The sequence below is a fragment of the Dendrobates tinctorius genome, unplaced genomic scaffold (assembly GCF_039654945.1).
Source record: "Dendrobates tinctorius isolate UK_male_01 unplaced genomic scaffold, ASM3965494v1 ptg000003l, whole genome shotgun sequence".
Classification (NCBI taxonomy): Eukaryota; Metazoa; Chordata; class Amphibia; order Anura; family Dendrobatidae; genus Dendrobates; species Dendrobates tinctorius.
Window position 1 is genome coordinate 15,566,983 of NW_027361671.1, and position 132,052 is coordinate 15,699,034.

At 42.4% G+C, this 132,052-nt stretch overlaps 3 long non-coding RNA genes across 3 annotated transcripts; 1 reads left to right on the forward strand and 2 right to left on the reverse strand.

Annotated features, from left to right (window-relative positions):
• The first annotated feature begins 25,147 nt into the window (after positions 1-25,147).
• Positions 25,148-119,313, forward strand: LOC141097850 (uncharacterized). Its single transcript, XR_012234065.1, has 2 exons — positions 25,148-25,690; positions 118,805-119,313. It is a non-coding gene; the product is annotated as an uncharacterized lncRNA (long non-coding RNA).
• Positions 42,031-70,773, reverse strand: LOC141097762 (uncharacterized). Its single transcript, XR_012234047.1, has 6 exons — positions 69,154-70,773; positions 56,635-56,761; positions 56,362-56,421; positions 55,741-56,134; positions 53,536-53,683; positions 42,031-42,125 (listed from the first exon to the last, which is right to left on the reverse strand). It is a non-coding gene; the product is annotated as an uncharacterized lncRNA (long non-coding RNA).
• On the reverse strand, positions 68,005-68,605 carry LOC141097802 (uncharacterized). The gene is made up of 2 exons (XR_012234050.1): positions 68,343-68,605; positions 68,005-68,126 (listed from the first exon to the last, which is right to left on the reverse strand). It is a non-coding gene; the product is annotated as an uncharacterized lncRNA (long non-coding RNA).
• Positions 119,314-132,052: the final 12,739 nt, after the last annotated feature.

The window sequence follows — 132,052 nt, forward strand, 5'->3', positions numbered from 1 at the left end:
GGAGAAAATGGTCAGACTCAAACTGACACCAATACTAAAGAATTCTCCAGTGGACCTGTAATTGAACACAGCAGTTTGACCCTAATGGTCGAGTAGTAGCCAACCCAACAGTACTTACAGCTGATTTTGGAGAAAATCACTTACCATCAGGGTCAATTTAAACCTCATTTCACCGATGGTCAAGCAGAACCTAAGTCTGATTTTGGATGTGGAATCCCGTGACCTGTGTATGCTTCTATGCTAAAGCCTGTTTGTCTTTAGTGTACTTTTTATTGCTTATTTTTTGTTACTTAGCTTGGTTGTCTTTTTGGGTGTATTTGACTGCTATGGGTTTTAAAGGGGTACTAGATTGGCCAGGTTCAAATCTGACTGATTCAAAACAACTTTTAAGAATTCAATTGTCTTCCATGATGAACTTTATTTGCAAAGTTTATTCAAAGGAGAAATTGCCATGTACAAGCCTTAGAAGCACATGGATATTAACTTAGAAGGTGTGTCTTTGGCAATAGTGTTAAATTGAAATGTAATGTTGCTCTATAGAAAAATACACAGTATATGTTCCCATAGATAATAGCTTCTAATAAAACTGTTCCGAAAACTCACTAAATACAGGAAATTAAATCTTTCTGCTTGCACTTTGGCTGTAATTATTTAGAGCACTCTAGTTAATTTTCATATTCCTATGTAATGAATATAGCATACTATTTGGGTCAGAGCTAGCAAGCTAAATGAAGCCTACATGAAGTATAAAAGAATTTCAAGTACACATTTCCTATATTTAGTACATGCCAGAGTTTTAAAGTGCATGCTGTGAGAAAAATATATTCTGCCACAATAACAGCTGCACACCATGTTCTATTGAATATTCCCCTTTAAGAATTGCTTTAAGCCTGAATGATTGTGGGGGCCACTAATAGGCCCCATTTTCCTATAACTTCAGATGTCAATGCTGCTTTAGAACAGATCGCAAAGGTAGGGCAAATGGATGCACAGTGTCATGGCAAACTCAGCACCAGCTCTTTTTGCTACCATGGAAATGGAGTTGTACCTCCTATAACAGCCCCAGGCAACAATTATTAAACTGTAAATTCTCCAGAAAGTAATTCACAATTTAAACTCTTACCAGCAGTGGACAAAGTACTAGAGAAAAGGACCAAAAAATGTTCATCTGTAGAACGGTAGAATTATTTAGTGTTATAAATAAGGAAAAATAAAAAAAAGTACTTAAATGAAAAAAGGGAAATAAACATCTGATAAAATATTGTGTTTGCATTTAATAAAACAATACTTCCTAATTGGAAAGCAGCATGTTATAGGAAAACAGATGAAATCATAGTAAAAAGAATAATTAAATTAAAAAATAATATAAAAAAAAAGGAAATTAGCCATGGTATCCCTTTGTTCCTATTATAGTCGATTGACCCATTGAAGGATTCATGACTTTTGATGGAGATGATGAATCATGTTATCTAGAGGGGGAAAAGCGTTGAGACCTTGGACATGGTAAACCGGGGCTTTCCGGATATTAATTTCTGATCACTACTAAGGAAACATCTGTTGTACATAATCTAAGAATACCCTCTTTGATCATGAATTGTTTTACTTGTTTTGTTTCAGGGTAATATTAGGGATACTTTAGGGACAACCATCGTTGAGTCGGGGTGTCATATCGCATATTAGGGAGCCATCCTCTGCGATGAGGCAGGAAGCAGTCATCTCTAATGGTCTGTATACATTATCTCTATCTGTGTTCCCTGAATCCCTTTATTCCCTCTTTTTATGTCTTGTTTGGGGAAAAGAGTACACAATATTGAAGTATGGGATTAGTACTCGCCTATATTATTTGATACTACCGGTGTGTCCCTATCTGGAATATTATGACTCCTTATTTAGATTGTAAGCTAGAAAAACATATATGTATATACATACGGGGTGTTTTAATAATTACAAATGAAGATTTACTATGTTAATATATGTTTTTTTTTCTGGCAATAAAGAAAATTCAAATTCAATTTTTTCCATGACCAGTTCTTTAAACGCTCATTGTCATTTCCAATATCGAGTCAACGTAAACATTTATTAAATTCATTATTTTATTGCTGTGTCTGATTCACTGGGATATGTGGCAGAAAGTGATGTGGGGGCGACGTGAAATCTACATAAATGTAAATATAGAAATGTATTTCCCGTATGAAAGCTGAAGCGGCGCCACCCACTAAAATTAACATACGATCAGCACAAAAGAAAATCTGAATTGCAGATTTCATCTGTAACCAATCTCGCCCGCTGCGGCATCATCGTGTCAATAAATAAAGCGGGAGAAACAATTAAAATCTACGATCGCAATTATTTTATATTTTTTCTTCACGTGTGCAGTGTAAGGAGCTTTTTTTTACATTATTTTTAATTTTTTTTCTGGCTATAATTCATTTATGCTGAGGTCTGAAAAAAAAAATAAAAAAAGGAGCATTCTTTGAAAATATTGGAAAGGAATGAAATGGTGTGAGGCCCGGCTGCATCAAAATGAACTCGCTATTTGCATAACCTGCATATGCCATTTGCATAAAGCATGTCTTATTTGTGTCATTAGGAGTCAGCAATGTGGCAGTGCGGGATAATGAATGCAAGGAAATGCTATTTCCCGGAGCCAGGAAGGTATGTATTTTAGAGGTATGCATTCATTTTGCTGGTTAGTTCTGTCTACTATGGTAAGAGGTTTTTTACTTACTGAATGAATTTGAAGTGTCTCTTTACAGAAATAATACCAGCCTAGACTAAGCCATTACAACCATCCACAAGAAGGCATATAATGGTAAAACAAAAAGCCTGCATTATACAGCATAGTGCTAATCTATACTGTACTATGTATTTGTCTTCATTATTTAGGGGAAAAAAAAAATCTTAACGGCGCCTTCACACAGCGATTTGTCATGTAAAATGCAATAGATTTATATGCAGAGTAGAATATTTTAGCTCTGGTGCACCACTGGAATGATAGTGTTTCGACATAATAAGTGGTATTTGCATATTGCTGCGTGACGCACCACATAAATGGGCCGTGCTGTGCGCCCGCTCAGTACCTTCCATTGTTCTGTGCAGCCATTGACAACTGATTACAAATAAGATTAATGTGTAAAACGGGAGACATGACGCAACCTGAGGTAAAATTCCTTCAAATTCCGAATATGACCAAGATTTTCATACTAGCGATCGTCTGGGCTGTAATTGGTGTCATTTGTCCCAGTTTACCTCACGGTAGCCCGATCTGTTTTTGGATGCATGTATAAGTAATATCTGTTTGCTTGGGGGGTCCTACATTCTTCCTTTCCAGCCATTTTGACTAAGTAAAAAAAAAAATATATCGATAAAAGTCAGACAAGGGACTAAATAGCGCAGGCTTTCTATTGGAAAATGAATGCAAGTGTTAACAAGGCCTAAACGTCCCCTTTTGTATTTGTTTCTTCATTAAGCCCTAACTATGCCTCATGTCTGCGGACATAGAGGGATTTGACGTGAAGATGGTATGACAGGCTTGGCTTCTCCTGATGCAGCTGGCATTACTGATGCCCAAAGCCAGAGCCCGTTGTAGTGGGATCATGAGAGACTCGTTCAGAACACAGTTTGCCTGTCAGTTTCCCATGCGCCTCTGAGTGCTCAGCTCTGTCCCTGAATCCCCTTAATGAGAAGTGGAGAACAATGCCAGTATTGTTGTTTCTTTTGGAAATCTTGTGGAAAGAACAATCGCTGTTTACCCAAGCATTTGTGCTACCCAAACTCTGCTGATAATTACTTCTAGAGCCCTGATTAACTCTGCTCTCCGCTTCAGCACAAAAGCCCATTGAAGTAGACACAGGACAGACCCTTCCCTACCTCATGGTCTTTTCACAGTTTACAGGGCTATATCTGAGGACTTATGGCAGAAACAACAACCTACCACCCTTATTTCTACATGGCACATTGAAAGATCCCAAGTAAACGCTAAATCCATTCATTTTCCAAGCCGAGCCCTTCTCCAGGTACACAGCGCCTCTTATATAATGTAATAACATATACCTCCATACCTGACGGATCACGCAGTTGGAGATATTTGTGCAAAAAAAAAAAAAAATATGGTCAAATGATCCTTTGTATGCCTTGGTAGGCCATGCAGAGCATTTTTTTTTTTCTAAGCACAAATCATTTAGTTTTTTTTTCCCTTTTCTTTTTTTTCTCCTATGATTTGGGTAATAATTTCAGTCTGTCAAATCTCTGGCAATAGTCCCCTCCCCCCATGCAGTTTGCTTGCAGCTCTATGCAAAACAGCATCATGAATATGCGTAATTATGGAGATTCATGGTAATTTTTCAGGGTTATCCAATGTGACGTTTATAGGACAGCAGCATATATCAATTTAAATGGGAGTGACAAATACTGTAGATTTTTTTTTTTGTTATAGTGTTTTCAATATCCTTCTGGTTTCTCATGGGAGCACCAGGAACTGGCAGAATTTTAATATATACCATTAAAAATCAAATGCACAATTGCACTCCAGAAAAAGGATAATCCACATGTAAGGTATACATATGGATGTATTACATCTATATATGTGTGTGTGTGCACATGCATCCTACTGTTATAAACATATGCATATATATGTATGTTTATATGTATATATATATATATATATATATATATAAAAACACATATACGCATTTATGGAGGTATACATATAGCATATAAGTGTGTGTGTGTATATATATATATATATATATATATATATGTGTGTGTATACTGTATGTTTGTGTATATGTATGTACATATCTAATGTAGACAGATAGATTGATAGAGAGATAGACAGAGGCATTGCCTATGTAATAAATCTATATTCATATATCTAGACATTACATAGGCAGATACACGTATTTATACATATATGTGTATGTCTATATATACAAATATGTGTATGTATATATACAGATATGCATAGTGTACATAAACATATATGTATATATAGATATAAATGTGTATATATATATGTATATATAGATATAAACACATTCATGTGTATATATATATAGAAATATATATATACTGTTTATATACATATATCTATATTCATTACATAGGCATTGTCTCTATCTATTTGTCTATATTAGATATGCACACAAATATACACAAACATACAGTATATATGCATGTATACTTTGAGTGTATATATTTATATACATATTTGCTGTTTCTATGTTTACATGTACATACTGCACACACACATATATATGTGTGTATATATATGTGAGTGTGTATATATATATATATGTGTATGTGCATGTATGTGTGTATATATATGTGTGTGTATGTATAAGTGTGTATATGTATGTGTGTGTATATATATATACAGTATATATATAGAGGTGTGTTTATGTATGTGTATATATTCACATGTGTGTGTGTATGCACACATATATACATACCCATGGTCTATCAGTGAGATATATATTTATTTATATATAATATAATGTTGCACATATATAGCAGCTCAGAATATTCTGTATTTATCTATGTACAGTGGTAAACTGCATTGCACATGTCTCATATGTGTCCTTATTTATCAGAACAGTTCCATTTACTATTGCTCCTTATTTAAGAGCCCGTCACCCAGGCTTGAACACTCTCCAAATAATTAGTAGTGCCTGCTGTGGAAGATAGTAGCAAGGGAAATAATGAATAATGACACCGTGCATATCTATGCGATATTTAAAAAGCCTGGCTGCATAGAAAATGAGCACTATGAGCGGGTATACTGAAAAGAGACTGGCATATGACTTTTAGAATAATCAAAAAATAAACATTGCGCTTCATTTACATGATCTCGCTGCGGCTGATTCAAACACATGCTAAGCCTGTACAATGGGCTGCCGAGTCTTACGTATGCATTTAAATAAAGAAGACACATTAAAAATGGAAATTATTTTAACCCCTTCATCCTTCCGCACATGATATTGGAACTGCCGGTGTCTTGGTACTGGCTGTGCTCTCAAATGTAATTTATTTGTCTCATTTGTAGGCCTAGAGCACTTATGTGCATGCTGATGAACTTTTAGGCTCGCTCATGTCAGTGCAAAATACTTGAAATGAGTATAAATATTTTAAATTAATGCCTGACAGTAAAGGCTCAAAATTATTTTACAAATATATATTTTTTTTCAAGTGGCTTTTTTGGGCGAAATTTGATAAAAAAATTGAAACAAAATTCACCAAAATAGGGCACAATTTAAAGGTATTTAATGTCCAAATTTGCTCTCAATACCGGATCTTTTTTCCCTGATTGTAGTCAACCTTACATTATCATAATTAATTATATTGTGCCAGTTTTTTTTATAGAAAAAAAACCCTCATAGATTTCCAAGACCTGCCGTGTGACTGGGTGTTTTCTGGTTTCATCCTAAGTGATGGACTGCAATTAGGCCCCTTCCCCAAAAATAACAAATATATATTTTTTTCTACATAAAAGAAGCGATGTTGCGCTTCAGTCATTTTTATTCATCTGATTTATTCCTTTTCCAAACCCCAAACTTCGCCTAATATTACGTGTATTATTCCCATCAAGCTTTTCTGCTAATTGTCTTTTCCCAAGCAGACTGTCATTGGGAGTCGTCTGTCTCTACGGCGCCCAAGTATAATTGCGTGTAAACTTTTGTAGATAAATGAATGCAAAAATAAATGAATGAGAGAACACAAGACAATCGAAAGCTTTTCTGTTTCATATTCATATCATTCAAATGTGAGAAGCAGCAAGCAAAATTTCCCTGTAAGAGATCCGTAAAACGCATCTTAAATGGACGCTCTAAATCCTGTAAGAAAATCAGTTTAATTTAATCCTGGATATTCTTCAGCATGCAAATGAAGGCTCGAGGTTTCCCTCAACCCCCTGTCACATAGGCAGCCAATTTACACACACTGGCATACTGTATGCGCTATGGGTTCTCTGATCACCCCTCCCCCTCTATCTCAAGACTTGGTCTCAGCTGCCTGCCCTTCACAGAAAACCACAAACCAAGGAAACATATCAGTGGTAGCGCCCTGTAAATTAACTTGACATTTGATGCAGAAAAAAAAAAAACCTAAAAGCTTACAAAAGACATTGAAAACAAAAGCCACTCAGCACCAACAGTACATATATTGCGGATTTAAGAGCTATCCGCTCTGGTGATATTCTTTTAGCCATAGCCGGTAGATACAGGCATCAGCTTCTTTGTTAGGATAATTCATTCATTCATTCGCCGTTAAAGCCATCAGTTAATAAACGTTGACCATATTCTGTGCCGGTCCATGTAACGAGCCGTAGGGCCGCTCCATAGTGCACATGCTTCCACATAACGAAAGGCTACATTGCTGATTGTTACAGACAATATGGAAGAATGCATGGCGTCCATCCCCATTACTGTATTTCCACTACACGCCACAAAATCTGTAGTCTTCCATGTGCTATATACGGTATGTTTTCTCTATAGAAAACGCAAATGCATTAGGCCACCATAAGGCTTTGAAGGCAAGCTATGGAAGATGTAATTACTCCATACCAGAAGCTATAGTCATCCAAGGTGAGACACCACGTGTATTTGGGCTATTAGACATGCAGGAATGTTAACATTGCATTATTAAGCGTTATTGTGACTGCCGTGTCCCTCTGCCTCCTCCCTTCTTCTCCCCCTTTCTCTGGCAGTCTGTGCAGAACTAGCACTGCAGCATCAAACCAATGCCCGGTCCTTTGGTTTACAAGCATACAGAGGCATAAATTCACTATGCAAATACAAAGAAGCCTTTTTTTAAAAAATTTTTTATTATGCATTATAAAGGTATGAAAAATTTATGGTCCGGAAAGTATAAAACGAGTCGGCTCTGAGCTAATTATGCCTCTCGCCATTGTTCTGTCGCATATGCGATTGACCTATGAGCGTTATTATATGTGGGACACATTCATGTGGAAATATGGAAAATAATGGAAAAATTATTTTTCATTAAAAAGTCCAAAATTAGAAAGTGTATTTTACATTTTACAGATAATATACTACATTTTGCTTTCTTTTCTGCATTTTTATGTCTATGTAAAGTCCAACAAACCCCAGGTACAATGTTTTCTAGTGCTTAGGTAATGGTATGATGTGTTTAGGGGGTTCATTGACTTTCTTTGATTTGTTGACAGTGATTTGCTACTTATCATTATCACTAAATTGTACTGTTCATTGCTGCTGTTACGTACGTAGGTCGAACTTTGATGATGTCAAAATTAATATTTTGCTATAGCAGCGCATGTAACAGCAATAGTACACAAACAAAATGGCAGAGAATGGAAGAAAGGGCATCATCAATATTAAAGCAATTTATAGGCACAGCTATTTTTAGGAGATGTTTGTTTTATCGAGAGTCAATAAAAGCTTCTTCTTTTTTTTTCTGTACAATCTATTTGCAATTCATATTGTAGCAGCTTTCATTGTATTGTGAATCCTTTTCATTGTGGAGAGAGATGGGGAGGATGGCACATAGTGCAGTCGGGCAAAAGGAGATGATCAGCAAAAACACTGCCTCTTATTAGAAGCGTTGTATTTGGCAGTGAAATAGAACAAAACATACTCAGCCCATGGAAGAAGAAGAGGCAGCGGGCACATACAGGCAAAACTACCTCTGCTAATGATAATACAAGCTCATTGGCGAGAATATTAAAAAAAAGGAAATAAAAAAGAAAAGGAAATGAAAAATGAAAAAAAAGGAAATGTTTTCATTTTGGCCTTCATTGAACCTCCGTATGAAGCCATCTAAGAGATGAAAAATACACGGCCATGAAATATTTAAATTCAGAATTCCCTCATCTTTCTGGTTCTGCTAGGTTTCAGAACGCCCTCACGTACAATGCCATGGCTGATTTCACTTGATTTGCATACGTTCAGTATGCATACGCTCTTTGTTCTCCTGAAATGGAACACAGTATGGTGACAAAGCAAAAGCTAAATGCAGCAAGCGTTCTCCTGTGCTTTTTACATAAAGCTATCCTATTGCGATTGAAATACTTTCTTCGTGGCCTTGCTTGCATTTCTTAGATAGGAAAGCAGGATCTTTAGCAATCACTAATGATTAGGACCCTTGTAGAAATGTAGATGGTTAATACATCCAGGCTACAGTAGAAAATGCAATCTAGAATCCTCGCCTTACAAAACAAGAAAAAAATCTCAATCTCAGTGTATTTCATTTTTCTTTACCATTTGAACGTATTGTAGAATTTCATATGACATTCTGAATGCAGTTTTTGCTTTATAGAAATATAAAAAATATAGCAGATTAAATTTTTACATGTTTTTTTTTTCCAAGGTACAAATTTAACCTTTTTATTCTTTTCATAGGGCTATTTCAGAATATATAACGGACGGTGAAAAATAGCAAAAGCTTCACGTGATGTTATCATTTATTAACTCTAAACGACACAGCATAGGCCATGTTTCTAGGCATTCTGTACGTGGTTAATAGATCTGGCTCAACTCCAGCCCAATTATTTGCCCAAGGGCAAGGTAATTTGAATATAAGATTTTTTTTTTTCAAATAGATATTAAATGGAAATGAGATAGATGGATGGTCAGATAGATAAATAGATAGGCATTAACAGCAAAAACAATAAAAGCAGAATATGCAATATCTCAAATATTGCTCAGTTGTCCTCATAATTGTATTATATAAACCCCTCTCTTTATCTCAATTGAAGAACCAATTTAATGCTATGTCTTTGACAACTGACCTGTCTCTGCTTTAGAGGCCTGTGTTATGCTAAAGGTTCCCTGTGTATGCCATTTTACTCTTTTAGGATATTCTTTTTTCCGGGCATAGGATTTTCTCACATCACATTTAATGCCTAAGCATTAGCACATGTGTCACTAAATTTTCCCAACCTATATGCCAAACATAGGGCCCCACAGCCAACGCAGTGCCATAGAATTGCACAAAACTGGAAGTGTTTGTCTGCTATTCTACAAGCGATAGGTTATAAGTAAGTGATCATAAATACTAATAACTTTTAGAAAATATGGAATATTGGAAGCAGGGAAGGTTTCTTGGTTTGGTGATTGTGATGCCTCCTCATAAGCAGAACTAATATCACATAGATGTGGAAACGTTAGAGTAGGTAAGTAAACTGATTTAGTCATTTTGGAAATGCTTTGGGATGCAAACATTGAATAATTTGTAGCCTCTGTCCATATGCTCTATTAGGTCATATGTACTTGATAAAGGGGAAATTTCCATTCCAGACTCTTTTCTGTTACTGCTCGAGCACATGACCATATTTTTGGTCTGAGTGTAACTCAACAAAACATCAGATCGCAATCCAACCAGTGTTATTCTATGGGGGCCATGGACATGTCCAATTTCTTCCTTGGACCGAGTAAATCAGATGAAAAAATCAAAGCATGCCCGAGATGCATCTGATTATTGGATCACAACTCAGCCATACAAGTCAATGGATCACTCAAAAAGATGTTGACATCCAAGTGAGGTCCAATTTTCACGGACTGACCCATTGTTGAAGATGGAGAACTTTTTCCATCTTCTCCACATCTGATTAAATGGGATCACATTCTAAACAAATTCTGATGAGACTGTGATCAGAGTGTGATTAGAATAATCGGCCTGATTCTCTCGGATAAGAGAAAATACAGTTGTGTGACCCTAGCTTTAGGCAGAATAAAGAGCTGCTTAACAAACAAATAGCATAGGTATGACATGATCACTGTAATTTTCAATCTATTATTCAATCAATTTAGCTGTATGAGTGATCATTTTGCAATGTGATCAACAGTTTTATTAGTAACAGTTTGAGGTACAAATGACTTTCTGATTACTTTCTATTACATTTTTTGGGGAGCTGAGGTTAGGTTTCCAAACAATACCAATTTTGGCATTTTGTTACCTTGTTCACCATGCAGGATATGTAATATAATACATAATAAAAGTTCAGACTTTTTTTTCCAATTATGATTGGGTTTTTTTATCATCTAACTTGTTAAACTACTACAATCAGGGTTATTGCTAATCTTGGAATTTGCAATGGCACTCACAGTATATGGACCAAGTTTCCTTCTTGAGCTTACTGCCGCCCAACATGTGTCATTACATGTTGTGAAGGTGTTAAAATGTTGCATTCCAGCTTTGTCAATGACATGTTCTCACTTGTGCCTACAGAATATAATAAATCAACATTCATGCATTATGCTTTAAAGTTACCTGGTGGCAGAAGTAAGGAGTGTTGCACTAGAAGTGTACTCTCAAGAGGTCCCCTTAATAATGTCTACGGATATGCAACTCAGTGTGTAAATCAACATTTCTAAAATAAATTTTGAAAAATAAGTTCTCTATGCCAGGTATGTTTCCACGGTTTATCCTCAAGACTGTTGTTGCCCTTTACCCCTCTAAAAAAAGCAAAAATAGCATTTGAAACATACTTTATAATAAAAATCAAAATTCATCTGGAACATACCACCATGAAGAAATCAAAATTCATCTGGCCCAGACCACCTTGAAGACTGTTTCCAGCTACCAGTCATCTCTTTTTCAGCACATTTACCAAGCATTAGTAATTTTTTGACCAATACACCCAAGCTCAAAGGTTTCCATGTTTTCTTAAATGTTTCTATAAAGTGCCTGACACACTAGCGTCCCATGTCGGGTCTACAGCCCTTACTATAAGCCAATGGAACAATTGATATTTTGGTCAAAATACATAAGCTTTCAACTTGCATTAATGAACTTCATCGTGTTGTGAGTTCTTAACTAACATTCAAGAGACCAAACTAACTGACTGGAACAAAGAGCAAAGCGAGATGGAGAAAACATTAGGCATTCCAAAGGCAGCAAAAAACTGAAGGTATTATTTCCCTGCATTAACAGAGGTGGATTAATCACAAGGATGTACAGTACTTCCTTCCAGGGTCATTAAGCAACTAGGAACTGTGCTGTGCCCAACATCACCTTACGGGTGATGTCCAGCCATTATTGTGAGGCATTAAAGATCTCTTCTGGTACATATATCATCTCAGCTTTTCCTGATGATTCCTGTGATGGTTGACATCCCCCCACAAAGGATTCAAAATATATGCAAATATATGCAAATGGATTGCCAGTAGCCAGGAATCTGAAAAACTATATGTATTGTTTTTTAAATTCACAAATAGTAATATACACTGATCAAAAAATTAAGGGAATATTTGAATGAAATGTGTCACCAGATTTTTCTGCCCCCTCTATATGCAGTGTAATGTGTGGGCACTGAACCTGACACCAGTTATATGTCACTTACTAATGTTAGGGTTGGCGGAACTCACTAAATAAAATATTATAATGAAGTGCATTTGCAAACCAGGGTCCACTGTGCAGAGGTGTAAAACTACAGCTAATGTGGACAATGGCGGTGCTGCACTGCAAGTGCTCACAAAAAGCACACTGGGTTAAACGCATACAGTATGAACGGAATGCTAAGGTACTGCCCTCTGTTGCTCCACAGAGCGGTACAATGCTGCAGAGCACCTAAGGTTAAGCACACTGCGTTAAACGTCACACGGTCTGAACTGAGCATAGAGAACCTGCCCTGTTACTCCACAGAGCAGTAAAGAAGCAATGTGTCAGAACACGTGGATAAACTGTGCTCTATGTACAGCACGTGCTAACAGGTGTGTGCCACAGCGTGTGGCTAGACTGTGCCCTTTACTGCTAATGCTAACTAACAGGTGCGTGCCACAGCGGGTGGCCTGGCTGTGCCCTGTAAACTAACTGGAGAGTGCAGCAGAACATGGCCTGACTGTGTCCTGTGTAAAAACTGATGCATGCCACGACATGTGGCCAAATTGTGCACTGTGTAGAGGATAACCTGCCTCACCAGGAACCACTAACGCATATACTCTCAGCACATACTCACAGACACAGGCCATTAGAGGCAGAGCCAAAGCACCAAACACACACGACATAAATATGAATGTGATCATAGCATGCTGACGGGCGCCTCAGAGATTCTTTTATAGACTAGGCCAGTCAGAAAGGACCTTACTCGCTGGCCAATCCAGACTCGCCACAGGACCTGAGCAGCTGACGACCTACTACCAATGGGAGGTCACCACCTCACGAGCATGCTCAGTAAGGCGAATCCTGGACTTAACCTCAGGAGTGACTGTTCGCCACTGAGTATTGCCAGTTACTATAGCTGAACCTGGAGTGGCAGCAGTAACCAAGTGCACAGCCCGAGTCTGAGCAAGACGCTGAGACCAATGTCTCTGCTGAGCAAAATTCACTGCGGTCGAGACTGGATGGGAGACCGCAGGAAAAGAGAAGGCTTGGGATCCATCCTGTGCAGAGGAAGAATACAGGCACCTAACCCTTCCGCCTCTCCCTCTGCGAGCCTTGCCACATTCAAAGGACGCAATGAGCTGGGGGGCACGAATGTGCTCAACTTGCTCCCAGGTCCTATCCTCTGGTCCATGACCCTTCCAGTCCACTAAATAAAATTTTTTGCTGCATACCACCTTGCAACTGACAATTGCGTTCACCTCAGTCATCCGAGGACGTACCTGACATCTCGGCAGATGACTCAGAAAATCAGGACATATGAATGGGTTTCAAGAGGGACACGTGAAAGGTGTCAGTGATATTCAGGCGCGGCAGAAGGGACAGGCGATACACCACAGGATTAACCTGCTCCAGGACTTTAAAAGGACCTAGATAATGGGCAGCAAACTTAGTGGACTCTACGAGCAGCTTGGTATTATGAGCTGAGAGCCACACCAAGTCGCCGGGAGCGAAGACTGGAGCGGGACGGCGATGTGCATCTGTAGAAACCCTCATTCTCTCCTTAGAGGCCTTGATGGCATCCTTTTGTGTGGTCCCAGATGTCACGAGCCTCCACAGCCCAGTCTACCACCCTAGAGTTGGAAGATGAGACAGGCATGGGGACGGGAACACGACCGTAATTAAGGAGGATCAGAGTCTGCTCTGTAGAATCAGCGACCGCATTGTTAAGAGTAAACTCTGCCGAAGGCAACAAAGATGCCCAATCATCATGCATGGCATAGACGAAGTGCCGTAGGTATGTGACCAGAGTCTGCTTGGCCCTCTCCACCAATCCATTCGTCTCGGGATGGTACACTGAAGAGAGATTAAGCTCAATACTGAGCAGACGACAGAGCTCTCTCCAGAACAGAGATGTGAACTTGGGACCCCATCAGTCACTGACTATCTTGTCAGGCATGCTGTGAAGATGGAAGGCATGCTTCACAAAAAGCGTGCCCCTTCTAGGAGGTGTCTCCACTCTGAGAAAGCCAGTTTCATGGCCTGTAACTCCCTGTCCCCGATGCAATAGTTTCTCTCTACCGGTGTCAATGTCTTGGAAAAGAAAAAACATGGATGTTTATGACCTTGAGCATCCTTCTGGTACAGGGCTCCTCCAGGATCAACAGAAGAGGCATCCACCATCCAATTCAGGATGGTGTAACACGGGAATCCTAGCAAAATGAGACTTTACAGAGATAAAGGCCTTGGAGACGTCCTCTGACAACAACTTGGGGTTAGCTCAATTTTTGGTGAGGGCTACCAGAGGAGCTACTAGAGTAGAGAAGTGCGGGATGAACTGGCGATAGTAATTAATGAATCCCATGAAGCGCTGGACCGCTTTCAGAAAATGGGGCTCCTGCTGGTCCTCCTGCTGCTCCACGGGAGCTTCTGACACATCCATTCTGGCAATGGATCAGAAGCACCCCTGCAGCATCCCAGGACTCTTTTATGCCTCCTCCCCTGGATATCCTGGTCAGCAGGTCTGTGGCCAGGGGTCCACCCCCCTGTCCATGACCCACCACGCCTCCTCCACCCCATGCCCCCCCGGCCCCAGCCACCACATCAGGCGCCCGTGCGGTCGTGACCTGGTGGTATACATGAAGAAAAAGCCGACTAGCACTCGGCTTCTGGCACAGCGCTCCAAGCCCCGCCCTCCTGCCGCGTCACTTCCACGACTCCCTGTGAGGCAACAGGGACACACGAGAGGACTCCACAATGATGCCACCACCAGGCCCGGTCTGCCCCAGCCGCTACGTCACGCCACCAGCCACTTGACCCCAGGACCGGAATGCCGCAGGACGCCAGAGCACCGAGGAAAACTAACTGGAGCGTGTACCAGCACATGGCCTGACTGTGTCCTGTGTAAAAACTGATGCATGCCACGATGTGTGACCAGACTGTGCCATGTGTAGAGGATAACCTGCCTCACCAGGAACAACTAACGCATACACTCACAGCACACACTCACAGACACATGCTATTAAGGCAGAGCCGAAGATCGAAGCACACATGATGCAAATATGATTGTGATCATAGCGCGCCGACGGGCATCTCAGAGATCCTTTTATAGACTAGGACAGTCAGAAAGGACCTTACTCGCTGGCCAATCCAGACTCGCCACAGGACCTGAGCAGCTGACGACCGACCACCAATGGGAGGTCGCCACCTCACGAGCATGCTCAGTAAGGCGAATCCTGGACTTAGTCTCAGCAGTGACTGCTCAATGCTGAGTATTGCCAGTTACTATAGCTGAACATGGAGAGGCAGCAGTAACCAAGTGCACAGCCCGAGGCTGAGACCGACGTCTCTGCTGAGCAGCAATCACTGTGGTCGAGGCTGAATGGGAGACCGCAGGAAAAGAGGAGGCTTGGGATCCATCCTGTGCAGAGGAAGAATCATGGCACCTAACAACTAGTCTGCGTTACTACATTTTGGTAAACACAGTTTTATCAGCTGTAGATCTAATAGTTCTCTGAAGGACAAGCTCTGTATAATCCCGCCCACACCACTGATTGACAGCTTTATGTGTAGTCCATGTATAGACAGAAAACTGCCAATCAGTGGTGGTGGGGGATAATCAGAGATTATAAATATCGTGGATCCACTGCTGCAGGTTTACTAGCCTTCTCCTGCATATCAATTAGTTTTTTATCAAAACTACAACAAGCAGCCTATTAAGTGACCAAATGCTGGAATCTGGATCTCTGCTCCTACATAATGCTGTTTTCACATGAAGGTAACAAAGACTTGTGACAGATTCTTTTTAAATCACACATCAGATTTTGATGAACAAAAGGTTCAAGTTGAAAATCTTTACTAATATGAATTGTGTAATTAATTGGAAACAATGTATCAACACGCGTTGGAAATCAAAATCATGAATCAAATGAGGGCTGGATTCCAAATCGCTTGAAAAAGTAAAACAAAATTGAAATGTTCTGAATGGCTGGTTTCGGATTGTCCACAGATATTATCCCTCCATGTGAACTCCATGCACAAAATAACACCCAGTGGGCCCCCATAATCAAATTATGCCATTACATTATGCAAATGAAATCCGCTCTAAAAATGTAGCTCACTGTGTTAAAAAGAGCCACAGCCTTAATTTGCAGCTCAACTGGAGAGGATGGGGTACATCGATGGATATTTCTCACTTAAAAAAGCACTCCCATCAAAGTTTTTATTCTCTTAATATATTGCAGTCTTCATATTATTTGCCTGCTACTATGTACTTACAATTGCTTATTTTACTTTTCTACTCAGTTAATTCTTCTCTTTTCTCTGCTCTATATAGAAACAAGAAGTATCTTGTCCTTAATTTATCACTCCCCTTTTCAACTTCAGACCCAACTGCTCTCTCCTCCTCCTGCCAAGGACTTTTGCAGTCATTTATGAATCACACAGAGAAAATTGACTTTTTTATTCTACATAGAGCCTAGAAAGATTATGAGTCCGTTTGTAATCACTTGATGTAATAGACCTAATGGAAAAGAGAAGAATTAGCTGTGTAAAAACGTGAAATGAGCAAATATAAGTAAACAGTGCTATATAATTTGATGATTGCAATGTATTAAGAGGATAAAAACTTTGATGGGAGGAGCAGTACCTCTTTATGTAAGTGCACAGAGGCTCAAAATAGGAGCAGTTTTGTTCTCCACTGTCTCAAGATTAAAATACTGGACAAGTTAGGTGATTTATTGTGCACCCAGAGCTCACAAGAAGCCTCAATTGTGGTATGTAAAAGCTACCATGGGGTCATTTTGGAGCCCTGATACACAGCATACAGGAACATAGAGAATTGCTATTACCCCACGCATTTCCTTCATGATACACAATCAGCCAAAATAAATAAGTCTTAATTTATTCTATCCTACACTAGCGGCGGAGTGTCCATTACATATTACCAGCTGACTGCTTGCCTTAAACTTCAACTGGGAAGCTCTGCTCTAATTTTTTCTAGGACACTAATTATAACTGACTACCTGCCAATATTAAAAATCCTTTCTGTCTTTTACTTCAAACATCATGTCATGTTATACTGTGTACTATGTTGAATACCATAAAGTGCAAACTCTCTACACATATAATACTTGAGATTTAAAGGGTACCTGACTACAGATATATTCTGCCCTATCTCCCCACCCATTGCCCTGAAGCAACAGTTCGTATACAAGGAGAAATCTGTCATTCATGAGAAAACGCCGGTTACCCACCTGTCCAGCTAGTCTTCCATGTGGCTGAGTTCCTGGTGGTTATTAAACTATGTTTATCTCTGAAATGCCACATCAACATGCAGCCAGATACATGCTGCCAATGGATCAGCTGTCAGGTTTCTTCTTCTATGAAGTGGATATTTTACCAGTTGACCATGTTGAGGTACCTAAGAATGTATCTTTGGATCCATTGATGATATCCTACCCTACCTCTCTGTGACCATACCAGTATTCCAGCCCACCCATCTTTTCTTCTCTCCACATTGAAACATTGTACCTGGAGTAGTCTTGTGCTATCCTTATGTTGTTCATGTTGTATGGAAAAGAACAAAAGGGATGGCACTCACCATTCTGAAGAAGATAAAAAGCATAGGCTCAGGAGAGATGTGTGAACTGAGGACAACGGCCGTTTCACGCCAACTGCGCTGAGCCTATGCTTTTTATCTGAAAATAAATTCACTTCTTCAGAATGGTGAGTGCCATCCTTTTTGTTCTTTTCCATACAACGTAGCCATGCATGTTTTTCTTTGGATTGAGCACCCGTTCTGTGGGTAGCTGGCATGCAGCCCAGGTGTGTGAGTTTGTACTGCACTATAGTGCATATCAAGGTGGCGGCAGTGGTGCCGAATTTTCTTCTTTCTTCTTGGACATTATGTTGTTCATGATGCAAATTTAAAAAACAGCAAGTTGGAGCAAATTCCACAATATGGGTCTTTAAGACCAAGTTTCATACCTCAGATGACCCTGACCCTTTTGTATCTCTGATTCTGTTGCTGCAGCAATTATCCCTGATGGAAACTCTACCATACAGAATGGCCTCAATGCCATGACTGAATGCTATTAGCTTGGTGCTCTCTGAAAAGATTGATTCTCTGCAAGTGTATTTTAGTTTGATGCTCATAGATGTTCAGAACCTAAGAGAAAGGATGACAGGCTTGGAGAGTGGATTTCTAGGATCTAGTCATACCACACAAGGCCAAAGATCCTGTTTTTGAACCTGCTTTTAGTGTTCAAAATAATATGATGCAGGACCTTGAAAACCATCTGCACAGATTTCATCTTTACACTGAAGGCAAAGATTTATGTGTGTTCTTGAAAGCTTTCCTGAAGGTTAACTATGGAACTGACGTTTTCTTCCTCTCTTCTATGTTGAGCAGGCACATAAGATCTCCTCCTGAGCTACAACACCTGGTGATCCTCTATGTACTTTTACTAAGGGCTCATCTGGTGAAATAGATCCACAAAGCAAGTGAGGGTGAACAGATAGACATAGGGCAATAACACAGCGATGTGTACGTGGACAAGAAGCAATGCTGGCCTGCAAGCAAGCCAGGAGTGTAGACTAAGGGTCCCGTTACACAAAGCGACGCTCCAGCGATCCCGACAATGATACGATCTGGTAAGGATCGCTGGTACACTGCTACATGGTCGCTAGTAAGCTGTCAAACAGACAGATCTACTCAACGACGCAGCAACGATTCGGCGATCCGTATAACGACCTCGGCAGTCGTTGGGACCTTGTCACACAGCAGCTATTCTGATGACTCACGCCTGCATACCTGAGTTCTGCATCACCAACAAGGTCGCTCGTCAGCGTCAAACACAGCGATGCATGCTGGCCAGCAAGATGGCAGTGATCAAAAAATGGCCTAGGACATTCGAGCACAATCAGCGATATCCAGCGGGGGGCCAGTCACCGCTATGTGTCACACGTAGCGAGATCGCTGGCGAGGTCGCTGTTGTGTGGTGCCCCTGGGGGTTCAGTCGCCACAGAGGTACTGCACCTCCTCCTGAGGTGTGATGCCCCACCATTCAGGTAAGATGGAGACACCTGACCACACTCCAACACCTGCATCCCACACAGCATAGTAGTGTAGCAAAGCACCCTTTGGTGGCTCCCTGCTTGGAACTTGAAGCGTGCTTGGAGGCGAGTGGAGTTAGTTGGCACCAAAAGAGCGGGAAGAGTTTAGGATTTAGTCAGTCTGACAGAGTCAGAGGAAGAGTGAAGATCCCCTGAGTGGGATAGATGAAGGAAGTGCAGCAGCCGACTTCAGTGACCTGGGTCCGCTGGCACAAGAAAGAGAGGAGGTACCGGATGGCCAGGGAGCTGAGCAAGAAGAAGCTGGACTCCTGCCTGGACCTAGCGTGGCTGCGCAGGTCCCACCAGAGGCCCCTGCAGACTCGGAGATGCCATCAGTTCCACCACCCAACACCAAGGGGAAGCCCCAGGTATGACCGCCGCCCCTGTAGCTGGGAAGGCCTCAGGGTACACTGCTGCTACAGCGTCCGGACAGGTCGTGCTGGACCTGGTCTGGGACCGGGATTCTAAACCCTGGGGGGAAACATCTGAACCCCTGGCGCTAGTGCCCCTGTCCACAGCGGATAGGGGTCGGCCCCAAGAGGTGGAGGAAGAAGAGTCCTATTGCCAGCAGACCCTCCACCAGCTGGCAGCTGAGCAGAGGGAGCGGGAGCAGCGGAGACTGGCAGTGCTGGGCCCTGACATGGACCGGAAAGAAAGGGTCCGTGCCCATCACTACGGCCCCCGGGACTCAGCGGGATGGGGTCAGGTCCTGAACGTTAACCAAGAACGGGGGTTTGGTTTTATCTCAGACCCCCAGAGGATCTCTGACCTCTTCTTTAGCAGGAGGGATGTTGAGTCTCACCTCCGGAGGGGACACCCTGCCCGTGACTTGCACCTGGGAGAATATGTTACCTTCACCCGGCATGAGGGGCTGCGTGGCTGGTACGCCATGAATGTGCGCCACATCCCAGAAGACTTTATTGCGGCCTACAAAAAGGAGAAAGCGTACGTTCCCCCGGCAGGATTACCTCCCACCATGGTAGTTGTTCCTGCAAAAGTGCAACACCCCAAGGTACAAGTAGCTGCCCCTGCGGTACCACAGGTAGTAATCCCCAAAATTCCAGCTGACTACCGACAATTCATTAATCCACCAGGAGGTGGACATCCAGATCTTCTCCCCTGGAAGCAGCCAAAGAGACCAGCTTCCACTACCCCAGGAGGGGACCCACAATAAAGAAACATTAGCTGACTAGTTGTTACGCAGGAGGGTATTTGCACCGTTGTGCCTTCTTTTTGTTATCAATGTTTTCTTTGGTTTTACAAGTTTTTGCCTAGTTGCGTTGGCAGCATATCTTTTACTGAACTGCAGAGATCATGGACAATGAATTATCCATAAACTGTGTTTGTAAATAGTTGCACCTCTTAAGGTGCCCTCTCTTGGTTTTACATAGGTCTTTTATGAATAAGAACTACCTCATCATGGAGCATAGCTCCAATCCAAGGACACTGCAAGAAATCCTGGCTGGGAGCGGTGTCTAGCACGTGCAAGAATTAATGATGTCTTAATGTGAAGTATTGTATGATGTGTCTTATAAAAATGTTGACAGATTTTATAGAGAGCTTACTTGATAGTAGTATTTAGGCATTTGATTAGGAATGGATATTTTACTTTAATAAAGATGAAAAATTAAAGATTTGAATGCAGGTGACGAACTAGGCAACAGCGGTTGTCACTCAAGTCTAGTAGAGACAGTAAAAGAAAATGTGAAGAAAAATGTGTAGATGACAGTACTTGAACTGGTAGTGAGTTTACTTCCATAGCACTTTAAATTAGGTAATATATTAAGCATAGATAGTATGTTAAATTGTTTGCAATGTTCAAGAGTGAGTGCCTCCCACATTGGGAAGTTTAGATAAGAATTGTTTATCAGCATTTAAAAATTTTGTATGTTCCTTATTTGTTTCAACTTTGTTTCACTTGCAGCCCGCAGAAATGCTGTGTTTAATGGGGGGTATGTGGTGCCCCTGGGGGATCAGTCGCCACAGAGGTAATGCACCTCCTCCTGAGGTGTGATGCCCCACCATTCAGGTAAGATGGAGACACCTGACCACACTCCAACACCTGCATCCCACACAGCATAGTAGTGTAGCAAAGCACCCTTTGGAGGCTCCCTGCTTGGAACACGAAGCACACTGGGAGGCGGGTGGAGTTAGTTGGCACCAAAAGAGCGGGAAGAGTTTAGGATTTAGTCTGTCTGACAGAGTCAGAGGAAGAGTGAAGATCCCCTGAGTGGGATAGATTAAGGAAGTGCTGCAGCCGACCTCAGTGACCTGGGTCCGCTGGCACAAGAGACATTGAAGGAAAGCCCGACTCTCTCCATAAGAAAGAAGAATTAGTACAGAATGTAAGGAGAGGATGACTAAGGATTAGGGTTAGAGCAGAACCCTTCCCAAGTTCACAGCGCATGGCCGGGGTCCGGTCCCCGAGGTTGTATGGATACTAATGGTCCTGCAGCAGACCCCGGAGGAATAGAAGTTGTCACCACTTTATTCCCACACAAGACTTGGGGGCACAACAGCGATGAGAGTGAGCCGGGACTTAGTAGCAAGGAGTGCCCGAAGCAGGCTAGAGCTGTCTGCCGTACAAGTAGAGTTCTTAAGAATATCTGACAGGAGAAACTCCAGTGTAACTCAGTACTGAGAGTACTTCACTATAGGCGCAAAAGGGAGACGTTCAGAAAAGGCACTTATGTTGGCGGAGTGTTGGAACGGAGTACTTCATCTTGCCTGGAGGTTGGCTGAGCCCCTGACCTGGAGGACGCGGCACCGAGGCGGGCATCTGTATGCACAACAGACTGTGAGTAAAGCTTTGGAACTACATGCCCTGGTGTCCTCCGCTTATTCCTGCGCCAACCCACTCAGCACTGCTACATCTCTGTGTTTAACACCACAACGCTCTCCTCTCCTCACTATCTCTCCATCTACACTGCCCTGGGACTACAGCCCTGCCTGTGGAGGGCTACACCATCATTGCTACACCACACCATCTGTCCCAGAGGATCTGTCTGCAGCATCGGCTTAACATCTTCATTGCCGAACACCACAGGTGGCGTCATGAATCATTCACTAATAAACTTTAATCATCATCTGCACACTCAACATTATTCCCCTTTTTACAATGGACGCCCAGAGCCACGGACCAGGTCACAGCTACCCTGACAACTCCCATAGAGATCCACCGGCCTGGTACTGAGTACCCCGCCTTCCCTGGCGATTCCCTGGGGGCGCTCCAGTTGCATCACAAAATCTGTGACATTTCAGCGATCTCGCTAATGATCTCATTATGTGAGACGGGGCCTTAACTCAGAAGAGCAGATAAAGGTTTAAACAGAGAGCCTTAATCAGGATGTAAATGTAGGTTGAAGAAACCAGTTAGTTAAACCAAGAGATAACAGAGGTAATTGCTGCATAATGTTAAAAGTCTCAAAACAACAGTTTGTAATATGTACAGAAAACAATGGATTAATCAGCAGGTTTGAGACTAACAATCAAAAAACGACCCAGGACATTTGTGCACAATCAGCGATACCCGGGGGGCCGGTCGCTGATGCGTGTCACACACAGCGAGATCCCTGGAGAGATCGCTGATGCATCAAAAAATCAGTGATCTCGCTAGTGATTTCGCTGTGTGTGTTGGGGTCTTAAGTTGTAGATGCCATAGGAGTTTGCAGACATGATTTCAGCTCAAGGAACATCTTGTGGCAAACAAAAGCAATTACTTAACACAACATGTGTGTTTAAGTTAACATTAAAAGTCCTTGTATGATAATCTCAGTTAGGTACACCAAGAAACTTGTGAAACCTGACGTGGAGCATAGCAAAATGTATCAGTCATAGAGGAAGGTGGCTACACCCAACCCTGGAGTTGAGACAGGTGCGTAACACTTTTATTGCAAAATTGCTGAACTGCTGAGAGTGAGAAAAGTCTCTGAAGCTAAATAGACTAGAGATGAGTGGAACAATCTGTGGAGAATTTCATGGTATTTGCAGGTCACCATCTATTTGAACAGTTTGGAATTTTATTTGCTAGGACCATTTAAAAAAATGCTCATCACCATTTCACATACTGCTGAAGAGTCAGAGTGGGCTAAAGACATAAAGAATCACTGACTGGGTGGTTCAGGGAAATGCTGTAGACATAGTATATCTTGACTTCAGCAAAGCATTTGACGACAAAGTATCTCACACCATCATTATTAAAAAAATGACTAAGTATGGAATGGACAAGGCAACTGTTAGGTGGATTCATAACTGGCTTAGTGATCAGACCCTAAGAGTGGTCATAAATGGCTGCACATCCAGTTGGAAGAATGTCTCAAGTGGGGTACCACAGGGTTCTGTCCTGGGCCCTATATTGTTCAACATCTTTATAAATGATTTAGATGAAGGAATTGAGGATACCCTGATTACATTTGCTCATGATACAAAGCTAGGAGGGATAGCTAATACTAGAGAAGAGAGAGAGAAGATTCAAAAAGATATAGATAAACTGGAATAGTGGACAGCAACTAACAGAATGGTTTTTAACAGGGAAAAATGCACAGTGCTAGATCTGGGCAATAAAAATGAAAAAGCATATACAGAATGGGAGGAATAGGGCTAAGCAACAGCACATGTGAAAAAGACTTGAGTATACTAATAGATCATAAACTGAACATGAGTCAACAGTGTGATGCAGCAGCAAAAAAGGCAAATGCAATTTTGGGATGTATTAACAGAAGCATACAGTCTAGATCACGTGAACTCATTACTGCCCTCTACTCCTCTTTGGTCACACCTCATCTGGAATGCTGTGTCCCTTTTTGGGCACCACATTTTAAAAAAGACATAAAAAACTGGAGCAAGTTCAGAGAAGAGCGACTAGAATGGTGACCGATCTGCAAACCATGTCCTATGAGGAGCGGTTACAGGATTTGGGAAAGTTTAGCTTGCAAAACAGAAGAATGAAGGAGACTTAACAGCTGTCTACAAATATCTCAAGGGCTATCACATTGTAGAAGGATCGTCTTTATTTTCATTTGCACAAGGAAAGACTAGAAACAATGGGATGAAACTGAATGGGAGGAGACACAGATTAGATATTAGAAACATTTTTTTGACAGTTAGGGTGATTAATGAGTGGAACAGGCTGCCACGATAGGTGGTGAGTTTTCCTTCCATGGAAGTCTTCAAACAGAGGCTGGAAAGACATCTGTCTGGGATGATTTTGTGAATCCTGCTTTGAGTATGGTGGAATTCTCATACACAGTATAAATGGTGTGGGTGCGCCAAGCACTGTAATTACAGCATTTTTTTAATCTTCACATACTACAATTGCAAACCAAAAAGGACAGTTTAATACAAAATGTAAAGGACATAAACTTGTGCCCAAAATTTATGTTAAACCAAAACATGGCATTGGCAATGAACATGATGCCAGAATAGAAAAAAAATACCACAGCACTTCTGGCAGCAATCATCCTGGTGATAGTAGTGAAAATAATGGTCACCAGTGAAGCACGTGACAAAAAATGTGTTTCATAGCTCGTTTGAGTTACTGCAGGATGATGTATCCTCTGACAGTGACATCATCCGCTTGAGTCTCTGTTCAGTCCACCTCCTCATCCACCACCTTAATGCTTAATGTTGTACATAGCAGGATTTTGATTCCATCAGTGATACATGTTTATGTTCTGCAGAACCATAGCAACATCATTCAGTTGATTTTTTGGAAGAGATAGAAGAGATGAACAGTCTGTCTTTGAAGTTGGATGACATGGGGCAGAAAGATATGGAGTACACATTTTTAACATCGAGTTATGTTGCTGGCTCTACAGGCTGTGGTGGTAGGGACAATGGCAATGTTAGTTCAAGGAGCTCAGACCATTTCTCAAATGGGCAACTGTCGAATCAAGAATGACAATGATGATGATGACTCTGTGGTCAACAAGACCTGGGAACCAGACAGGGATGCTGAAGAGGTGAATTCATCAGAAGAGGAGGGTTTTTACTTCTGGAATACAATAAATAACATAGGCAGTGCCAGCGTTAGGGGCAGGCAGACCAGCCAGCCACTCTGGGACCCCTGAGTAAGAGGAGCCATCCCTTCCCCCGCATCATGCATTCAACTTATCGGCATCATAGATGCTGATACAATTTAAAGCAGTGATGGAGGAGAGAGCGTTATGTGACGATCCCTCTCCCAACTCCACCTCAGCCTCTGTCTCAGCAGCGTGTGCCGGCAATGGAGCTGATGAGTTGCTCTGCAGAATCCAGAGCAGTGGGGGAATAAGGAGGAGAGGTAAGTAGTGTGTAAGTATTATAGTGTGTGTGTGTGTATGCATTATAGTGTGTGTGTGTATGCATTATAGTGTGAGCGTGTGTGTGTCTGCTGCATGATAATGTGTGTGGGGGCTTCACTGTACTGTGTGTGGGGGCTGCATGTCTGTGTGTGAGAGGGCTTAATTATGCTGTGTGTGGGGCGGTGTTGAGCTATACTATGTGTGTGTTTGTGAGGGGGGTGGAATTATACTGTGTGTAAATACAACAGAAATGTTTCTGTGTGATGTTGCAATATCTGAGCATTTGAGGCCCCACTTTAAACTTTTGCCCAGGGCCCCACTTTGTCAAAACCAGCCCTGAACATAGACAACATATGGCTAAAAAACTCCTTGGGGAAAAATCTGCTTGCGGCCAGTTCTAGACCAGGTGATGCTGCATGTGCTGTTAACGGAGAAGACTGAACAGTGTCTGAATGCTGAGCTGGTGATGATTCTTATGTGAGGGCATCTCAGGTGAGGGAATTCTTTTCCACATTGCCAGAGGACCAATCTATTGCTGTGTGCAACCTGTGCTGTTGTAAAATAAGCCATGTATATCCTGTTGCTTCTCAACTTGTAAATTTATCACTCTGTCAGCACATGAGACAGCATCATCGGCTAATATGGGGAAACCAAACTGACCAGCAAGTTGAGGAAGACTAAAGCTATCCTTCTACTAGTGATCATCCTTATGATAACCAGTCTGCACCCACAAGCAGTACCCATGTCTTTGTCATCAGCACAATATTCATCCTTATCTTCTGCTCTCCCTACTCTTCCTCCTCTTCAGCCATTATCTCATCAGTTGTTAACCTTTTAAGTGCCCAAGAAACATGCATTCAGTTATCTGTTTGCATGGAAACTGAACTCCCACATTTCCAAGTTACCCACCTTAATTGTACTGCCTTTTGCAAAATAATCATATGTGATCAGACTCAATGGTAGATACCCAACTGCTATTATTTTGCTAAAAAAAAGCTGCACCTGCCAGGTTTCTGCACAAAATGCAACATCTTTCCCTAAACAAAATTTATTCAGGCACAAAATTTTCAATCCTTCTCACAATTCTCACTATCTTTGTAATTTTTGGCTACATTAAATTTTATTGTCCCTTCATCTGGAGTGCGTTTAGCCAGTAGCACCCTGTAGAGAGCAGGGCACAAAGGCCAAAATTGTTCAAACTAATTCCGTAAATTAAATTTTTCAAAACTATTGTCAAAATTGCTAATGATTTTTTCTGGGCAGGATAAACTGCATTTCCTGCTCGGTGACGTTATTGAAGAGCAGACAGCTGCTGACCTCAGGTCTGTCCTTTAGAACCATCTATATTCCTTGCAGAATCAACATTTTCTGGCGTGTCTGGCTCTTGCACAGGGCAGGGGCTTAAGGGTTAAAATTGTCATAAATTATCAAGCAGGAATTCTTGAAATTCTGTACTGCAATTTTCTTCGACAAAAGTTTACATTTTTTAAAAAGTTGTGAATGTTTTTTTGGGAGGCAGCACTCCCCAGCATGTGTCAGCACTACAGAACAAATCGTCATAGTTTGTATAATTCCTATGCAGAACCCTTAAGTGCCAGTTGAGCAGAATTCCCCCCTAAAATGATCCCATTTTGGAAATTACATTCCTCTGAAAATTTACCTACAGGTTAGTGATGATTTTTGACTCCATGGGTGTTTTCCAGAAACAAGCAGCAGTGGATGTTGCTGAGTGAAAATTGCAAATCTGCCATTTTAGTGCTCATTCAATGAAGTTCACATTCATTATGCCCATCTCTTGCTTCTGGTGACGAGTACATGTAAATTATGGGGGCTCTCAAAGCTACAGAAATGCCAAACATGTGGACGCTAAATGTGGTTTAGGTACACTGTGAGGCTCAGAAGAGGGGGCCACTTGGCTTTGGGGTGCAGAATTTGATGGATTTCTTTTGGGGGCTAGAAGCCATTGCGCTGTTCCAGAGTCTTTGTGATACCACTAACATGGAAGCACCCTGTATTTCCATTGATAGATGATGGAGCTGAATGGGGACTTGCTTTTTTTGTGGATTGAGCTGAAGCTTTTATTATGGACATTTTACATAAAATTTTGTATTATATTTATCCTGCACTCTATGCTGAGCACTTGAACGGGGTTTCTATCTAAATCTATGAATAGCGCGATTCAGATGAAACCCGAGGGATCCATTCAGTATGATGAGGCATCATTTCCTTGTCTTGGGGCATTTCCACTGAAGTTGGATCAGTCTGTAATTTGGTTTTCCACTTTGATTGTGAGTATCATTCCAAATCCAGGCCTCCATGGGATATTAATTTTGATTTACATTGATCTTTTTATTTTTTATTGTTCTCAGCGCATTACACTACAATATGTAATGAATAAAGATTTGCAACTGGAGTAATTAATTCAGTGATATCTAGAATGTGGTATTTTAATGTTCCCTATATTTTTTTTTGCAAATCCATATGGATACCTGTATTCATGTCCTCTTGTTGGAATGGCATTATCTCTGACTAGTAACAGTGTGTCACGTATAATGTGGACCAAGATTGTGTGCGGTGCATGTACGAATTTCTGGGTCTGCAGATCACACCACTCGCCCCATCATCTGATGGACCGGAGCAGATGACGCAAGTGAACTACCGATCACGTGTCTATACACATGATCGGAAGTCGGTCACTTGGTCTATGGTCGGATAAATATTTGACAAGCAGTAAGACCCGCAGGCTGGAAAGGCGAATGTGCTCAATACTCGGACTGCGTGGTTAGGATAAAAGGAAATCCTGTGCAGGAGGTCATGGGTCCTGGCCTCCAAATTACTTTACACACTTCTGATAAGTCTGATCACAGTTTTGATAGGATGGAATATGGTGTCTTAGGGGATCATCTCCATGAGCTCCGTGAGCTCCTGGCCAGTTTAAGGTCTGATTTCCGAGAGGTTCTCATTAGGATTCAGATCTGGGGAATTTGAGTGCCAGTCATGAACATAAATGCTTTCATTCCCCTGGAATTGCCTGCACACTGTCATGCTCGCCATATCTGTCATGTCCGCCATGTCTGTTTTGCCTCATAACCCCTGGAGCGGTGTGCACACGCATCCCATGTCTGCTATCCTGCATGTTCCCTAGAGCAGTGTGCACACTCACCTCGTGACTGTTGAGCTGCGGGATGCCGGCGTTTCTGCTCTGCCTTCTGTGATCGTCTCAACATGTCTAGAACCCCTGATCATGTGTCCTTCCTATGTTCCAGCAGAGGCTGGTTCTGCATTCATGTCTGCATGTCTGGAACTCTGATCAGGTGACCTGCCTAGGTTTCAGCACTGGTTCTGCTATCATCTCTGCATGTCTGGAATTCTGATCATGTGACCTGTCTAGGTTTCAGCACTGGTTCTGCAATCATCCCTGCATGTCTGGAATCCTGATCATGTGACTTGACTGCTCCCTGTGATCCTGGAGGATCTGAACTGGAAGTTCTTCCCTGGTCCTGAATTGGCGGTGCTATGCCCTATATCAGACCGCCCCTTCCTATGCTTAGGGCCTGAGTATTGTGTTGCTTCCCTGCATGGCTGCTGGGTCTGCTGGGTCGCTCCCTCTATTCTGTGCCCTTGCATTTGCTCTGTCGTGCGTCTCTGCACACGCTCCGTGCTCATACTCCGTCTCTTGTCTCGTGTCTTTTCTAGTGTATGTCCTTTGTGCCATGTTTGTCCATGCCTTGCTTTGCCTTGTAGTACTTTCTATGTTCCCTGCCTTGCCTGTTTTCGCTATGCCTTGTTCCATACCTTGCCTTGCTCTGCCTTGTTCCTCCCTATGATCTCAGTCTTTGCTTACTCTGCCTCACTCTCTCCTATGGTGCTCTGTAGTGCCCTCTGGCACACGCTCCATTCCTCCTCTTTCCTATTGTGCTCTCTTGCACGTTTCTAGGCTAGTTCCAAGGCTATCCCTTGGCCCGGCTCTAGACTTTGGCCTACGCTTTGCTGCTAGCTCCATTCTCGCTCTGATCTGACTCCATGTTTCTGTCTATGCTTCCATTCCTGGTTCTGTACTTTGCCTATGCTCTGCCGGGTTTCTTGTCTTGCCTTGCTCTGTTGCTTCGTGTGCCCTTTGCATGCGCCTGGCCTTCCTAGCCTCTTGTTTGTGCTTCAGTCGTGCCCGCCCTTACCTGTGCCCGCCTGCTTACGCCTCAGCCGTGCTCGTTGGTCAGTGACAGCTGTGTCGCCTGCCATGCCTCAGTCGGGTTTGCTGGAGTCTTGCCCGTCTGTCAGTGCCGCAGCCCGATCAGCTAACCAGTGCCCCAGCCATGCTCTCTGTGCTTCCTTGCACTTCACGCTGTTTCTGCACTGTGCTCTGCGTGCTCTCAATAGCACGCGCAGGTCCTCGCCTGCCCTTGGCATACCTCCCCGTGCTTCTATAAAAGTACGCACAGGTTTTGCCATGTATCCTGTCGTGCCCTCTTGCACGCACAGGTCCTAACCCTGTTCTCGTACTCTGTCCCTGGCGTGTCCTCACACACGCAGGCCACCGTCCTTGTATCTGTCCCTGGCATGCCCTCTGCACGCACAGGTCACCGTCCTTGTGCCTCTCCCTGGTGTGCCCGCTGCATGCGCCGGCCTCCGTCCTTGTACCTGTCCCTGGCATGCCCTCTGCACGTGCAGGCCTCCGTCCTTGTACCTGTTCCTGGCATGCCTCTCTGCACGCGCAGGACTCCGTCCTTGTACCTGTCCCTGGCATGCCCCTCGGCATGCGCAGGCCTCCGTCCTGTGAACCTGATCCTGGCGTGGCTCCAAGCACGCACCCTGCCTTGAACCCTGGCTTGCCTGCCTGATCCCCGAAACCTGCCGACCGCTGCCAGAGGTCCGGAACCAGATGACTGAGGCCTGATGTCCGGAGCTGATGTCCGCAGCCTGATGCCTGCACCCTGTCGGTTGTTGCCAGTAGTCCGGAGTCCGATGCCATCGCACCCCATCTTGGATCCTGGCATGTCCTTGTACGCACCTTGTCTTGGACTCTGAAGTGTCCTAGCACGCATCCCTTCTAGGAACTCTTGTGTGATCCCTAACACATACCCTGCCCTGGACCCTGGTATGCATTCGTGCACGTGTTTTCCCTGGAACATTTGGCGTGCCCTTGCACGCATCTTGCTGTGTTTCACTGTTTGTGCCCTGCACCTGATTCCCTGTTTATGCCTTGCACCTGAATAAAGTGTGAAACCACGTTTGATGAAGAAACTCTGTGACTTCGCTTTATGTTTGGCATCCTGTCCATCCTGTTGTCAGACACTCAATAGTGTCTCCTTGAGCCGGCCGTCTGGTCCAGCTGCCATGGTGGCTCACCCCATTGGTCTTGCCCCTGACACTCCCTGTACAGGGGGTGGGTTCTCACTAGGTCAGCTCGCCCTAGGTGGGTGGGTGCCACGGCCCAGAGGGTCCTCTCTAAAAAGGAAAATGACTCAGCATAAGCTGACACTCGTCACACACACTATAGCTACATGAGACTGGGCAGTAAAAAGAACCCAGAGCCTGCTACACCAGCACAAGGTATAACAAATCTGACTATTTTATCATCACACCTAACAGCAGTCAGGGTATTTTGATTATCATGTGAAGGTTTCTGTGACCCTCTAAGGATATGCCACCACTGAACCAGTGCCAAGCTGGTCATGCTGGATGATGTTGGAGGCATAATATTTACCAAGGCATTTTCAGGTTCTTTCATGTTTGCCACATGTGCTTAATGTAAAACTGCTCCAATATGTGAAAATAATTTGGTGCAAATGCAGAGCAGTCAGTTCTAATATTCTCTGGTGAATGCTAATCAAGCTACAAGGTGATGGAATTTGAGCACAGGTCTCAGGATACAATGCCTGGTCATTATGCCACCCTCGGGTCTGATTCTGACAGTTTTGTCAGAAACATGCATACAAGAAGCCTACTAGATATGATTTTCGAGCGCTTTGATAATGCTCTTCCTGTTCCTCCTCAAATAAGAGTGGATACTGGTCCTACCTACTAATGTCCTTCTGGGGTTCTGTTCAGCTCTCCTTGTGTCACAAGTCTTGTCCTGGTATTAGATTCATGGTCTTGATATTGTGCTTGGAGACACAGCAAACCTTTTTGCGATGACAGCTATGAATGTGGACAGCACGGAGAAGCTAGAACACTTGTACCACTTGAATGAGTTGCATTTACTCATGGTACCAGTAGGACACTAGCAAAATTATAGAAGAATCATACAGGAAGGGAAAGGAGGCAAACACTCAGAGATCACCTGAGCATGCTCGGGAAATCTCGAGTAATGAGAATCCTCGCTCATCACTGTATGTAACATATTTTACTTCTAAATTTTCCAGGCTGAAAATTTCATTCTCATGTTGTAGAGGAAATCTGCAACATTAATTAAGCAGCTCTGCGAATTTCATGTCCATTTATGCTGCTTATTTCACCCCTTGCAATGGAAAAAAAGTTTTTTGTAATTTCAATCACTTTTGAGATCACTTGTCTTTCCTCCCTTCCTCCTGGCTCATCTGCTAATGACTAGCAGATTCCTATTTACACTTGGAGCTGTGCATCCTAGACTTTCACAATCAATTTGATTGATGAAAAAAGAGCAAATTCTTTTTGATCATGAATTTGCTACACATATTTACACTGGTCAATGATTGCCAATAATTACTTGATAGTACAGTACATGATAATTTCTGCATGTAAATGGCCCTTAATTGCCAATGTCAAAGCCAGAGCATTGATGGAGAGCTGCTCTATTAAAGGGATACTCTAAAATGGAGCATAGTTTTTATATAAAGCAGTAGAGGCTAAAATATGGATACTTACGTCACCATTCCATAATTTCATGCTATTTACTTGAAATAAAATTCTGTAATAGAAATTTTGCCTGTCAGAAAAATGCCAGCGAAGCACATTTTTACTGATTTGCTCAGCTCTTGCTATAATAAATGAACATAATGTATATTGTAATGGTACCATCTTTTACTTTGAATGATTATGATAGTGATATAGAGGGACTAATATTTAGTAAACATTAAATGATAAAAACAAATCTAAAATTTATGAAATGGTCACAAACTAATAAATTATTATTTAGAATGGTAACCATTTTTTGGTAATGTTCTCTTTGGATATCACCAGACATTTTGTCAATACAGTGGGTACAGAAAGTATTCAGACCCCTTTACATTTTTCACTCTTTGTTTCATTGTAGCCGTTTGGTAAATTCAAAAAAGTTCATATTTTTCTCAGTAATGTACACTCTGCACCCCATCTTGACTGAAAAAAAAACAGAAATGTAGAATTTTTTGCAAATTTATTGAAAAGGAAAAACTGAAATATCACATGGTCATAAGTTTTCAGACCCTTTGCTCGGTATTGAGTAGAAGCACCCTTTTGAGCTTGAACAGCCATGAGTCTTTTTGGGAATGATGCAACTAGTTTTTCACACCTAGATTTGGAGATCCTCTACCATTCTTCCTTGCCGATACTATCCAGTTCCGTCAGGTTGGATGGTGAACTTTGGTGGACAGTCATTTTTAGGTCTCTATAGAGATATTCAATTGGGTTTAGGTCAGGGCTCTGGCTGGGCCAGTAAAGAGTGGTCATAGAGTTGTTCTGAAGCCACTCCTTTGTTATTTTAGCTGTGTGCTTAGGGTTATTGTCTTGTTGGAAGGAGAAGCTTCGGCCAAGTCTGAGGTCCAGAGCACTCTGGAAGAGGTTTTCATCCAGGATATCTCTGTACTTGGCCGCATTCATGTTTCTTTCAATTGCAACCAATCCGTCATGTCCCTGCAGCTGAAAAAACACCTCCATAGCATGATGCTGCCAGCACCATATTTCACTGTTGGGATTATATTGGGCAGGTGATGAGCAGTGCCTGGTTTTCTCCACACTTACCACTTAGAATTATCCCCAAAAAGATCAATCTTCGTCTCATTAGACTAGAGAATTTATTTCTTATAGTCTGGGTGTCCTTTATGTGTTTTTTTTAGCAAACTCTATGCGGGCTTTTATATGTCTTGCACTGAGGAGAGGCTTCCATGGGGCCACTCTGCCATAAAAGCCCGACTGGTGGAGGGCTGCAGTGATAGTTGATTTTGTGGAACTTTCTCCCATCTCCGTACTGCATCTGTGGAGCTCAACCACAGTGATCTTGGGGTTCTTAATAACCTCTCTCACCAATGCTCTTCTCCCATGATTGATTAGTTTGTCTGGACAGCCAGGTCTAGGAAGACTTCTGGTGGTCCAAAACGTCTTCCATTTAAGGATTATGGAGGCCACTGTGCTCTTAGGAACCTTGAGTACTGCAGAGATTCTTTTGTAACCTTGGCCAGATCTGTGCCTTGCCACAATTCTGTCTCTGAGCTCCTTGGCCAGTTCCTTTGACCTCATGAACCTCATTTAGTCTGACATGCACTGTGAGCTCTGAGTTCTTATATAGACAGGTGTGTGCCTTTACAAATCAAGTCCTATCAGTTTAATTAAACACAGCTGGACTCCAGTGGAGGAGTAGAACCATCTCATGGAGGATCACAAGGAAATGAACAGCATGTGGCTTAAATATGAGTGTCTGAGCAAAGGGTCTGAATACTTATGACCATGCAATATTTCAGTTTTTCTTTTTTATTGAATTTGCAAAAATGTCTACATTTCTGTTTTTTTCAGTCAAGACTGGGTGCAGAGTGCACATTAATGAGAAAAAATGACCTTTTTTAAATTTACCAAATGGCTGCAATGAAACAAAGAGTGAACAATTTAAAGTGATCTGAATACTTTCCCTACCCACTGTATGTTTGATACCAAAACTCACAGTTTAACTATTAGTTACAAAATGTTAACTGTAAAGTGACGACGGTATAAAGACAGATTTTGGTAAATCCAGATAGCACAGGCAAATACTAGTCCATCATGCAATACCATTATAGTGGTATCTGGCTCCAAATTTGTTCTGCAGCAAGACAGCAACACCAGATATGCAACCAATGTCATTAAAAATTATCTTCGAGGTGAAGTAGAACAAAGAGACCTGAAAGTGATAATATGGCCCCCACAGAACCCTGATCTCAACCTTGAGTCTGTGTGGTTTATCATGAAGAAACAGGAGGATTTGCACATGTATACCTCTATAGAACATCTGTGGTTAGTTCTCTAAAATGTATGGAACAACCTCCCTTCCAAGTTCAAGATCTGTTTGCAAGTGTACTTTCTAGAATAATTGTCACTGTTCTGAAAGCAACAGTTGTACAACAGTAATATTGCTTTGAGTTACATTTCTCCTTTGTATACCTCACTTTGCATTTGGTTTATTTCTAAAGATGAATTATGAAAACTTCTATTTTTGAAAGTATTCTTACTGTGCAGCAGTTTATTATATCTCAATTTCTGCCACAAATTTGTGCAGACATAACAAAGGCAAATAGGCAAAAAATAAATGAATCAATAAAACCAATCATTTATTAATAAATTTCATAAAATTCTTTTTTACAAGGAAATTTCTAAAAAAGGGGAGTACAAATGTAATGATAGATGCTCACAGAATTAAGCTTTATGCAACATAATCACAGAATGTTTTTTTCTTTTCTTTTTTAATTTTTTACATACAAATAATCTCCAAATAGTGTTTATTTCTTAAGCATAAATTCATAAGCTATATTTATATAAACTTCTGTCTAAATATTTTTTAGGGAAAGACCCAGTAGTTCTAAAAACAGAAGAAACACATCTTTGACTAAATAGTGTGAAATACACACTGCTGAAGGTAAATAACAATTGGGTTTAACTCCCTATACTATGTGTATACCATGATAATCAAAGACAAGGCTAACTAATCCTTAATGGAGTAATCACAATGCATAAATGCTCAGATAGTAGCGACTTTTGTTCTCAATGTTTCTCTGATTAATTACAAATACTTATAAACAAAATTGCATAAGCTTACTTGATTGTGTAAATATGTATCTAATTGTTGTAACAAAGGAACAACCTAACTGTGTGTGCGGCAAAGAAAATTTCTCCTTAATATGAATATATCCAATGCCTAGTGCAGAGAACTAAAGGTTAATCATGTGTCCTGCTTAATATGCCAGCTATACTGATTCAGTTTGAAATAAGCTATTCCTGCATGATGTAACAATGCAATCCTGTTTGCAATTATACAACAACTTACATGTATAAAACTTCTGCGGCTCTCTCATACACGTGTCTGGTTACCCCGACAGCGCCGTTTCGCCATACTGGCTTCCTCAATAGGGGGCGTATATGTGTACTGAACACATGTCCATCTATAAATAGCACTAGTTGCAGCAACAGCCCATGTCAGTCCACCTGGCTTGTAATTGCGCATGCATAATTACCAAGGACTTACCATATGAAAAAAAGGGGGTCTCCTAAGTTACTGCTCATGGGACCCAAGCGTGGTTCACTATAAGTCCCTTCATTGAGCAGACTTGGAAGCCCTGGATCGTCCTGAACTGTGCATGCGCTACCCAGGTGCTGCAACCTAACTATATAGGGCAAGGAAATTTATAAATAAAAAAGTGCGGTGCAAAAAAAAAAAAAAACTTCCTTTCAAACTTTTTTGTATTGCACAAAGTGTATTGCACCTTATCCCTCAATATATCAAACAAACACCATATATATTTATATTACAAAAATAATGTGCTATAATAAATTCATAGAGAATTATACACTTACAATTGTGATTATAAAAATCTATTACAAACATTTCTCCTTTTTCCTTTTTTTTTCTTTTTTTCTTTTTTTTTTTTCTCCCTTTCTTTTCTTTCTTTCTTTCTCTTTTCTTTTTTCTTTCCCCTTCATGATCATGAAAATTCACTGTAAAATCTTCTTTCTTATCCACATGATGAAAAACCACTTCACAGGATATATGTAAAGATGTTCCGACACCATCACTTGATAAATTCACATGTACTGTAAACTATTCCATGCTATATAAATGAACAAAAAGACAAGTGTTAAAAACAAATATAAAAACATATACCAACCAAAAAATAAAATTAAAATTAAAATTGGACCCAAAATTACAAAAACGCTTTGAAACCCAGGGTCTCATTAAGACCCTGTGGTGCCATTGTTCCCAGCAGGTAAATCCATCTACTTTCTTTTTGTGCTAAGATTTTTCCCAAATCACCCCCTCTGCAGCCTAAACTAACCTGATCAATGGCTTGAATCTTCAAACCACTGGGATTACAGTCATGAAACAATTTGAAATGCCTCTGTAATGTTTTCAGGGTACCAACATCTTCAATCTCAGCTGCTTTCTGGATATCCCTAACGTGTTCCCTCGTACGTATTCTCAATTCCCTAGTTGTGAGTCCTACGTAGATTTTATTACAGGGACACCGTGCATCACTCCCCTAGAGGCACACGTAAGTGATTTACGTATATCATATGTTCTTGAATTGTCATGATTATGAAAGATTTTACTTTTAATGTGGTTAGCACAAGCTTTACACGAATTGCAGGGGAAAAAACCATTAAGCTGAGGATTTATCACTAAGGGAGAGCTAGAGTAATGGCTATGTACTAGAAGATCTTTAAGATTTTTAGAACGTCTAGGTACCATCAGAGGGTAATTGGGCAAGATTTTTCTAAGTATTGGGTCAGTTTGCAAAATGCCCCAATGTTTACGCATAATAATGCCTAATTCTGCCCATTGCTTATTATACCCTGTGATGAATCTCACATGATTAGTGTTTTCTGACTTATCAGGCTTCTTTTTATACAGCAACTGCTCTCTAGAGAATTTTTTTGCTTTCTTATATCCTTTCTTTATTTGTCTATTGCTGTATCCCCTATCACTAAACCTTCTTACTAAATCTGACGCCTGTTGCTCATAATCCTCTTCCCTAGTACAGATTCTTTTAACTCTTAAAAATTGCGCTGTAGGAATGCCATTAATTGTCGATCTATGGTGAGAAGAGGTAGCATGCAGCAAACTATTCGTTGCTGTCTTTTTTCTAAACACATTGGTAATTATACTACCATCTAAGAGGGCTTCTATTTTTAAGTCCAGAAACTCAACAGTTCTACCATAATTATAGGTCAATTTAATATTGCAATTGTTTTGATTTAACCTTTTCATCAATAATGACAGATTATCCACAGAGTCTTCCCAAATAAATAGGATGTTGTCGATAAATCGACTCCATCCATGTATAGCCTCACATCCCAGAATGCCCTCTTCTTGAAATATTGTTCTTTCCCAGTAGCCCATGAATAGATTAGCATAACTGGGGGAACAAGTGGCCCCCATCGCTGGACCCTGTTGCTGCAGAAAAATTTCACCATTGAATGTGAAAACATTATGTTCTAATACAAATTTAAGCAGCAACAGGATCAGCTCATTCAATGTAGGTTCAAGATTACTTTCATACAGGTAATGGGAAACAGCATTCAAACCATCAATATGTCTTATGGAAGAATATAATGCTTCAACATCAGCTGTTACTAAGATAGCTCCCTCTTCTATCTGCAAAGAATCCAACCTTTGCAACATCATCGTCGTATCTTTTATGTATGAGGGTAATGTTTGAACTAATGGTTGAAGATAATAGTCAATTACCGTACATACAATCTCACACAGACTACCTAGACCAGATACTATTGGCCTACCAGGTGGATCTAACGGATCTTTATGTAATTTCGGCAACAGATAAAAAGTTGCCAACCTCGGCTGCATTTTACTTATAACATCCACCAATTTTTTTGGAATAATCCCATCTTGATACGCTGTCTCTAAAATATCAACTAATTTTTGCTGAAATTGTGTTAAAGGGTTATATTGCAATTTTTTTATAACAACCACCATTGTTCAATATTTTAGCTGCCTGCCTCTCATACATGGAATTCGGCCATATAACGGTGTTACCGCCTTTATCGGCCTGTTTTATGACCACATCATCCCACGATTGTAATTCCTTCAAAGCCCTATTCTCATCACTATTTAAATTAGACACCCAATTGGGAACCGGTGGCAACGACTCAACCTCTTTTGTAACAATTTTAGTAAAAATCTCAACTGCCGAACAAGTACTTAAATTTGGGAACTTATTACTTTTTCCAATCAAGTGGGTTGGAAACTTACCATCCTCACTAACTTCATTCTCCTCCATAAGTTCCTCCAAATTTCTCAAGGCTTCTCTTTCCATCTCAGTTGGAAACCTTACATCCATATCCTTCCTATAATGCAGCTTTTGCAATATAATTTTACGTGCAAATAAGTGAAAATCTTTCACTACTTGAAATTTGTCTAAATGTGAGGAAGGGGAAAAAGTCAAACCCTTTTCTAACAAATTTATTTGAATCTCACTCACAACATGTGTAGACAAATTAATCACCTTTGTTTTATCAGCAATTCGTCTATTCATCCTCTTATTGGAAAAAATCTCCGGATATTTCCTATTATCACGATACTATACTATGTGTATCTTGGGGTTCTTAATAACCTCTCTCACCAATGCTCTTCTCCCATGATTGATTAGTTTGTCTGGACAGCCAGGTTTAGGAAGACTTCTGGTGGTTCAAAACGTCTTCCATTTAAGGATTATGGAGGCCACTGTGCTCTTAGGAACCTTGAGTACTGCAGAGATTCTTTTGTAACCTTGGCCAGATCTGTGCCTTGCCACAATTCTGCTTCGGAGCTCCTTGGCCAGTTCCTTTGACCTCATGAACCTCATTTAGTCTGACATGCACTATGAGCTCTGAGGTCTTATATAGACAGGTGTGTGCCTTTACAAATCAAGTCCTATCAGTTTAATTAAACACAGCTGGACTCCAGTGGAGGAGTAGAACCATCTCAAGGAGGATCACAAGGAAATGAACAGCATGTGGCTTAAATATGAGTGTCTGAGCAAAGGGTCTGAATACTTATGACCATGCAATATTTCAGTTTTTCTTTTTTATTAAATTTGCAAAAATGTCTACATTTCTGTTTTTTTCAGTCAAGACCGGGCACAGAGTGTACATTAATGAGAAAAAATGACCTTTTTTAAATTTACCAAATGGCTGCAATAAAACAAAGAGTGAACAATTTAAAGTGATCTGAATACTTTCCCTACCCACTGTATGTTTGATACCAAAACTCACAGTTTAACTATTAGTTACAAAATGTTAACTGTAAAGTGACGACGGTATAAAGACAGATTTTGGTAAATCCAGATAGCACAGGCAAATACTAGTCCATCATGCAATACCATTATAGTGGTATCTGGCTCCAAATTTGTTCTGCAGCAAGACAGCAACACCAGATATGCAACCAATGTCATTAAAAATTATCTTCGAGGTGAAGTAGAACAAAGAGACCTGAAAGTGATAATATGGCCCCCACAGAACCCTGATCTCAACCTTGAGTCTGTGTGGTTTATCATGAAGAAACAGGAGGATTTGCACATGTATACCTCTACAGAAAATCTGTGGTTAGTTCTCTAAAATGTATGGAACAACCTCCCTTCCAAGTTCAAGATCTGTTTGCAAGTGTACTTTCTAGAATAATTGTCGCTGTTGTGAAAGCGACAGTTGTACAACAGTAATATTGCTTTGAGTTACATTTCTCCTTTGTATACCTCACTTTGCATTTGGTTTATTTCTAAAGATGAATTATGAAAACTTCTATTTTTGAAAGTATTCTTACTGTGCAGCAGTTTATCCACACCTGCTTAAACTTTTGCACAGTACTATATATATATATATATATATATATATATATATATATACACACACACATACACACAGTATGTGTGAAAAAAGGAAAAAGCAGCACAAAAATTGAACAGACAATGCGGGTGCAAGACTTCCAGGCATATACTAAACCTCAAAAATAGTCCTCAATATGAAAGCAGCACACCAAAAGAAATCCAATCAAAGTGCTATTTATTAGCCCATTTGGCTAGTTGCCCACACAGCGACGCTTCGGTCCTGGGAGTTGTGGGCCTTTCTCAAGCAGTGTAAGGGCCCCGTCCACACATAGCGATCTCGCTAGCGAGATCGCTGCTGAGTCACAAGTTTTGTGATGTAACAGCGATCTCACCAGCGAGATCACTGTGTGTAGCAGCGATCAGCGACCGGCCCCCATGCCGTTATCACTGATCGCTGTAGGAAAACCCTGGACTTTTTTTGGTCGCTGGTCTTCCGCTGGTCAGCACGCATCGCTGCGCTGTGCTTAGAAACCCTCTGTGTGCATTAGTTACCAGCGCGCTGATGCAGGGAGCTGGTAACTAAGGTACACATCGGGTTTCTAAGTGACGCACGCCCCTTAGAAACCCGATGTGTACGTTAGTTACAAGCTCCCTGCATCAGCGCGCTGGTAACTAATGTACACAGCGATGCTGCGCGCTCTGTGTCGCTGGTCCTGATCGCTGGTGAAGCTGTCTGTTTGACAGCTCACCAGCGATCATGTAGCGACTCACCAGCGATCCTGACACGTTGATATCGTTGTCGGGATCGCTGGTGAGTCGCTATGTGTGACGGGGCCGTAACATTGCAAAATGAGTGCTATTTAAAGCTCACCAATCATACAGGTATTTACAAACAATTAGATAATGTACATTGTGCAATACATAGTTTTACAAAACATCAATAAAAAAGTGCATTTATAGTGCAATGTGCAAAAGTGCCTCAATTGATGAAAAGATATTAATCTCTGCTTAAAAACCATTAATATCTAGTAATGTCCTATAATTTCAAATCAGTGGTAGCTGTATTAACATATGAATAAGCATGACTCACCCCATAGTGACCATTGTAATCGCGCCATGTATCGGCGTCTCACACTGCGCATTGCGCAGGACCGGAAGTCCAACATGTAAACATCACATTAATCCCACTCATGCTCACTAGCACACCATCCGTGTCGGCGCATTCTTTAATGGGGGAAAAAAATACAGTGCAAGTCTGTGTGCATCTTTTGTTTGATAAAAAATAACATCATCTGACATAATTCAGATATATAGGCGCACCAATAATAGATAGTGCAACAAATCAAAATAAATTCAATAAAGAAAATAATAAAAAGATGAATGCAATGCCATTTTTGTAGCTTATAGCAAAAGGGACTCACAGTAAGTGGATTCATCCATGTAGGTAATAGGAACGCCTCCCATTAGCTGGGATAGGTAACCTACGCCTAAATTGGGGAAGAGAAGTGGTGAACCTCGCTAAAGGTTCCACACTCCACCTCTCCCAAAGAAATGGATTTTTTGTTCCTAAAAACCATTAGTTCAAATCCCAATATAGGCACATTCACCACAAAAGAAAAAATACAAAATATCATAAAAATGACAAAAGAAAATTTTAAACAAGATTTTGCGCATATAACATGTTTTTATTTATACATAAATTTTGTTTTCATTCAAAAGGGGAGTCATGCATTCCAATATCAGTCTGCTGCCGCATCATCTGAAAAAAACAAAAATACAAATAAAATAAATACCTTAAAAATACAACCCAGAATCATAAAGAAGAGAAACAGTAGCTCATAGAGGAATCTATTACAACTGACTTATAGCGTAATCTCTAGCTTGTAATAGACATTTAAACCAAAAGGTTTTAGTGTGTTTAATTTTTTAATCCATTGTAGCTCCCTAATCTTCAATAATTTAGCTCTATCTCCCCCTCTTCTCAAAGGTGGAAGATAGTGTATCACTCTAAACGTCAGATCCTTTTCCACATGTTTAAAATCTGAAAAATGTTTGGATACCGGTAGATCTTGTCTCTCTTTTCTAATGCTATGTCTATGTTGATTTAATCTCACTTTCAGCTCACAAGTGGTTTCACCCACATAGTACAAATTACATGGTGTGATAAAACACTCCGGGATCGCCTTTGCTGGGGTCAAAGGTCATGTGCGTTCAGCATGAAACTCAGGCGCAGAGCTGGGATTCGGGTATAACTGACACTGGGTCAGGTTTATTAACGGTGAAAGCAATGCATAAAGGAAATAAAACATAAAACAAATCCTTGCCTGTCCGGCACTAACTAAACAAGGTACAACCTAACTACCAACTGGCGGGCGTCTCCCGTCCAGCCAAACCACAGTTGCAGTGGGCACTGCTTTCACTCACGTGTGTCTCTCACACAGACAGGCTCTCTGTGTTCCCAGGCTGAGACACTCACACAACCACCTGGCATCCTTTTATATCCGCCTCCCATTATTCATTAGTAACTAGGTGATATACTGACCAGACTAGGCCACATAGGAAAGGTATCTGGGCGAGTTATACCTGCCCTCATCCACTATTCCCACATGATTCTCACATATCCCCCCCTCTGCTCAGACCACTCCGGTCGAGCAATGACACCCGCCAAACAGTGCACTCGGGACAGGGCATCTGCATTCCCCATCTGTACCCCTGGGCGGTGCTCCACCGTAAAAGTGTAGGCCTGCAGGGCAAGGAAGCACCGGGTCACCCGGCTATTCCGTTCCTTGTTCAAGTGCATTCACTTGAGAGGGGCAGAGTCAGTGATCAGCCTGAACTTTCGGCCCACCAGGTAATATTTGAGGGCCTCTAGAGCCCACTTAATGGCTAGGCACTCTTTTTCTATGACTGCATACTTTTGCTCATGTTTGTTCAGCTTCCTGCTGAGATAGAGAACTGGGTGTTCCACTCCGTCCCTCACTTGTGACAGTACGGCCCCGATACCGGTATCAGAGGCATCCGTTTGTACCACAAACTCGCTGCAGAAGTCCGGAGTCACCAGTACTGGTTGAGAGCAAAGTGCCCGTTTTAGGCTATGGAAGACTTCTTCAGCCGCTAAACTCCATTTAATCATGACGGAGTCTTTCCCTTTTGTAAGATCCGTCATGGGGGTAGCGATGGCTGCAAAATTGGGTATGAACCGGCGATAATAGCCGGCGATCCCCAGAAAGGCTTGTACCTGCTTCTTGTTGACAGGTTGCGGCCAGTCCTGAACCGCCTGAATCTTATCGAGCTGGGGTTTAACAATACCCCTCCCAATTACATACCCCAAATACCGGGCTTCTTCTAGCCCAATGTGACATTTCTTAGGGTTCGCGGTTAGACCTGCCTCCCACAGGTCGTCAATCACAGCTTGTACTTTCTGGAGATGAGTCTCCCAGTCCAAGCTGTAAATGACAATGTCATCCAAATAGGCCGAAGCATACTGCCTATGTGGCCTCAGGACTCGATCCATCAGTCTCTGGAAGGTCGCCAGTGCCCCGTGCAGTCCAAACGGCATATACACATACTGAAATAAACCTTCCGGCATAGCAAATGCCGTCTTTTCTCTGGCAGCCTCCGCCAGAGGGATCTGCCAATACCCCTTTGTTAGGTCTAGGGTCGTAATATTCCGGGCTTTTCCTAACTGATCTATTAACTCGTCGACCCGGGGCATAGGGTAGGCATCAAATTTTGAGACCGCATTCAGTTTCCTGAAGTCATTGCAGAACCGGATGGTGCCGTCCGGTTTAGGAATTAGCACAATCAGGCTGGACCAAGCACTGTGCGATTCCTCGATGACTCCTAACTCTAACATTGCCTTCACTTCTCGAGAAATGGCTTCACGGCGCACTTCCGGGATTCGGTAGGGTTTTACGTGAACAGTGACACCAGGTTCCGTTACGATGTCATGTTTCATTAGCGTAGTCTGCCCGGGTTTTTCTGAGAGAAACTTTTGGTTGTGAAGTAGAAACTGCCTGACCTCAGTCTTTTGACGCTCCGAGAGAGTCTCTGCAACCCGTACCTCCGGTACGGTATGCGAGCAGACGGGACGGGCCAGCTCCGCTGACAAGGCAGACCGATCTTTCCAGGGTTTTATCAGATTTTCATGATAAATCTGTTCAGGTTTCTGTTTACCTGACTGGTATACTTTGTAGTTTACTTCACCAACTCTTTCCTTAATCTCAAAGGGGCCCTGCCACTTTGCCAGGAACTTACTGTCCACCGTGGGGACCAGGATCAACACCCTATCTCCGGGTGCAAACGTACGGATCTTGGCGCCCCTATCATAGATTCTTTTTTGGGCTCCTTGAGCCTGCATCATGTGTTCTTTGACGATAGGCATAACAGCCGCAATACGGTCCTGCATTTGTGTGATGTGATCTATCACCGTTTTAAACGGAGTGACCTGACCCTCCCAGGTTTCTTTTGCGACGTATAACAGTCCGCGAGGACATCGGGCATACAATAACTCAAAAGGCGAGAATCCCGTGGAAGACTGGGGTACTTCCCTGATGGCAAAAAGCAAATACGGAAGTAAATAGTCCCAGTTATTCCCATCCTTGTCTATCACCTTTCTCAGCATCTGCTTCAGAGTTTTATTGAACCGTTCGACCAACCCGTCTGTTTGAGGGTGATACACGGATGTGCGTAACGGTTCGATTTGTAACAATCGGCAGAGCTCCTTCATTACCCTGGACATAAAGGGGGTCCCCTGGTCGGTGAGTATCTGTTTTGGTATACCGACACGACTAAACACATGCACCAGTTCTTTGGCAATCGTCTTGGTGGCCGTGTTACGCAAAGGGATGGCCTCCGGGTAACGAGTGGCATAATCCAAGATGACCAGGATATGTTGGTGTCCACGTGCAGACCGTGGAAGGGGCCCAACTAAATCCATCCCAATCCTCTCAAATGGGACGTCAATAATAGGTAGGGGTACCAAAGGGCTACAGAACCGGGGCTTAGGCGCAGAGGCTTGGCAGTCAGGACAAGACTCACAATATACACGAATATTGTGATGCATGCCTGGCCAAACAAAACAGTGCAATATTCTTTCCGTGGTTTTCTGGACTCCCAGGTGACCTCCCATCACATGTCCGTGGGCCAGGTCCAGCACCTGCCGCCAGTAGGGTTTTGGCATGACTAATAGTTGCACCGTGTCTTCCCCCTTTTTCTCTATCTGATAGAGTAAATCATTCTCCAGAACCATGTAAGGATATGCCAGCCTAGAGACAGGTTCTACGGATACCCCATTTATCACTTTTACATTTGTCCTAGCCTGAGAAAGGGTAGGATCCTTTATTTGCTCGCTTAGTAAGTCATCTTTCTGAACTTTTAAATCCGACAAACGGGGAGGTGGATGGCTGTCGGCCTCCTCCTCTTCCCCGGTCTCCTCCGTATCACCCGCCATGACTGAAAACGGGAACTGCAGGTCATTTCCAGCAGACTCTTCCCCCGAGTCTTCCGGGGAGACCTCTTCCAGGGGTTCGGGACCCACACGCGCCCTGGGAGAAGAATCATGTACACTATTACCCTGGGGTATCAACTGATTCTCCCACAATTGCCAGAAGTGGGGAAAATCCCGGCCCAGGATAACATCATGCAATAACGCCGGGACGAGTCCCACTTTATGTTGCACAGACCCATAGGAAGTAGTAATGCATATGACCGTGGTGAGGTATGAACAAGTGTCTCCATGCACACATGTTACAGAAAATTTGTCTGATGGTCCAGTCGGGGCTGACACCAGACTGGCCTTCACCAGAGTCACCACACTTCCCAAGTCTAACAATGCCACCACATTTTTTCCATCAACAGTTAAATCACACAAGTGTTTTTCCACATCCTTTTGACCAGCATTTACACTCACTACCCGTGCAACCATAGACATGCGGATTTTAGAGTCTGTGACGTCGCACTGCATGGGTTCAGTAGTGAGCGGACAGTTCGCAACAATGTGTCCCATCTCTTGGCAGCGGAAACACCTAACGGTCCCCTTGCTTAGACCATAGTTCGTTATTCTCGGCCTCGCAGTGCGGGCAGTCCCGTTTTCCTCCCCCACTGTCTTAGGGATTTTTCCTTCTCCCCTACTCCCTGGAACAGTCTTACCGGTTCCACGTGGAGACGATGAAGAACGAGGTGGGGTAGCGTCGTCTCGGAGTCCTTCCGCCACGGAGTAACGTTCAACCAGATCCACCAGTTGATCTGCCGTCGTAGGATTTCCATGGCTTACCCACTTCCTCAGGGCTGGCGGTAGAGCTCTCAGGTACTTGTCCATGACGACTCTCTGGATTATCTCTGGCGCTGTCAACACCTTGGGTTGTAGCCACTTCTTCGTCACGTGGACCAGGTCGAACATCTGTGACCGCGGTGGTTTATCCGGCTGATAAGTCCATTGATGCACTCTCTGTGCACGGACAGCGGTCGTCACTCCCAGCCAGGCCAAGATCTCGGCTTTCAGTTTGTCAAAGTCCTGCGCAGCTTCAGGCTCTAAGTCATAATAAGCCTTTTGGGCCTCACCGGAAAGAAACGGGGCAATCAGGCCGGCCCATCGTGCCTTCAGCCATTTTTCTCGCACCGCCGTCCGTTCAAACGTGGTCAGGTATGCCTCGACGTCATCTTCGGTCATCTTCTGCCAGTACCGACTCACGTGACTCACTCTTGACTCTGCTTCCAGGTTAATCACAGGTAAGCTTGCCAGGCGCTGCGCCACCTGCTGGAGAAGCGAACGATCGGTAACTGTCATGTCCACAAACTCCTTCAGCTGGGCCATCATCACCCAATTAGCTTCTTGCTGGACGGCGGAGGACTGTACCAGCGCTTTCACCACGTCCTCCATGCTCATGCTTCCAACGTGATGCCCGCGTTCTCCACCACAATGTGATAAAATACTCCGGGATCGCCTTTGCTGGGGTCAAAGGTCACGTGCGTTCAGAGCTGGGATTCGGGTATAACTGACACTGGGTCAGGTTTATTAACGGTGAAACCAATGCATAAAGGAAATAAAACATAAAACAAATCCTTGCCTGTCCGGCGCTAACTAAACAAGGTACAACCTAACTACCAACTGGCGGGCTTCTCCCGTCCAGCCAAACCACAGTTGCAGTGGGCACTGCTTTCACTCACGTGTGTCTCTCACACAGACAGGCTCTCTGTGTTCCCAGGCTGAGACACTCACACAACCACCTGGCATCCTTTTATATCCGCCTCCCATTATTCATTAGTAACCAGGTGATATACTGACCAGACTAGGCCACATAGGAAAGGTATCTGGGCGAGATATACCTGCCCTCACCCACTAAATGACAAATTCCGAAGAACACGTCAAAAAATAATTTATTTTAATTTCCTTATTAATATGCGGATGTTGGAAGCAACTGCCTTTTTCCATATATGTGCAATTCACACAATTGAGACAAGGGAATTAACCAACCCTAACCCTACCAGTCAATGTGGTCTGGAAATTTTTCTTTTTTGAACCAATATCTGAATGTACTACTATATCCTTTATATTTCTTGCCCGTTTATAAGAAATTAGCGGTGGAGACCCAAACTCCCTCACTTCTGGATGACATTTACCCAATGTAGACCAATGTTTCCATATGATAGAGACAATATGGTCACTCTTTTCACAATACGTGGTAACAAATGGAATCCTATGTTTTACATCCCTAGTTCGCTTATTCTGAGACAGAAGATCATTACGTGCTATCTCTTTAACTCTCATTTTAACATCATCCATTATTTTCACAGGATACTTTCTCTGTCTAAATTTAATGATCATATTGTCTAAAGACTGATCCATAACATCAGACTCACTCACAATTCTGCTTACCCAGAGTAATTGACTAAATGGAAGGGATTCCACCATTTTTCTTGGGTGGTGATTGTCATAACTAGAGATGAGCGACTTTGCCTTTTTTCGGGTCGAGTCGGGTTTCATGAAACCCGACTTTCTTAAGAGTCGAGTCGATTGAAATTGGCCGACTATAGGGAAAAGTCGGCGTCTGACTGAAACACGAAACCCAATGCAAGTCAATGGGGTAGCAAAGTCGGCAGGGAGTGGAAGACAGTAAACACACCTACAGTGCCCATTTCAATGCCAACAACATCAATTCTTATTACTTAAGCTTGTCAACCTTAATTTACTTTATAATAATAGTTGCGCATTGAAAACTGGGGGTTGTTTGGCTAAAGTTATGTGGGGGTAGGGCTGGCGCCAGGTTTTCGTGTGCCCTGGGCCAAAGAGTGTCAGTGCACCTGTCAAGGTCCAGTCCGGAGTTTATCTTCTGCTGTCTTCACTCCGGACTGGTCATGCGGTGGTTAATCTCCTCAGCCTCGTTCTGGAGCTAGCTGGGCTATTTCAATCCCTCACAGCCTGCTGACCAGTGTTAGTGATAGCTCAAGCTTGCAGTTTAGAGCCGCTGACCCTTGTACCCTGGTGATCCTTCTGCCTTGGACTGATATTCACGTGTATGACCCGGACTGATTTCTGACCCCGTCTCTTGGTATTCCTTTCTGCTGTTACGTTCCCTCTCTGGCATCTGACTCCCTGGCTTGTACCCCGACCACGTATTTCATCTCACGTTTTGGACCCTGTGCTCCTGTTCTGGCTTTCTGACTCTCGGCTTTGGTATTTTGACTACGTGTATTGCTGCTCCTTCTGGTACGTCTGCTCCTGTTAGTTTCTGACTCGGTTCGTCTGACTATTCTCTCTCGTTACCTGTGGCACCTGTGCTGTTGCTCAGGGTTGCTGCTCTTAGTGTATAACCTCTTTCCCTCAAAAGCTCCCCCTGGTGGAGGTTTCACTACAGCACCCTTTTAACACAAGCCACAATTCATAATGCTCCGATACGGCACAGAAATAGCGGTATAGTACAATGAAAAATACTTCACTGCTTACATGACATGACTGATATCTATTTTAAATTCTACAATAGCTCAAAAAACAGACAGTACATTACTCCATACAGTATTATGGCCACCACCTAGTGCGCCATACAGAATAATGAGCCCCATATATTTCTCCATACAGAATAATTGGTCCCATATAATGTTCCATACAGTATATGATGAGCTCCACATAATGCTACAGTCTATGTTGGTCCCCATGGATGATGCTCCACTGTCTTATGGGCCCAAATAATGCTCCATAGAGTCCATATATAATGGGCCCCATTTCTAATGCTCCAGTGTATAATGGGCCCCATAAATGCTGCTCCAGTGTCTGATGTCCCCCATTTGGAATGCTCCAGTATATGATGGGCCAAATGGATGATGCTCCAGTGTATGATGGGCCCCATATATCATTCTCCAGTGTATATTGCTCCCCAAAAAATGCTCCCAACATTTTAAAAAATTAAATACCTCTCCACGCTGGGCACTGCTCTACTTTGGACTCCTCAGCATTGCCATCTTCAAGCTCTCTGCACTTGTACTGTTTCGGTAGAGGGCATACAGACGTGATGTCATCGCGCTCTGTAACCTGAATGTCACTGTCAGGAAAGGCGGAAGATGTCACGGCAGTGGAGCAGGGAGAGGTAAGTATTGCAAGTGCTGTGGCCCTGAGCAAGCATGGGGGGGCCCACTCGTGGGCATCGGCACTGGCACAGGGCCCCTCATAGTACGACAGCATGTCTGATGGCGAGTGGGCCCTCCCACCAGTAGAGACACTTTTGCATACTATGAGGGGCCCTGTGCCACTGCCGTCGCCCACGAGTAGGACCCCCCCACCTGCTCAGGGAACCAGCACTTTCCTGCACCTTTCTCTGTGTCACCGTGTAAGGTGGTATAGTATGCGGGAAGGGGCACCTGAGTTTCATCAGTGTCACATTCTGGCTCTGTAGAGTGCAAGGGGAATGTAGTGCTGTGGGTCAATGTACCAGCAGAATTATCTAGCAGTGGCTGTGCATCAGTGCACTCCATCTCATATTCATGTTGGACTGGGGAATTCAGGATTTGACTTGATAACCCAGGAATGGTATGTGAAAAGAGCTCCATGGAGTAATCTGAAGTGTGTGCTGCAGCATCCTTCACTTTTGGTGTGGGTGAAGGACACAAGCAAAGCTGTTGTCCCTGACCAGAGGCCTGCACTGATGACTCTGTGCTTGCAGTTTTTGTAACTTCAGAAGAGGAGGCGATAGAGCTGGAGGCTGTTTGGCAATGTAAGCCAAAACCTGTTCCTGATGCTCTGGCTTTAAAAGCGGTTTACCTACTCCCAGAAATGGGAACCTTAAAGACCTTCTTGTGGCAGACGATGACACAGGCTCAACACCTCCTGCCTTAGCTGCTATTGTGCTTTTGCCAGAACCAGCTGATGCACCACCACCATCAGTACCAGCTGTGCCCCCCTGCTCACGTCCTCGGCCTCTTCCACCAGACTTCCTCATGTTTGGGAAAATGTACCAAAAATACCTGCAGAGAAATGGTACTGTATGAGTAGCGTACAGCTGTGTAAGATGTATGTAAGAAGTGAAATCTCCATATATATTTTGTGAGTCACAGACGCTCACCCAGTATGTATTTCACCGTAATCCAGCAAGCAGATATACGGTACTGTATCAGAAGTGTACAGCTGTATACGTTGTTGGTGAAACTGTCAATCTCCATTTATGTATTTACGGAATGTCACACACATGCTGACTCTGTGTAGATGTGACCGTAATAAGAACACCAGATATCCGATACTGTAATCGGATAGCAGCTCAATACGGTGTATGGAGAAATGGAAATGTCCGTATATGTATTTACAGAGTCTCATACACACGCTGACTCTATGTAGATGTGACCGTAATAAGAACACCAGATATCTGATACTGTTTGAGAATCGGACTGCTCAATACGGTGTATGGAGAAATGGAAATGTCCGTATATGAATTTACAGAGTCTCACAGACACACGCTGACTCTGTGTAGATGTGACTGTAATTAGAACACCAGATATCCGATACTGTTTGAGAATCGGACACCTCTATACGGTGTATGTATGGAAAAATATTAATCTCCGTGTATTTTTTTACTGAGTCACACACATATAGCATATATTTGTTTGTGATACCAGCCAGTACATGGTAGTGTGTGCGGCGTGTACTCCTCTATACGGTGTGTGAAAACATTTACGCTCAGTATCTACTGTGCAGAAAAAAAGGAATAAAAGGATTTTTGCTTTTAAAAAAGCACTCTGCACAGCAGTGTGCAAACAGCAATGCAGCTATCAGGGAGCCTTATAAGGCAGCCTAATAACCAACAGAGCAGCTGCACACAAATATATCCTCCCCTGTCACAGCACACTATACTGTTGTGTTGTACAGTGACATTCGCTATCAGCAGAAGCAATTGTTTTTTTTTGCCTGCTTAAACACTCTCCCTATTGAGAACGAGCAGCAGCAACCTCTCCCAATGCTAAGATCGGCAGAAGTAAGATGGCGGTCGGCGGTCGCGGCCTTTTATAGGCACTGTGACGCCACACAAAGCCAGCCAATCACTTGAATGCCCTTCTCTAACATGGTGGCAGTTGCTGCCTTTGTAATCGCGTTGCCCATAGTGTGCGTCCTTGATGATTGGCTGAGAAAAGGCGCTGGAAGCATTGTAGGTAATTCGACTTTGGCGCTCAAGTCTGCGACCTCATGGCCGACCTCACGTTGTGGTCGGGTTTCGATCGGCGACACCTGACTTTAGCCAAAGTCGACGGATTCTGAATTTGGCTGACCCATTTCGCTCAACTCTAGTCATAACAAAGTAAGTTATTTTTATCAATAGATTTCACATAAATCTCTGTTTCCAGTCTGTCATCCTTCCTCTTGATTAAAATATCCAAAAACTGGATCTCCGTCTCTAAATAAACCATAGTAAATTTTATGTCATCATTAATGGAGTTCAAAAACCCATGAAAGGTCTCCAACTCCACCATTGCACCAGTCCAAAGTAGGAGGACATCATCTATGTATCTCCACCACCCGAGGACATGATCAAAGTGGTGGGAAACATAGATAAAGTCCTCCTCCATGGCCGCCATGACCAAATTTGCATAAGCAGGCGCCATGTTGGCACCCATGGCGGTCCCTCTCAATTGGATAAAATAGTCATCTTCAAATAAAAAATAATTATTGCACAATAACAATTACAATAAACTTAGTAAAAAATTTTTTTGTTCAAATGTAAACTCAGTGTTATTCAAGGCCCTGTCTACTGACTTAAGGCCTAATTCATGGCTGATTGATGTATGCAACAAAACTACATCAAATGATACAAGGATTACATCTTTCTGCAATCGTATCCCACCTAATTTACACAAAATATCTGTTGTGTCCAGTACGAACGATTTTGTATGTCGGCTCAAAGGGCTTAATATTTTTTCCAAAAAATCCCAATATGATTAAAAATTGAGCCCCTACCCGACACTATAGGGCGTCCGGGCAGATTTATCAAAGACTTGTGGATTTTGGGTAATATATATATAATTGGTGTGATCGGATTATCCACCAATATATATTTATATAAATCCTCATTGATTAATTTGTCACAAAAAGCTTTATTTAGGATAATTTTAATCTTCCCCATAATCTGAAATTTGAGGTCACTGTCCAATTTCCTATAGACTCCAACATCCGGCAACTGTCTCCTAACTTCCATTGCATAGTCATTACTATTCATAATGACGACAGCACCACCCTTGCCTGCTGACTTAAAGGTGATGCTGTTGTCCTGTGACAATTGAATCAGAGCATTAAATTTGGCACCACTCATATTGGGATGCATAAATCTGTCCATTGTATGACTTTCTTTAAATAGCTCCATATCTTTTTTTACTGCTGTAATAAATGCTTCAATAGCAGGTACATTATTTGCTAGAATAAAATCACTTTTGTTAGACAATATATATTTATGTAATTCAAATATGCCCGCATCATTATTCACAGTCTCAATGCTACCCATATTCACATCCTTGACCACGCCTTCTTTTGAATTCTTAGGATCAGAAAACCAGTGTTTTAGCTTAATCTGTCTAAAAAATCTAAACAATTCCTTTTCTATGTTAAACCAGTCAATGTGACTACTTGGACTAAAAGACAGTCCCTTTCATAAAACGGTAATTTCATCATTAGATAATGATCTACTTGAGAAATTTACCACAAAGTCTGATCCTTTTTCTTGTTCCCTACTGGTCTTGTAGGATTGGTTCGTACTCTCTTGCGTCTTTCTTTTTTGTTCGCGGTGATGTTTCCACCCTCCTCTTCTGGTCCTCCGATACATTCCTCCAGATTGAGTTTCTTTGTTTCTAGAAAAATCGCCAGTATTTAAAAAATCAAAAAAGTAATTTTTAGCAGATTTTGTGACTTGATAATAACCTGATATATTAGGCACTTTCTTATCTTTATAATTTCTCTTTGGTTCCATTTGCCAGTAGTAAATTTTACCCACACAATAATCTTCAGTGTCTCTAGTCCACTTGCACCTCTTCACCTCCTCTTGATCCTCTTTTATCTTATTTAAACGTGTAGTAACAGTCTCCTTAAATTTGTCAAACACCTCAATGCCCAAAATGTCTCATTTTATTTTCAATATCAGCAACACTAGCATTAAGAGACACAATTTCTTCTTGTAAAAATTCCATGTTTAACAGGAGTATATCCATAGCGTATTTATTAGACAAAAAAGTGAATTTCTCACAAAAACGTTCATTGCCAAAAAAATAGATTAGGGCGAATATTTGAGCGTAATCCTCTAGGTATTCGCTTATGTTTGTAATATTCCCTCAAAGTAGTTAAATGTAGTTGGGAAGTAATAATACGTTTCCTTTCGTATGCATATTTGCGCTTAAGATCTATTAAGGAGGGAACATCCAAAAATGCAGCATCTCCCTCTATTGCTCCTAGAATTCTCTCCTCATCCTCTGGAGTGTAACTAAATACAACAGGCATGTCTAATTCACCACTAGCCATAATAGTGGTGAAAAAAATAAAAAAACAAAAATGAAAAAAATAAAAATAAAAAACTGTGCACGCTAATTCTGGTAATTAACATGTGAAAAAAGGGAAAAAGCAGCACAAAAATTGAACAGACAATGTGGGTGCAAGACTTCCAGGCATATACCAAACCTCAAAATTAGTCCTCAAGATGAAAGCAGCACACCAAAAGAATTCCAGTCAAAGTACTATTTATTAGCCCATCTGGCTAGTTGCCCATTAAGCGATGTTTTGGTCCAGGGAGTTGTGGACCTTTCTCAAGCAGTGTAACAATACAAAGTGAGTTGTCATTATCCATGCTGGATCATGACTGATATAAAGCACAGGTAACCTTTTTTTTCCCTAAGCTGTGCTTAAGGTGTTTTTACCCCCGGTGGCCATTAGGATTATTGCACTGTGTGTCGTTTGTTCTAAGTTTTCCCCCTGGTGGTGGTGAGCATCATTGCACTCTAGTTTCTTTTGTTTAGTGCACATGATTATAATGCAGGTGTGATTGCTGGCTCTGCCATAAAAGAGTCACAGGTGTTGCAATCAGTGTTGGTGATAGTGTTCATTTCAACCATCCTTGGTGGTGGAAGGATCTAGAGAGAGGTCCTGGCAGCTCAGTCAGGGCCCTGGTGTGAAAGGAGTCATAGGGGATTTCCTTAGCTCTGACAGAGCTTGATAGCAGCGATTCAGGAGGAGAGCTGCATGCTGTTGGTGGACTCTGTTGCCAGGAGCAAGTGCAACAGAGTAAAGCTAAGTGGTGTTTCCCTGTTTGTGTTTTTTCCTTAGTGTGTATTAGTGCAGCGGTGGGGCCAGTGCCTGCGCCACCCAGCTCCCTAGCAAGGGATAGGTGTAGGGTGTGCTAGGGCGACAGGTTCGTGATCGGTGCCCGGTGCGGAAGCCGCATAGGGAACGTTAGGAGCAGTAGGGACACTTACTCAGGGGAGTGCAGGAGGTCTCCACGTCCCCTTTCCCTATCGCAGGGCCCACCGTTGTAACTGTTTCCCTACCCCTTGTCTTGTTGTTTTAGGTACTGGCCTTCGAGCTTTTGTCACACAGGACTGCATCACGTGCCGCGTTCTGTTGTTTTAGTTACTGGCCTGTGAGCCGTGTCACACAGGACGGGTCCACTTGACATTTGTGCTATTTAAAGCTCACCAATCATACAGGTATTTACAAACAATTAGATAATGTACATTGTGCAATACATTGTTTTACAAAACATGAATAACAATAAAAAAGTGCATTTATAGTGCAATGTGCAAAAAGTGCCTCAATTGATGAAAACATATTAATCTCTGCTTAAAAACCATTAATATCTAGTAATGTCCTATAATTTCAAATCAGCGGCAGCTGTATTAACATATGAATGAGCATGACTCACCCTATAGTGACCATTGTAATCGCGCCATGTATCGGCGTCTCACACTGCGCATTGCGCAGGACCGGAAGTCCAACATGTAAACATCACATTAATCCCTCTCATGGGCACAGGCACACTATCAGTGTCGGCGCCATCTTTAGTGGGGGAAAGAAATACAGTGCAAGTCTCTGTGCATCTTTTGTTTGATAAAAAATAACATCATCTGACATAATTCAGATATATAGGCGCACCAATAATAGATAGCGCAACAAATCAAAATAAATTCAATAAAGAAAATAAAAAGATGAATGCAATGCCATTTTTGTAGCTTATAGCAAAAGGGACTCACGGTAAGTAGATTCATCCATGTAGGTAATAGCAACACCTCCCATTAGTTGGGATAGGTAACCGACACCTAAATTGGGGAAGAAAAGTGGAGAATCTTGCTAAATGCGCCACACTCCACCTCTCCCAAAGAAATGGATGTTTTGTTCCAAAAAACTGTTAGTTCAAATCCCAATATAGGCACATTCACCACAAAAGAAAAAATAAAGAATAAATAAAAAATGCATAAAAAATAACAAAAGAAAATTTTAAACCAGATTTTGCGCATATAACATGTTTTTATTGAGAAATACATACATTTTGTTTTCATTCAAAAGGGGAGTCATGCATTCCAATATCATTCTGCTGCCGCATCATCTGAAAAAAGCAAAAATACAAATAAAATAAATACATATATATATATATATATGCACATACATATCGTTTAACCATAAGCGTGTAGAGTCCAGTGTAATACTATATAATATGAAAAGGATGAGGTTGTGCCAGCTTCATAAGAAGTTTATTAGAACATATTAAACTACAAGTCTCATGTGGCAATCCATATAGCAATGTGTCTCCAATGCTTACAAGTGTTCTTTACCCAGGCCACACGAGTTCCGATCTTCAGCACACCAAACGCCGCTGTGAGTGAGCAGTTTTTTCTTCTAATTTTTGTACTAGTATAAACCTCATATACCCATTCAATTCTTCAATTCTGAAAAAGAGAAGTATAAGCAACATCCTGTGCTTATTAATTGAATATAGAAATGAAAAAAAATAGGTGCTTGGTAGGGCAAGAAAAATGTAAATTTACATTTTCTCCAAATTTGTGTCTGCATTATTTCTTATCTTACTCATCTAATTTTTGCAATGTAAAATACTTTGGCCTATGTAAAACCCATTTTCTGGCAGCGAGAAAAATGTCACAAATAGGCGTGATCTTCTGATATGTCAGTTATGAAGTGATAATTGATGCAAATTTCTGCAGCCAAAACTGTAACTAAATCAATATCAGCTACCGCAATGCAACATTTAGTCCATATTAAACCTGTGATAGTATGCAATCTCAATTCTGAGAGATAATGGCTATTCAACAGAAAATATGTAAACTCTGTTTTATCAAAATTGGGTGTTTGATGTTTAGTAGACATTCGCTGTGGATCTGCTGTCTAGCATTTCCCATATCTTTCAATAGTTTAATTGGTAAATTTGAGGAAATAGCAGAAAAAATGGATATCATCAGCAAACTTCACACAGCAGAGACCAAAAGATTACGTGACCTTGAACCAACAAAACCTTACATTATAAGAAGAAATATGACAAAAAATATATTTAAAAGTGTAATGAAATTATTAGAAGTAGTTAAAAAATGGAAAGTTTGCATGGCAGACATTTGACTTATTCTGACAATATTCTAAGCACTTGAAATTAGATGAAGATGTGTACTTGTATTTTTTTGTGAAAAACCTATATCATTAACGGTTATCATTGCACCAAGTATTTGGTTGCTGAATTTGTGTAACATAGCGACATAAAAATCACTTGTTTCTTCTGTTTCAACAGGGATATTCTAGTCTTTGACATTAATATACTGTAAGGAGATAGATATATTGTCCACATTCACATTCACCCTTGAAGAAATAAGTATATTTTTATAATGTGTAATCAGAATAATGATATGCATTGATGATGATTATATGTTTAGTTTTTCATTTTTCCAACAACATTTACAAAACCTTTTTTTTTTTTTAGGGACCACATCATATTTGAAGTCACTTTGAGGGGTCTACAGTATATCGATAGAAAATACCCAAAATTGACACCATTCTAAAAACTGCACCCCTCAATTAAGATGCTGAAAACCACATTCAGGAAGTTTATCAACCCTTCAGGTGCTTCACAGGAATTTTTGGAATGTGGAAAAAAAAGGGAACATTTATAACTTTTTTTCACAAACAATTTGTATCAGATCCAATTATCTTTATTTTGACAAGGGTAACAGGAAAAATGGATGCCAAAATTTGTTGTGTAATTTCTCCTGAGCATGCAGATACTCCATATGAGGGAGAAAGCTATTGCTTGGGTGCACAGCAAAGCTTGGAAGGGAAGGAGCGTCATTTGACTTTTTGAATGCAAAATTTGATGGAACAATTGGAGGATGCCATGACGTGTTTGGAGAGCCTCTGATGTACCTAAACAGTAAAAATCCCCCGCAATTGACACCATTTTGGAAACTGGACCCCTCATGGAACTGATCTAGATGTGTGGTGAGCACATTGAACCCTCAGGTGCTTCACAAAAGTTTGTAACATTCAGTCATGAAAATAAAATTAATCACATTGTCCCAATAAATATGTTTTTAGTTCCAAATATTGCATTTTCATAAGGGTAACAGGAGAAACTGCCCCATACAATTTGTTGTGCAATTTCTCCTGAGTACGCCGATACCCAATATGAGGGAGAAAACTGCTATTTGGCCGCACGACAGAGCTCGGAAGGGAAGCAGTGTCATTTGACTTTTTGAATATAAAATTTCCTGGACTCATTGGCGGAAGTCATGTCCCATTTGGAGAGCCCCTGATGTGCTTAACCAGTGTAAACCCCCCCACAAGTGACACCATTTTGGAAAGCAGACCCCTTAAGAATTGTATTTGGATCTGTGGTGAGCACTTTGAACCCCCAAGCTGCTTCACATAAGTTTATAATGTTGTGCCATGAAAATAAAAAATATCACATTTTCCACACAAAAATGTTATTTTGGGCCCAAATTTGGCATTTTTATAAACGTAATAGGAGAAATCATGCCATACAATTTGTTGTGCAATTTCTCCTGAGTACGCCAATATCCCATATGTGGGGAATGCTACTTTTGAGGCATAATGCAAAACTTAGAAGGGAGGAGTTCAGATTTTGCTGGAATGGTTTGAGGGTGCCATGTCACATTGGCAGAGCCCCTGAGGTGCCAGAACAACAGAAACCCCCTATATGTGAACTCATTTTACAATTTACATTCCACAATGAATTCTAGGGGTGCAGTGATCATATAGACACCACATGTGCCTCACAGAATTTTATACCATTGAGCGGTGAAGAAAGAATAACTTACATTTTTACCACTGAAATGTTGTTTTAGCCCCAAATTCTTAATTTTCCTAAGGGCTAATAGGAAATTTTTTAACAACAGACTGAGGTTCATTCTTTCCTGAGTGTGCCAATACCTTACATGTAATCGGGAAATATTTTTTCAGGCACATTGCAAAGCTCAGAAAGCAAGGAGCGCCAGATTTTACTGTTAGGCCGGGGTCACACTGGTGAGGAATACGGCCGAGTGAGAGGTGCTAAAAGCACGCATTACTCACGGACCAATGATTCTCTATGGGTTTGCTCCCAACAGCCGTATATTTCTCGGGCGTATTCTACGGACCGTGCCAATCGCAGCATGCTGCGATAGTCAGCATACTACGCCCGTAATACGCCAATGCAAGTCTATGGGTGCGCAAAAAATATGGATGACACACAGACCACACGTGTGACCTGCGAGATATACACAGGTCTTTTGGCTGCTGCCAGGAAATGGCCCAATCCATCATCAGGAAGCTGATACATGCAAATGAGCTCAAAAAGCGCTCCAGACATCCAGGAAGTACGCCTCCATGGAGTACAGCATCGTCATGGTGTCCACTTATATTAATGTTGAAATGCTAATTGTCCTGGTGCAGGAGCGGCCCGAAATATGGGACCAACGTGATGCCCATTATGCCAACCGGGCAAGAAAGGAGGCGTCATGGAGGCGCATATGTAGGCAGATGTTCCATGACTTTGGTGATCGGCCACGTGAGGAGCAGCAGAAAATGAGTAAGTACAACCCAAAAAATAAGTTAAATTACCGCACACCAAAAAATGAATATAGAATCAGCAGCCCCCTTCCTGTGCTTCTACTTTTTTCATCATGAGGCCATTAGATTTAGATTTAAAATGTGGTTTGACACTGCCATAATTTTGGTCAGGCTACAAGCTCCTCATCCTCCTAGACAAACAAGTTATTAAGTGTAGTTACTTGATACATCAACTAATGTGACCCTGTGTATCTGGCCTGTATGCCCCAATTAGATATGCCACCATGGGTAGAAAGCACACCACAGAAGGCCCCATGCCTAGACTACTGGTAGCAAATGTGACCTCTCAAATATGTGTATTTCACAATATTTCCTGTCACATTGCAGTGGAAGATGTGATGAGACGCTGGCGAAGCATCCGGGACCAATACCGCCGGGAATGTCAGCAGCGGTCCAGGAGTGGGGATGCGGGCTATGTGAAGCGAAAATACATCTACTATGACCGCCTCTCCTTCCTCGCCCCAATTCTGGATCTCAGACCGTAAGTAGATACCTCACACTACATTACACAGATACTTTACAGGGCCAAAAATATTTAGTGATTTTTGGCTCTGTTTGATTTCATAACAGAACTCAGTCCAACCTGATGGACAGAGGAACTGGCTCCGAAACCGACCCCATCATCGACCCTGTGTCTGCAGGGGAAGAGGTGGCTGGCCCATCTTCGCCCCCTACTAGGAGCATGGCAGAAGATTCCAGTCAGGAAGTGCCATTGCCTGCGCCCGAAAGCCCACCACCAGGACCATCTGGTGCTGCTGCAGCATCAGAAAGAGCAGAGGAGCAGGGCAATATCAGCAGCAGCCCAACTGGCCACATCTGGGGGTCCACACAGCCTGCTGCCACATCCCGGCGAGGAAGAAGCCGAAGGCGGCAAATACCTGCCACTGATACCCGCACTAATGTGGACACTGGGGTCCTAAATTATTTAGCTAGAGTAAATAGTGATGATGGGGAGGAGGCATACTCTCGCAGCCTGGCCAATTATCTCCGTGCCCTTTCCCGTGAGGTCAGGCTCCGTATTAGAGGATGTTTTCAGATCCTGCTTGATGCGTGCACATACCCCAATACGCCCTACAAATTATTTGAATATATTGAGAAGTGGCAGCTTTCACCAAGAAATCTCATGCGCCTTAGGCACCCCCCACAAATGCATGCTCAAGCAGGATCTGAGGATCCACAAATACGTGGGCCTACACCTTACCCCCTTCCTCCCACTCCCCAACCTTCAATACAGCAGCCACAAATGTCTGCCTCTAGCCAAACACACCAATATGGCCACTTGTTCCCACCCAGTGTTGGAGGCTGGTCCCAACCTGGTTGGGTACGATATGGCTATCTTGGTGGGTATGACACACGTGCCTACCACAGCCAACAAGATGCCCCTCCTCATTATTACTCTGGCCAGTACCCCCAACATTCACAGGAGGCAGGACACTACCAACATCATGGGCAACAGTGTGGCCCCACACAGGGCGATGTTGGCCACAGTAGCCAGCAGCAAACACAGGCTGCTGTTCCGCCTTCTCCTTCACCAACATATGAGAATTTATAATTGTGTGTCCACAATCAGTCTGATGCAAGGAGATGTCCACTGCTTTTTCCCTGGTGCTCACAATGGCAAGTCAAAGGAAAAAACAGGTGGTCTCGATCACCAAACTTTGTGACAAAAGTGACAACTCACATTTTTGCAGAACGTTTGCCAATCATAATAAACATCCACCATGACAGGGCTACCTTACGCCTTTCAGACAGATATTACATGTCTGTACAAAACAATATTGAACCATGCTATACTGTAAAGTCAAAGGATGAAAATACAGTACTCACTTGCTAATGCCTAGAAAAGGCGTGCTGGCCTTAGTGAAGTAGTCACTTTTTGCAAGCTAACTATAGTCACAAATCAAGGCGACCAGCCTAAAGAACATCACGCTCTCTCTATGTCTTAACAAGTGAGTAGTGTATTTTCATCCTTTGACTTTACAGTATAGCGTGATTCAATATTCTCTTTTGTACAGACATGTAATATCTGTCTGAAAGGCGTAAGGTAGCCTTGCCTGTCATGGAGGATTATTAATACGATTGGCAAACATTGTGAAGAAATGTGAGTGTTATCTTTTAGCAAGAATTTTGGTGCTGGAGACCACCTCTTTTTGCCTTTGGATTGTAAAATTCGAATGTAGCAATGTTGTTATTGCATAATGTAAATTTGTATTGTGTTTGAAAATGTTACTTTTCAAAAAAGTTTGCTTATGCCAAAAGGGCAATTTGGCCCATTGCCACAGTTTTAATATGGCAAGAATATGTTTGCCTTAAAAAAAAAGAAAAAAAGGCAAAAGTAAAAATTTGTCTACTACACTTTAAGTATCTGTGTGATTTCTCAAAAACAGTGTCAGCATAATAACATACGCTTACCAATGCAAGGAAACAGTCATAGAATCAGAAGGGGTATAAATATATATATTTAGACACACATCAAAACAAAATTTAGAACATAGACACAGCATGCTCTTGCCAAGAAGTTGCCCCCTCAGGTGATATAAAGTAATTAGTGTAAATATCATGCACTCTGATGCCAGAGAGTGGTCTACGTTGAGGGTTGATAGGTGGTCTCACCCTACGCACATTGTCCAGCCTACGCACAACACCAGCAGAGGAGGAACAATCATGTATCCTGATGAAGTTATGAAGAACCACACAGGCTTTAACTACTTCATTTACATTTTGTTCACTCAGCTGAATGGCAGACTGGAGTACCCATCATTTGGCACAAAGAATTCCAAAGGAACACTCCACCAGTCGCCTAGCACGTGATAGGCGCAAGTAAAAAATTCTGCGCCTGTGGTCAAGGTTGCGCCGGGGATATGGCCTCATGACATTGCGCGTTAACTGAAACGCCTCATCTGCCACAAGGACATAAGGGACTGATTCTTCAGTGGAGCCTGGTAGCTGGCATGGTGGTGGTATATCCAACTGGTTGGTGCGTAGCCGCCGAGCCATTATGGAAGTATTAAAGACTCAAGAGTCTCCCGTCCTTCCATAGGCCCCAATGTCAACAATTATAAACTTGTATTGAGGGTCTACCAGAGCCAACAATACAACAGAAAAGTATTGTTTATAATTGAAGAATTGGGAGCCAGAGTTCGGCGGCTTACGCACCCGGATATGTTTGCCATCAATGGCCCCAATACAATTTGGAAACTGGCATTCTTCCTCAAAGTCCCTTGATAACCTCAACCAGTCTTCCATCCTGGGCTCGGGCATGATGACTTGATGGAGTCTTGTCCAGATTTCTATACATGTTGACCTGACTATGCCCGAAATGGTAGATCTTCCAATGAGAAATTCATGGTGGAGGGCGGCATAAGACAGGCCAGTGGACAGGAAGCTGAAGAACAACAGAAATGTATAATTTTAGAGTGCAGAAATGCCAAAAAAATCAGTTACATACCGACCAAACTTGGTAGGAATTGAGATAGACTAACACACACATATTTGGTTGCACAATGACTAAGTGATATTGAGTACATATTTGACCTAACATTCTGGTCTGTAAGTTTAAACATATGTGGACTAAGATGAGGGCTTTAAACTTAGACCAAGAAGCAAAAAATACATACTTTGGCACACACATTATGAAGTTAGAGAATGTGGTTTTGTAGTACATACCGTATTGTGAGTAGAAGTCGCTCCTCTGCAGATATAGCTTTGCGCATCCTTGTGTCCTGAAAGGTTATCCCAGGGCGCACTGTCTCCAAGAGTTGATCAAATGTCGCAATGCTCATGCGACAGTATTGGTAAAATTTGACTGGATGCTCCCGCATAGAAGAATAGAGGCGGTGAAAATGACCTCTTGTGAGTCGTTGCCTCAAAAGTGGATGTACCCACATGCGTCTCCTCCTCCGCGGATCCACTATCACTGGGTATGGTGGGCCAAAGGAGCATGACAAAAGCCAGTTGAAAAGAACCTGCTCAGTTGTTGTGAAACTCAGACCCTCTGCCATGTTGCACAAAGAACACCAACACACCTCGTGAAAGCAAGGTCACAAATGGACAGAATTGAGGCAGCCATCTGTTCCTGAGTGTATAAATAGGGTGCAGGCTAATGATTTAAATTGTTAGCAGGCCTCAAAACCGTTAAATGTCCATTTTGCAAGGCTGCGAGAAAATCTCAGCATACGGATTGCATACAGATGCCATACGGATGCTTACATGTGCAAAATACGCGACCGGACCTTGCTTACGGATGACCTACGGAGCACTATTTAGGGGACATTCATCCGTATTACGCCAGTAAACTACGGACCGTATTTTGCGTCAGTTAGTGTGACCCTGGCCTTATGGTTTGCATGTGCCATGACCCACTGGGAGAGTTCATGAGGGGACAAAAGAGCAGAACCCACATAAGTGGCCCCATTTTACAAACTACACCTCTCAATTAATTCGTCTAGGGGTACAGTGATCATATTGACACCACGGGTATGTCACAGAATTTTATACCATTGGGCAGTGAAGAAAAAGTAACTACATTTTTACCACCCAAATTTTTTTAGCCTCAGATTTTCACACAAGAAGTGGGTAAAAATGACACCATAATTTGTCACAATTTCTACTGAAAGTGACAATACCTCATTTGTGGCTGTGTAAGGAGGTGGCAGGTCCCCTCAGTTGCTCCCTCTCATCCTTCCGTGTGACCCCCTGTGCACTTTATGTACCGTGATGTAATGTATGTGTTTTTTGTAATAACTGAACTACTTGTGTAATCCTGTAGTATGAGCTATACATGGTAATGTGATGTTCCCCTTTAATGCCTGTACAAAGTTAGGGACAGAACTAGTTAACTAAGGGGTTTGGACTTGCAGTCTCCAGGGAAGAGGAAGCTGCTGCTTACCAGTCAGAAAGCCAGGGTACGTTGGCCAGGGCAGATGTGTGCTACTAAAGGGGCACTGCCAGACTTCCGGATGGGAGATCTGTTGCGCCGGACCGAACACAGGACTACAACACAGGTCCTCAGGACTTTGGAAGGCCCTGCGCTAAAGGGGTCTCAGGCGCCCAGATTCCAGCGATTGGACTACTGCGAATCTCGGCCACTGTGGATGTTGTGGGTACGGCCACAACAAGTGTCAGGGAGAGAGCAGGAAGCTAGTATTGAAATTGCCTTTTTGTCCATCCTTCATCATTGTTCATTAAAAGTTATTTTTCCCCGTTGCAGTACAGCTGCATGCATTCCCGGACCCATAATTGCCTGGACTTCTGTGACCAGAGGAAGCGAAGGAAACCTGTGGGGAAAGGCTGTGTCGGTCCCATCTACCTATGTATAAGGGACCGGGTGAGCTCACTGACCATATGCTCAGTGGACTCTGTCTATGTACTGCGCCTTTAAATAATTTGCCTCAGCTACCCCCCCCCCCGTCAACCTTGTTACAGCTGTACAGTACTACTTAACCATATGGAGATACTAAGGAGGAACGCAGTGCTATTTGGATCCAGGAGTGCAGATTTTCCTAGAACAGTTTGTGGGACTCCATATACAGAGCACCTAATTGATAGAAGAGCAGAATACCTCTCAAGTGACCTCATTTTGGAAATAATACCCCTTTGAAAATTCATCTACTGGTGTAGAGATGATTTTGATCCCATGGGTATGTTCCAGAAACAAGCAGCAATGAATGTTGCCAATTGAAAATTGCAACCTGCCATTGTAGTGACCAGTACACTGTAGTAATTAGGAAAACACAGCACTTCTGGGTTTTTAGTGATGCACAAGTAGGTAAACCAAATCCATCAGCTGCGATGTAGAAATACTTGGCACTCATATAGGTATATAGGTGTATTCAAGAACTTATTTTTTGAATGAAGAAATCCAGAAAATTAAGAGACATTTCGGTCAATACCTGAGCTTTATCAGTCATCTGGATTGAGGAGATCTGTGTGGAAGCATGGGTCCTCAAACTGCGGCCCGTGGGCCACATGCGGCCCGCCAAGGACTTTTATCCGGCCCCCCGCTAGGCCGACAATGAACTCATGAACTGCACTGCAGTTCAATGCCGGCGGGCCCTGTAATCGCGGGCAGGACGAGGCGCCGAGGAAAGGCGTTACGCAGCCCTCCGTATGCAGCAGAGCACAGTTTACACAGACATGTGCTGCCTAATGGGGTCATTTACCTGCCTAATGGGGACATTTACCTGCCTATTGGGGACCTGTGCTGCCTATTGGGGACATTTACCTGCCTATTGGAGAATTTATTCATAATTTTTTTAAACTATATTCCGTCCCTCCAACGGTCCGAGGAACCGTAGTCTGGCCCCCTGTTTAAAAAGTTTGCGGACCCCTGGTCTACAGTGTCCTCTGTTCACACAGTGAACGCTTCCTGTCTTAGCAGTGGACACTTGTTATATCTTAGCAGTGGACACTGTAGACTCTCACACAGTGCACTTCAAAACAGATCTCCTCTATCAAGAAGACTGATGAAGGTCAGACATTGACTGAAATGTCTCTTAATTTTCTGAAATTTCTTCATTCAATAAATATGTTCTTGAATACACCTATATGAGTGTCAAATATTTCTACATCGCAGTACCCTGTTATGACCAGTATGTTGCTGTCACCAGTATTTTATGCCCAGCACATGCTTCTGGAGACATACACCCGTAAGTTAGGTGGGCTCTCATCGCTTCAGAAATGCCAAACATGTGAACGCTATATGTGGTTTAGGTACACTGTGGGGCTCAGAAGGGAGAGGGCATTTGGATTTGTTTCTGTCAGATGACAGACCTGAGTGGGGACTTGCTTTTATTGTGTATTAAGTTGAAGCTTTTATTGGGAACATTTTACATAATGTTTAGGATCACATTTATCTGGCACTCTATGCTTAATACTTACTTTGGGGTTTCCATCTAAATCTCTGAGTTACGTAATTCAGATGAAAACCCAGAGAGATTTATTCACTATAATGGGGCATCAGAGTTTCTCTGGACTCTGTCTGGCCTCTGTTCAGTGGTGCCATTCTTTTCAGAAGTACACAAAACTGTGGTTGATGGCACTTTTTTTCATAGAATCCTAGAGTTGGAAGGGACCTCCTTTGCCATCTGGTCCAACCCCCTGCTCAAAGGCCTAAGAAGACGGACATCACTGGATCACAGGTCAGGCAACATCCACACGTCTCCATCTGCCTCATTATAGGGAATCTTCTGTTGATGGTTCCGTCTGAATCACATATTTCAGAGATTTACACAGAAACCCCGGTGTAAGTGCTAAGTGCAGGATAAATGTGCGCCGAGCTTTACCGTGATCTTTGGGAGACAGAATGAAAAAATCATCAGCAGGTGAAAAATTAGTTTCATTTATTTTTTACGCTGTTCCTTATGCGGTATAAGTGATTAGGTGACTTTATTCTTCGGGTTGGTGCGATTACAGCGATACCAGATTTATATCGAGTTTTTACGTTTGGATGCTGTCATATACTAAAAGACTCTTTATTTCAAAAACTAATTTTTTGCACCACCATATTTTGAGAGCTAAAATTTTTCCATATTTTGGCCAGCAGAGACATGTGAGGGCTTATTTTTTGCGGGAAGAGTTTATGTTTTATTGATACCATTCTCATGACATATTTTGATTGCTTTCTACTCTAATTGAAAAAAAAACAGCAATTCAGGAATTTATTTGTGGCGGGGGGGATTTATGTAATTCTGTGTGTGGTAAAACATAAGGCAATTTTATACTTCGGGTCAATACTATTACAACGATACCTCATTTTTATTGTTTTGCAATTTTTTTTCTCTTTTTAACTATTTTACTTTGTCCCACTAAGGGACTATCTTTTTTTGCAGGCTGATCGCTTGTATAACATAGGGATTCAGTAGCATCCCTATCCTATACAAACTGTCAGCTCTGCACTGACAGATAAACTTGCTGATAGAATCATAGAATCATAGCATTGGATGGGACCTCCTGGGCCATCTGGTCCAACCCCCTGCTTAAAGCAGGATTCGCTAAATCATCCCAGTCAGATGTCTGTCCAGCCTCTGTTTGAAGTTAAATAAATTCACTGCACACTCAAACAGACTTTATGCAAATAGGTGTTCATTTTATTACATGTGGGGGCCAAACAGGAATATAGCACACAGTGGAAGCGATATAAATAAAAGATGTTTCAGCTCAGCCCGAGCCTTTATCATATTATCGCTGAAATATAAAGAGAGATAAATCAGAAATTGACCAAAACAGATAAATAAATCACAAAAATCAATAAAATATAAAGGTTATCCCAGTGGAACACAAGGTAAGAACATATACATATATACAGTATATATAGTACGATAATCCATAGTTAAGGATGCATCAATCAAATGTCTAGTAAACTAGCACCAACTAGAACTAAGATATCAAGGAGCGTATTACCTTATTCCAATATTGGAGGTTTGTAAAGGGTGCAGAAGGAGAGGAGAATCTCTCAAGAAGAAATACCAAGATAAATGGCTGAAAGGAATTATCAGATATGCGGTTAGTCATTTCACATATGCAATGGCCACATATTATGTCAGTGTAAAGATGTTCCTTTAAAGGGTAAAGGTACTGTCACACTTAGCGATGCACCAGCGATCCCGACCAGCGATATGACGCGGTCAGGATCGCTGGTGCATCGCTAAGTGGTCTCTAATGAGCTGCCACACAGGCAGATCTCACCAGCGACATCGCTGGGAACGGGGGTCGCTACTTACCTGTCAGACGCGGCGATCCTGCGTCCTCCCGCCCGGCTCCACGTGTCGCTCGTCATCACAGCAGGAAGCCCCAGCAGGAAGCTGACGACGAGAAACGGTCCAGCCTGTTCTCGCGCGATCAGCGATAACCAGCGGGGGAGCCGGTCGTAGGTAAGTATCAGACACAGCGATATCGCTAGTAATATCGCTATAACGTCACAAGTTATAGCGATATTGCTAGTGATATCTCTTAGTGTGACAGTACCTTAAGAATGTTATATAAAAAATATATATATAAATATATGCGTATATATACACATAGAACTATTTTTGAGTAATAATGCTGTCATCATATGATAGAGTAAAAAATACACATAAGGGGTTAAGTGCTTGTTTGCACTGTGTGCCTTCAGTGTCTAGTCTGGTGAATGAGTCATTACAGAGCAGAGTGTGCACATAGGGGTCAGCACTGTGCCTTGCATGTTAGTAGGTGTCTTATCTCATATTGTTACCTGATGTGTGCTGAGAGAAGGAAGAGCTCCCGCACCTGTCAGAGGTGGCGTCCTGTGGCACACTAACAGCCTGCAGTGCTTTATATGTGAGCCCTGTGATGACGTCAAACCGGAAATGAGATTCCAGGGTCCGAAGTGACGTGGCATTACCCTGTGTGTGTACTGCGCAGGCTCAGGGACTTTGTTTGGAGAAAGGATAAGCCAGACGGTTACCAGGGTAACAGGGGGCCTTGTCTCTAGGAGCAGAGTTGTATTGGAGTTAACCCCGTTTCAAGAAAAATAGGGCATGTATCAAATTTAGGTAGATGTGGCAGATAGCCTGTTGGCACAGGTACTGTAAAGACAGACCTGTGAGATTATATATATATATATATATATATATATAGAAGGTGAATAGAAAAAAAATAAAATAAATTCAAAAAAATAAATTCAAAAGAATAGAGTATACAAAACTGAAACAACTGAAAAACATGAAAAAAGAAAAGAATAATGAAATAATAGAAAAATAATAAATATAAAAATAAAAAAATTGTGAAACTAGAACAGAATTAAGAATGAACTGGTTGCTAGTGGCCCATGCACAAAGTAGTAGATAATAAAATTAAAACAAAAATAAAAATAGAAAAATAGCAAAGTCAAGGGGACTCACCTAGGATAATGGTATACTAGCGAATCTGTAAAAAAACAGAAAACAGGTTAATGGTGTTCATATGAGCCAAGCTATCTCTCTGTTGAGTCCTCTAGGGGCTAAAGTATCAAGTTTGTGAATCCAAAAAGTTTCCCTTTCTCCCAGGAGTTTTATATGATCACCATCCCTTCTTGGGCGAGCTACCTGTTCAATGACTTGATATTTTAACTGTGCAACCGAGTGTCGGAGCCTAGAGAAGTGTTCAGGTAGTGGTAGCCAATTCTTCTGACACCTAATCGTAGACTTATGGCTAGCAATGCGGTCTTTTACATGCTGAGTTGTTTCTCCTACATAGAGGAGACCGCACGGGCACTTCACTAAGTACACCACAAAATTAGAGTCACATGTGTAAAAGCCGCGTATTGGGAATGATTTACCTGTCCTCGGGTGGGTAATATTGTCCGATCTGATTACATTTGAGCAGGCTGCACAATTTAAACATGGAAATGTCACATGACATCGCGAAGCCAATAATCTCTGGGTCATATTTGGTAGTTTGCTACCTATATCTGCCCTTACTATTTTATCACGAATATTAGTGGGTCGTTTTGTGCAGATCAATATTGGGGCTTCAAAGGAATTAATGTCCGGGTAGGCTTTGGAAAGAAGAGGCCAGTGTTTTTTGATGATGGAATATACTTTGGGCATCAGTGGATGAAATGTGTGGACAAACGGAACCCTTTCTTTGGGGTATGTTTAAGGTGGTGGAGATGGAGGAGCTAATATTCGTTCCTTTTCGACCTCTAGTAATCTTGATGGATAATGTCTATCCCTAAATTTTTTGGCCATTGTGTCCAGTCTCTCGTTACGGGTGTCCTGATCTGATACAATGCGTGCTACCCTATTGAATTATGAGCGTGGTAAACTATTTTTGGTGGTCTTCAGGTGACAACTTGAATAGTGCAATAGACTATTGCTGTCTGTAGGTTTGCAGTATAGATCCATGGAGAGATTACCCTCATTATCTTGTAGTATTTGTGTGTCCAGAAAGGGAACCGATTCAGTACTTGAATGTAATGTAAACTGTAGTTCCGGAAAAACCGAGTTAGGCTACTTTCACACATCAGGTTTTCGGGGTCAGGCGCGATCCGGCGTCGTGCCGGAATGCCGGATCCGGCAAATGTTTTGTAAAACCTGAAGTGCCGGATCCGGTTTTCTGCCGGATCCGTCTTGTTCTTGACAGACAAAACCGGATCCGTCTCATCCGGTTCATCCGTTTTTCTATCCGTTTTTCTATCCGTTTTTCGACGGATTACGCCGGATCCGGTTTTTAAAATTGACCCTTGTGGCCTTCCGAACGGGATTGGCTACTGGAAAACTAGATATAGCATGTTCCTACAGCCCTTCTTTGACAGGTTGTAGAGAAGAAAGTGCAGGTTGGAGAGAAGAGCAAGTTACTGGCGAAGATGGATGTTGTCATTGGAAATATTACCACTAGAAGTTCTGTGACGGTTTCAGGGACAATTTTCCACTATACTTTATGTCACCTCAAGGCAGAGTACACTGGGATGACAGAGTGTGAAAGATTTGTGCCCTAAACTTGTGTACCTTCTGGACCAACAGTATATACCTTTGCCAACCAAAGTTGGCTATCTTGTCATGGTCTTACTATTTTTACCTTTAGGCCACAGGTGTGTACCTGGTTGTGTTTTATGCAAAGTATTTCACCTTTTAACAAAAGTTGTGTACATTGGTAGGAAATCACCAACAATAAACACAACTTTTTAGGTGAAATACTTTGCTTCAAACACAACCAGGAACACAACTGTGGCAAAAAGCTAAAATTTACCCACAGTTATATACCTGGTTTTGAATACCTTTTTACCTTTGAAATACCCTGTATTTAACCTTTTTTTAAAACATAGTTCGCCGCAGAAAGAAATGACAGACAACCATTGTGAAACGATAATTTAACTTTTATTTAAATTTTTTTTTTTTTATGTTTTTAAAGTACAAAAAACTTTTTTAATAAAGGTTTTAAACCCAATGGGCATTTTTATTACAAAAAAAAACATTACAACTCTGTGTACTGTGGGGTGGAAATACTGCTGGAGGGGCTGCGGGACACTTCGACACTGGGTGTGTGGAGAGAGGACTGGGATCGTGGTGGGGAAGGAACAGTTAGAGGTGAAGGTGTGGAAAAAGCTACAGAATGGGTGGACATGTGGGAGGCAGAAGAGGTGGTGGGCGGTGGAGTGGAGGGTTGGGCAGGGACTGTAGGAGCAGATGATGTTGATGGAAAGTTGTATGGGGAAGGAGTTTGGTACGGGGAAGGAGTTTGGTACGGGGAAGGAGTTTGGTACGGGGCAGGTTGCTGGAAGTGGGGAGATGTCTGGTACTGGTGAGGTTGCTGGTATGTAATAGGAGGGGGAGGATGGAAAGTGGCTGGAGGGGGTGCAGATGTAATAGGAGGGGGAGGATGGAAAGTGGCTGGAGGGGGTGCAGATGTAATAGGAGGGGGAGGATGGAAAGTGGCTGGAGGGGGTGCAGGTGGAGGAACTACAGTGGTGGGAGGTGGAGGTTGGGAGGTAACCTGCTGTAGAGCACCGTGGCACGAATGCATTACATGCATCTGCTGGGTAGGAGATAGTGTTGCCATGCGCTCCACAACAGACCTGAAAAAGGTGTGGTTTGGCGAAGATCTTGCTTCTGAATGCATGGTTTGCAGAAGTGTCTTCACCTCCAGAATGCTGGAGTTGATCTGCTGAAAGCCTGCGGAGATTTGCTCTGACAAGACTTTGAGACAGTTCTGGAAAGATGCATTCAGATGCAAGAACTCTTGCGCATAACTCTTTTCCTGACCCCTCTGCCGCAGCCGCCCAGTACCCGCAGGTGTACTAGAGGTGGCAGGGGCAGAAGGGTGGGGTAAAGGGAAATCGATCTCCTCACCAGCAGCTTCATGTAATGTAGGCGGCCACGATGCTCCTGTGCTGGTGGATGGGACAGATGGGTCGAATGTGTGGGAAGGCTGGGAAGGTGCAGATGTACCGGGGCGGTCGAAGTGTCCCTCGGTGCCGGTCTCCTCAGGGATCGCCTCAGAAGGGTCCAATCGTGCAGGCTCCCGAGTGCTGCTCACCGTGCTGTGGAATAAAGAGAAAAAAAAACAATTAAAATACTGACATGGTATGGCCCTGGCTGAAAAAAAAAAGTTACATCTAACATTTTTTTCACATGTGGTGTGTAATATTTACCTTCTGGTGAGCATTGTTTCCTGGAGGAACGACAGGGCTTCTGCGTACTTGTACTTGCTCCTGCGTCCTCCAGATCCACTCGGGGCCCGCATCTCTTTATTGAACTCCTTCTTGAAACGATCCCTCACAGACCGCCACCGATTCACAATTCTGTTCCCTGAAACGAGAAAGGAGTGGTTAGTATACAACATCAGTGTTTCACAAACTCCAGTCCTCATGGTCCCCAGGGGTCATGTTTTCAGGATTTCCAAAGTAAATAGAAATCCTGAACACATGATCCGTGGGGACCACGAGGACTGGAGTTCGGGAAACACTGTTTTACATCAAGCAACCGGTACTGTATATACTTACGCTCTTTAATCTGGGCCCGAGCTTCGAGGTCCTCCCAGCGGCCCACAAGGAGAGAACAGATTTCCTCCCAGAGTCGTCGGGTAATGATAAGGTCAGCGTGGCGGCGGTCAGCCATATTCCAGAGCGGCTCCCTTTCTCTGACGAGATCGATGAGGTGGTCCACATCGAGTCCTCCATCCTCACCGTCAGAGTCGGGAGCACGCTGTGAAGGCTGTTAAAGAAAAAGACAAAAATAACATAATTAGCCTCCACAAAAGAAATGAAATAAAAAGTGCAAAAAAAAGCAAAAATATTTATACTTACACGCTGGTGACCGCCGCGTTGCTGTCGCCGACGACCCTGGGAGGCACTGCGAGGACCTCTTGGCCGAGCACCAGATTGGGAAGACTAGAGAAGAAAACAAAAAATGTTATGTCTTTGGATGTAGGCATTTGTTTGCTGTGTGTGGTCTGCAGAACATTGTTTTCTATGTGTAGTGTGTAGTGTGATGTTGTGTTTCTGCGTTTGATGCAAAAAACTTACCAATTGTGAGCCCACTCCAGGTGTCTGTCCACCCCTTCCTTCTTCTTCTGGGAGCTCCTCTTCATCTTGTGATTCCTGTTTTGAAATAAAAGGCAATGAATAGACATATTACAGAGATGATGGATTTTGGAAATAAAAACTTACCGTCAAACGCTGACGATGCGAGGGAGGGCTCCCAGAAGAAGATGTGCTGTCCTGTTGATGGCCAGACTCCATGGCTGTGGGTATTGCTGCTGCCAGTGATGCCATTTCTGCTGCTGCTGCTGCATCTCTTTGGCGGCTGTTGAATAAAGAGAAACAAAGGGCCAATGAATATCTTGATATTCCATGGCCCTAGTTTGGAGGAATGGGGGATTTGATAATTACCGTCTCTCATCTGCTGCTGGCCTCCCCTCCTCAGCATGTTCTATTTGCTGCTCCATTTGGGGTGGTGGTGGTGCTGATGGTGCTGCAGTGGTCTCCTGCCTTCTCCTGCTTCGCTTGGTTGCTTTCTTGGGTGGCATGTTGGGTGTGGCTGTGGGTCCCACTGTCTTGCTTTTATATATGTCTTGTGGGCAGAGCTACTGAGCATGCTCAGACCAAAAAACCGGATCCGGCCGCCGGATCCGGCTTTCGCCGGATGCGGCGCATTGCGGCGCTCATAGGCTTTCATTGTGTGAAAAAGCCGGACGCGCCGGATCCGGCGGGTACGGCTTTTTCGCCGGAGACAAAAAACGTTACAGTAGACGTTTTTTCCAGACGCCGGATCGCGACACATTGCGACACATTGCCAGATCCGGCGAAAACCGGATGAAACGCATGGCCATCCGGCGCAATCCGGCGCAAATGCAAGTCAATGGGGGGGAAACCGGATCCGGCATTGCATTTCGCCTGATCCGGTTTCTGTCAAAAGCGCCGGATCGCGCCTGACGGCGAAAACCTGATTTGTGAAAGAGGCCTTAAGGTATACATGAAATTATGTAATGATGCTGGCGTTCTTGTCCAAATAAAGAAAATATCATCAATATACCGGTGGTACTCTATGGCGTACTGTGTAAATAGATCATTAGTGAATATATAGGTAATTTCAAAATGATTCATATAGGCATTTGCGTAAGCTGGCACTATATTTGCGCCCATTGCAGTACCACACCTCTGTATATAGTATGTGTCTTCATATAGGAAATAGTTCTCATGTAGCACCAGATTGAGAAGATCCAGACAGAGTTGGATAGAGTCGGGGATAGGTCAGAAGAATCTAGTAGGAATCTCGTGGCTTCAATCCCTTTGTCATTGGTGATTGAAGTGTATAGACTGTTAACATCCATGGTGGTGAGGATGCTGCCCGGAGGAACTTTGCCTAATTGTTGGATGATACTCAAAAATTGTCCTGTATCTAGGAGGAAAGATCTTGTCTTTTTAACCAATGATGTAAAGACTTTCTCAAGATAAATAGATAGTGGAGATAAAACTGAATCAGTGGAAGCGACAATTGGTCTGCCTGGTGGATTTTGTAGTGACTTATGTATTTTAGGTAAAATATAGAAAACAGGTATAATTGGATGGGGATTGACAAGAAAGTTGGCTGTTTTTTGATCAATCACCCGGCGGTCCAGATACTTTTTAATTATGTCATTGATCTTACAAGTGATTGTAGAAACTGGATCCATGGGGATAATCCCATAGGTATTGCTATCAGATAACTGTCTATAGACTTCCCTATTGTAATCAGTGTGGTTCATGACTACTAAAGAACCGCCTTTATCAGCCTGCTTAATTACAATATTCTTGTTGTTTTGGATAGAAATAAGGGCCTGTTTTTCAGCTACTGATAAGTTGGAATGAGTAGGAAAAAGACCAAGTTGCGCTTGGTGGGAGAGCATTTTTACCTCACGGTCCACTAGTGAAATGAATGTTTCCGTAGCATGATAGGTGTTAGGGGGACAAAACTTACTCGGATTACGGAGACCAAGAAGAGAGACAGATAATTCAGGCATAGAAATATCATCAGGTACAGAAGTCCCCTCACCAGCTGGATTAGGGGACAGGCCAAAATGCGTTTTCAACCTAATAGTCCGATAGAACCGTTTGAGGTCCTTTTCGAGTTGGAAGTCATCCCACTTCGGAGTGGGGCAAAAAGATAGTCCCTTTTGTAGGACAGAGAGTTTGGATGGAGAGAGGAGGTAGTCCGAAATGTTAATAACCAAGTCCGATGTTGTATCTATTGTCTCACCTGAGAGCGGGGTGCCATTCTTTCCCCTGCCTCGCCTGGTGGGTCTGTGTTTCGTTGCTCTCTCCTGCGTCCTTTCCCCAAAAAACGGTATCTGCCAGAGTGTGTAGAGGAGTCGCTTCCTGAACTGAAGGACCCATTTCTTCGTTGATATTGTGATCGACGCCAAGGGCCCATAGTAGCGGATGAATCGTTCCATTAGTATACTCTATTCATAGAGTAGTCATCTGAATCGCGTTGAAATTTTTGTCTTTTCCATTCCTGTAAGGACTTCTGGTGTTCAGAAAGGATCTTTTCGGTCTTAGCCTTCAGAGAAGCCCACTCCGTAGAGGAGATGGAAGTAAAAAGTTGTGCTTCAATAGCTTGTATATTCTGTTTAGTTTCCACTATAGCTTTCTGAAGATATTGTACAGTTAGTATGATAATGTCTAGAGAACATTTATTAAGTATCTTTTTGTATTTCTCACAATACTCTGATTATCAGAGAAGAGAGTTGGGCGGAGATTGCTCCTAAGACCCCTCGGAATCTTATTTTGTCTGTGGTATTCTGCCAATGTGGTACAATGCAGATCATATGAAATCAATCTGCGTTTTGCTTTTTCATAATCCCTAGGCCTTAATTCTTGGACCGGAGTTCTGAGAAATTCATTGGAGCTGGTCAATTGGGCCAGAATATTAGAACTAGTTGCCAAATTGTAGGCAAACGTGTCAGTAGACATGTAGATATAAGGGAAATGACTGGTGCAAACAGCCTCTGTTTGAAGACTTCCATTGAAGGAGAACTCACCACTTCTCGTGGCAGCCTGTTCCACTCATTGATCACTCTGTCAAAAAGTTTTTTCTAATATCTAATCTGTGTATCCTCCCATTCAGTTTCATCCCATTGCTTCTAGTCTTTCCTTGTGCAAATGAGAATAAAGATGATCCTTCTACAATGTGACAGCCCTTTAGATATTTGTAGACAGCTATTAAGTCTCCTCTCAGTCTTCTCTTTTGCAAGCTAAACATTCCCAAATCCTGCAACCTTTCCTCATAAGACAGGGTTTGCAGACCGGTCACCATTCTGGTGGCTCTTTTCTGAACTTGCTCCAGTTTGCTGATGTCTTTTTTAAAATGTGGTGCCCAAAACTGGACACAATATTCCAGATGAGGTCTGACCAAAGAGGAGTAGAGGGAAATAATGACTTCATGTGATCTAGACTGTATGCTTCTGTTAATACATCCTAGAATTGCATTTGCCTTTTTTGCTGCTGCATCACACTGTTGACTCATATTCAGTATGTGATCTATTAGTTTACCCAAGTCTTTTTCACATGTGCTGTTGCTTAGTCCTATTCCTCCCATTCTGTATATGCTTTTTTCATTTTTATTGCCCAGATGTAGTACTTTGCATTTTTCCCTGATCTATCAACTTTACTAGCTCTGGTGACCCGGATGTCATCATGAAGAAATTGAGTCACCATGGCAACGAAGGGCTAAGGGGCTGTCATCTCTCTGCCTGCTCCCTGAATGCTGCGATCGAGTTTGATCATAGTATTTACAGGGTTAAAGTGCCAGGAGTAGTGCAGGACAATTCCTGGCACTTTATTCCCAGTGTCAGCTGTCAGAATCAGCTGACACCTGGCGGTGGTCAGGCGCGCCCAGCTTGTGTGCACACACGATTGTGTGGATGTAACAATCAGTCTTGTGTCAATAAGTACCAGGGTGCAGGGATAAATTATTAAGGACCACAACAGAAAGGGGTTAAGAAAGTGTAGTTGATGTAATTTTTTCAATACATTTTCCACAATGGCCTTGTGATAAAGCACTATTTTAATAGAAAAGCAGAAAAATCCAGCTCACAGATGAAATCCAAAAAAGTGCATTTTATTTTCCAAGGTGCATGAAGCAAAGATTAAAATTGTGTGTTTGCAAAAAAGAGAATGCAGAAATCTATCTGTATTCTCTTTTTGTGAACACACAATTTTAATCTTTGCTTCATGCACCTTGGAAAATAAAATGCACTTTTTTGTATTTCATCGGTGAGCTGGATTTTTCTGCTTTCTCCATTGGATGTTGCACCCTGCCCAGTTGCTATCCGTGCTCCAGAAGTGCGGAATCGCAGGTGGTGAGCTAGATTTTCTTCTGTGATTTTGACTATTTTAGTAGACCTTTCCGCCTCAGGAAGAAGAATTGCAAACTTTTCCTTGTAGCATGAGTCTAGCAGGATGGACAAATAGTACTCCTTTTTAGTCAAATTGAATATAATATGAGGGTCATGGAAAAGGCAGCAGTACATAAAAAAACGCAAAGAGAAAACTAGCTCACCCAGGCTCTAGGCGGTTGGAAGCACAGGATACACGGGACCAGATAGAAATTCAGTGAAGAGAAAAGGAAAGATTGATCCAGCTTCTAAGAAATTTGCAAAAATTTATTGGAGAACATATAAAAATATAATCATGCTATTTGCAAGGACAAGATGTCCAATAAAGTTGGTTTAGTGGTCATGATGGACTTCAACATTTTCCAGTCCCAAATGATTAAAATGCTAGCAGATGAATTCACTCACCAGAAATTTTCTTGTAATCCTCTACCTTCCTTGACCAAATCAACTCATTAAGGAGGGCTTCGTTTTGGGGATAATTACAGCCAAGCAGAAGAGCAACTTAATTGTAGAACATCCTTTATTGCATGGTCTCCCTAAGGTGCTCAAAGCTATGAACCATTTCACCATGAGACTCATTGGCTTCAGCATTGGAGCAGTCACAGAACATCTGGGGTAGTGTCTTGATTCCCTTTTAAAAAACTTGGTACAGAGAACTTTGAGGTTTCTAAAAGATTAAAGGGACATATTTGATCAACTATCTCATGTTGAATGGTGTTCTAACCATGCATGTCTAAGTTGTGATGCTGTATCCTTATATATTTGTACATGTATCCCATATGAGGTTGTATTTGAAGCACTAGAATTCCATGTGGTTCATTTCTGACTGTACATCTGACCTGAGTTTATTTAAGTTTATTTATCATACATGTTATACATTTTTTATTGAGTAACAGCTTTTGCTTGTATGACAAGGATTTTTTCCCTCCAACACAAAGGCGGCGTATCATTGGAGGCCAAGTAATCCCCCTCCTTCACCGACTTGGTCATTTCATTTTGGGAGACAAAGTGGCTATATAGCTCCTCAAATCCATTTCTGTCGGATCTCTTCTTGTATGGAAGACGACCTCTTCATTTGGAGGGGCAATATGTCTGCCATACCAGAATTTGTATCCTACATTAATGATAATCCCGAAACACAGAGAAACACAGTACAACAAACGTGAAAAAATACTCTGATGTAAAAAAATATCTAACAATAAACAGCAAGTGCTAGTAAAAAGATGATAATAAAACAGGGTATTCAGTTGATACGTTTTTTGCAAAAAATGTATACTAAGCCGCTCTACCAAACATGAAGGTATACCCATATCAGAGCAGTTCTAACCAATGAATTTAAAACTTGACCATATGAACAGTACCTACTGTATATGCGCAGGATTCAGAAGGGTAATGTCTGATGTAGACATGCTTTGTAAGATGGCTTTACATGTGCATGGCCCACAAGAGAGGGGTGGAGACCTCCCAATAACTTGCAAAAGCAAGAAACCAATTGAATTCAAACGCATGGGCCATGTACTCAGAGAACAAATCGGTAGGACAGTGTTCACACCACCAAGATACTGAAACACAGAGAAACACAGTACAGCAAATGTGAAAAAATACTTTGCTGTAAAAAAAAAATCTAACAATAAACAGTAAGTCCTAGTAAAAAGATGATAACAAAACAGGGTATTTGGTTGATACGTTTTTTGTAAAGAATGTATAGTAAGCTGCTCTACCAAACGCCAAGGTATACCCATCAGAGCAGTCCTAACCAGTTTATTCAAAACCTGACCATGTGAACAGTACCTATATGAGTAAAAATACATTGGTTAGGACTGCTCTGATGGGTATACCTTGGCATTTGATAGAGCAGCATATCAACTAAATCCCCTGTTTTATTATCATCTTTTTACTAGCACTTGCTGTTTATTGTTAGATAATTTTTTTTACAGCAGAGTATTTTTTCACGTTTGTTGTACTGTGTTTCTCTGTGTTTCAGTCTCTTGGTGGTGTGAACACTGTCCCTTAAACTGGAAGGATATGAATAATCTGAATATGGTATTGTAACCTCTACTTTTTCTAAACCCCTTTTGGGAAATACAGTTCTACATGCTTCTAGCAGCCATCTCAGGCACACTATTAAGGCTGTGTGCACACGCTGCGGATTTTGCTGCGGTTCCGCAGTGGTTTTGGCTGCTGCGGACCCGCAGCAGTTTTTGCTGCGGTGTACAGTACCATGATTCCCTATGGGAATCAAAAACCGCAATGCAGATGGTGCGGAATTTTCCGCGCGGATTATCTGCGGTTTTCAATCCGCAGAAAGAATTGACATGTCAATTCTTTCTGCGGATTCCCCTGCGGTTTGCCATCTCCTCCATTGAGGAGATGAAAAACCGCAGGGCAAAACCGCAGAGCAATCCGCAGGTAAAACCGCAGGTATTTTGACCTGCGGTTTCACCTGCGGATTTTACAAAATCCGCGCGGATGAATCCGCACCTAATCCGCAGCGTGTGCACACAGCCTTAGGCTATCTCAGTTGGTGAGTTCACACACATCAGACAAAATTTTAGTGACACCAACAATTTGAAGGGAGAATTGCAGATTTGTAGTACTAAATTTAAAAAGAGAGGATACCCTACATGGACTCTTGACAGAGCTATGAGCACCGTTAAGACTAAGAAACACTCTGATTTGATTTCCAGCTTGCCTATAGAAAAAATATGCCAGTTAATTCCAAACCGGCTTCATCTCTTTGTTACAGCTCTCAATTTATTGAGAATAAAAATATTGTACTGATATACTGTATCTTCCTTTACTACAGGAAGATGCTGTATTGTCAAAAATCTTAGATTCAGGTTGTACAGTGGCAGCCAAAAAAGCAAATACCTTAGGGAACATTCTATCTTCTAACATCTCCAAACCCACTTTTCAACACCATATGTGGCTTAGGCCTGTTTCACACTTCAGTCTTTTTGCATCAGTCACAATCAGTTAAAGTGTGAAAAAACGTATCCAGTGAAGATTGCAAAAAACTGATGCATCGGATCCGTTTTTTCGACGGATCTGTTGAAGCTGATTGTGGCTGATGCAAAAAGACTTAAGTGTGAAACAGGCCTTAATTGTAAAGGCTTTTATAAATGTGGGTTGAATCATTGCAAAATCTGTTGATATGCCATGGTCACTAAACAATTTTTTAATAGTGACCATTCCCAAAGTCATGCTGTCAAAGAATACATTGTAGTAGCGTCAATGTAGTATATAGCATTAGGTGCACATTATGTGACAAAATGTATTTTGACAGCAAAACAAGGAATCTCAAAAAGCATATTTATGATAATTTAACAGATATTTGTAGCACTTCTGATATTAACCATACTATGTACTATGTCTCATTCTTCCAGGCACTTTATTCATCTACACCATCTAGAAACATCTGCGTTACAGGTCTTTGCGATAGAAAAACTTTTTTTTTTACTCCTATATGCGGTGATATTTGAAAGCAGCTCCGTGATTGGGAAGCCTATTGGATGTACCATCTTGATACCTGCAGCCCGAATGGACTGAATACACACAAAGAGCTGATGTTTCATTACTAAAATATTTTTGTACTTTCCATATTATAGTATTTATTTACTATTCCATTCATTATGGGTTTTTACATGACTTGTTATCTCTGTACTTTAATTAGCACTCAATGGTTGTGTTGATTTTAATGGCGATTATGTGATGTGTTGTATGTCTTCATTGGTGAGGGTTCATTTAAATGTTGTGTGATTATTTGAGTTGCAGCTCTGACAAAGAATTCCACGTGCATTTGAAATATGTTGATGTTATGCTGTCTTTCCAAATAGCATGATCATATTTTTAATACGCTCTCCAATAAATATTTGCAAATTTCCCAGAAACTGGATCAATCTTTTCTCTTCTCTTCAGCTGTATATAAAGTTGGTTATATGTGCCAAGCTCCCAACAGCCAACACTTCCCTGTCTCCACTATGATGACTACTTTCCAGGTCCTCCACCGCCTACCTCTCAATCCTCCTCCTGCTCAGCCCATCAATGTAGGAAAGACAGGACAAAGCTCGTGGGGGTACTAGCCTCTTTTTGCTCCTTCCCATTCTCAGCCTTCACCTCCTCATTGCTACTTAATAGAACTGAGTAGATGATATGAGGCTGGGTAGTATCTCCCTGTCTCATGTCTTTCTTCATCTGCACCTGGTCCGCATGTACAGTATAGCTTCATGTTTAATTGTAAACAGCTACAGTTTAATTAGGAACAGAAGCAGTTTTGTTGTGCTGACTATTGCGCCATCCCAGATCACCATCTTTGTGGAGTCCTCAAAGTCTTGAAGAACCACACAAATGTCAGACTTCCATGCCCACTTTTCAGATATTATGTGCGAACGCTGACCAGAATATTGACAGGCGTGTTTTAGCTCTGGCCTCTGCAGCTCACAAATTTTTAACAGCATGAGCATTGTGGAGTTCCACCACCTGGTAATGTCACACACCAGTCAATAACCTGACACTTACATGCACTGTGGCAGCACTGCCAAAGCAGTGGTAGTTGTATCCGACTTGCGGAAATAGGCGCTGATGTGGTGTACATTGACCATAAGCTATAGCAAATCTGGGAAGGATTTCAGAAACCGCTACAATGCTGAGCATGTGTGCCAAGTATGGTACGTGTGTGAGGTTGCCAAGCTTCACAGCCACCTCCATGTTATGCCCATTATTACACATGACCAGGCATGGTTGTAGGTTCAGTGGCAAAAGTTCTGTCTGGTCTGTTATTACGTTAATTAACTCTGCCGCGGTGTGCAGTTTGTCTCCCATACAAATTAGCTTCATCAGAGCTTGTTGCCCCTTTGCTGAGGCAGTGCTGCAGAGCATCAAGGTTACAGCCGATGTGAAAGATGTGCTCTGAGATAACACATCGGAGATGGATGAGGATTAGCAGAAGGGGGTGCAGGAACTGATGTAGGAAGTGGAGGAAACACTGATAAAAGTAGGGACAGCAATCCTTGGCATTAGGAGCACATGTGGGACACAGCCCCAGCATCCACAATGTTCACCCAGTGTGCCTTCACAAAGAAATGGACAGCAAGTGACTTAATTATGAGTGTCTGAGCAAAGGGTCTGTATACTTATGACCATGTGATATCTCAGATTTTCTTTTTTAATAAATTTGCAAAAATTTCTACATTTCTGTTTTTTTTCAGTCAAGATGGGGTGCAGAGTGTATATTAATGAGAAAAAAATGAACTTTTTTGAATTTGGCAAATTGCTGCAATGGAACAAAAAGTAAAAAATTGAAAGGGGTCTGAATACTTTCCATACCCACTGTCATATTCTATGAATGACTATTTGAATCCAGAAAAAATTGTTCAACACTTTTTTTTGAAGTGTTCAATACCACCAAAATTTAAAAGAAAGCACGTAATACTCAATGAATGACTAATTGAATCCAGAAAATGTTTGAACACTTTTTTGAGTGCTACATACCACTAAAATTTAACATAAACGTAATACACTATGGGTGACCAATTTATCAAGAATAAAATTTTGTAATTCTTTTTTGGAGTGTTATATACCATAGAAATGTAAAACAAAGCATATAATACTCTATGGGTGACTACTTGAATCCAGAAAAAAAAAGTCAAATTTTTTTTGTGTTACAGACCATAGAAATGTAAAACATAGCGCGTAATTCTCTATGTATGACTAAATGAACCCAGAAAATTATTTAACGCTTTTTTAGAGTGCTATATACTACCAAAGTTTAGCAGAAACCTCGTAATACTCTATGGATGACTAACTGAATCCAGAAAAAAATGTGAACTTTTTTGGAGTGTTACCACGATAATGTAACACAAAGCACGTAATACTCTATGGATGACTAATTGAATCTAGAAAAAAAAAGTGCTATATACAAACATATTGTAACACAAAGCACGCAATACTCTATGGATGAAAATATAGTCATTTTTTTCACCCAAAAACCAAGAATGTGGTCACACACAGTAGCTATATATTTACCAATGGACTGCAAAGCCCTGCCTAGAAGCTGTATTCTGCCACTGTCGCTGCTCCTGCAACTGTCTCTTGGCTAAAAGCTGAATATGGTATGTATAAGGCCTCTTTCACACATCAGTTTTTTGCCTTCAGGCGCGATCCGGCTTTTTTTTGTAAAACCGGATACGGCAAAATGCAATGCCGGATCCGGTTTTTCCCCATTGACTTGCATTAGCGCCGGATCGTGCCGGATGGCATTGCATTTCATCCGTTTTTTGCCGGATCCGGCAACTTGTCTCATTCCGGCGTCTGGAAAAAACGTCTACTGTAACGTTTTTTGTCTCCGGCGAAAAAGCCGGAAGCGCCGGATCCGGCGCTTCCAGCTTTTTGCTACAATGAAAGTCTATGGGCGCCGGAATGCGCCGGATCCAGAAAAAGACGGATCCAGCCACCGGATCCGTTTTTTTTAAGTCTGCGCATGCTCAGATCCAATTGGCCAGCCTCCAGGAACAGAGACGGATCCAGCAAAAAAACGGATCCGTTTCTACAGTTCTCCAAAATTTATGCCGGATCCGTTTTTTCTAAAAAAAGCCGGATCCTGCCTGACGGCAAAAAACTGATGTGTGAAAGTAGCCTAAGATACAAATAGCAAAGCACAAGCTTAGCCCTTAGAAGAACTGTTAGGCTACTTTCACACATCAGTTTTTTGCCGTCAGGCAGGATCCGGCTTTTTTTAGAAAAAACGGATCCGGCATAAATTTTGGAGAACTGTAGAAACGGATCCGGTTTTTTGCTGGATCCGTCTCTGTTCCTGGCGGCTGGCCAATTGGATCTGAGCATGCGCAGACTTAAAAAAACCGGATCCGGTGGCTGAATCCGTCTTTTTCTGGATCCGGCGCATTCCGGCGCCCATAGACTTTCATTGTAGCAAAAAGCTGGAAGCGCCGGATCCGGCGCTTCCGGCTTTTTCGCCGGAGACAAAAAACGTTACAGTAGCCGTTTTTTCCAGACGCCGGAATGAGACAAGTTGCCGGATCCGGCAAAAAACGGATGAAACGCAATGCCATCCGGCACGATCCGGCGCTAATGCAAGTCAATGGGGAAAAACCGGATCCGGCATTGCATTTTGCCGGATCCGGTTTTACAAAAAAAAGCCGGATCGCGCCTGAAGGCAAAAAACTGATGTGTGAAAGAGGCCTTAGTATGATAGTTCAGCATCAGCATAAGTATCAACACTAGAGGACTCCGACTAGCAAAACTATGCACACACAGGCCTGGATAACTGCTCTCTTCCTCCAATCAGAACTTTTAATGAGCTGTGCAATGACATCAGTGAGCCGAACGTGGCGCCGGTCCTTTCATAACCTCTGACGAGGTAATGCCGCCAGCCAGTCACAGTAATGCCACTACCAAGATGGCTGCAGCATTACAGTTACTGGCAGGTAGTCCTTCCATGCTTATTGACTGTGTAACAGGTGCAAAACCTGCGGGGATTCGAGCTTCAAATTCAAGCACAAACCAATGCTTATCGAGTGCAGAGCACATCCGAGCATGTTCACTCATCCCTAATGAATATCACTCTGAGGTCTCCTTCAAGCTTTTTAACACAAACACAGCTTTAGCAATATCACAGTGACCGTAATATATATTGCTATGGTTATCACCTTCTCTCTATTGCTAAGCTGTGAGCTGTTATGTACTATCACTGACTAGAGTCATCTCAAAATGCCTGCTTAATTTCCTGCCTTTACTTTTATACAGGCTATGCTAATGCTTCCTGACTGGCTCTGCTGTATCATGAGACGTGATAGCTGCAAAACATTTTGGGGAACACCGCCCAACCATCTACAAGGTCACATGTGCTTTCAATGGCAGGTGTAATTTTCTGCAATGACTAAAATGGTAAGAGCAATTTTAGGTAATTCAAACGAATCTAATTACTAATTGTTCTAATTCACCAGGTTCAGCAAATTCCTAAAAATTTGATGCAAATTTAATTATCCCATCAGTAAAGTGTCCCCTGCCTAGGCCTTTGCGAGGAACCACGTTGCGCAGACTGTTCAGAAGCAGATGGCATTTGTGACTCCTCATCCTCCACCTCTTCCACAACCTCCTCCCTTAGTGCTTGCAGTGTTTTTTCAAGCAGGCAGATAAGGGGGATAGTCATACTGACTAGTGCATCATCTGCACTCGCCATCCGTGTGGAATCATCGAAGGCACGCAAAACGTGGCAGATGTCCTTCATAGAGGCCCACTGAGTGGTGGTGAAGTGTGAACGGCGCGCAGTGCGACTTGTTTGCGCCTGATGCAGCTGGCACTCCATTACTGCTGCCTGCTGCTCACACAACCTCTCCAACATATGTAACGTTGAATTCCACCTGGTGGGTTGTTCCGGAAGGTGGAATTGGCGCTGCACAGCTGCAATGCGCAATCTTGCCATGCTGTACCGCCGCAAGTGAGCGCACTCTATGCGGACCTTGTGCAGCAGTGCATCAAGATCCGGATAGTCCCTCAAAAAACTCTGCACGAACAAGTTGTGCACATGTGCCAGACATGGGATGTGAGTGAGGTTGCTTAGGCCCAGAGCTGCCACCAGATTTCGGCCAGTCGTCACATACTGCCATGCCTGGCTGGAGATTCACTGGCACAAACCACACGTCGCTCTCCTGCTTGATGGCATTCCAGAGCTCCTGCACTGTGTGGCTTCGATTCCCCAAAGAAATTAATTTCAATATGGCCTGTTGACGTTTGGCAATGGCTGTGCTCATATCGGTCGTAACAGGTAAGCGTTCACGGGTACATGTGGAGGTAGACTGTGACGGCTCCTGCAGCGCTGATTCAGAGGAACTGGAGTATGAGGAGGAGTCAATGTGTACAGACTGGATTCCTGCAAGCCTTGGAGTTGGCAGAACACGTACAGCGCCACTCTCAAGATCTGTACCCAGCTCCACAACATTTGCCCATTGGCAGTGAGGAAAAGATATCGTCCCTGTCCATGATTACTGGTCCACGCATTGGTGGTCAGGTGTGCCTTGCAACTGACGGCGTTTAGTAGTGCATGTTTAATTTTTCCCTCCACATGCTTTTGCAGGGCAGGAACGGCTTGCCTGCTGAAATAAAAGCGGCTGGGCACGTTGTATTGTGGGACTGCCAATGCCATGAAGTTAAGGAAGGTGTCAGTCTCCACCAGCCTGAATGAGAGCATTTCAAGGGACAGTAGTTTTGCAATGCCAGCATTCAGAGCCTGTGCTCGGGGGTGGTTTGCCGAGTATGGGCGCCTTTTCTCCCATGCCTGTGCTACCGATGGCTGTTGACTGGCCTGGGAGTGTGAGGATGACAGGGAATGTAGTGCTGTGGGTGGAATGACACTGTGTCTCTGTACAACAGTGCCAGAGGTTCTTCCATGGCGATCCTGTGAGGAAGCCGAACCAGCTTTGTGTGAGCTGGAGGAAGAGGCTACAACACGAGCTGAAGAGGTGGTACGTGGCGCTGTAGGTTGGCCTTGGTCTTCAGTGTGTCTTTGTAACTCCACCACATGCTTGGTCCGCACATGTTTCCACATATTTGTGGTATTGAGGTTGCTGACACTTTTCCCTCTTCTCACTTTCTGATTACACAGCTTGCATTTGACAAAGCAAATGTAATCTGCAGCTGTGTCAATAAAGGACCAGGCATTGCAAGTCTTGGGAGAGCCCGTTTTGGGTTTTGGAAGAGGCATGCTCCTAATGGGTGCCGAAGTGGAGGCTACAGGCAACCGAGTCTGCCCCCTCCCTATCCCTCCTTTTTTGTCCATACGAGGAATCTCTTCCTCAGAGCTGCTCCCACCACCTTCCTGTACCTCATGCCATGATGGGTCAAGGACCTCATCATCTACACTACCCTCTTCAAATGACTGCTTCTCCTGGGTAGTCTCGACAGCACAGTACGCACCAGAAAGTGGCACCTGAGTCTCATCATCAAATGCGTACTGAGGTGTGCTGACCATAGGCACTGGCCCACCCGCCTCTACAGTTTCAGAGAGACAAAGCTGTTGCGCATCACTGCATACTACCTCTTCTTCAAATTCTTGAATGCTGCTTGGCTGGCCCCCTCTTTCCAAGCCAACAGATTCAGAGAACAGAAGTAGAGATGGCTCCTGTCCAGGGCTCTCTGACTGCCTGGGCAATTTGGCAGGTGGTGAAGAGACAGATGGGTGCTCTTCAGTGCTCTGGACCTGAGAGGATCTGGAACTAATTGAAGTTGATGCGTTAGCTGCCATCCATCCGACAACGGCTTCAATTTGTTCGTCCCGCAGCAGTGGGGTACGGTGAGCTCCTGCAAAGCTGCGCATAAAGGACTGTTCCCTGGGAAAACTGGGGGATGCTGAGTCACTGGTGCCCGCAAGAGGCACAGAATCCCCACGTCCTCTCCCTGCAGAAACTCCACGCCCACGACCACGTGCCTTACTCCCTGCCTTCTTCATCTTGGTAGACTGATAAAGATAGGCAGAAAAGTACTAAGGGCTTAGTGTGCTTATTCCTGAACAGCTGCTAACAGGTATAAGAAACGCTAATTTTATAAAGTGTGGACTAGACTTTAATATGAGCTAATGTGGCCTACACAACTATAAAGTTGAGTGTTTGGTGAACTTTATTACCTTTTTTTTTCACAAAAAGACACTGGATGTGCCCAAAGATGTAAAACCGATAGTATCACAAACTTTTTGTAGTTAATACAATGCAGGAAGTAACCTACAATGCAATAGATGAGGCTCCAAAAAATAGGCTAATACTAATCTGGCTGGGGCTGCAGGGCACAAGCCAGCAGAAAGGCTCCTCTATCTACTCCTATATGGTGCTTGCAAATATTCTAGCTGGATACGGATGGAACCACACTAATAGGAGAAATCTGGAAAAATGAGCATCCCTAATGCAAAAAAGGACAATGTATGAGGCAGTGACGCACGCTGAGTGGACTACAACCGGAGGTGGCTGGCTGCAGAACACACTACAGCGTGAGCTGCACTCACACACAGAGACCTCGCAGACAGCTGTGAACAGCGCTGCAAGGCAAAAGAAAGCTACAGTGGTTCATAAAGTAGCCTGGGTAAAGCACAATACAGTATAGCAAATTGCTATGTCACACTGTCCCTCTGAACAGCAGTTTCCTATCCCTAACTGAATTCACAGCAGAGTGAACCCAAAATGGCGGCGGCGGCTTTTATAGTGCATCATGAGATAATTTCAGCAGCCAATCACAGCCATGCCAGTAGTTACATGCCTAACATGCTCTAACAGGATGTGCCACACTTCTTAGGATCCTCATTGGCTAAATAAAATCAAACTGGTTCATTGCATTATGGGAACTTCCGATTCCGGTATTCGATATACTATCGGAACTCAGTATTGGAATTCCGATACCGCGAATATCGACCGATACCCGATATTGCAGTATCGGAATGCTCAATACTATTAGTGATCGATTTCTGAACAAATTCGCTCATCACTAATCAATACGCCTCCTGAGGAGAGACACTCATCTGCACTCATTGAATGATGAAGGATGGAGTCGACAGGAGGATGCAGATGCCTTTTAAATCGAAATATTGGATGGAAGTGTGGAGGGGAATCACAGGCAGCAAGACATTACTTTAGGACCTTTTGGTGTCCAATCCATGGGCCAGATAGGAACAGCCATAGGGGACAGATGTGGCTTGCGGGCCATAGTTGCACAGGTCTGTTGTTGTGCAATGATACACAATATGTAGTACAAGTGATCAAACAATCTAAGGTTCAAACACCCTGTATTTAGATTTAGTTTTTGTCGATGCAGCTGCATGATTTGCAGCTGCTAGACAGCCTGAATACATGTGGGGATTGCCTGTGTGTTAAGGAATCCTCACATGTATTCATGCTGTCTAGCAACCGCAAATTATGCAGCTGCGTCGAAAAAAACTAAATCTCCGAGCACGCCAAAATACTCAGAGGACACCCAAGCAACGAGTATACTCGCGCATCGCTACTGTCCACACATTTAATCAATCACACTCCAACCTCTCCACCGTGGACAAGACCAAAGTCCTTTCTAAGGATACTAGGGACAAAATTGTAGACATGCACAAGGCTGGGATGGGCTACAGAACAATAGGCAAGCAGCTTGGTGAGAAGGCAACAATTGTCGGCACAATTATTAGAAAATGGAAGAAACGCAAGATGACTGTCAATCTTCCTAGATCTGGGGCTCTATGCAAGATCTCACCTAATGGGATAAGAATGATTCTGAGAAAAGTCAGGAATTAGCCCAGAACTACAAGGGAGGACCTTGTCAATGATCTGAAGAGAGCTGGGACCAAAGTCTCAAACATTATCATTAGTAGCACACTACGCCGTCACTGATTAAAATCCTGCAGGGCATACAAGGTCCCCCTTCTCACACCAGCACATGTTCAGGCCCGTTTGAAGTTCACCAATGACCATGTGGATGATCCAGAGGAGGCATGGGAGAAGGTCATGTGGTCAGATGACACCAAAATATAACTTCTTGGTATCAACTTCTCTCACTATATTTGGAGAAAAGAGAAAGACGAGTACAACCACAAGAACACCTCCCAACTATGAAGCATGTCATGTGAAACATCATACTTTCAGGTGTTTTTCTGCAGGGGACAGGACGGCTGCACAGTATTGAAGGGAGGATGGATGGGGTCATGTACCATGAAATTTTGCCCAACAACCTTCTTCCCTCAGTAAGATCATTGATCAAGATGGGTGGTGGTTTGGTCTTCCAGCATGACAATGACCCAAAACACACAGCCAGGGCAACTAAGGAGGGGCTCCGTAAGAAGCATTTGAAGGTCCTGGTGTGGTCTAGTCAGTCTCCAGACCTGAACCCAACAGAAAATCTTTGGAGGGAGGTGAAACTCAATGTTGCCCAGTGACAGCCCCAAAACCTGAAAGATCTGGAGAAGATCTGTATGTAGGAGTTGGCTAAGATCTCTGCTGTAGTGTGTGCAAACTTGGTCAAGAACTACAGTAAACATCTGACCTCTGTAATTGCAAACAAAGGTTTCTGTAACAAGTATTAAGTTCTGTTTTTCTATTGCATCAAATACTTATTTCATGTAATAAAATGCACATTAATTATGTAAAAATCATGCAATGTGATTGTCATGGTTAGGACATGTTTAATGTCCTGCTCTCTCAGGGTTAATTTTGCTGGCCTCCCTTTGGATCTGGGAGGGGTATTTATACTCACTCCGGACTAGGATTCCCTGTTAGCTATACTTTCGTCTAGTCTGTGTGTCTGACCCCTGGAGTGTGTGCTCGGATTGCAATTGTTTTGAATGCTTTCCGTGCGGCACTCTGTTTGTTTGTTCTTTTGGATTTCTGACTTCTGGCTTCCCTTCTGACAATCCCCTGCCTCACCCCTTTGATACCTTGTGATCTCCTGGTTCTGATCTTAGCTTTGACTACTCTCCTGTGTTTATCGTCTCCTCTGCACCCCGGCGTCTGGCTCTGCCCCCGACCACCTCTTACTCTGTCACATGGTTCAGGTCCTGGTTGTTACCTGGTTAGTTACCCGCTGCACTGCTCTCAGCTCCCTTGCTGCGGCACGCAGCTCTCCCCGCCTCAGTAATACCCGGGAGTCATGACAGTGATTTTCTGGATTTTTTTAAGTGTCTGCGTTTCACAGTTGTAGTGTTCCTATGATAAAAATTATAGACCTCTCCATTCTTTGTAGGTGGGAAAATTGCAAAATCGACAGTATATCAAATACTTATTTTCCATACTGTAGATGGTGGGATATTCAATTGCAATTTTATATATTTTTTTTCCAGCCTTTTGTTAACCCTGTCACAAAATTTTTGACATACAGTGGGGCAAAAAAGTATTTAGTCAGTCAGCAATAGTGCAAGTTCCACCACTTAAAAAGATGAGAGGCGTCTGTAATTTACATCATAGGTAGACCTCAACTATGGGAGACAAACTGAGAAAAAAAAATCCAGAAAATCACATTGTCTGTTTTTTTTTCATTTTATTTGCATATTATGGTGGAAAATAAGTATTTGGTCAGAAACAAGCAATCAAGATTTCTGGCTCTCACGGACCTGTAACTTCTTCTTTAAGAGTCTCCTCTTTCCTCCACTCATTACCTGTAGTAATGGCACCTGTTTAAACTTGTTATCAGTATAAAAAGACACCTGTGCACACCCTCAAACAGTCTGACTCCAAACTCCACTATGGTGAAGACCAAAGAGCTGTCAAAGGACACCAGAAACAAAATTGTAGCCCTGCACCAGGCTGGGAAGATTGAATCTGCAATAGCCAACCAGCTTGGAGTGAAGAAATCAACTGTGGGAGCAATAATTAGAAAATGGAAGACATACAAGACCACTGATAATCTCCCTCGATCTGGTGCTCCACGCAAAATCCCACCCCGTGGGGTCAGAATGATCACAAGAACGGTGAGCAAAAATCCCAGAACCACGCGGGGGGACCTAGTGAATGAACTGCAGAGAGCTGGGACCAATGTAACAAGGCCTACCATAAGTAACACACTACGCCACCATGGACTCAGATCCTGCAGTGCCAGACGTGTCCCACTGCTTAAGCCTGTACATGTCCGGGCTCGTCTGAAGTTTGCTAGAGAGCATTTGGATGAGCCAGAGGAGTTTTGGGAGAATGTCCTATGGTCTGATGAAACCAAACTGGAACTGTTTGGTAGAAACACAACTTGCCGTGTTTGGAGGAAAAAGAATACTGAGTTGCATACATCAAACACCATACCTACTGTAAAGCATGGTGGTGGAAACATCATGCTTTGGGGCTGTTTCTCTGCAAAGGGGCCAGGACGACTGATCCGGGTACATGAAAGAATGAATGGGGCCATGTATCGTGAGATTTTGAGTGCAAACCTCCTTCCATCAGCAAGGGCATTGATGATGAAACGTGGCTGGGTCTTTCAACATGACAATGATCCAAAGCACACCGCCAGGGCAACGAAGGAGTGGCTTCGTAAGAAGCATTTCAAGGTCCTGGAGTGGCCTAGCCAGTCTCCAGATCTCAACCCTATAGAAAACCTTTGGAGGGAGTTGAAAGTCCGTGTTGCCAAGCGAAAAGCCAAAAACATCACTGCTCTAGAGGAGATCTGCATGGAGGAATGGGCCAACATACCAACAACAGTGTGTGGCAACCTTGTGAAGACTTACAGAAAACGTTTGACCTCTGTCATTGCCAACAAAGGATATATCACAAAGTATTGAAATGAAATTTTGTTTCTGACCAAATACTTATTTTCCACCATAATATGCAAATAAAATGAAAAAAAAACAGACAATGTGATTTTCTGGATTTTTTTTTCTCAGTTTGTCTCCCATAGTTGAGGTCTACCTATGATGTAAATTACAGACGCCTCTCATCTTTTTAAGTGGTGGAACTTGCACTGTTGCTGACTGACTAAATACTTTTTTGCCCCACTGTATGTTTCAGCCATCAATTTCTAAATGAGTTCATTTTGCAAAAGAAATGGAAATTTTATAAGTTTTAACTCCTTAGATGTGTTCTATGTTCTATAGTAAATAACATATGACAATAAGAGATTTCTAAATCACTTCATTTTTGTTTTCCTTTTTGAACAAGGTCTCAACTTTTTGGGGATTATAGTTGTATATTTGAGTTGTTTGACACCTCACTGAGTCCTATAGAAAATAATGGGAATGTATACTGCATGCAATTTGATCATTTGAACAAAGGCTCTGCCTACATTGAAGTTTTCCACTAATGCTGGACTTAAGGTAACTACTAACTGAATGTCCATGTGTTGAAAATGGGAATAAAGGAGAAATCTGCTGCCAAACTCTTCTTAGCAGTTATCTTCCCTGAAAATCGAAAGATGGCTACTGAAAGTCCAAAGGCCTAATCCTTTTCATCACCAATATCATCTGTCCACGGAGTCTTGGGAGTCCCATATATATACATATGATGATCAGCTAGTCCTGCTGAAAATCACTAAATTTGGCTGACTTTCATCTAATGTGTATGAAAGCCTATAAAGTTTTTATTTTTTAATGGGTAGTGGTATTTTTTTTATCAAAAATACTAGAATTTGTGTAAATTTGTCAGCTAGTATATAGCTATCTTGTCTTCATTTTGAAAGGAAGACATGATGCTAATGTGAATAAAATGCAAAATATTAAGAAATTGACAAATGACATTCAATTAGCTTTTCGTTTTCTGCCTTCATCCTAGAAGTTTTATGTATCTTGGATATCAATTTTGAACCCAATTTAATATAGAGAAAATATAAATTAACGCAGCTAATCAACATCATTTTTAATTATTCATGTACTGTACTAACTGTCATTGCTGCTAGTGCTTATACATTAGGAAATTTACCTATAGGTTAAATAAACTGTACATGATGAATGTCACAGCGTTGGTCTTTACCTTGCCATTCCAGTTGTCATATGTTGTAAGGTAGAAGCATCTTTTCCTGAAAGACTTTCACTGAACCTATTATTTGGTGCTAGCACAATAACTTAATGGGATTTATTGCATGATTCTTTCTTCTTTTTTGACAATGGAAAGGATCAGATAAAGGGCAAAAGGGAATGAGAACACTCCAGTCTATAGTGGTTAGGAAAGTAAGCTGATGAAAAATAAGGCATGATGAGTGCCAAAAGGACTGACTCTCAAAGTCCATTACCTTGTAACAAGATGGTTCTAGCCATGATTCCCAATCAAGTCATTGGCAGCTACATCTCAACATATTGAAAGGTAGGAGACCTTTACGAATCATCCCTCCTTTCCTAGAATAATGTAATAAATGTAAAATGTGATACTACAGTAGTAGTTGTAGCATCAAAGAGTTTCTAGAAAGAAGGGCTTATACCAGTATAGAGTATCCTTAAATGTCATAGGATGGGGCATATCTTTATTACACTTTTAAAAAGTTCAAAGAGCCATAAAATGAGTCATAAAATAAGCAGAGGAGGTGAACAAACATTTTAGAAAAACTGGAATGTCTCAGAAAGTCCTAGATTGTGCCATTGGATGTTGTCAGGATAAAATAAGTAGTAAACAAACCCTGAATGAGAATATTAGTAAGCAAGGAATATAAAGAAAACAGGTATGGAGAAAAATTAAGTGCAAAAAAAAAAGCAATGGTTAGTATAGAGTATGGATAATACTTACATTCTATAAAGTTTATATGTAATTAAATTTAATATTGGATTATTTATTCTTTTATGAGTACTCAATGAAATGATGACTCCCACTTTCCTAAGAAGTTTGTTCAAAAAGACTTTGACCAATTAGAAAGGTCCCGCTCACTAACATTATTCTGACAGGCAAGTCAGCAGACCATATATAGTACATGCCCTAAAGATCTATAGTAGGTTCGGAAAGTATTCAGACCACTTTAAAGTTTTCACTCTTTGCTTTGTTTCATTGCAGCCATTTGGCAAATTCAAAAAAGTTATTGTTTTTTGCTCATTAATGTACACTCTGCACCCCATCTTGACTGAAAAAAATCAGAAATGTAGACATTTTTGCAAATTTAGTCAAAAAGAAAAAGTGAAATATCACATGGTCATAAGTATTCAGACTCATTGCTCAATATTGAGTAGAAGCACCCTTTTGAGCTAGTACAGCCATGACTCTTCTTAGGAATGATGCCACAAATTTTTCACACCTTGATTTGAGTATCCTCTGCCATTCTTCCTTGCAGATCCTCTGCAGTTCCGTTAGGTTGGATGGTGAACGTTAGTGGACAGCCATTTTCAGGTCTCTCCAGAGATGCTAAATTGAGTTTCGGTCAGGACTCTAGTCAAGAATGGTCACAGAATTGTTCTGAAGCCACTCCTTTGTTATTTTAGCTGTGTGCTTAGGGTCATTGTCTTGTTGGAAGGTGAATCTTTGGCCAAATCTGAGGTCCAGAGCACTCTGGAAGAGGTTTTCATCCAGGATATCTCTGTACTTGGCCGCATTCATGTTTCCTTCAATTGCAACCAGTCTGTCTGGTCCCTGCAGCTGAAAAACATCCCCATAGCAAGATGTTGCCACCACCATGTTTTACGGTTTGGATTGTATTGGGCAGGTGATGAGTAGTGCCTGGTTTTCTCCAAACATACCGTTTAAAATTATCACCAAAAAGTTCTATATTCCTCTCATCAGACCAGAGAATCTTATTTCTCATAGTCTGAATGTCCTTCATTCCACAACCCCCATCTGTAGACGTTTGGCCCTCAGACCAACCTCATGGAGTTGGTTTCTAACTGTTTGTGCAGACACATGCACATTTGTGGCCTGCTGGAGGTCATTTTGCAGGGCTCTGACAGTGCTCCTCCTGTTCCTCCTTGCACAAAGGCGGAGGTAGCGGTCCTGCTGCTGGGTTGTTGACCTCCTACGGCCCCCTCCACGTCTCCTAGTGTACTGGCATGTCTTCTGGTAGCACCTCCAGCCTCTGGACACTATACTGACAGACATAGCAAACCTTTTGTCCACAGCTTGCATTGATGTGCCATCCTGGATGAGCTGCACTACCTGAGCCACTTGTGTGGGTTGTAGAGTCCGTCTCATTCTACCACGAGTGTGAAAGCACAACCAACATTCAAAAGTGACCAAAACATCAGGGAGAAAGTATTGGTACTGAGACGAGGTCTGTGATCCCCACCTGCAGAACCACTCCTTTATTGAGGGTGTCTTGATAATTGCCAATAATTTCCATCTGTTGTCTATTCCATTTGTACAACAGCATGTGAAATTGATTGTCAATCAGTGTTGCTTCCTAAGTGGACGGTTTGAATTCACAGAAGTTTGATTTACCTGGAGTTATATTCTGTTGTTTAAGTGTCCCCTTTATTTTTTTGAGCAGTGTATATATATTTATATTTAATATTACAAACGGCAGACCAAAATAGGAGGAAGGTAGATAAGGCTGGTAATAATCACATACAAAAGATCAAGTAGAATTATTATTATTATTATTATTATTATTATTATTATTATTATGATATAAAAGGCCCTCCATCAAAAATAAATCGTTCAAAGAAAATTTCTTATAAAAAGTTTAAAAAAAATAATATATATATATATATATATACAGTGGGGCAAAAAAGTATTTAGTCAGTCAGCAATAGTGCAAGTTCCACCACTTAAAAAGATGAGAGGCGTCTGTAATTTACATCATAGGTAGACCTCAACTATGGGAGACAAACTGAGAAAAAAAAATCCAGAAAATCACATTGTCTGTTTTTTTTTCATTTTATTTGCATATTATGGTGGAAAATAAGTATTTGGTCAGAAACAAGCAATCAAGATTTCTGGCTCTCACGGACCTGTAACTTCTTCTTTAAGAGTTTCCTCTTTCCTCCACTCATTACCTGTAGTAATGGCACCTGTTTAAACTTGTTATCAGTATAAAAAGACACCTGTGCACACCCTCAAACAGTCTGACTCCAAACTCCACTATGGTGAAGACCAAAGAGCTGTCAAAGGACACCAGAAACAAAATTGTAGCCCTGCACCAGGCTGGGAAGACTGAATCTGCAATAGCCAACCAGCTTGGAGTGAAGAAATCAACTGTGGGAGCAATAATTAGAAAATGGAAGACATACAAGACCACTGATAATCTCCCTCGATCTGGTGCTCCACGCAAAATCCCACCCCGTGGGGTCAGAATGATCACAAGAACGGTGAGCAAAAATCCCAGAACCACGCGGGGGGGACCTAGTGAATGAACTGCAGAGAGCTGGGACCAATGTAACAAGGCCTACCATAAGTAACACACTACGCCACCATGGACTCAGATCCTGCAGTGCCAGACGTGTCCCACTGCTTAAGCCTGTACATGTCCGGGCTCGTCTGAAGTTTGCTAGAGAGCATTTGGATGATCCAGAGGAGTTTTGGGAGAATGTCCTATGGTCTGATGAAACCAAACTGGAACTGTTTGGTAGAAACACAACTTGTCGTGTTTGGAGGAAAAAGAATACTGAGTTGCATACATCAAACACCATACCTACTGTAAAGCATGGTGGTGGAAACATCATGCTTTGGGGCTGTTTCTCTGCAAAGGGGCCAGGACGACTGATCCGGGTACATGAAAGAATGAATGGGGCCATGTATCGTGAGATTTTGAGTGCAAACCTCCTTTCATCAGCAAGGGCATTGATGATGAAACGTGGCTGGGTCTTTCAACATGACAATGATCCAAAGCACACCGCCAGGGCAACGAAGGAGTGGCTTCGTAAGAAGCATTTCAAGGTCCTGGAGTGGCCTAGCCAGTCTCCAGATCTCAACCCTATAGAAAACCTTTGGAGGGAGTTGAAAGTCCGTGTTGCCAAGCGAAAAGCCAAAAACATCACTGCTCTAGAGGAGATCTGCATGGAGGAATGGGCCAACATACCAACAACAGTGTGTGGCAACCTTGTGAAGACTTACAGAAAACGTTTGACCTCTGTCATTGCCAGCAAAGGATATATCACAAAGTATTGAAATGAAATTTTGTTTCTGACCAAATACTTATTTTCCACCATAATATGCAAATAAAATGAAAAAAAAACAGACAATGTGATTTTCTGGATTTTTTTTTCTCAGTTTGTCTCCCATAGTTGAGGTCTACCTATGATGTAAATTACAGACGCCTCTCATCTTTTTAAGTGGTGGAACTTGCACTATTGCTGACTGACTAAATACTTTTTTGCCCCACTGTATGTATATACATATATATATATACATATACAAAAAATAATATATATTCTGAGACCAGACCAGAAGAATATGCTCATGCATATGTGAATGTGATGTATATAGGAAAAAGAGGGTGAAGGGGAAGTGTTACATACTAAAACCTTAGCATAAAACATCAAAAAGTGAATACACACAAATGTGAAACAATAAAAGTGCACAAGTACAAGGTATAAATAAGTAAAATGCACCACATACGATGCATGAAGTGCAAAAGAAAATGACAAAATAAAAACAAACAGAGATTAAATGTAATGCAGCACATGAAGTACAATGCAGCAAATAAAGTGTAAAAAAATTAAATGAAAAATCAGTGAAGAAAAAAGGGGCCTATACCTTTAAGGTCCACCAATGCTAATATAGCGCACACCCGGATGCGCGTTTCGGAAGTAAATTCCTTCGTATGGGGTAGATTTCTAATACGCCACATTTTGGCATAGTACTACCGTTTGTGTTTTCTTTGATTAAATAAAGGCATTTTTATTGGCATAACTATTTGTCTGGTATTTCTTGTTGTCCACTGATCTGTGTAATTTTTGCTTTACTATTCGAGTGGTCTCCACTCTCCCTTACAGAGCACCTGTGGTTTTCAATATATGATTATATTTGTATTGTAGTGATATACTATTGTTGTGTGATTTACTGGTGTTTTCTGTAATTGTTAACTTTAATTCATTCTACTAAGGAAAATACATCTAGGGGCTATTCCTAAAGGTATGCATCCTGCAAAGATTATAATATAATAACAATGATAAGTTTTATTCTCTAGTGCCAAACAATTGTACAGCTCTTTTAAATCAGAGGGTTCATGTATAGACAGTGTAAGACATTATGGTGTAACACATCAGTCAACAATTATCAATGAGTGAGGGCCCTGCTCTGAAATTTTAGGGTTCGTGCACACTGGCAAGTAGCGAGCGTATAACTCAGATGAGTGCTATCTGATGTTTCATCTATGTTAGACTATGGAACAGTGGCAACTAGCGATTTTTTTTCTCATGCTGTGTCGGCATGAAAAAAAATGCTGTATGCTGTCATTGGCTGCATATATCGGACGAAGTGCACCTATACAAGTCTACGGGTGCGTGCAAAACAATGAGAACTCTTTGTAGATATATGGAAGGACATTTTGCCCCTGCTATGACTGGATCTGATTAATAACTGAACATTTAAGCTAAATCCATTATATGTTTTCTGCACATATTGCTATATATTACCGTATTTTTCGCTTTATAAGACGCTCCGGATTATAAGACGCACCACAAATTTTGAGGAGAAAAATAAGAAAAAAATTTTTTTTATAAAATGGTGGTGCTTCTTATAATCCTTGTATCTTATTGCTTACTGGGGTTGGTGGTTGCGGTGTAGCAGGGGCCCAGGCTCGCTGATGGAGGAGGCAGGAGTGGAATGATGCTGCAGGCCGCATTCAGGGATGAGGGGGGGCTCCGATGTGTGCCATTGCTGTGGGGGTCTTGTGCTACTGCAGGGTCTTGATCTCAGATCTCATCTCTCGAGAGCTGGGTCCCGAGATCCCATCTGCGCAAGCGCCGGTGGCCATTTTTTACCATAACCACCGCACACACAGGGGAACTATGGAAATGGCAGGGCTCTGGCCTGTCGCACAATGTCGGCAGAGTCCCGGGCAGCGCCTGGCACACGCGCAGCACCGCTGGGCACCGGAGACACCCGCAGCACCGGCCAGCAACCACCGGACACCCCCTGATCACGGCCTATGGTAAGGCATGTCTGCTTTGTAAGACGCACCCCAATTTTCCCCCCAAATTTGGGGGGAAAAAGTGCGTCTTACAAAGCGAAAAAAATACGGTAAGTATGCTCTACTGCTGAACCCATTGGAGGAAAAATGCATAGAGCTATATGCATACTTTGCTTTATGACATAGAACCTATATCAATGGACTATTGATATGTGCTATATGCACACTTTGTGTTATGAACTAGCACTAATGTGCCTGGGTTATGATAACAGTGGACTATTGGTGTGATAGCAATATAAGAGCTATATGCATACTTTTTTAAGTTGTATTTGAGTTTTTGTCTTTAAAATAAAGGGGGTTTGTTTTTGGTATAATGATACATTAGGACTAGGTACAGCCATATATTGAAGGATTCTGTAATAACTATATTATTGTTGGAACCTAGTTCAATATTTTGTGGCGTTGTTCTATGTATAAGCCTGAATTTAATGATATTTTTCAAACTAATGGATGTGTCAAAATCATAATAATCTAGGCCTATGTCGATCGTCACTGCATATATTCACATCACTTCATATTATTTTATCTCATATATTTGTGATTTTTTTTGGTGGAATAGAAAGCGGTCCACACAGGTTCAATTAATAATGATCTGCCCCTGCCAAATTATTAGATATTAGCATACTCTATCTATCTTTTTGCAGGGTCACATAGGGCCAGACAGGGAGAGTCGACGTCCAAGAGGTGCACTATTGCACAGGTAGGGCTACATCAGTCCAATATAAGGAATTTATTCTGTTTCCTTTAGATGAGCCATTTTTATGTAATACTGGCTGACATGGTTATGAACTTTACATATGTGATGCAACTCCTACATAGGGTTTATCAAATTATGTGGTGGTACCAGTATTCCACTATAGGATATTATTACAAAATATCTCTGTTGTGATTTTCTACCTTGCTTCCCTTGGTAGTGCCTTATAAGCTCCGACAGGGGGAGTCGACGTCCGATCAGGGATGCCATTGTGCAGATGAGGGGTGTCAACCTCAGTGGCAAGGCATGGTTCTTATTAGACTAATGGAAGGGTGCATATATACCTCCCTTTTGATTTTTAGATAAGTGACCAATAACAGTCCAAAATATTATATTGTTGTTTGTTTTGAATTTATTCTCTTGTTAAGATCAATATCAGAACTAGAGCATGGGTATGATGAAGGTCAGCGATGAAGTAGAAGATATAGAGCAGTACAGCAAAATGAAGATCTTTGAGGGGTGAGAGTGATACATTTATATTGTACTGTAAAGCAGAAGGGTAACCAGTGCAATGACTGGCAGAGGGTGGAAGCATCAGTATAGCAGCTGGACTTCAGAGCAACAGTAAGAGTTTTTGCAGTGTCAAAAGAAAGGAGAGGTCAAAATCTTTAAATGTTTTAGAGGTGCAGTAGACATGGAGGTGTGAGTGATTGGATATAGGGAGTGAAGAAAATATTTGAGTAAAATATAACTCCAAGACAGTTTGCTGTTTGGGAGTTAGTGTTCAATTTAAAAAATGGTTAGATCTTACCGTTTGAAATTTTCAAGACGCCAAATCATCATACAGGTGGAAAACAAATCAGACAGGTAACCATGTGCTCACTGTCATGGCAATGTCTCCGGTTCTGACAAGGACAATGACCGAGTGTGGTCTATCCTTCTAAGAATGTGTTAGGCGTCGGGTTCCTGCAACTGCACAGCAGGGATCCAGAGCCTCACATTCAGCGGTCTCCCATTCTCCATCGACCGCAGAGGAGCTTGCTCAGCAGTTCCGTCGTTCCCGATGCTCTGCTCAGACCAGTTCTGTAGGTCTGGTTGTTGCTGCCACCCCTGGGCCAGCAATAGCAACGCAGGCTGCTCAGCAGCAAGCCGCTCCAGAGGCTAAGTCCTTCCGTCGCTCCACTGAGCATGCTCACGAGACGATCTCCCATTGGAGATCGGGAGTCACATGCACAGGTCCTTCTCCAGATCTGATTGGTCCATCTGAGGGATCTGGAAGCTACCGGAAGGGCCCGGCTATAAAAGGTTTGCATGGCCGCTCGGCCATGCTCTAGTATAGACTCTAGTTATACCTGTGTGAATGATGACAGATGCATGGACTTGCAAATCACTCATTAAGATTCCCCCCCTGATATTACATGTGTGGATAGGGAACTAGTGATAGAGTCAGCGTCAATCAGTGGCAAGCTACAGGACACAGTGCATATCATCCACGGTACTAGCATCCGACAATATGCCTGCTACCGGGCATTGTCATCTTGCGGCAGTGTCTGTCGCCGCGCTGCAGTCAGCAGTACTTATTGGCGTCCGTGGTTGCGATGACGTACGCACGGTAGGTCTAGAAGGATGCTGACCCTGTGTCTTGGGCCTGAGTCCTGTGACCACATACCGTGCGTGCATTCTGCTGAGACATGTGAGTTCAACAGGCTCACCATTTGTGTTTAACGCCTTGGCGTCTCTGTGAATTGACAGAGTCCGCCCAGCACACTCCGGGTGACGTTCAACCCGCGTGCGCAATACCGCCATATTGTGCATCTGCCATTACATAGCAGCAGTGTCACACCTCTGCATGGTGGACCCCGGGCGGTGAACACACTTTCTATTATTTATTACTTAGTGCATTCCGCCGTCCCTAGCAGAATGTCCCTACACAGACCCTCCCTACATGTTTCATGCCCCTGTAGTGGGGGACTCATCAGAGGAGATGGGTGTATAAAAAGGAATAAATTATAATTATTATTATAAGGCAGATTATAGGAACCCCTTAAATTTCAAAAATGACAGTCAATGGGTCCTTCATTAGTGTAAGAGTCCCTTCATGTGGCAAGGTGCCGACAGAGTGTTGTGCAGCGCATGAATCAAATGGGACCCCTTATAATTTAATCCCTTTATATATAGGAATCTTGAAAGGTTATTTACATGTTAAAAAGTGTGATTTTTTTCAACACTGAACAGTGTCACTTTATGAGGTAGCTCATAGCTCTGGAACTCTTCAATTCATCCTAGTGATTCTGAGACTGTTTTCTTATGACATATTTTACTTCATGATAGTGGTAAATTTGTTCAATGCGACTTGCCTTTATCCATGAAAATATCGGAAATTTGGTGCAAATTTTGAATTTTTCCCATCCCATTTTACAAACTTTTACATTTTATGCCGCCCAACCATAGTTATCCTATACAAAATAGTTAATAAATAACATTTCCCACATGTCTATTTTACATCTGTAAAATTTTTGAAGCATAATTTTTTTTGTTAGTAAGTTAAAGTGGTTAAAAGATGATCAGCAATGTATTATTTTTCCAACAAAAATTGGATGGAAGAGGGATTCATATTTACCCTTTATTGTAAAGGAGGGCCTCATACACATTCACTTGAAATTGTCATGCAGTGCTACTCCTAGTCTTATATAGGCTATCATTAAGTGCAAAGCCTGCCAAAAATTACAAGCAGGGTCACCCATACACCCCTGAAGGCACCAACTGTGTAATGCCTCGTTCAAAGGTTAAGATAGTGTAGATGTGGCAGTCCTACACCCATAATGGCTCTGCACGCAGTTTAAAGCCTGAAAATATTATAACTATAACACCCTTAAAGGCACCAACTGAATTGCTTCATAAAAAAATTAAGGAGCAGTTGTAGCACTTTTGTACTCAAAAAGACTTTCAACACAGTGCAAGCCAGAAGAAAAAATATAAAGAGAGTCATCCATACACCCTTAAAGCACAAAATGGAGTGCTTCATACAAATTTAAGAAAGAGTAATTGTGGCACTTCTACTCTCATAAAGGCTTTCACACAGTGCAAAAAATTATGAGGAGGGTCATCCAGTTATTCATAGATCCTTGAAGGCAACACCAGGTAGGCTTCATTAAAATATTTTGAAAGTGTAGTTGATGTTCTCATACACTTATAAAGACTTTGCACAAAGTGAAAAGTCAGGAAAAAAATTATAAGGAGGGTAATACAGTCATCCATAGACCCTTGAAGCCAACAACTGGAGGTACTCATTCAAATATTTTGAAAGTGTTGAAAGTGTAGTTGATGTACTACTACATTAATAAAATAAATAATAGTAAAATCTGCGGGTTTCAGTAAAATCTTAAAGATTAAAAACACTTTATGTGCTGCTATCATCTGGTGGTATGGAAAAGTAGAGGCTAATCAAGGCTTTGGTCATTTTTATCAGAGTGAGCCTGTCTGCATTTTCTGTTGACAGGTGAAAGCGCCTTTATGTTATGATCACCCGCCGGCAGCACTAAAAATTCACTCATACAAAGCACTAGTGGCAGAGCAGCACAACACTTCCAATGCATAGAGGGACAGATCATGACAGATGTCCAGCTTTGAGATCCAGTACCTGTACGATGAGGAATTAAGGGGTATGCTGTTTTTTTTGGGCAGGTATTTCTGGACTTGTGTTGGTACTAGCAACCAGCTCATGCTTCTCCTCCTCAGACTCCACCTCCTTATTGCTACCCAATCCACACTGAGTAGATGAGATGGGGCAGGGCTGGGTATAATCTCCCTGTTTTGTGTCTTTCTCCTTCTCTACCTGGTCCACATGCAAAGCTTCATCCCTTCGGACTGGAATGAGTGGTCTGACGGCCCACGGACTCACATGGGTAAGGACCTCTCCTATTGCACTATGTCACTTTTTCATTAGATCTAATGTGTCCCCTTACAAATGCGGTTATGAAATAGTGGCAGTTCGCCTTAATGCTGAATCATGCTTACTATATAGTAGTTTATATACTGCACTATTTATACTTATGTGGGATTACTAAAAAAAGAGAAATTAATCCAGCTCACCGCACTGCCTTGCTGGTAGGATCCAAATCCTGCGCACGGATTTGACTAGGCAGTCAATCAATAATAGGAAAGAAAAAAGAAGTTCCAGCGCCAGGAATGGAAAATTAAAAATCCATTTTATTGTGCCATTGCATATTAAAATTCCAGCAGGTACAGCATATCTGTCGGATGACTACAGAACAACCAGTCAACCAGTTCTGTAGTCATCCGACAGATATGCTGTACCTGCTGGAATTTTAATATGCAATGGCACAATAAAATGGATTTTTAATTTTCCATTCCTGGCGCTGGAACTTCTTTTTTCTTTCCTATGTGGGATTACTATGATATGTACTGTTATGACACAGTGGTTTTAGGAATGAGGCTTCCCGATCCATATACAATCTGTGCTTGCCTCAGATCATTCATTGATCCAGTTCTTCATGTTAATTTCCTTTTGTCCATGTATGTTTTTGCCATGATGCTATGAAATGAAACTATTATTATTTATTTAAAGATTTTTGATTTTTAAAAAAAACGGATTTAATTGTACTCCTTTTTCTCCTTGTTTGCATCCATGTTTTGGAGTAAACCTGTTGTCCTTGACAATTTTACTATAGGACGTGCGGCCTATAGTCACCGTGGCGTGATAATAATTTTTGTTGTGATATTTCTATTCACCACATCAGATTATGTAGGATATTATTAAAATATGACCTTGACATTACAATATTGCAAAACGATCTGAATAATATGACTGAATGGGTAAACACTTGGCAAATGTGGTTTAATGTAGATAAATGTAAAGTAATGCACCTAGGAAAGAGTAATCCTATTGCTGCATATATATTAAATGGGTGTATACTCGGGACTACAGAAGATGAAAAGGACTTGGGTATTCTAGCTACAAGTAAGCTGAGCAGCAGTGCTCAATGTCAAGCAGCAGCTGCAAAAGCAAAAAAGATTTTAGGATGCATAAAAAGAGATAAAATCCCAGCTTATTATTACCCCTTTAAAAATCACTAGTGAGGCCACATCTAGAATATGGGATCCAGTTTTGGACTCTACATTTTAAAAATGATATTCAGAAGTTAGAATCAGTTGAAAGACGGGCAACTAGATTATTACGAGGGATGGAAGGTTTTTCATATGATGAAATGTTGGAAAGTTTGGGCTTGTTTAGCTTAGAAAAAAGACACCTCAGAGGGTATCCCATTTACAGGGATAAATACATGTGTGGTCAGTACAGAGGACTGGCATATGACTTATTCCTTCCAAAAAATCATACTAAGGACTGGAGGGCACTGTGTGGAAGAAAGGTGATTCCGGCAGCTAATTAGGAAAGAGTTCTTAACAGTTAGGGCAGTCAGACTGTGTAATGGCAGATACTATAACAGCTTTTAAAAAAAGGCTGGACGATTTCCTTGATACACGTAACTTTGCAGGTTATAGTTAAATTAGTGACGAAATGTACAATTGGTGGAGAAAGGTTGAACTTGATGGTCCTAGATCTTTTTTCAACCTATTTAATTATGCAACTATGTGACTGAATGTGAAGTTTTGTGTATCACTAAACAGCATCTCCTCCTGTCCCTCTTGGAACATGTAGGGTGAGAGGCCACATTCAAGAAATGATCTTGTAAAGAGCTCATTGAAGTGTCTTTGTGTGAGATCACTGGTCTCCTGGGACTCAACATGGTGGGAGGAAAGAGGATCAGGGTGAGGATTAAGTGATCCAGACTGTTGGCTGGTGATACTGGACTGTGTAGAAGACTGGGTAGTGCTAGCAAGCATGATGAAAGCATTTTCTGCTATCCGACTTACCACCTGTTCATGCTGGTGTGGCTTGAGAAGTGGTGTGCCGGGCCTCCCTGCAAAGTGAAATGGACATGTTTCTTGTGCTCCAGCAACAGGCGTAGTCGGACCTGCCCCACGTCTTCTGTGCTTGCTTGTACTTACATTTCCCTGTCCCTTATTGCATGCCTTATTCATTTTCTACTTGCTAGATCTCTGGAAAACAAGTTTATTTTTTAATAAAAAATAAATAAAATGGTCTGCAGCAGGCTAAGCGGTTTTTTAGTTTTATTCCACTGCAATGTAACACAAAGCATATAACACTGTATGAATGACTAATTAAATCCAGAAAAAAATTAACTTTTCTTTGTTTTACATACCACTGTAATGTAACACTAACCACGTTAAACTGTATGGATGACTAATTAAATCCAGAAAAAAATATTTGACAGGTTTTTTTGGGGGAATTTTATATACCACCATAATGTGACACTAACCTTGTTAAATTCTAATGATTGCTAATTGAATCCACAAAAAATGTTGAACATTTCTTTTTAAGTTTTATATACAACTGTAATGTACTATAACACTAACAATGTTAAACTCTATGGATGACTAATTGAATCCAGAAAAAAATGTGAACTTTGTTAGTAGTTCTATATACCACTGTAATGTCATACTAACCATGTTAAACTCTATGGATTACTAATTCAATACAGAAAAAATGAACTTTTTTTAGTTTTATTACAACCGCAATGTAACAATAAGCACATTAAACTGTATGTATATTTTTTAACCCATCCCCCCAAAAAAGAAAGTTGTAATGTGCAGTAGCTATATATTTAGCAACAGACTGCAAAGCCTTAAGCCCTGCCTAGAGGCTGTATTCTGCCCCTTTCCTGCTCCAGCTGTCCATAGGCTAAATGGAGAATGTATCTGATACAAACAACAAAGCACAGGATTAGCTCTTTGAAGAACTGTTAGTATGATGGTTCAGTATCAGCACCAGTATCAACACTAGAGGACTCTGATTAGTTAAACTGTAATTACTTCTCTCTGAACCATCAGAGGCATCTTGAAGAATCCAGGTTGGGACAATCAGGTCACCTGGCCATATGCCTCACTGCTCTCAGTCAGCTTCCTAAGCTTGTTGTTGTCTCCTCTCTGTGGGTGCTCACCAAAAGTGGGGTGCCACTGGTGGGGGTAGTCAGCCATGGTAGCTCCGGAGTCACATCTGCTATAATCCTGGTGAGTCAGCAGAAGGGTGAGACTCTGCAGTTTTGCACCATCTTTGGTATTTTTCTGGTACTCTTCTATATGTTACTGTCTGTTTTGTGGTTCAATAAAGTATTGCCACACTGTCTCACTCTCACCCTCTGTTGTCTGAGTAGCATTCTGCCCACAAAAAAGGAGAGTGGGCATTCAGTGAGATGAGCCATGGTCTACGCGGTCTCAAGCCAGCATGCAAGAGCACCTACTGACTACTGACCCCCATGTCTCCACAACTGTGTAACAGGTGCCAAACATGCAGGGTGGGGATTCAAGCTTCAAATCCAAACACCAGCAATGCTCGTCAAGAGCTGAACACATCCGAGCACACAGATATTGGAGTGATATCCAAGTATCACCAAACATGTTCCCTCTTCCCTAGACCACATTACATTTCAAGTTACTTTAAAGTGCTTATATGACAGAAAATGCATAAAAATGACTCAATTCTAAAATCTGTACACCTCAGTCTTCAAAACCATGTTCAGAAAATGTATTAACCCTTTAGGTATTTCTCAGGAATGACTGCAATGTGGAAGAAAAAACAAAAATATTTTTCTTTTTTTCACAAAAAATGTACTTTAGCCCCCAGTATTTTATTTCTACAAGAGTAATAAGGGAAATTGGATCACAAAATTTGTTCTCCAATTTCTCCGGAGAATGCCGATACCTCATATGTGGGGGAAAGCTACTGCTTAGGCGCATGGCAGGGCTCGAAAGGGATGGAGCACTGTTTGGCTTTTTGAATGCAAAATTAGCTGGAATCGAGAGCGGACACCATGTCGCGTTTAGAGAGTACATGATATGCCTAAACTGTGAAAAAAACACACGTGACCCCCATTTTGGAAACTAGACTCCTCAACAAAATATTTATATAGATGTTTTGTGAGCACCACAAAAATGTTCTTTCAGCCCCAAATGCTTTATTTTCAGAAGGATAACAGGAGAAAATGAACCACAAACTTTCTTGTGCAATTTCTCCTGAGTATATAAACAGTGCACATGTGAGGCAAATATACTGTTTGGGGGCATGGTAGTGCTTGGAATGGAGAACCGTTTGTCTTTTTGAATGCAAAATTAGCTGAAATCGAGAGTGAATGCCATGTCATGTTTGGAGAGTCCCTGATGTGCCTAAACAGTAGAAACTCCAATGTAAATGACCACATTTTGGAAACTAGACCCCTCAAGGAATTTATGTAGATGTGTGGTGAGCAACTTGAACTTGAACCCCCAGGCGCTTCACAGAAAGTTATAACGCTGCCCTGGAAAAATAAAAAAATCACTTTTTTTTTTAAACAAAAAATTGTTTTTAGCCCCAAATTTACACAAGGGTAACATATACCCAAATAATTGTTGTGCAATTTCTCCTGAGTACAGTGATAGCCAATATGTGGTTAAGGGAAGGAGTGATATTTTGGAGAGCAGATTTTGATGGAATGGTCTGCGCATACCATGTGGAGATTGGAAAGCCCCTGATGTGCCTAAACAGTGGAAATCCCCCACAAGTGACCCTATTTTAGAAACTAGACCCCCAAGGCATTTATCTAGATGTGTGTTGAGGACATGAACACCCAGGGGTTTCACAGAAATTTATAACGTTGAGCTATGAAAAAAAAATAACAACATTTTTTCCTCAAAATAGTTCTTTTCATTACAATTTTTACAAGGGTAACAGTAGAAAATGGACCCCAATAATTGTTATTAATTTTCTCATGAGGCCAATACCCCATATGTGGTGGAAAACAACTGTTTGGGTACACAGCGGGACTCAGAAGGGAAGAAGTGACGTTTTAGAGAGCAGACTTTGATGAAATGGTCTGCACATGCCATGCCACGTTTGGAAAGCCCCCGATGTGCCTAAACAGCGGAAACCCCCACAAGTGACTCTATTTTGGAATCTATACCCCCCTAAGGAATTTATCTAGATGTGTGCTGACTCAACTCTTATGAAAGAGTAGATGCAATAATAACAGACAGCCAATCCTTCCTGGAGGCATTCTGCAAGGTATTTGACGAGTCAGGTCCAAGTTACTTCTGCTGCCTCATCACTCCTCAGGCTTTGCCAGGCTTGATATGCTGTCCAGTTCTGCACTGTGGCTTCTGAACTCAGATGGAACAACAAGGCTCTGGTAGCTGCCTTCTGCGAGGGATTGTCTGGAAGGATCAAGGATGAACTAGCAGGTCAACACATTCCTATTACCTGGCGTTAAGCACGGCAGTATTTATGCCTTTCATTTCTGACATCCCTCCATGCCAGCACGCACAGCAAGGCGCGGGATTGCCGCTCTATTACTTACATTTCACCGCTTATCACAGGTAACTGCATCCCACTACAACAGGTCTGCTTTTTGGCTGCTCCTTCACCTATAGTAAACCCTGATATATTTTTAGGTCTTCCACTAATCAGACGGCCACCAATAGGAATCTACTATATGCCAAATGTACTTCATATTGACATACCATCCCATTAACTTGTACATCTATTCTTCAATTTTAACATCTTCATTGTTCATTACAGCATCTGGGGAATATATAAAGGGGCTTCTCATCCCCTCTCTCTGCCTCCCATTATGTTTATGTCTGAAACTAAGGTAATCTACTAAGCTATACTTGTAATTGTCCTATCTCATTCCTGGTCCTGGCAACATTGTAATATTATCAATCCCTCTATTGTTTTTAGTGTTATGTTTGTTTATATTGCCATCCAATTTTGTGCATTTTGTTATATGACCTTGTTATATGACTATTGATTAATTACCATATTTCATGGTGCATCTATTGGTATCCATTATTGAGTTTTTTTGCTATACTATTGTTTTCCATTGTATATTGCTCATCTTTCATTATTTCTTACATATCCTTCTCTTGTCTTTTTAGTAACCCCATGACTAAGACCCAGGAGGGTCGAAACGTTGGGTATTTCAGTCAAATTGTCTTATCATGAATCCAATTTTTTGTAGCATATATTTTTAAATATTTATTTTTCTGTTGAATAAACTTACTATATATTTTTGCAAACCATCTTGTAGAGTGTGCAGTGAATTTTAGTACTGGTCATATGTGGCCATCTTCGACAAAAAAGAAGCAGAGACATTACCTCCACATAAGCTATATGTCTGCCTTTTGACCTGCTTCTAGGATCCTCACCTATTATTATTATTTATTTACATAGCACCATTAATTGCTTGGTGCTGTACATGAGACGGGGTTACATCAAAATGCAAATATCACTTACAGTAAACAAACTAACAATGGCAGACTGGTATAGAGGGAAGAGGACCCTTCCCTTGCGGGCTTACATGCTACAGGATTATGGGGAAGAAGATGGTAGGTTGGGGGTTGCAGTATCTCCAATGATGTTGAGGTGGCCGTGTGGTCATTACAGGTTGTAGTCTTCTTTGAAGAGATGGGTTTTCAGGTTACGCTTGAAGGAACCAAATGTGGTGGATAACCGGACATGTTGGGGCACAGAATTCCAGAGGAGTGGGATATTCTGGAGAAATCTTGGAGGCCATTGGGTGAGGAGCGAATAAGCGTGAAGGAGAGAAGGAGGTCTTGGGAGGACCAGAGTTTACATGAGGGAAGATATAGAGAGATTAGTTCGGAAATATACAGAGGAAAAAGGTCATGGATGGCTTTGTAGGTCAGTGTTAGTAGTTTAAACTGGATATGCTGGAAAATTGGAAGCCAGTGAAGGGATTTGCAATGAGGGGAAGCAGGAGTGTAACGAGGAGATAGATTTATTAGTCGGGCAGCAGATTTAAAGACGGACTGAAGGGGTGCGAGAGTGTTAGAAGGTAGGCCACAGAGGAGGATGTTGCAGTAGTCGAGGCGGTAGATGATTAGTGCATGCACAAGCATTTTGGTAGAGTGAGGGTTGAGGAAAGGATGGATTCTGAAAATATTTTTGAGCTGGAAGCGGCAGGAGGTGGCAAGATCTTGAATGAGTGGTTTGAAGGACAGGGCAGAGTCAAGGATTACTCAGAGGCAGCAGATTACCGTGACAGGGGAAAGTGTGAATTCATTTATTGTGATAGATAGATCAGGTAGGGAAGGTATGCGAGATGGAGGAAAGATAATTAGTTCAGATTTGTCCACATTGAGTTTGAAGAAGCAAGAGGAGAAGGAGGAGGATATGACTGATAGACACTCTGAGATTCTGGAGAGCAGAGAGGTAACATCTGGGCCAGAGAGGTAGATCTGAGTGTCATCTCATCTCCACGAGGTCGTATTTACTCTCTGTCCCAGGCTGAGATCCTAGCCATATCAGAGTATATTAAGGAGAGTTTGGCTAGGGATTTCATTCAATCCTCTTCTAAGTTTTCCAGAGCCACAGTAACCACCTTGGATGGCTCAATGATGAGTTGAGGTTCTTCCTCGTGGTTGGCAGGCAGGAAAAGGCAGGAAAGTGTAAAATCTTTGATGTTCTTATCAGGAGGCTGAAAATGCAGAGCAAAATCAAAACGGGCAAAAAATAGTGACCAGCTAGTTTGATGTGTGTTCAGTCTTTGTGCTGACTGAAGATAAGCCTGGTTCTTGTGTGCCTTGAAGGGCAAGTGGAAACAAACTCCATCATTTCCTTCCAGATGGTAGGCAACCAACTGTAATGAGATATGAGCTGCAAAGTCTTTTTTCGCCAGGTATGTCTGACCACATTGGATGAATGCCCCATTGCAACTCGCCTTTTGTCTGATACTGACACCAGTCTTTCACGCCTTGATTTGAGATAAGTTTTGGCATGCAGGTCTCCTGGGAGCATGCTTATGTATGTGCTCCCTGACTCTTATAGGGCCAGTGCATGCACGCTGTTAAATATGTCCCTAGCCAATAGCTGGGAGATGTCTGATATATAAGGCACCTACCCTTTTGGGAGGTGCCTTTGCAACTTTGGTCAATCAGTGTTTATCCTGCTACCTAGTTGTGTACCTGCACCTGCATACCTGAACCTGTGATCCAGTAGCTGAGGCCGTCTATGTTCCTGTACCTGTCCTGCCTGTGTCTGAGTTCTCATCTGACTACAAGTCATACCTCTCCTGTTTAACTCATTCCTGGCCAGTCCTGCATCACTGCCAGTTTGGGAGGTCAGCTTCCACTTCTCCGGGGTCTGTCCTGGAGTAACACCTGACATCCATCTGGAGCCAAGTCTAACCTCTCCATAAAAAGCTCTAGTGAAGAGTCAGGTGTTAACCTAGCTATGCCCCTCCAAGCTCTCCCCGGACCGTGGCACAGTGGTTCGAAAATCATGTATGTAACATGGGGGTTGCTCATCTAAGCAAATTTTCTGCTCATGTAGTCAACTACTGGCTGAATTTTATGTACAGCTCTGGCAAAAATTAACAGACCACTTTCAAATGTTCAGCTTGACTGATTTTTCTCTTTATAGGTATATTTTTGAGTAAAATGTAAATTATTCTTTTTGTCTATAAACTCCTGACAACATGTCTCCGAATTTCCAAGCAATACATTTTGTATTTTTTTCTGACAAAGAAAAATGGGCAAAATTAAAAAAACCTCAGTGCTATCACACCTCAAATAATGCAAAGAAAACAAGTTCATAATCATTTAGAAACAATACTAATGTTTTAACTCAGGAAGAGTTCTGGAATCAATATTTTGTGGAATAACCATGATTTTTAAAAACAACTTTTATGCGTCTTGGCATGCTTGCCATCAGTCTTTCTCACTGCTTCTGGTACAAAAATGTAAGCAGTTCTTTGTTTGATGGCTTGTGACTATACATCATCTTCTTTATTACAGTCCAGAGGTTTTCAATGGGGTTCAGGTTTGGAGAATGGGCTGCCCATGACAGGGTTTTGATGTGGTGGTCTCTTAATTCTTGCCAGGGCTGTAGATGTTCAAAGTAGGATCATCTTGGGGAGGACACTGCACATTATCACTACAATCCAATGGATCTCTTCAAATTGTGTTGTTGTCATGGTCTACGAACTGCCGGTGTGCTGTAGAGTATATCAGTACTCCAGTATTGCCGAATCTTTTTTTTTTTTTTTTTTACTATGACCATATGCAGCATAATTCCCCAAAATATCATCATTTCTGCTGCATTTACAGGGGTTCATCTGGGATGTTGACATGGGATTTTATATTTAAAATTGATAGGCATATACAGTGAGACCCCTTTAAATTTTTCACTCTTTGTTTCATTGCAGCCATTTGGTAAATTCAAAAAAGTTCATTTTTCTCATTAATATACACTCTGCACCCCATCTTGACTGAAAAAAACAGAAATATAGAATTTTTTGCAAATTTATTAAAAAAGAAAAACTGAAATTTCACATGGTCATAAGTATTCAGACCCTTTGCTCAGACACTCATATTTAAGTCACATGCTGTCCATTTCTTTGTGATCCTCTTTAAGATGGTTCTACTCCTTCATTGGAGTCCAGCTGTGTTTAATTAAACTGATAGTACTTGATTTGTAAAGGCACACATCTGTCTATATAAGACCTCACAGCTCACAGTGCATGTCAGACCAAATGAGAATCATGAGGTCAAAGGAACTGCCCAAGGAGCTTAGAGACAGAATTGTGGCATGGCACACATCTGGCCAAGGTTACAGAAGAATTTCTGCAGTACTTAAGGTTCCTAAGAGCACAGTAGCCTCAAGAAGTTTGGGACCACCAGAAGTCTTCCTAGACCTGGCCATCCAGCCAAACTAATCAATTGTGGGAGAAGAGCCTTAGTGAGAGAGGTAAAGAAGAAGCCCAAGATCACTGTGGTTGAGTTCCACAGATTCAGTAAGGAGATGGTAGAAAGTGGGTCCTTATGGCAGAGTGGCTCGACCGAAGCCTCTCCTCAGTGCAAGACATATGAAAGCCGGCATAAAGTTTGCTAAAAAACAAATGAAGGACTCCCAAACTATGAGAAATAAGATTCTCTGGTCTGATGAGAGGAAGATAGAACATTTTGGTGATAATTCTAAGCAGTATGTGTGGAGAAAATCAGGCACTGCTCACCACCTGCCCAATACAATCCCAACAGTGAAACATGGTGGTGACAGCATCATGCTATGGGGCTGTTGTTCAGCTACAGGGACAGGACGACTGGTTGCAATTGAAGGAAACATGAATGCGGCCAAGTACAGAGATATCCTGGATGAAAACCTCTTCCAGAGTGCTCTGGACCTCAGATTTGGCTGGTTTCACCTTCCAACAAGACAATGACCTTAAACACAGCTAAAATAACAAAAGTGTGGCTTCAGAACAATTCTGTGACCATTCTTGACTGGCCCAGCCAGAGCCCTGACCTAAACCCAATTGAGCATCTCTGGAGAGACCTGAAAATGGCTGTCCACCAACATTCACCATCCAACCTGACAGAACTGGAGAGGATCTGCAAGGAAGAATGGCAGAGGATCCCCAAATCAAGGTGTGAAAAACTTGTTGCATCATTCCCAAGAAGACTCATGGCTGTACTAGCTCAAAACGTTGCTTCTACTCAATACAGAGCAGAGTCTGAATACTTATGACCATGTGATATTTCAGTTTTTCTTTTTTAATAAATTTGCAAAAATGTCTACATTTCTGAATTTTTAAGTCAAGATGGGGTGCAGAGTGTACACTAATGAGACAAAAAATGAACTTTTTTGAATTTACCAAATGGCTACAATGAAACAAAGAGTGAAAAATTTAAAGGTGTCTGAATACTTTCTGACCCACTGTAAATTTGTCTGGGCCACCATAAGATTTATAATTTCCTAGCTGAAAAAGAATTTGAAAAAGTCAATTTCAGTGAGGTCTGGAGCATCAAATTGTATTCCTGAGCTGCCCATGTAATCCAGAATAATAATTTTCAGGGGGTGGAGTTCATATGGGGCAGCAAGGTGGCTCAGTGTTTTGCACAGCAGCCTTGCAGCACTGGAGTCCTGGGTTCAAATCCCACGAAGGACAACATTTGCAAGGAGTTTATATGTTCTCCCCATGTTTGTGTGGTTTTCCTATGGGTACTCTGGTTTCCTCCCACATTCCAAAGACATACTGATAGGGAATTTAGATTGTAAGTCCCATCGGGGATAGCAATGATAGTGTGTGCAAACTGTGAATATATGGGATTGTTTGCTGTAGGGGTTACCTGGGTCCTAGAGCACCTTGCTGGGGTTCCTCTTTCACTAGATGAGGAAAATGAGGAGGAGAATGAAATGTATGAGGAAAATGCCTGAATCCGTGTCAGAATTGGCCATTTTAATTTTATTCTTCAAAAAACTGGGGAAGTGTGTGGTGTTTTTACACGTGTATTGAGTAAAAAATGACCGTCACTAACATTGCAACGTATGCTGCCCTAATGAATGAGCTATAAATTTACTCAGCGCTAACTATTCTTTTTTTTGCAAAAGAAAAACGAATGTCAATAACACTGCGACATACGCTCCTCTAATGTACTAACTAAAATTTACTCAACATAAACTATTATTTTAGGGAACTGCTGCTGGTGTGATCAGAGATCAGTCACACAGCACCCCGACAGCACAGGGGATTGTAGGACGCAGGACACAGATCGCAGGAGGATCACACTGGTCACTAATGAATTTCTCTCCCTCTCAGGCAAAGCAGAAGGGGTATACAACCACTCTGCATGTCAACTCTGAAGTAAAGATGGCGTGTAGAGCGGTGATCACTATTGTAGATCAACACTTTTGGTGCTGATTGGTCAGTAACTATTGTTCATCTAATTTGCACCAAATGATTTAACTAGCCGAGGTGACATCACGATCACCCATCCATTTGTGACTTATGTGATTCGTGCTGTCTCAGTCAATCACAGCAATCGCCGGCGTGGGGGGAGGGACAGTACAGGCCCATGGGGCAATGTGCAGAGATAGCCTGCTGTCAAAAATAGCAACCATCTTTACTCGGTCACCGCGTAATTCAGCGCGATGAGCCGAAATAGGAGAGCCATGCATATACTGTGCTTTGATGAAGCACACTTCCCACAGCATACTGCACATGTCATGAAGGGGTTCACATGTGGCGTTTTTTTCGCGTTTCCGCGGCGGTTTTAACCTCGCGATTTTGCCACAAAAACGCAAGTAATAAGCATCCCATGCATTCCTATGGGATTCCACAATGCTGTGCTAATGCTGCAGTTTTTACAGCGGCGGAATCGCTTTGCGGTAAAAAATGCAGCATGCTCATTAATTTAGCGGAATCGCGGTGATCCCGCACCCATAGGAATGCATTGTTCTGCTTACTTTCCGCATATGGCTGTGCACACCATGCGAAAAGTAGGCAGAACAATTGCGGATGGTACCCACGGTCCGGAGGAGAGGAGACTGTCCTCCTGGCTTTGGGTAGCATATCCCTGTAAAAAAATAGAATTTAAAATAAAAAATATTGTTATTCTCACCTTCCGACGTCCCGCACAGCCTTCCCGCCTCTCTCCACGCTCCCGGTGCCAGTAAGCCTTTGCGAGCGATGACGTCCATTCTCGCGGGATCGCGGAGTCTCGCGGTCATTCACGCAACGTCATCGCGATTTACCGTGAGACGTCGCAATCCTGCGAGAACGTACGTCATCGCGGGCATTTTCGCAAAGGATTACTGGGAACGGGAGCATGGAGAGAGGCGGGAAGGCTGTGTGGGACGTCGAAAGGTAAGAATAACACCATTTTTTATTTTTTTTTATTATTTTTTACATTATATCTTTTACTACTGATGCTGCATAGGCAGCCTCAACAGTAAAAAGTCTGTCACACTTGTCAAACACTATGTTTGACGAGTGTGACCAACCTGTCAATCAGTTCTCCAAGCGATGCTACAGATCACTTGGAAAATGCTGCATTTTGCAAGCTAATTACGCTTGCAAAATGCTAGTTTTCCATGGGAAAATCACGGGAATTTAAAATGCGATTTTCCCGCGGAATGGAATTCCGGAACTCTCGCGGTAATTTCCGCGAGAGTTCCGCTACGTGTGAACCCAGCCTTAGAGGGAAGAGAATCTAGACTATTAGGGGATTAGAAGAAAATTCCTGTCATATATGGTCAATTTTTTTAACTGTCTAGATTGTCAACATTGAGGTTGATGATAGGGGCTTCACTTGTGATCTGAGGATGGAGTGAAAAGTGTCACAGTTGTCTTGGATTGTTGGATAGTGAGGTGATAAGGGTAAGGAAGCAAGTTTGTATGGCAACATGAAGGACAGAGGTATATGTTTTGAGCATAAACTTTTGATGGATACATTTTTTAACCAAAAGTAATTTTTTCCACAGATGCTGGCACACCTAGAGTGTAAGGGGGATGACGAGACTGCGGGTACCTGCGTGCCGGGTCTGGAACTGCAAAGGCTGCATCCTCTGTTCCTGATGGTAGGCTTTAGTGAGGCGGACTTTCCCTTTCTGCCTGGGGAAAATTTGAGCAAGCTGGGGGGATAAAAGAGATAAGCGCGCACAGCAGAGCAGTTTGGCACGAACAGAGGGCAGCGTGTGGACACAGGGGGAACTGGCGGAAAGGAGCAGCGCGTGGCTGTGGAGAGAGAGAGCTCCAATATGCGTTGTGCCGATGGCTGTTGGCGCCATCATCTATTCCAGGATCTTTTCTGTCAGGAAGACGTCCGTTCGATAAGTGACTTCTTTGAGAATGACTTAATTTGTTATTCCTGCGTTGATTTTTTTTCCCTATAACACCCTTGTGCTCCCTATTCTGCCTGCATTTTACCTCATGTTTTCCCTATCTCCCTGCATGGAGTAATACCCTGTTAAGTAAAAAAATTGGTAACCCTTGATCTGTCTCCTGACTGTCACTGCATCTGCCAACCTGCTGACATAGAGCATAACTGAAGAAAATGAGTTTGCAGCATGTGGCAGGGCTGCTGTTATCTGTGTCTGTGCTGGGATATTATGTGTGATGCAACTTAATCAAGGGCACTTTCCAGTGTCATCTAATAATTAGCGTTGATCGAGCACTGAAATGTTTAAGTTCACAGTACTAGAATTGAGTAGGTCGAACATTTAAACGTACTCGACTCGAGTATTTTCCTGATGCTCGATCGAGTATTGAGCACTGCTGAGCACACTCGCACATCACTGCTAATAATGTATCAAAGCTAAGTTGGGACGGATGGGGGAGCATAATGACTGCAAATTCTTCATAAGTTGCTGAGTATTCATGGCACATAGATTTCTTTATGTGTGTAATTTAGGAATGGTACAAAGTGGCAGGACTAGTTTTGATCGGTAAAGAAAGAAGGTTATGATCAAAAAGTGGCTGAGGGGAGATAGTAAAATCATGCACTGGGCAAAGTCAGAAGGCCTGGTCCAAGGTATTTCCATCTTCATATGTAGGAGAGTTAGTAAGGTGTGAAAGTACAAGAGAGGAAGTTTGAGACAGATGAGTGGTAGATGGTGAGTGGGGATTATCAATCGGAATATAAAATGTCACCATGATTAGAGTGGTAATGTCACAGGATAAATAATACAGAAGCCAAGGTCAAAGTGATCCAGGAACTGGTGGGGTAGCCCGAAGGAGGGTATACATCTGCCACTTGCAAGGTGAAAGGGTGGAAAAGTCTGATGGTGTGGAGCTTAAAAGAGGGAAAAATGTCTGGTCTGCACTAGAGGGGTTATACGTACTAGCATCATGTAATAAGGTAATTCTATTTGAAAAAACATGATGTTATCAGATGTACATTATGTTGTGATCAGAAAGTTGATTGATTTTGGTTACTAATTTATTATGCTGTGTCTTACATCACAATGAGCTAATATTAGTGTTGATCGATACCGTCCAATATCGGGAAATATCGGATCAGATTGGATCGGACCGATACCCCAAAAATATCGGATATCGCCGATTCCAATACCGGAAACCAATGCAAGTCAATGGGACACAAATATCGGAATGAAAATAAACCCTTACTTTCCTTGTAGGTTAATTCTACATGAAGGAAAACAACAAGGAATAATGTAGAATGTATTGGGGGAGGTGGAGGAGACATTAAAGGCATAGAGGTTTAGCCCAATCAAATGGAATAGCAGGAATTAATTTTTTTTTAAGACGTTCGGAGCTACAAAGATATTAACTATGTTAAGCTTTTTTATATTTTGTCAGATATTTATGTTTCACTACTTCCATGCTCTTCACCTTCTTTTTTACTTCTCCCACACTTTCTCCTTCATCATCCTCTTCAGGGTCATCTTCTTGGTCTTCTTCAGGGTGGTCTTCAGAGTCGTCGTCTTCAGGGTCGTCGTTTTCGGGGTCGTCGTCTTCTTCGGGGTGGTCTTCAGGGTCGTCGTCTTTAGGGTCGTCGTCAGGGAGATCCAGAGTGATTACCAAAAACCATTTCAAAAAGCTTGAACTTGGAAATGTAGCAGAAGGTACAAGAATGTTGAGGAAATGCTGAGAACCAGCTGACGGTACTGGAACCTGGATGGGTAGCCGAAGGTACAAGAGCCAATGGAACTATCGAGGACCAGCTGATGGTACTGGAACCAGGTTAATAAGCAGGAGGTACCTGTGCCAGAAAGCACTACCAAGGACCAGCAGACGTTGGTGGAACTCGGATACCGAGAAGGAGGCACCTAAGCCAAAGGCTCTGCCTGAAACAAGCTGACGTTACTGGAACCTTGAGGGACATATTCAAGATTGACTTCCAAAGAACCAGCTAATGGTACTGGAACTCAGATAGGCAGCAGAAGGTACACATGAAAAAAAAAATTGCAAGGCCGCGAGCTGGCCGGAGTTACAGAAACCCACAGTGCTACAGGGGGAGCTTGCCCTATTGGCACTACGGAACCAGGCTTCATTGCCAGATCCCGCAGCCCACATAGGACGCACCTAAACTGCAGGCACCATAGAGTCGGCTAACCCGACCGCAACATGACAGTACAACGTATTGGAGGCAAAGTGACGTTGACACTACCCGGAAACAGCTGGCGTACTGGAACCAGGCTGGGCAGGACGGAGTACCCGTGCCAAAGACACTTCTGAGCAGCAACTGGCGGTGTTGGAGCCCAGGGATTACAGTAGGAACAGAGTGTAGCCAGAGGCCTAATTGGAGCAAGTTTAATATCTGTAGTAGTGTGAATGTGGACAGAGCAGGAGAAATTGCCGGACACACAGTAGGGGATCAGCTGACGTTACTGAACCCCAATAACACTGGAGCATGTGTTGACTGTGCAGAGGGCACTTATGAGCAGCAACTGGCGGTGTCGGAGCCCAGGGTAAATAATAGAAGCAGAGTGGAGGCAGAGGCCTAATTGGTGCAAGTTTACTATCTGTAGTAGTGTGAATATGGACAGAGCAGGAGAAATTGCCGGACACTCAGCAGGGGATCAGCTGACGTTACTGAACCCCAATAACACTGGAGCATGTGTTGACTGTGCAGATGGCACTTATGAGCAGCAACTGGCAGTGTTGGAGCCCAGGAATTACAGTTCAGGTGGTAGAAACATGAACACAACAGGAGACCTGGATACTGTTGCCAACCAATTATTTAATCTGGAAGAGGACTGGCAAATTCCTGCAAGATTCAGGCCTTGTTCATTTTCAGAAAAGTAAGCCGGTCAACGTTATCGGAGGATAGTCGCATGCGACGGTCTGTTAGTACATCACCTGCGGCACTAAAGACGTGTTCCGATAATACACTAGCAGCAGGGCAAGCCAGCACCTCCAATGAATACTGGCTAAGCTCTGGGCATGTATCCAGCTTAGAGACCCAAAACTTGAAGGGGGAAGAGCCGTGTGGGAGAACACTGAGAGGGCAACACATGTAGTCTGTCACCATCTGACGGAAACATTGCCTCCTGCTGACTGGAGCCGTCTGTGATGGTGTAGACATTTGTGGCGGGGACACAAAACTTTGCCACATTTGGGCCATACTGGTCTTGCCTTGTGCTGAGGCGCTGCTTCTGCTCCCTCTTTGTGCAGAGCTTCCTCCACTGCCTCGACGCACTGATCTGCTTTGTAAAGCACTAGCAGCACTGGGCTCCGGTGGAATGGAGAACATGATGAAATGCACCAGTGTGTCTTGGTACTCCCGCATTTTGCGCTCCCAGGGAAAACGGTGTTATGAGGCTGTGTAAGTTGTCCCAGTAGCGAGTATCTAGGAGGGTGTACACCCAATAATCAGCCGTGTTGAGAATGTGGGTGATGCGGCGGTCGTTTCTCAGGCACTGCAGCATGAAATCAACCATGTGCTGCAGACTCCCAACTGGCCAAGAAACGCTGTCCCCTGCTTGAGGCGTCATCTCTGCCTGCTCTGCATCACCCCACCCTCGCTGTTATGATGAGTCACCGAAGGAGGAAAAAACAAAATACTAGCTAAGTCCAGAAAAACCAGAGAGGTTGACAGCTATCGGATTGCAGACCCCTGAACCTATCCAAAATGTGCCAACCGACTGATAGGAAAAACAGGCCCTGAAGTCGCTAGGCTTCAAAAGACTATATCAGCACTCAGGTATATTCTGAAGACAGAGCAAAAGATCAACAGATCAGAGACAAAAATGGAATTCAGCTCACCCCCGGCTGGGAATGGCAGAACTCCCAAAAAACAAGGCAAAACAAAAACAAAACTGAAGTGTACAAAGCAGAGCAGAAAAACTTAGCTTTGAGACGCAGGAATCAGACTGGTCTCCAAGAATCCAGCAGGATCACCAGCAAGGCAGAAGGGCGTCCGCTGCCTTATATCCAGTCCTCAATTCCAGTCACCCAGTCATCATTTAGCTGCCCAGGTGTTTGGTAATCAGCCTCACTACCTTCCTTCACCAGAGGAGGGAGTTCATCAGACCTCAACGGTGAAGGGAAAAATGAACTCACAACAGTACCTCCCCCTTGAGGAGAGGTCACCGAACCCTCATCCATGCCACCATGGCGATCCGGGTGAGCCCGATGAAAGGCACGCACCAATCTTTCGGCATGAATATCAGAGGCAGAGACCCCGAATTATCCTCCTGACCATAACCCTTCCACTTAACCAAATACTGGAGTCTCCGTCTAGCCAGACGGGAATCCAGTATCTTCTCTACCTCATATTCCATGTTACCTTCAACCAATACAGGGTCAGGAGGTGCCACCACAGGAACTACTGGTTCAACAAACCTCTTCAACAAGGACTTATGAAACACATTATGAATTTTAAATGTGACAGGAAGAGCCAACCGAAAAGAGACCGGATTAATAATCTCCAAAATCTTGTAAGGTCCAATTAATCTAGGCTTAAACTTAGGAGAAGCCACCTTCATAGCAATATTTTTTGATGACAACCAAACCATATCACCCACCTTAAACTGGGGACCAACGGTCCTACGCCGGTTGGAAAACCGCTGGGCCTTTTCCTGGGAGAGAGACAACTTATCCACTACTTGGTCCCAGATCTGGTGCATTCTCTCCACCACAGTGTCAACACCTGGGCAGGCAGAAGGCTCCACCTGCCCTGAAGAAAATCGAGGGTGAAACCCAAAGTTACAAAAAAAAGGTGACATCAAAGTGGCAGAACTAGCTCTATTATTTAAAGCAAATTCGGCCAATGGCAAAAATGAAACCCAATCATCCTGATCGGCAGAAATAAAACATCTCAAATACGACTCCAAAGTCTGGTTTGTTCTCTCCGTCTGCCCATTGATCTGAGGGTGAAACGCAGAGGAGAAGGACAACTGAATTCCTGACGTTGCGCCCTAGACAAAACTACTGTTGTGAGTTCATTTTTCCCTTCACCGTTGAGGTCTGATGAACTCCCTCCTCTGGTGAAGGAAGGTAGTGAAGCTGATTACCAAACACCTGGGCAGCTAGATGATGACTGGGTGGCTGGAATTGAGGACTGGATATAAGGCAGCCGACGCCCTTCTGCCTTGCTGGTGATTCTGTTATGATGAGTCACCGAAGGAGGAAAAAACAAAATACTAGCTAAGTCCAGAAAAACCGTTGGCAGCTATCGGATTGCAGACCCCTGAACCAATCCAAAATGTGCCAACCGACTGATAGGAAAAACAGGCCCTGAAGTCGCTAGGCTTCAAAAGACTATATCAGCACTCAGGTATATTCTGAAGACAGAGCAAAAGATCAACAGATCAGAGACAAAAATGGAATTCAGCTCACCCCTGGCCGGGGATGGCAGAACTCCCAAAAAACAAGGCAAAACAAAAACAAAACTGAAGTGTACAAAGCAGAGCAGAAAAACTTAGCTTTGAGACGCAGGAATCAGACTGGTCTCCAAGAATCCAGCAGGATCACCAGCAAGGCAGAAGGGCGTCTGCTGCCTTATATCCAGTCCTCAATTCCAGCCACCCAGTCATCATCTAGCTGCCCAGGTATTTGGTAATCAGCCTCACTACCTTCTTTCACCAGAGGAGGGAGTTCATCAGACCTCAACGGTGAAGGGAAAAATGAACTCACAACACCTCGCTCTATATACTGACTACTAGAGCATTGTGTACCTCCCTCCTCTGGACAGATGTCTTCCTCCTCCATTGACTCCTCCTCATCCTCCTCACAAAGTGTCCCCTGCCTAGGCCTTTGTGAGGAACCATGTTGCGCAGACTGTCCAGAAGCAGATGGCATTTGTGACTCCTCATCATCCACCTCTTCCACAACCTCCTCCCTTAGTGCTTGCAGTGTTTTTTCAAGCAGGCAGATAAGGGGGATAGTCATGCTGTCTAGTGCATCATCTGCACTCGCCATCCGCGTGGAATCATCGAAGGCACGCGAAACGTGGCAGATGTCCTTCATAGAGGCCCACTCAGTGGTGGTGAAGTGTGAACTGCACGCAGTGCGACTTGTTTGCGCCTGATGCAGCTGGTACTCCATTACTGCTGCCTGCTGCTCACACAACCGCTCCAACAAATGTAACGTTGAATTCCACCTGGTGGGTAGGTCACATATGATGCAATGTTCCGGAAGGCGGAATCAGGCCTGCAGAGCTGCAATGCGCGATCTTACCATGCTGGAACGCCGCAAGTGAGCGCACTCTATGCGGACCTTGTGCAGCAGTGCATCAAGATCCAGATAGCCCCTCAAAAAACTCTGCAAAACCAAGTTGAGCACATGTGCCAGACATGGGATGTGAGTGAGGTTGCCTAGGCCCAGAGCTGCCACCAGATTTCGGCCATTGTCACACACTACCATGCCAGGCTGGAGATTCGCTGGCACAAACCACACGTCGCTCTCCTGCTTGATGGCATTCCAGAGCTCCTGCGCTGTGTGGCTTCGATTCCCAAAAGAAATTAATTTCAATATGGCCTGTTGACGTTTGGCCACGGCTGTGTTCATATCGGTCGTAACAGGTAAGCGTTCATGGGTCCATGTGGAGGTAGACTGTGAAGGCTCCTGCAGCGCTGATTCAGAGTAATTGGAGTATGAGGAGGAGTTAATGTGTACAGACTGGATTCCTGCAATCCTTGGAGGTGGCAGAACATGTACAGCGCCACTCTCAAGATCTGTACCCAGCTCCATAACATTTACCCAATGGGCAGTGAGGGAAAGATATTGACCCTGTCCATGGTTACCGGTCCACACATCGGTGGTCAGGTGTGCCTTGCTACTGACGGCGTTTAGTAGCGCATGTTTAATTTTTCCCTCCACATGCTTTTGCAGGGTAGGGACGGCTTGCCTGCTGAAATAAAAGCGGCTGGGCACGTTGTATTGTGGGACTGCCAATGCCATGAAGTTACAGAAGGTGTCAGTCTCCACCAGCCTGAATGAGAGCATTTCAAGGGACAGTAGTTTTGCAATGCCAGCATTCAGAGCCTGTGCTCGGGGGTGGTTTGCTGAGTATGGATGCCTTTTATCCCATGCCTGCGCTACCGATGGCTGTAGACTGGCCTGGGAGTGTGAGGATGACAGGGAACGTGGTGCTGTGGGTGGAATGACACTGTGTCTCTGTACAACAATGCCAGAGGTTCTTCCATGGCGATCCTGTGAGGAAGCCGAACCAGCGATGTGTTTAGCTGGAGGAAGATGCTACAACACGAGCTAAAGAGGTGGTAGGTGGCGCTGTAGGTTGGCCTAGGTCGTCAGTGTGTCTTTGTAACTCCACCACGTGCTTGGTCCGCACATGTTTCCACATATTTGTGGTATTGAGGTTGCTGACACTTTTCCCTCTTTTCACTTTCTGATTACACTGCTTGCATTTGACAAAGCAAATGTCATCTGCAACTGTGTCAAAAAAGGACCAGGCACTCCAAGTCTTGGGAGCGCCCATTTTGGGTTTTGGAAGAGGCATGCTCCTAATGGGTGCCGAAGTGGAGGCTACAGCAACCGAGTCTACCCCCTCCCTCTCCATCCTGTTTTGGCCGTTCGGGGAATCTCTTCCTCAGAGATGCTCCCACCACCTTCCTGTACCTCACGCCATGATGGGTGAAGGACCTCATCATCTACACTACCCTCTTCAAACGACTACTTCTCCTGGGTAGTCTCGACAGCACAGTACACACCAGAAAGTGGTACCTGAGTCTCATCATCAGATGCGTACTGAGGTGTGCTGACCACAGGCACTGGCCCACCCGCCTCTTCAGATTCAGAGAGACAAAGCTGTTGCGCATCACTGCATATTACCTCTTCTTCAAATTCTCTAATGCTGCTTGGCTGGCCCCCCTCTTTCCAAGCCAACAGATTCAGAGAACAGAAGTAGAGATGGCTCCTGTCCAGGGCTCTCTGACTGCCTGGGCAATTTGGCAGGTGGTGAAGAGACAGATGGGTGCTCTTCAGTGCTCTGGACCTGAGAGGATCTGGAACTAATTGAAGTTGATGCGTTAGCTGCCATCCATCCGACAACGGCTTCAATTTGTTCGTTCCGCAGCGGTGGGGTACGGTGAGCTCCTACAAAGCTGCACATAAAGGACTGTTCCCTGGGAAAACTGGGGGATGCTGAGTCACTGGTGCCCGCAGCAGGCACAGAATCTACACGTACTCTCCCTGCAGAAACTCCACACCCACTACCACGTGCCTTACTCCCTGCCTTCTTCATCTTGGTAGACTGTTAAAGATAGGCAGAAAAGTACTAAGGGCTTAGTGTGCTTATTCCTGAACAGCTGCTAACAGGTATAAGATACACTAATTTTATAAAGTGTGGACTATACTTTAATATGAGCTAATGTGGCCTAAACAACTGTAAAGTGGAGTGTTTGGTGAACTTTATTAACTTTTTTTTCACAAAAAGACACTGGATGTGCCCAAAGATGTAAAACCGATAGTATCACAAACTTATGAAGCTATTACAATGCAGGAAGGTAACCTACAATGCAATAGATGAGGCTCCAAAAAATAGGCTAATACTAATCTGCCTGCCCTGCACAAGCCAGCAGAAAGGCTCCTCTATCTACTCCTATATAGTGTTTGCAAATATTCTAACTGGATACGGATGGAACCACACTAAAAGGAGAAATCTGGAAAAATGAGCAGCACTAATGCAAAAAAGGACAATGTATGAGGCAGTGACGCACTCTGAGCGGACAACAACCGAAGGTGTCTGCAGAACACACTACAGCGTGAGCTGCACTCACACACAGAGACCTCGCAGAGAGCCGTGAACAGCGCTGCAAGGCAAAAGAAAGCTACAGCGGTTGATAAAGTTGCCTGGGTAAAGCACAATATAGCAAATCGCTAGGTCACATTGTCCCTCAAAACAGCAGCGTCCTATCCCTAACTGAATTCACAGCAGAGTGAACCCAAAATGGCGGCAGCAGCTTTTATAGTGCATCATGACATCATTTCAGAAGCCAATCACAGTAGTTACAGTTGTGGCCAAAAATATTGACACCCCTGCAATTTTGTCAGATAATACTCAGTTTCTTCCTGAAAATGATTGCAATCACAAATTCTTTGGTATTATTATCTTCATTTAATTTGTCTTAAATGAAAAAACACAAAAGAGAATGAAGCAAAAAGCAACACATTGATCATTTCATACAAAACTCCAAAAATGGGCCAGACAAAAGTATTGGCACCCTCAGCCTAATACTTGGTTGCACAACCTTTAGCCAAAATAACTGCGACCAACTGCTTCCGGTAACCATCAATGAGTTTCTTACAATGCTCTGCTGGAATTTTAGAGCATTCTTCTTTGGCAAACTGCTCCAGGTCCCTGATACTAGAAGGGTGCCTTCTCCAAACTGCCATTTTTAGATCTCTCCACAGGTGTTCTATGGGATTCAGGTCTGGACTCATTGCTGGCCACCTTAGAAGTCTCCAGTGTTTTCTCTAAAACCATTTTCTAGTGCTTTTTGAAGTGTGTTTTGGGTCATTGTCCTGCTGGAAGACCCATGACCTCTGAGGGAGACCCAGCTTTCTCACACTGGGCCCTACATTATGCTGCAAAATTTGTTGGTAGTCTTCAGACTTCATAATGCCATGCACACGGTCAAGCAGTCCAGTGCCAGAGGCAGCAAAGCAACCCCAAAACTTCAGGGAACCTCCGCCATGTTTGACTGTAGGGACCGTGTTCTTTTCTTTGAATGCCTCTTTTTTCTCCTGTAAACTCTATGTTCATGCCTTTGCCAAATAAGCTCTACTTTTGTCTCATCTAACCAGAGAACATTCTTCCAAAACATTTTAGGCTTTTTCAGGTACGTTTTGGCAAACTCCAGCCTGGCTTTTTTATGTCTCAGGGTAAGAAGTGGGGTCTTCCTGGGTCTCCTACCATACAGTCCCTTTTCCTTCAGATGCCGACGGATAGTACGGCTTGACACTGTTGTACCCTCGGACTGCAGGGCAGCTTGAACTTGTTTGGATGTTAGTCGAGGTTCTTTATCCAACATCCACACAATCTTGCTTTGAAATCTCTTGTCAATTTTTCTTTTCCGTCCAAATCTAGGGAGGTTAGCCACAGTGCCATGGGCTTTAAATTCTTGATGACACTGCGCACGGTAGACACAGGAACATTCAGGTCTTTGGAGATGGACTTGTAGCCTTGAGATTGCTCATGCTTCCTCACAATCTGGTTTCTCAAGTCCTCAGACAGTTTTTTGGTTTTCTTTCTTTTCTCCATGCTCAATGTGGTACACACAAGGACACAGGACAGAGGTTGAGTCAACTTTAATCCATGTCAACTGGCTGCAAGTGTGATTTAGTTATTGCCAACACCTGTTAGGTGCCACAGGTAAGTTACAGATGCTGTTAATTACACAAATTAGTGAAGCATCACATGATTTTTCGAACAGTGTCAATACTTTTGTCCACCCTCTTTTTATATTTGGTGTGGAATTATATCCAATTTGGCTTTAGGACAATTCTTTTGTGTTTTTTCATTTAAGACAAATTAAATGAAGATAATATTAACAAAGAATTTGTGTTTGCATTAATTTTCAGGAAGAAACTGAGTATTATCTGACAAAATTGCAGGGGTGTCAATACTTTTGGCCACAACTGTACATGCCTAACATGCTCTAACAGGATGTGCCCACACTCCTTAGGATCCTCATTGGCTGAATAAAATCAAACTGGCTCATTGCATTATGGGAACTTCCGATTCCGGCATTCGAAATACTAAAAGTATCGGAACTCAGTATCGGAATTCCGATACCGCGAATATCCGCCGATAACCGATATTGCAGTATCGGAATGCTCAACACTAGCTCATATTAATTTATTTAAGTATAGACATCATCAGTCTCTTACTAGCACTTGATACAACTACATATGCCAGAGTTGTTTGCACTAGAGGGGTTACACTTATCAGTAAAACATAATTTCTAGAATCATGATGACTTGATGTTCATCTTTCAGATTTATGTTATAATGAGAATGTTTATTTTTTGCTAGTAATTAGTTATACTGTATTTTCTGATCTTATATTAAACTATTATTTTGAATACAGTTATTAGTTTGTTGCTAGTACTGTGCTGCTCAAAATTATTGGCAATTTTTTCTTTGTCTGTATAATATCTTCAGAAAGAAATGGAAATTTACCAATGTTATATCCTCAGAATTTTTTAATTAGTGGTCCAAAGTAATGCAACAATAATACATTGTTTTTCAACTTATATGTTGCAATTTCAAAGGGGTAACAGAATAAACAGGATTTGCAGCAATAAAAGCACCTATAATTAATACTTGGTTGCTCATCCTTTGGCATTGATGACAGCCTCCAAACATTTCTTGTAGCCATCTATAATCTTCTTGCACTTTTCAGTTGGTATTTTCTCCCACTCTTCCTTTGCAGTTTGTTCAAGCTCCTGAATGTTTGCAGGGTTATTTTCCCATTGGCAGATTTCAGCTCATAACAAAGATTTTCAGTTGTGTTGAGATCACGACTCATTGCTGGTCATTGTTTTGCTGGAGGACCCATGAGCTTTGACTCAAACCGAGTTTTCTTACTCTGGCTAGGACATTTTGTTCCAAAATCTCTTAATAATTTTCTGATTTCATTATTCCAGTGGTACAGTCAAGGCCTCCAGTACCAGATGCAGCAAAGAAACTCCACAGCATTATCGATCATCCACCATGTTTAACTGTTGGTAGGGTGTCCTTTTTATTATAAGCTTCATTGTGCCGTCTATAAACAAACAGTTGCTTTGCATTGCCAAAAAGCTCTAATCTTGTTTCATCTGTCCACAGAACATTTTCTTAGAAGAATTGTGGTTTGTCAAGGTACTGTTTGCCAAAGATCAGTCATTCCTTTTTATTTCTGTTCATCAAGGAAAGACTAGGAGCAATGGGATGAAACTGAATGGGAGGAGGCACAGATTAGATATTAGAAAAAACTTTTTGACAGTTAGAGTGATCAATGAGTGGAACAAGCTGCCACGAGAAGTGGTGAGTTCTCCTTCAATGGAAGTCTTCAAACAGAGGCTGGACAGACATCTGACTGGGATGATTTAGCGAATCCTGCTTTGAGCAGGCGGTTGGAACAGATGGCCCAGGAGGTCCCTTCCAACTCTACGATTCTATGATTCTATGATTCTATCAGCAATGGTTTCTTACTTGACCATAAAGCTCTGCTCGGTTTATTATATGGCATATGGTACTTGTTGAAACAATGACTCCAGGCTGTTCCAGGTTGGCCTTCAGGTCTTTGGATGTTTGACTTGGTGTTCTTTCCGCCATTCGCCCCAAACTTAAAGACATCTTTTATCAATTTTCATCTTTCACACTCATCCAGGGAGGTTCTTGACAGTTCCATGCTTGGCAAAATTCTCAATAATATTGCAGCAGTGTTGAAACTGGCATAGCAAGGGCTTTGGAGATGGCCCTATACCATTTCAAAGTCTTGTGTTTGTGAATAATAGCAGTTCTGATGTCCTCAGACAGCTCTTTTATCTTCACCATTGTGACAAAGGAACAGAGCCTACCATCATTCATTGGCTAATTCATATCACAAGGGCATCAACACAGGTGATTCTCATTTGTAGTTTACCACAGGCGAATCAAAATGTGTTTCCATACTAATTTAATTTAAAGGATGCCAGTACTATACCATACTATTTTACCTCTTTGTTTTAAATTATTGTTTATCATTTGCTCTTTTGCATTTAACAGGCGTGCTCTATACAAAAAAAACTGTTTCACTTGATTAATATTTTTAGGAGATA